The 144179-nt window shown below is 39.9% G+C and overlaps 5 protein-coding genes across 15 annotated transcripts in view; 3 read left to right on the top strand and 2 right to left on the bottom strand.

The window, feature by feature from the left end:
• AKNAD1 (AKNA domain containing 1) overlaps positions 1–9744 on the top strand; it is a 42104-nt gene extending 32360 nt beyond the window's left edge. For 2 of the 5 annotated variants that reach the window (XM_020784630.3, XM_078392277.1), the window contains 4 exons: positions 1301–1423; positions 8697–8781; positions 9139–9286; positions 9396–9744. In XM_020784630.3, the coding sequence (XP_020640289.3) occupies positions 1301–1423; positions 8697–8781; positions 9139–9286; positions 9396–9545 (506 nt within the window). In that variant the 3' untranslated portion in view covers positions 9546–9744. Of the gene's footprint in view, positions 1–1300; positions 1432–8696; positions 8782–9138; positions 9287–9395 lie in introns of those variants that run through there. The other 3 variants (XM_078392279.1, XM_078392278.1, XM_078392280.1) reach the window with 3 other exon arrangements.
• Positions 9745–14347: 4603 nt separating this feature from the next.
• Positions 14348–68423, bottom strand: STXBP3 (syntaxin binding protein 3). Its single transcript, XM_020784636.3, has 19 exons — positions 68265–68423; positions 61992–62041; positions 51242–51323; positions 47284–47360; positions 45406–45484; positions 43227–43327; positions 40123–40271; positions 36286–36376; positions 35242–35366; positions 32253–32357; positions 30005–30062; positions 26870–26935; positions 26050–26130; positions 25110–25248; positions 22857–22963; positions 20922–21020; positions 18133–18218; positions 17851–17999; positions 14348–15241 (listed from the first exon to the last, which is right to left on the bottom strand). The coding sequence occupies exons 1-19, from the start codon at positions 68314–68316 to the stop codon at positions 15144–15146; spliced, it is 1794 nt and encodes a 597-aa protein (XP_020640295.3). The 5' UTR covers positions 68317–68423; the 3' UTR covers positions 14348–15143.
• Positions 68424–74377: 5954 nt separating this feature from the next.
• Positions 74378–96343, top strand: FNDC7 (fibronectin type III domain containing 7). The gene is made up of 13 exons (XM_072998056.2): positions 74378–74466; positions 75631–75649; positions 77379–77636; positions 80567–80821; positions 84944–85204; positions 85541–85798; positions 87550–87804; positions 88484–88741; positions 91110–91364; positions 92294–92548; positions 93584–93847; positions 94725–94754; positions 95489–96343. Exons 1-13 carry the CDS (start codon positions 74404–74406, stop codon positions 95521–95523), a joined length of 2466 nt encoding a protein of 821 aa, XP_072854157.2. The 5' UTR covers positions 74378–74403; the 3' UTR covers positions 95524–96343.
• On the bottom strand, positions 96041–109748 carry PRPF38B (pre-mRNA processing factor 38B). The gene is made up of 6 exons (XM_020784629.3): positions 109329–109748; positions 102580–102648; positions 101360–101511; positions 101216–101276; positions 98801–99024; positions 96041–98090 (listed from the first exon to the last, which is right to left on the bottom strand). Exons 1-6 carry the CDS (start codon positions 109644–109646, stop codon positions 97241–97243), a joined length of 1674 nt encoding a protein of 557 aa, XP_020640288.3. The 5' UTR covers positions 109647–109748; the 3' UTR covers positions 96041–97240.
• Positions 109749–127328: 17580 nt separating this feature from the next.
• Positions 127329–142112, top strand: HENMT1 (HEN methyltransferase 1). Of its 7 annotated transcripts, none has more exons than XM_072998047.2 (7): positions 127329–127464; positions 129065–129189; positions 132077–132189; positions 135206–135340; positions 135678–135860; positions 138192–138366; positions 140546–142112. In XM_072998047.2, exons 2-7 carry the CDS (start codon positions 129073–129075, stop codon positions 140981–140983), a joined length of 1161 nt encoding a protein of 386 aa, XP_072854148.2. In that variant the 5' UTR covers positions 127329–127464; positions 129065–129072; the 3' UTR covers positions 140984–142112. The 7 variants fall into 7 exon arrangements, with proteins under 7 accessions (XP_072854148.2, XP_072854153.2, XP_072854150.2 ...); XM_020784700.3 differs by having other exon boundaries at positions 127415–127640; positions 140546–141675; XM_020784701.3 differs by having other exon boundaries at positions 127422–127552.
• The last annotated feature ends 2067 nt before the right edge of the window (positions 142113–144179 follow it).

Raw genomic sequence — 144179 nt, 5'->3', positions numbered from 1 at the left:
GGGATGAAACCTGAAAACTCTATGGTCAAAACAGATGGAAGTGACCTCAGTAAAAGGTGTATTTCTCTCATCATGGAGTGCCTATGTTCAAAAGAACTTAAGGCCTAGGAACATTTCTAGCAAGTACTAAATCGTGTTTGTCATGCTTATAAAATGCATAATTTTTCATATTCATCTTTATACATGGCTTAAATCATAATACCCTGAAGCCAGTTTTTAAGAACAGCTTCATGAATAAGAACATGCTGCAATCTGTGACCTCACTCAAAAGCAGCCATTTATGTGTGAGTGAGGAATCCCAAATTCAGCTGGAATTCCCTTTTCTTATCCCTGAACATTAGGCTTATCTTGTATGTATGATGAGGTATAGCATCAAATTGACTGCCATTATTATGTTGGTAACTGTAGTATCATATGTAAATAAATTAATACAGTGGTGCCTCGCTTAACGACGTTAATTCATTCCAGTGAAATCGCTGAGGAGCGAAAACGTCGTAAAGCGAAATTAAAAAACCCATTGAAACGCATTAAAACCCGGTTAATGCATTCCAATGGACTAAAAACTCACCGTCCAGCGAAGATCCTCCATACGGCGGCCATTTTCGGTGCCTTATAGCGAGGAATCCATCCCTAAGCACAGCGGGGAGCCATTTTGAGCACCCGTTGTCCATTTTGAAAACCCGACGATCAGCTGTTTTGATCGTCGTAATGCGAAGAATTGGTTCCCGAAGCAGGGAACCGATCTTCGCAAAGCGAAAAAAAACATTTAGACCATTGTTTTGCGATCGCAATTGCGATTGCAAAAACATCGTTGTGAAGTGGATTCATCGTAATGCGGGGTAATCGTTAAGCGGGGCACGACTGTACAATATAACTACCCTGTTTCCCTAAAAATAAGACAGGGTCTTATATTAATTTTTGCTCCAAAAACATATTAGGGCATATTTTCAGGGGATTTTTTTTTCATGTACAACAATCTACATTTATTCAAATACAGTCATGTCACCATGCTGCACAGTGGTGGAGGGCGGGGTTTCACTTAACTAGGGCTTATTTTGGGGGTAGTGCTTATATTATGAGCATCCTGAAAAATCATACTAGGGCTTATTTTCAGGTTAGGTCTTATTTTAGGGGAAACAGGGTATATTAATAATTTAATTATTCCAGAAATGTAAAAATAGATTCAGGAGTTGATATGAATATTAATAGAATCATGTTAAGGTTAAATATGTATGCATTCACAGTTTAAGAACGAAACATCGCCTAATATGTTTGTGTAACTTGGATGTGTGTGTGTTAGGTAGTGACTCCGAAGACACTTCAATTTTTGACCTTCTAGACAGCTCAAATAGTGGAGAATGCCTGGAACAGAAGATGAAGAATCATGGATTATGGACAACAGGACAGGACAAACAAAATTATGGTAGAATCGTATGTGTTTTTTTAACATGATCTTTCATACTTAACATAGAAAATTCTGAATATAATTAACATGAAACTCACTGATTTCTACCAATCTAGTTGAGGTGATTCATCTGTATAAGTACTGTATGCTTCCACACACATATTGCTTTTTGGATCAAAGACAAAAACAAATACAATATGAGCATATAGACAATATACAATGCATTGCTTTGAAAAGAATGCACTTTCCAATAGGTATTGAAATGTCATCTGTCTTTACAGAAAATCAAGCTTTTTGTGTGAAATCAGTTCAATTATGATTAGATTTGGATTTGCCATAGGCATCTAGTCAGACTTAACCATTCTTAAGCCCCATAGATTTCACTGGAACACATTAATTACAAAAATAACTTAAGCACAACAAATGTCTGTTTAGTTGTAAGTGCTTAGTAGATGCAGATCTGCAATTGTGCATGTATACTGTACATTATAAGAGTAGCTACACTATCAAAAAGTTGTCTGATATTCTATAATTAGTGATAGAGTATATGTCAATTTCATTTTCTCCAGCATTACACATGCTGAAGTTCTGTCTCCTTTGAATATAAAGACTCTGTGAATTTTGGTGAATTATTCAAAAGCAAGCTGAAGTAAAATTCCTACCTGCCCCTTACCTTGCAGTAGGCAAATTCAATAGATATAATTATTCCAAGGACAGAGAAGAATATGTTTTCATTTAGCTGCTATATATAAGATAATGATGATGAGCCTCACAAAAATTAAGATTAATAACTCAGCACAGCCATGGTTGATACACAGGATTCAAACGTGGTATTTGAATAGTGAAGCACTGAACACTCTGGGCCTGAAGCTTGAAAAATATATCCATTTCAGGTTCAAATATGGAGAAATGGGAAGGTTATGATGAATTATGGTGTTCACAAATCAAACTGATATGACGTTTCCATCCTTTCCTTAACTAGCATCTCTGTCCTGCTGTGGTTGTTGTTGTTGTTTAGTCATTAAGTCATGTCCAACATTTTTTTAATATTTTTTTTTAATGTTGAGCTTCAGACCATTTTCTGCGCTCTCCTCTTTCACCCTCATTAAGAGGTTCTTTAATTCCTCCTCACTTTCTGCCATCAGAGTGGTATCATCTGCATATCTGAGGTTGTTGATATTTCTTCTGGCAATCTTAACTCTGGCTTGGGATTCATCTAGTCCTGCCTTTCACATGATGTATTTTGTATATAAGTTAAATAAGCAGGGAAACAATATACAGCCTTGTTGTACTCCTTTCCCAATCTTGAACCAATCAGTTGTTCCATATCCAGTTCTAACTGTTGTTTCCTGTCCCACACATAGATTTCTCAGGAGATTGATAAATTGGTCAGGCACTCCCATTTCTTTAAGAACTTGCCATAGTTTGCTGTGGTCCACACAGTCAAAGGCTTTTGCATAGTCAATGAAGCAGAAGTACATGTTTTTCTGGAACTCTCAGGCTTTCTCCATAATCCAGTGCATGTTAGCAATTTGGTCTCTAGTTCATCTGCCCCTTCAAAATCCAGCTTGTACTTCTGGGAGTTCTCGGTCCACATACTGCTGAAGCCTACCTTGTAGGATTTTGAGCATAACCTTGCTAGCGTGTGAAATGAGTGCAATTGTACACTAGTTAGAGCATTTTTTGGCACTGCCCTTCTTTGGGATTGGGATGTAGACTGATCTTTTCCAAAGTTCTGGCCACTGCTGAGTTTCCAAAACTTGCTGGCATATTGAGTGCAGCACCTTAATAGCATCATATTTGTAAGATTTTAAATAGTTCCACTGAAATGCCATCACCTTCACTGGCCTTGTTGTTAGCCATGCTTTCTAAGGCCCACTTGACTTCACTCTCCAGGATGTCTGGCTCAAGGTCAACAACCACACTATCTGGGTTGTCCGGGACATCCAGATCTTTCTGGTATAATTCTTCTGTGTATTCTTGCCACATCTTCTTGATGTCTTCTGCTTCTCTTAGGTCCCTACCATTTTTGTCTTTTATCATGTCCATCTTTGCACAAAAGGTTCCTTTAATATCTCCACTTTCTTGAACAAATCTCTGGTTTTTCCCTTTCAATTCTTTTCCTCTATTTGTTTGCACTGTTCATTTAAGAAAGCCCTCTTGTCTCTCCTTGCTATTCTTTGGAAGTCCACATTCAATTTTCTGTAACTTTCCCTATCTCCCTTGCATTTTGTTTCCCTTCTCTTCTTTGCTATTTGTAAGGCCTTGTTGGACAACCACTTTGCTTTCTTGCATTTCCTTTTCTTTGGGATGGTTTTGGTTGCTGCCACCTGTACAGTGTTGCAAGCCTCCATCCATAGGCACTCTGTCCACCAAATTGAGTTCTTTAAATCTGTTCTTCACTTCCACTGTGTATTCATAAGGGATTTGGTTTAGAAAGATTATACTTGACTAGCTCAGTGGTTTTTCCTACTTTCTTCAGTTTAAGCTTGGGTTTTGCTGTAAGAAGCTGATGCTCAGAGCCACAATCAGCTCCAGGTCTTGTTTTTGCTGGCTGTATAGAGCTTCTCTATCTTTGGCTGCAGAGAACATAATCAATCTGATTTCAGTATTGCCCATCTAGTGATGTCCATGTGTAGAGTCGCCTCCTGTGTTGTTGGAAAAGACACAAAACTCTAATTAGTCTTTGCCCTGCTTCTTTTTGAACTCCAAGGCCAAACTTACCTGTTGTTCCTTTTATCTCTTGACTCCCTACTTTAGCATTCCAATCCCCTATAATGAGAAGAACATATTTCTTTGGTGTCAGTTCTAGAAGGTGTTGTAAGTCTTCATAGAATTGGTCAGTTTCAGCCTCTTCAGCATCGGTGGTTGGTGCATAAACTTGGATTAGTGTGATGTTGAAAGTTCTGCCTTGGATTCGTATTGAAATCATTCTATCATTTTTGAGATTGTATCCCAGTACAGCTTTCCCCACTCTTTTGTTGACTATGAGGGCTACTCCATTTCTTCTACGGGATTCTTGCCCACAGTAGTAGATATGGTAATCATCTGAATTGAATTCGCCCATTCCCGTCCATTTTAGTTCACTGACACCCAGGATGTCAATGTTTATTCTTGCCATCTCCTGTTTGACCACAACCAGCTTACCAAGGTTCATAGACCTTACATTCCAGGTTCCTATGCAGTATTTTTCTTTGCGGCATCGGACTTTCCTTTCACTTCTAGGCACGTCCACAGCTGAGCGTCCCTTCGGCTTTGGCCCAACCACTTCATTAGCTCTGGAGCTACTTGTACGTGTCCTCTGCTCTTCCTCAGTAGCATGTTGGACACCTTCCGACCTGAGGGGCTCATCTTCCAGCATCATATCTGTTAGGCTTTTGTTTCTGTCCATGGAGTTTTCTTGGCAAAGATACTGGAGTGGCTTGCCAGTTCCTGCTCCAGGTGGACTGTGTTTAATCAGAACTCTCCACGATGACCTGTCCATCTTGGGTGTCCCTGCACAGTATAGCCCATAGCTTCTCTGAGTTACTCAACCCCCTTTGTCACGACAAGACAGTAATCCATGAAGGGCTTGTCCTCCTGTAGAACCACTTATTTGCATTGTATTATTGATCCTTACGTGTTAAAACACATACAGATTTTGATTTTTGGATAACTTATCACATAGTCATTGAAGATTTATAGTATTCATGTAGAAAAACTGGCTGTTTCTACAAGCAAATCGAGGTCTCCTGTCTTGGATAGGGGTTTTTACTAGAAGACCTCCAAGATCTCTTCCAATCCTATGACGATTCTATGAGTTTATGATAAATTCAGACTGGTTATAATACATACTGAAACATAGACTGGTGATGGGTTACCCTTCTCCCCTTTCTGTTTTTATGTCAACCATCTTACCGCATAGGAAAATTCTTTTCCGTGCCAACATACATAATTATGTTAGAGAAAATGACAAGTAGCAGATTAGTAAATATTCCAAAACATTTGCTATGTCCAGGCCTTTCAAATGGCTTTTTACCTATGGAAGAATGTCCTTGTTTTCTTATCATTCCAGTTTTCTAATCATGCACTCATGCCATACCGTTAAATATATTGCACTCTTTAAGGTCAAATTAAGTAACTGATTAATGAGAGATTCTCTCTCTTTTCTTTTTCTCTTGGAAAGTATTCAGAGTCAGTTAATGATGTGAATTCCACAATTAGTGGAGTTTCATTAGTGAACATGTTCAGAGCATAGTCCAATTGTGTTGGATGGATTTGATTATTCAAACCTAAGAATGTCAGCAACGTGTTTGGTTCACATCTCCTGGTCAGATGAATGCTCCATTCTTGTACTTTGTTGTTCATTAAATCAAGTGGAAGTGGGTGATTATTAGGCCTGCGAGGCTGCATAATAGAAAAAGAAGAAGCCATAATTTAACTGCTTCAAAAGAACCCCACTCGGTACCTGCAAATTATATATCTGTGGTAAGCACCTTTCCTGGCCAAGGTGATCAAGACAGGGTAGCCAGGTGACTCTAGTCACTCTTCGGTGAAACTGATTATCTTGGTATGTTTCACTTGGGTTTCAAAGTTGGTCTGGGAAAAGAAGCTTAGCTTAGTTGCTCTGCAGGATGGCCTTTTCCAGGGCAGGGTAATCCTACTGAATCTACTGGATCCAACACTGCCATCAGTGTGGATGTGCACTATGAAAATTTCAATTTTTGTTTCATTTCAGCTTCTGGGGGAGCGAGTCTCTTTCATTTTTGTATGTTTCATGTAGCGGTCCTTAAGTTAAACATGAATGGGTTTGGGTTATTCTGTTTCGTTTTGCCCGCATTTGTGTTTTATCTGGAAGTCATCCAAAAGACTTAAGGAACTCTTTAAAATGATCAAGAAAGCAGGGGCAATGTAGGCAACAGAGAATCAGTCCAGAGTCCTAAAGAACTCTTCAAAACAACTCCAACAAAACAGAGAGGCAAGGCAGCAGAGGAATCAGTCTCCTCCAAAACAAGCAATAGTATATGAGAAAGAAAAATAATTTTAAAAACCCACCGACTGAAGCAAAACACGCCCTTCAATGCGTTCCAATCCATCAAGGCACTTTGACCATTTCAAAATTTCTGCCCCTGGATATTCTCATTGGCCGCTGATAGCAGCCCTCAGAACACCACTGAATGAAAAAATTATCAGGCTATTTCACAGACAAAATGTGAAAGAAATGGTAATAGAAAGAAAGCATAATGAAATAAGACAAAATTTCAATGTACCCCTTTCATTCTAACAAATCATTTGTGCTTGAGGCTTGTTAAAAAAAAATCAATGAGCCTCCCCCCCCCCCCGCCCTTTGGTGTTTATATGAATCCCATCCCCAGTTATTACCAGCTTCTATGCTGTGCCCTCTGTAGCACCAGCCTCGGTAGAACTGTAAAAATAATATATTTAAACTGGTACATTTCACATGACCAATATGAACTGTAAAAAGAGAATACAGAAATATTACAAGTAGCAACAAACAAAATACTGTATGGCTATCAGGAAGTAAATTCATGCTATTGACAACACAGCATTCTGTCCCCGTATATACGTAGCCATGAGTGGCTGGTGGAGCTACCCAGTTCTCCCAGCAGCTGATTTAAGACCTTGCCCACTATAACCTATTCTCTAGTAGCCTACATTTTGGTTATTACAATGCATTATATAGGAGGCTACGTTTTGGAAACTACCGTTGGTCCAAGCTAGAGATAAAAGACTGCTACGTAATTGGGACTGAATGATTTACCCTATTATGCTTATACTCTTGTTAGCTGCATTGGCTCCCAATCTATTTCAGGGTCAAAGTGTGGTTTTAAACCTTAAATGGCTCTGAGGACCAAGTTCACCAGAAAGACTGCCTTCAACCATATTTATATTTATTCTATATTTATGATTATTTTTATTGTAGGGTCCCACGTTTTATTTTAAATCTTTTTTTATGTTTGTGGTTTGCCACCCAGAGAACTCATTACAAGATGGCTTACATATGTGTACTATATAGAGATCAGGAAGCTTCCATTGTCTGTGCATGTGCGGTACAAATCTGCATGTAAACACATTTGTACACATGCACACACAATCCACCTTTGCTGTAGAATAATTACGCTCTTACTCAAGCAGCATGATTGTCCTGTCACATTAGGAATGAGGAGAGTGATGGGAGTTATGCAGTCCTGCAGCTTAAGACTCCACATTGGTAGACCAAAAGCTTTTCCATATACAGCCACACTCCTCTGTAAAGTTCACTCTCCTAGCAAAGGATTATAGTATTTCCTTCAAAGCCTTCTCTAAGAAAGTAGGTAAAACAGCTACATTTTATAGTTCAAACTTATAGTGCTGGGAGCAGGTCCCTCGTCTGTATATACCTGTGATCGGGTTCATTTTTTGAGACTAACAGTTCCCTTCTTTCTACATGAGAGATGACAGGAGACTGAGCTTCCTTAACCAAACTTTTTCTATTGGGAGGAGGGGAGGGGTGAATTACAACTTTGGTAGGTCCAACAGGAGTATGAAACAAAGGTAAATTGTTCCACATACTATCAGAATCATTATTTACAATTGTTTCTCTCAACGTGGCGCCATCCCAAATCTCTCCCGGTTGGTTGGTCTTCGCATAGGTGTACTACAAACCGCACAGATGGTCCCACAGCACAGGTGTCTGGCCCAATCCCTTTCGTGTGGGGTCGCTCCACTGGGAATAGATTCCGGGCGTACCACCTTCTTCCCGGGACCCTTCCTCCCTGGGTAGAGGTATACTGTCCATTCTAAAGGATCCAGCTCTCCCAATTGAACCTCTGTTCTCCTTGGGACTGGTCCTAAAATAGACTTCCTTCCTCTCTCAAAACCTTCCTCCTCGATTTGGGGTAACTCAGATATATAAGGTTTTGATCCACTCTTCGGATCATGCCTTTGTTCAATCTTACACTCACTGTGTTCTCCTTCTGTTATCCTCCTTCCTTTTCTCTTCCTCCTCTACCGCATCTAAACTCGTTAATGACCCCAACTCCTTCATATTCCCACTTTTTCCTCCCATTCCTCCATTACTAAGAGACCCTCTGTTATTGGTTGTCCTACTCCCACTGTTCTCCTCTCTTCTCCTTCTGTGGTTTGAACCAGTGCCAAATTTACACTGTATTTTGAATTCCCATACGTAAAACACTTGGTTCTCTGTTGATCTCTTCTGCTTGAAGAGAAGGAGGGGACGGCTCAGTTTCACATTTAATTTCTTTAAACAATCCTTCTTCACAGTACCTTACTACTGTTTTCCAAATTTCAGCATCTTTACACAAGACAGATGTGGCCTTTCAAAGGATTTCTGCACATAAACAGCCAGAAGAGTTTATAGACAGACTGTGTGATAGGTAAGGAAGATTATGTGTTCTAATACAGACAATTGAAGCCAAACAAGCCCATTTATAAATCCAGCCATATTACTGTTTTACTTCTGTGAAGCCGTAATTCTCTGTATTGGTTAGCCCTCCTCTTTGCAGCAACACTAAAGTGTTAAGGCCTCCAACATTTCGAATTTTTGATTAAGCATTTTTTGTTGTTTTTGTGCGTGTAGGAAAACGATGATACCATATACAGAACTGCCTTGCTCAAAACGCATTCCTGCACTTTACATATGAAAACCCAGAATGTAATTTGTCTTGTAAGTCTCCCACCCATGTCTTGCATTATTAGGAAATCATTGAATTGTGTTTCTTGTTACTTCATAGGCAAAATCTACCCATTCCCCAAACCCGCTATTCAAGAATGTACGATACCATTATCCTTTCACCACAGTACCTCAGTCGCAGGCACATCCATGGAGGGAGGTCAGCAAGTAATCTGAGAAACAGACATGGTGAGGACACTGATGCAAAGGTAAGAAGGGAGTATTGGCAATGTGATATTTAAATATTTTTCAAGTGGGCCTTTGGTCTTTGCTAAGATCAAAAATGTTGATTTTCAAACAAGTGTTTATCCTTAACAGACATTAAGCTCCACTTTGGATCATGTTTTACAAACTGCAGACAGCTTGAAGAAAACCACAGAACACATGATGCAAGTTGTTTCAGAAGATTTAGCCAAGGCCAAAATTCAGCCCCTATCTCATGTTGCTGCTAGCCAGTACTATGTTTGAAGGTGTGTTGTGAAAACTAACATAACTGGATCTGACAAAAAAGTTACATCTGTAAAGTATTAAAATAGACAGTTTTTCTCTTACCCCTCCTCTGTGTAAATAAAAAAGTAGATTTATCAAATATGTAGGACAAAAGAATTGCTATCACTTGGTAAATAATAAAGTTGTTAAGTTAATAATAAACAGATTTCCCATTATATACATGAGTATAATTCTGTTGTTTCTCATTCTAGAGTATTATACTCACTCTTAGACTACATAGGGCAGCCAGTGTCTTCAATAAACTAGATGCTGTCTTGGCCTCATATTCATCACATTGCTGTTGTTTTTTTCCCACCAAAGAGTAATACAGCTTTACTGAAGAAGAAAATAAAATTTGTTCAGGAAATGTTTTCTATACTGTTTATGGAGAACTTAAAACATTGTCATCATAATATACTCACAACTCACAAAATTACTGATCAGCTTAGTGAGTTGGTGGTACTCATTGGTATTGCTCCATTACTGCAAAGCTTCTACTGCTTGCAGAACATTACTTTAGCCCTGAGCAAGTATCAAATGCTATATTTTAGATTCTAACTATACAGACTGTTTTTATTCAATGAAACAAGTGTTGCTTGCACTGGTTGTATTGATAGTAGTTGCAAAAGTGCAACATCTACTCTTTTACTTCTTCCACTAGCAGAATGAGGGATAGAGCCCATTGGTTAAATCCAGCAGAAAGTCATAACTAGAGTAGGCCTACTGAATCAATGACATTTACAGAGGAGCTGGCTCACAAAATTCCCACCAATTCAATTGGCCTACCCTAGTTGGAACTTACTAATTAATTCCAGTCATTTTTAGTATTTATTGACTTATGTAGCAAACTCTTGAGCCTACACTGCAATATGCTGTTGTTGTAACAACAACTTCATAATGTGGGTTTTAAAATCAATGAGATCAAACAAGAAAAACATTGGGCAGAATCCTATTGTGTAAGTTACACCTGTGGAAGAAGGATGACATGTTTTTACCCACTGTTCTAATTGAATATTATACCAAGATATTTTATCCTTGTTGTTGTTGTTTAGTCGTTAAGTCGTGTCCGACTCTTTGTGACCTCATGAACCAGAGCATGCCAGGCCCTCCTGTCTTTCACTGCCTCCCAGAGTTGGATCAATTTCATGTTGGTAGCTTCGATGACACTGTCCGACCATCTCGTCCTCTGTTGTCCCCTTCTCCTCTTGCCTTCACACTTCCCCTACATCAGGGTCTTTTCCAGGGAGTCTTCTCTTCTCATGAGATGGCCAAAGTATTGGAGCCTCAGCTTCAGGATCTGTCCTTCTAGTGAGCACTCAGGGTTGATTTCCTTCAAAATGGATACGTTTGTTCTCCTTACAGTCCAGGGGACTCTCAAGAGTCTCCTCCAGCACCACAATTCAGAAGCATCAATTTTTTGGTGGTCAGCTTTCTCTGTGGTCCAGCTCTCACTTCCATACATCACTACTGGAAAAACCGTAGCTTTGGCTATGCAGATCTTTGTCGGCAAGGTGATGTCTCTGCTTTTTAAGATGCTGTCTAGGTTTGTCATCACTTTCCTCCCAAGAACCAGGCATCTTTTAATTTCATGGCTGCTGTCACCATCTGCAGTGATTATGGAACCCAAGAAAGTAAAATCTATCACTGCTTCCATATCTTCTCCTTCTATTTGCCAGGAGGCAATGGGACTAGTGACCATGATCTTAGTCGTTTGTTTTTTATATTGAGCTTCAGATCTTTTTTTACGATCTCCTTTCACCCTCATTAAGGGGTCCTTTAATTCCTCCTCACTTTCAGCCATCAGAGTGGTATCATCTGCATATCGGAGGTTGTTGATATTTCTTCCAGCAATCTTCATTCCAGCTTGGGATTTATCTAGTCCTGCCTTTCACATGATGGATTCTGCATATAGGTTAAATATGCCTGTCCTTTTATATGATCTTTATTCTTTATTTTTTCTAACCAATCTTTCATTCTAATAATTTATTTATTTATTTATTTATTTTATTTATATCCCGCCTAGGCAGCTAGGATAACTTTTCTCTTTTGTAGCAAGTTCTCCATAAATCCTTTTAAGTCCTTAGGAATTTCTCCAATTGTCATTGGATGCAGTGGAGAAACTGGTGGGATAAATATTTTGCTATATTTATTTATTTATATTTATTCCAAATTAGAAACATGTTTCAAAAGAATATATTTCTATATTATTATCCTGAATGAAAAGAATATTTACATTGTTCAAATGCAATTTGTCTGTTTCCATATTCAACCGGATTAGTTTATTTGACTGAGATATAATATCTGGTGTATGATTTACTTGGTTGGATATGTAGCACAACCTTAACTTTTTATCTCCATTACAAAATTTGTTAATCATGATTTGTCAGTCCTTTAACTCTGCTTATCTTTATCATAAACAGAAAATTTATCTTGGATAGTTTCTTAACTCTGCACAATGAGATTCTGCCAAACCATGACAATCAAATTTTCCTTAAGTCATCAAACTTTTTAAAAATTACTTACCGTATTTGCTGGCGTATAAGACGACTGGGCGTATAAGATGACCCCCCCAACATTTCCACTCAAAATGTAGTTTGTTATATACTCGCCATATAAGACTATCCCCTCTTCCGCATGCGTGGTTCTGCTTTTGTTGCATCATGGGGAGAGTTCGTTTTGCCGCTTTTGGTTCCTTTTGCTGGGAGAGAGCGAGGGTTTGCTGGAAGGACAGCATCGGCGCCGAACAGCTGACTGTCGGGAACCAGCAGAGAGGCGGCAGCCATTTTGGAGAGGCGGAAGCCATTTTGAGAGGCAGCAGCCATGTGGTCGCATCTCAAAATGGCTGCCGCCTCTCTGCTGCTTCCTGATGGTCAGCTGTTCAGTGCTGGAATCTGGCTTTTCAGAGGCTACCAAGGAGGAGCGGGGCTCGGTCTACTCAGTCTTACTACCAGGTAAGTGACTTCGCTGGGAGAGTGAGGGTTTGCTGGAAGTGCACCCGGTATATAAGACGACACCCCCCCCCCACTTGGAGGCATGTTTTTCAGGGCAAAAAAGTCATCTTATAGGCCGGCAAATACGATATTTCAGTATTTTAAAATTCTCCTATTCCAATCTTTCTAGAGTAGCAGGACTATTTGTAGCAGGAATAGTATAGAGTAGCAGGACTATATACTTAACAGACTTTTGAATATTAATATCCATTTCTTTTCTAATTTTTCTTTCTCTATTGGTTAAACACAATTATCTCCAATTTATGCCAATGTAAGTGTAACCCGGTTCTCTCTCCAAATTATTTTAGAGACAGTTTTACCCTTTCCATAACCTTTAAAGGTTTTTCTACTATTAATAAAGTATCATTAACAAATAAACTAATTTTAACTCTATTTTTAATGTCAGTACCTAAAATCTATCTTCTCTTTAAGAACATTCATTAGGAGTTCTATAACTAAAATGAACAATACTGGGGGAAAGGGGCATCCTTTTCTGGTACCTCAGCCTAGATCTCTTCTGTTATCCCATCATTTATCAATACTGCTGTGGTATTCTCTAAATATAATTGTTCTATTACTCCTTTAAAAGATTTTTAAAGGGATAATAGATTTCAAATATATACTTAATGGCCTTTTTATCATACCATCTTTAGAAACAAATATGTTTCCAGGATAGAATGGTTACCAAACTGATAACAGTACCTCTATGGTTTATAACTACTCCATTAAGGTTCTTGAATTTTTCTACTTGTGGGGTTCTGGCCAATGTTCTTGAATTTTTATTACTAAATTTGAAATAATATCTTTTCAAATATATTAAATTTCTCTGAATTGTCTCCATTTCAATATTCTCCCACTTTTTTTGCCATTATTTCTCATATACATTTTTGTCCTCATCATATATTTTCTTTCCAACAACCATATTTTATTTTCAACCTTTTTTAATGTGTTTTTCTCTTTCTCTCTGAAGAGTATGATTCCCTGATACAGATTCCTCTCATCACTAATTAGTGTCCCATATAATACCCTGGCTGCAACCTTCCCTGTCATTAATTTCTCATATTTCCATAGTTTTGTTTTCCATTTTATCTATTATTTTCTTTTGCTGAAAAATAGTATCTAACCTCCATCTTCTAGCTTCTCTATAATCACATTTGATTTTAATATCCATATTTAGTTAAGTATGAATTTTACTTGTATTAATCCAACCTCAGTTTTAACTACTTGTGAGATCAAACTATTAGATATGACTATATACTGTACTGTAATCTATTAGAGTAACTCTTATGGATGGAGGAGAACGTGTATCCCTTTTCATGTCCTTTCATCATTCTCCAAATAGCTCTCCAAACAATCTTCCTTACCATTCAAAACCATAATAATATTCTTAATACTTTTTACAAGAAACTCATCAAGCAAGAGGTGTTTGTGAAGTCAAACTAAATTGGTCTGAAATTTTCAAAAAAAAGCTTGTGGAAAATGAAGGTCAAAGTTAATTTCTTTAAGGAAATGTTTAAAGAACTGGAAGAGATAAGGAAAAGGGTTGAAATAATGGCAGGTGATTTTAATACCTTTATGGATAAAGAGAAGGATAAAGCTGAGAATATTATCACATGTTTATGCTTCTCAACATTCTCATACCAATGGCAGTCAAGCAAGAAAAGAAATATGATTGAAAGAGCCCAGTGTGGCACTTAGTTCTGCATGTGGATGGAGGAAAAAAACGAGTTGCCCAGCACTGCATTCTCTTTTAGAGCTCTGGCAAAAGCAGTCAAAACAAGTGGTCAAGACTCATTCTTCAATGTTCTTTATTGATGGTAAAATGTTTACTGCTGCCATGATTAACCTGACCCAAATACCATAGAAATATCCATGCAGTTCCAAACACATAGCTAATATTTTTGTCTCCAGTGTCTCAGGAATTTTTGCCTTACATTCTGCACCTTACTGCAAGTCAACTGCAATGACTTTTTACATGTTGCATTAAGTTGTAGCTCAACGTACTGCAGCTATGAAACTGTGCTATACATTTATATTTACAACTTTCCCTCTTCAATATTTCATGGCCCTTTTATAATAGCATCTTTAGAAATAAACATGTTTCCAGGATAGAAAGTTTACACACTATTATTGAAAACGCATTCGCATATGTACAAACATGTAACCCAAGTCCTAGCCTAGAGTGTTGCAGGGGTGAGCATTCTCTACATCAAACATTTCACAGCAAAATGCTATCTCTAACCAATTACGTTAATATTAAAACACTCTTACACACATCTGTCCTCTTATAGATTATCTTCCCCTTTCCCCCCAACCCAAGGAAAAGCAGCAGATTTCAAATTATAAAAAGAACAGTCCCAAATATAGCACTGATTTATAAAATATATACATAGGGTACAATCTAGTTCAGGCCAAATTCTTAAGCCCCATTGATTTCAATGAAAAAGTTCTATAGATACCTTTGTTTCTTCCACTGAAATTAATGGAACTTAACATGCTTAATTTGGGCTAGACTGTGTCCTTAAGATCTACATTAGCATTCTTAGTATCTTCAGGAACAACTGAAAATCTCAGAACACTACAATTTCTATTCATTCTTAAAATATACAGTGTCCTTTGATTTTGCTACAGTAAGTGCTTTCATGTCATCCAGTAGTCTTCTAGGTGTCACAATGTGAGTAGAGCCTGTTTTAAAAACAAAAATGTAATCTTATGAATGGTGATCTTTAACATTAGTCTACAAAATTTAAGGATAACAATACATGGAGGCACACAATTGTTTTGCGAAACAGTATTTTTAAATTCACAAAAAAACACAATGCTCTGTTCTCCACTAGATCAAAATCCTATTTAAAAAAAAAGTTCAGTGAGCATATGTCCCATGTCCCAGTACTTTTGGGATAATGCATAGAAATAAAGGACTGCATAATAAATGTTTGCCCCTTTTTTATTTAAACCCACTCAACAAACTATTAATATTTGTGGGACCAGCCCTGATCCTTCTGCTGGCAAGAGTGGGATTTCCACCTCCTTGTGAGTAGGGAGAGATTCCCAACCCACGGTTCACCTGTGGACTAGGACATTGGCAGCACAGATGCTGACACCTCAGAGGCCACACATGGAGCCATGGCAGCCTAGGGATTTAAGGAGGAGAGTGAGGTGGACTGTTGGCAGACGCCATCGACTGGGAGACATTCGAAGCCCAGGAGGTGCTGGGTTACCGGAGTGCTCGACGGACAGCTGGGAGACTATCTGTCTCTGGGATCCTGACACAGGGCATTGGGAAGAGCTCCTGGTCCTGCCTGAGGAAGCAGCACAGGTATGCCAAGACAAGGCAAGGCGATGCAAGAAGGCTGCTGAAGCAGCAGTGGACCTCACCCCCCTCTGCACTTCGCTACTCTGGTGACCCAGCCATGTCTGCATAGATTTTGGTCATGCTGCCAAGGAAAAGTACCACACCTATGGAGCAGCCACCACTAGCAGTGATTATAGAGGAGTAGCTGGAGAAGGAGCCCAGGCCACACAACTCTAGGGACAGGTGAGTGGTTGCACCCAGCACTTTTGTTGTGGTACTCCATGTTTGGCCCATCTGCAAGGAGTTCTGAAACTGGTAGAAGGGGCAGAGTTCTGCTCCTGTAAATCAGGGGTCCCCAACCACTGGTCCACGGCCCAGTGCCAGCCTGGGCCGGACCCGAGATGGATCTCCCCCCCCTGCACGCACTCCCCCTGCAGCCTCTTTGTGCATGCACAGAAGTGCGTACGTGCCGGAGCGCCCCCCTGCCTTTGCGCATGCACGCGACAGCGCCCCCTTCGCATATGCACATGAGCATGGGGGGTGCCCCACCTTCCCCAACTGGTCCGCTGTGTTAAAAAGGTTGGGGACCACTGCTGTAAATTACTGTTAGAGACTCGCATTGGTGTAGACTGAGGGTGCAGTTAACTCCCTGGCATCCAAAAAGTTTATAAGTTTATTGTTTAGCCAATTGGCTCTTTAAGAGTTTGTATTGCTCCAATAAAAGAGCTTGTTCCTGCAAACACTTGTCATGTCGTGATGGAGGGGGGATGGGGGGCAATCACAATGCTACAGAGGGCACAGCTACGTATGTGGCACTTCCTAAGCAACATTGTCAACAGTACCTATAACTACTTTCCCAGATAATATGCTTCAGCAACAGTAGCTAAAATTCAACTGCCGCAGCAAGGGTTAAGCTTAGAAACCATATCAGTTTGTTAGCAGACATGTATATTACAGTGCTTATTTTTTTTACTCAAATATAAAAATACATGTATAAAATATATGGTTACAGAAGGGGAAAGAGACTGAAGAAATATTCACAAAGGCTTTCACAGCCGGGATCTAATGGTTGTTGTGAGTTTTTCGGGCTCTTTGGCCGTGTTCTGAAGGTTGTTCTTCCTGACGTTTCGCCAGTCTCTGTGGTCGGCATCTTCAGAGGACTGAGTGCTGTCCTCTGAAGATGCCGGCCACAGAGTCTGGCGAAATGTCAGGAAGGACAACCTTCAGAACATGGCCAAAGAGCCCGAAAAACCCACAACAACCAGACTGAGGAAGAATGGAGGAGATTGGTATCAGTTTATATCCAAGGGTGGGGCAGTGCCAGCCTAACATCCTGTCAAATAAGAGTTCTATTATTTTACCCCTGATAAAAGAAAAAGCATGGCTACCGGGAGAATCAACATGGTGTCTACGTTTTTTCCAAGTACAAATGTGTGATCTGCTAGACTATCTCTTTCCCAAAAGTTTCTTATAAAGGACATAGACATGCATGTGCACAAGGACATGCCAAGTCTTCTAAAAAAAAATTACAGGCTGATGATCTTCTCCCGTGATTCTTTTATGGACTGTTCATTGCAGGGGAAAAATACGCTTTTCACAGCTGAGAAAAGCAGAGTAGTCCAAGATGCTGCATAGTAACCAGTATTATGCCAGATGTTGATTCATAATTTTAAGCATTGAAGCCTTTGGATGAGGCACCTCATTATTTGAAGAAGAGTATAAAGTTCATGGTAAGTGAGCAAGAAGATCTATAAATTGTATGAATGGTCAACAGAATATAACAAGGTGAAATGTAAGTAAATTAAAAGTGATGCAGAAGCACGAAGACCCAAAAAAGCCTTTCATATGAACACCTTATTTAAAAAAATTTTTGACAACCAAGAACTTGTCATTCAGTATATTAATTCATCATGAAACAGCAGTGTAAAGAGAACCATATTCTGACTGAGAATGAACACCATGTTTAAATACTTGTACCTAACTATTACTTTTCACTTACCAATAATAACTTCACAAGATTTGTGGGCTTGAGAAGCTTCATATGCACAGCGCATCTCAGAATAGGTAATTCCTCCAATTACAAACACAATCAGCTTTGATCCACTCTTCCGTTCATCCACGTGACTAGTCTTGGGCTTATGACGTGCACTGTTGAGTTAGAATATATCAAAATGTTCTAAATCAAGCCATTTATATTTATGATATGTGGTAAAAATAAAAATCAGGAATTTGCTTTATAAATGGAGAAGAGTTTTTACTGAAACACCATTAAACCACTTACCTCACTGCTCCTGAACCATTCCAGGGTGCAGGGCACTGAGAACAATAAGGCCAATCCTTTGAATCCAGTTTATTTTCTATTGCATCCTAGGGGAAAAAATCCAGTTCCTTTAAACCAAGGTGTTCCAGAGCTGTCAGATATATTCTGACTGGCAAATACTGTTGAAAACATGCTGACAGCCAGAAACATCTTCTGCATAAACGTATGTATAAACTGCTGAAATTATGCACATGCTGATAAAAGAGAATATGCCAAAAAAATAAAAAAGAACCACTTTTCTGGGAAAACCTCTAAATCACTGCATATTTCTTCCCAACTCTAATCATAGTAACAGGTACATGATCTAGCTAAACACTGAATGAGCACAGTGGGAGACAATCAATATTTGAAATTTGGGCTAGCAGGCAATTCAATGAGAAGACAAAAAAGCACCTCTATACTTCCCAGTATATAATGTAGGTTTCTCTCTCTATTTAATGTACATCCTGTCTTTCTCTCAGAACTGGGACCTAAGGAAGCTGACATGATTTTTTAAAAATTACATTTGTCCACGTACATATGTGAAGAACGTGCAAAAAGATGCATTTAACTTTCAGTAAATACTGTATGTTGAAACTGAAAGGTGGCTCTTACCCACTTACAAGAGGCAAACTCAAGGTTGCGCCCATGGAAATTATGACAATACCATGGCAGAAGTGCTCTCCATAAAGCACTTCTGTTGGGGAATTGCACATATTGGGAGTATGTGACCACTTGAGCAGTTGAATAATGCAGCTCCTTGTCACAAGGTGTAGTGCCCAGCACATTTATGCTGGCATAACTTTACATTACATGAACAGGGTTTTGCCCAACGTGTAACTGCCTGAAGTACACTAAGCATTAAATTATGGTTGTAATGACTTTTTAAAAGAGTTCAGAAGTTAACTTGTTACAAAGAATGAGTTACAGCCAATTGTTTTCCTTCCCAATAATGATGGCATAACTCAGTTGAGTATCTTCATTCCTTCTATGTGATGGTAATTTCAAAATTACATTTACAGATATGTCAGTGTAACTTCACTAAATGTTGGCAGAATAACAATCCATGCTTCAAATGCTATTTCATACTGCAACTTTAGCTACTTCATTCATTTTCAAAAAACTTTTCGGGAAAGGGGGAAATTCATTTAAAAATTAACTATACCGTATTTTTTGCACCATAAGACGCACTTTTTTTCTCTCCAAAGGGGGGGGGGGGTAGAAAGTCCGTGCGTCTTATGGTGCGAAGGTGGTGACTTCGCCCTCACTGGCCCCGTGGGGGGGAGCGTCGCAAGGGTCCGAGGGAGCCTTCCAGCACCCTTGCGATGCTCCCCCACCCCCCACGGGGCCAGCACGGGCGAAATAGCGACCTTCCAGGACCTTTTGAGAGGCTTGAAAGCTTCTCAAAAGGTCCTGGAAGGTCGCTATTTTGCCCGCGCTGGCCCCGTGGGGGGGTGGGGGAGTGTGGCAAGGGTCTGGAAGGCTCCCTTGGACCCTTGCCATGCTTCCTCCACCCCCCCCACGGGTCCAGGCGGGGCAAAATTGCCAGCTCCCAGGACCTTTTGAGAGGCTTGAAAGCTTCTCAAAAGGTCCTGGAAGGTCGCTATTTTGCCCGCGCTGGCCCCGTGGGGGGTGGGTGGGGGGAGTGTGGCAAGGGTCTGGAAGGCTCCCTTGGATCCTTGCCATGCTTCCCCCACCCCCCCACGGGTCCAGGGGGGGCAAAATCACCACCTTCTGGGGCTCTTTTGAAGCTTCCGAAGCCTTAAAAGAGCCCCAGAAGGTGGCGATTTTGCCCCCTCTGACCCCCGGGCGGGGGCAGGGTGAGTCTCTAAAGGGTCCTGGAACACACTCTAGGACCCTTTGGAGGCTCACCCTGCCCCCCCACCAGGCTAGAGGGGGCGAAATTGCCATTTTCTGGGGCTCTTCTGAAACTTCCCAAGCCTCAAAAGAGCCCCAGAAGGTGGCAATTTTGGCCCCTCTGACCCTGGGGGGGCAGGGTGAGTCTCTAAAGGGTCCTGGAACACACTCTAGGACCCTTTTGAGGCTCACCCTGCCCCCCCACCAGGCTAGAGGGGGCGAAATTGCCACCTTCTGGGGCTCTTCTGAAGCATTCCAAGCCTCAAAAGAGCCCCAGAAGGTGGTGATTTTGCCCCCTATGGCCTTCGGGGGGGCTGGGTGAGCCTCCAAATGGTCCTAGGTTGTGTTCCATAAGACGGACCTCTCCCTAAGGCTCACCAATTTTTAGGAGAAGAAAACAGATTTTTTTTCCTGTTTTCTTCTCCTAAAAATTTGGTGCGTCTTATGGAGAGGTGCGTCTTATGGAGCAAAAAAAATTAAAAATTTAAAAATTAACTATAAACTGATGAGGCATATGCGGTACAGCACATCAGAACTGCAAGCCATTACCTTTTAAAAGTAAGATTTTGCAGCGTATGCCTTTTAAATGTTTACAGCCACAACATCTGAACATTAACTGCTATGTAAGGCAAATGAGGATTGTTCCTCATCTTGTCACAACAGCACTACAAATGAAATGGGCAGCATGTAAATATCTGAGTCTGTCTCTAAATAACTTCAAAGCAGATTAGGGGAAACTGATTAATGCATGTATTCAATGTGGTGTCCTTGTGTGCATTTTGATAGATTTTTTGCCCCATAATAAAATATCTGAAGTATACATCAACTAAAATAGGGGCACTAACTAGAGCCTTTGAAAGGCTTATATATTCTACTAATATAGCTCTTTTTTTAAAAAAATCTGGAAATGTTACCTCCATAATATCTTTAATAAGGGGCGTCCATCTAGAAAGCTGAAATGTTTCTTCTGAAGAACGGTCTCTCCTTGGGGGTTTGCGCTGTTGTGTTGTAGACTAAAACATCAAAAGTATTGTGTTTTAATAAACAATGAAGATTTTAAAAAACAAACTAACACCGAAGTCTGAGATTTATTACTGCCTTAAGAAAGTCAGATAAGAAGAAAACATAACCATACAATGGTGCACGATAGGTTATTTGTATTTTTGAGGACCTAACTAAATTGAACATTATCGTATAATTTCCTTTACTTTTCACCAATGTAGTACATTTACAGTCTGGGATTTAACTAAGCTTTCATCTTCAAGCTGAATATTTACTGTCTGATGAATCTGGTTTCTACAAAAAATAGGAGTGACAGTGGTAATATTTATTGCTTCTTATATGTCACTCTGACTGTGGTACATGCTGAAAACTGTTTAACAAATAAACTGTACTTAACTTTTTGTTTACTGTTTAGGAAACCTGATATTGATTGAAAAGGTAGTATTCTCCAGTCATTTTTAAACAATGGGATTGACATAATCACAGAAACAAGAGAGACTAATAAAGGGACAGGACAGTAGCTTTTCTTCAGCAAGCAGCACGGTTTTATTGCAGCAAGACAAAACTGAAGTATCTCTTAATATATAAACTGTGAAAAGGGAAAAATGATTTATCCTAGTATCCATTCATTTATATATGTACGTAATTACTACCAGCCCTAACCCTGCTAAATCTTCACCATGTATGTAGCAGGTAGGGGCCAGAATCACATCTGTATCAACCTGAGCCTTGAGGATGTAATGTCAGAAATTAACCCTTCACATTCAGTGTAAGGACAATAGTCTAACAACCTATCACACAGGCAAGATCACCACAATTAACTTCATTTGTAGACTCTTAGTTATTCATGTGTTTGCTATCCAGAATGGAAATCCTGTGAACAAATGTATCTGGAAGTACATTCACATCTGTTCATTCAGATTTCACTGAGTAGATGAATCTTAGCACAGACAGGGCTACATCTCTTTATCTAGCATCATGAAGCACACTAGGACTATCGGCCAAAAGTTGGTTGAGATTTTACACACAGACTAGAGAAATTAGCTATGTTGCTGATGCCAACTGACAAGTGCATGGCAGTCATATGTCAGTGATGCACCTAGCACATACCAGGAACCTCATCAATTAGCAATGGCCATTAGTTTTGCACAACTAGAAACAAACACAAGCAAATTATTCCAAGTCCTGTTCTCTGCTTGTTGTTCATGATTAGAATTAACTATGTTACTCACAGGCATACTGAATGATGTGGCCTAGCTTTGCAAAATATATCCTGCCATGTAGTGTGAGTTATATTACATGACTATTTATTGTTAGCCGCCCAGAGTAGGCCTGTGTCTAAATGGGCAGGGTATAAATAAATGAATAAGACTAACTAGTTTTCATATGAACTACTCTACTCAAAACCTGCATAACTTATAAAAGAGTATTAATATGAGACACTATAGCAGTTCTACATTACAGGTTTCTCACAGAGATAATCTGTGACATAATTGATCACATGGATCTTATGTGAATTCTTTCCACATTCCCAGAAACTATATGAATATGAGATATTGTTAATATCACTACAATGTAACACTGCGAATTTGACCAATAATCTACAATAAATTTCTTAATTTGTTCTAAACCAGAATTGTGCTTGGTTTATATTGCCTGAATGTGTCTAAATTTTTCTGATTTAAATGTTTGGGGTTTGAGGAATCTGGAGTACCAGAGAAATGTGAAACACAAAAGTCAGTGAGGAAAGTCAGAATAGACCAGAGAAAAGAAGCATGATAATGTAGCCATTGCTAAAAGAGAATAAATACAGAGCTGACTGGAAAAAGAAATGCTGCATTCCTTACTGTGGCAAGAATAGGTACACCAAGGTACTTCCAATTTTTGATCATGTCGCTATCATTTTCTATCTGTACTTTTTGGATCAGCTTGTCCAAGGTCTCTTGAGTAGTTCCTTTTCAATATTTAAAAATAAATATGATATTCTGAATTAGTAACTTAATGATACTTGTTTAGATTAAAATTCAAAGGCCAAGATTCAGCAGTGTCATTCGGCTTGCAGAAGCAATTCCACCAGTGGAACTAGATGGGGCAATCCCCCCCACTACTTCCATATGCCCCATCTACTCCAAATGGTTGGGAAACCCGCAGGGCAACTTTTCAAACATACAGTGGGCTATGGGAGTGAAGAAAGGAGGAGAGCATTCTACTGTGTTAACAAAAGTATGTGAGTGCAATCTTGGATTCACCCAAAGTATTCAAATTAGCATTTAGATGTATTTAAACATTTGAAACATTCTTGTGTATTTGTACTATAGATATAGCTCTGTATAGTATACTATTAAAATGCACAGTCTCTTCCCATCGCTTTGGCAGTTACATTATATTATAAATACAGTAACTCCAGATACATTATTGGATCAAGTCAAATCAACATGAGGACGTTCAGCCACTTCCCATTCTCTTTCCATGTATAGCCACTTACAACCCTTTAAATACCACACAGGTCCTTCTGAGCAATACAAAATGTGGCAACTACGGCTGCTGGGGAAGGGCAGAATTGCCTGAAATTAAGCTCAGTTTCTAAATTGCTTCAGAAAGCCTACAGGAAAAAAAATCCCCTTCCCTCCTCATTGCTCAGAACCACCACCCCTTTTTCAGAGGTGCTTCATCATATAAAAGTACCTGTAGAGAAAAGAACATGAAAAATATCCCTTATACAAACTTAAGAACACAATCTTATGTCTGTTTAACAGTAATCCCACTGTAAACAGGACTCCAACTTATCCAAGCTAATGTATCGCAAGCAGTCTGTTTTCTTTAGCTTGGCAGCATTTAAGTTTCATGCAAAAAGATCACAATTACTCAGAAGTATTTTCTCCCCCGCCCCTAAAAAGGGGGGGAGGGGGGACTTCTGCACAACTTGCATTCATTTCAATAGGCTCAGCTCAGAGGGTATATGTAGACTGTGGCTAAGTTCCAGATGGCCCACATAGCAGCATAAATGGCATTTCATTAAGCCATACAGTTGGGGATTTGGGAAACTCACTCTCTTTGGGGGGAGTGACCCTGCCCACCAAGGATGGCGTCCACAGCTTGGGGATCCATCTGGACCCAGCGCTCACCATGGAATTCCAGGTGGCGTCTGTGGTCCGTTCCGCCTTTTTTCATCTTAGGCGGATAGCGCAGCTGCGGTCCTACCTTGACGTTGGGGCGCTCACCACCTTGGTGCACACGCTCGTAATCTCAAGATTAGACTACTGTAATGCGCTCTACGTGGGGCTACCTTTGAGGCTGCTGCGGAAACTACAGGTGGTGCAGAATGCGGCGGCCAGATTACTTAGTGGAGTGAGAAAATACCAACACATTTCACCCACTCTGGCCGCATTGCATCGGCTGCCCACCCGATTCCGCATCGACTTCAAAGTGTTGATGCTCACGTATAAAGCCCTAAACGGTTTAGGACCTCGGTACTTGGCGGAACGCCTTCTCCCACCAAGATCTACCCATGTCACTCGTGCGAGCCAGGAGGTGAGGCTGAGGAGCCTAATGCTGAGTGAGGCCCGGAAGAAGAAGACAAGAAATCGGGCCTTCTCGGCGGTGGCTCCTCGCCTCTGGAACAACCTACCTCCTGAGATTCACGTGGCTCTCTCGCTGGGTATTTTCAAGAATCAATTAAAAACATGGATGTTTAGGCAGGCCTTCCCATCAGATAATTACTGATGCCCTCTTCCCCCTCTCCTACAGCTTTTCCATTCTGTTTAATAGTTGTATTATGTAAAACTGTTTTGATATGTTTATTTATTGTATTTTTTTATGTTGTTAGCCGCCTAGAGTGGTCCTGATACGACCAGATAGGCGGGATATAATAATAATAATAATAATAATAATAATAATGATAATAATAATAATGATAATAATAATAATAATAATAATAATAATAATAATAATAATAATAATAATAATAATAATAATAATAATAATAATAATAATAATAATAATAATAATAATACATCTCTTTAGTATGATACATGATATTTGCAACATCAAATTATGGATTAAAGCATCTTTGAACAGTAGATGCAAATTTTAAATCTTACCATTTGTGCTGAAGATATAAAGGAGGATGGCTCTTATCTTATCATAGCTATCATGATTTTTATTGAGCAGTACTGGAAGGAGGACCTGCATTGAGTCTCTCACTTTCTGTCCCTCAGCATCCATTCCAAGAGCCAAATCCTGTGTTATAAAAGATAACTTGTTGAATCAAATAATTAATGCATAATGTTAACTTTAATGTAGCCACAGCCTGAAATTAATCTTCTCCTACAAGGTGAAATGTCACAAGCATTTCACACCATATTTAACTTCCTAGATGAACTATGCCCTACTTCCCAGGTACAATTATGATTAGACTGTATTGCTGCAATGAGTTAGCAACACCTTGTACAAAGTCATATATTTGCAACTATTAGTTGATCTAATTTCTAGAAGAAATCAGTTCACCAAGTCCCTCGCTTAAATAAGCCCAAGCTGTTGCTCCCTCTTTGCTCCCTCTCCTCCTCCTGCTAATCTCCATTGTCCCTAAAAATAGCTTTTTATTGCAGTTTCACTCCTGAACGTGGATAAATAATTCCATAGAGTAGCTATGAGAGAATTGTTGTCATCTCCACTGAACAACAGCCAAAGGAAATGTTTGAACTTGGACCTTGAAGGGCAAGAGGAAACTATTGTGAGAGTATCCTAGTAGCCCTTCTAGTCAGGAAGCCAATACCTAGCAGCTACACATGATGTAGCTCCTAGTCCCCCCCCCCCCACTTTTTTAAAGCAATAGCTTTCCATTAGTACTTATCAACTGCAAGTCCAACTCTGTATTTTCCCTAGAAAGGACAAAAATTGGTACATGTCTAAGTGCTGCCAATAAATACCAACATCACAAATTAGCTGAATTCAGGAAAATAACTAGCAGAACATCTGTTGCTATAATGCTACAAGTAGTTGTCAGGCCCAAACAGCAATAAACATAGGTACTTCACATACCTGTTCAACTTTGCACAGCTTTTCTACATTACTCTTAAACTTATTCATGCAATCTTCAGCTATATTAAGATGCACTACTTGCTGCAAAACAGAAGCAAAAACTTACAAATTTTACATAATTTGATCCGAGCGAGAGATAATATAATAAATTTTAAGTATCCAGTATTATTTAAGTCCCATTTCACAATTTTGAGAGGCTATTACATTGAACAGGATTTCATTACATGTTGGTTCACAAGAATATTAATTGGACCTTTCTAAGGCTAGATTCTTAACACAGAGAAATGCAGAGTGATATATCTGAATAAAATCTTTGTAGGAGAGCCTACACATCATGAAAGGAAAAATATAAAATAGATACTAAGTTTTCCTGTTTGGTGGGATATTTGTCTTTGACATACACTAATTAATATACTAGAGCAATCTATCAGATTAACATAAATTCATGAGGTTAGATTACCCAATAACAATGTGAGCTATGTGCAATCTCTACATACAGAGTCAGGATACACAGTATAAAGGCTGCCACCTGGCTGGTCATAACTGAATAGAAAATATTGGACTAGATAAACTAAGGTCTGACCCAATAAGGACATTTTTGTCCATGAAGCCTCACAGCACTTGCCCAACTCAGATTAAAGATTATCTAAACTATGATTTTGGCACAGAATGGGCACTCCTGTCCCCACCATGACCAAATAAAAATACTTTATATCTGATCATAGCCATAGACTGAGTCTGTAATCAGGATACGATCTTATTTTATCTTTTTAAATGCTTTTTTTTAAAAAAGATCACAACATCCACATATTTTGCTTACCTTAGTAATTTGTTTGCGAAAGTAAGGCATTTTCTTCATGAGCTGAGACAGACTACTTAAAGAGAGCTGGAAAACAGTATGAAAATGCAGTCTCAAAATACTTCATATTCATCAAACTTTTGTATTTTTGCTACATCTGTAAATTGGAATCCAGCATGAGCAATAGGTACAAGAAGAATACTGCAGTCCTCTGCATGCACATGTGTACCAGAAAAAAGTACTGTAAAAAAATGGATCTTGCTTCTGAGTATGGTTGTTATGTGCTCTCAAGTTGCTTCTGACTTATGGCCACTAAGGCCCCCTAACAGAGTTTTTGAGGTATGTGAGATGTTCAAGAACTGGTTTGCGTTTGCTGACCCCAGTGAGCTTTCATAACAGCAGAAATATGAATACAGGACTCCTGAGTCCTAATTTTTTATTCTATCTACTACATCACATTGGTGCTCATCTCTATATAAAAGACTATTATGAAGTATATATTAGACCTGCGGTATCTGCAAGAGACTGGTTCCAAGACTCCCTCGTGGATGCTGAACAATACAGAAATAGCGAACCCTATACGTAGCGTGGTCTCTGGCTGCTTCTAGTAGCCAATTCTGATAAATACACCACGGAATTATGTATACATATTTCTGAAGAGGGATTTCTTTAATATTTTCAGGTAGTGAATTTGTGGTTACTGATCCCACGGATAGGGGGCCCTACTGTACAGTAAATTACAAAGATGAATGACCTCAACACATTTGAGAACCAGTCACAGTGCAAATGTATTTCAATTCATCATTTTTCCAAATCCATTTTTAGTATCCAAGTATTCATCATAGTAATTCTTTTTTTTTAATTAACAACTTGGGATAAGGTAAGGGGTAAGAAGGTAAAGGGGGATATGGGGGGAAGGAGGGGGAGGAAAAACACAAAATGAACTGACATCCAATCTATTCATGTTGCAATATCAAATCGACTTTCCACTTTTCTACAATTTGTTTGCCCTCCAGATTTTAACTTACATTTACATCTTAGTTTAAATCTGTTATTCAAGCACTATCTGGTGACTCAAGCCATTTATATAATAAATCCCATCGTTCAGTTGCCTTTTGTATTGGACAGTCTTTCAACACTTCTGATAAAATATCCATTTCTGCTGCTTCCGGTATCTTCTCAGTAAGTTCCTCTTGTTTCGGTATCACCGGTTTCTTCTAATTCTTGGCATAAAGAATTCTGGCTGCAGTGACTATATAGATAACTAAGTAGTTCTTTGTCTTATCTATATTGTCTGGTATAATGCTCAGTAGAAACAGTTCTGGGGTTAGTGGAACATTACAAAGCAATATTTTTTGTAATAGAGTATGTACTCCTATCTAATATTGTTTCGCTATTTTGCAAGTCCACCACATATGATAAAAGCTTCCCTCATGTGCTTCACACTTCCAACAAACATTTGACACCTCTGTATAAATCGTTAACAATCTTTCCGGAGTCATATGCCACCTATAAAACATCTTGTATATGTTCTCCTTGAAATTAACTGATTTTGTGAGCTTTATATTATTTTTCCATATTTGCAACCATTGATCAATATTAATATTATGTCCTATAGTTTGTGCCCACTTAATCACACATTCTTTGACCACCTTGTCTTGCATTTCAATTTCTAACAAATAATCATACATTTTCTTAATTACTTTATCTTTTGCGCCCAGCAGAAGTTTATCAAATATCGTTTCTTCTGGGTAAAAGCCCTCTATTTTATATTTTCTATACCTAGATTCCACTTGTGCTCTGGACCATATGTTTTGTGTCTCTAACTCTTCTTTAGACCTTAACTCACAATCCTTTTTTAATAAATCTTGGTATCTTAGAAGTTTCTCTTCCGTCATGAGATTAGGTTGTGTAAAGGCTTCTATAGGTGATACCCAGACTGGGGTTTTTTTTTGGTAAATCTGTTGGATGATCTTTTTCCAAATCCCTAGTAGGGGTCTTCTTATCATATGCGAGTTGAAATGTTTCTGCTCTTTATCTTTCTTGTACCATAGAAAAGCATGCCAACCGAACTGCAAATCATGTCCTTCCAAATTGAGTAGTCTATCATTTCCTTTATCCAGTCTAATACACAGGATCTATAATACAAAACCCAATCTGGGAGACCAAAACCCACTCTTTGTTTGGCATCTTGCATTGCTTTAGTTTTAACTCTTGGTTTTTTTTACCTTGCTACACAAATCTCATAATTATCTTGTTAAGTTCTTGAAAAAATACTGTTTTAATATTATAGGAATTGTCCGAAATAAAAACAGAATTTTAGGTAGAACATTCATTTTAATGGTTGCTATTCTTCCCATCAGCAATAGCTGTAATTTGTCCCATCTCTCCAAGCTAATCTGTATCTCTTTAATCAACTTCATATAATTGTTTTTGAATACAGTGGGGTCTTGACTTGAGAACTTAATCCGTATTGGAAGGCGGTTCTCAAGTCAAAAAGTCTGTAAGTCAAGTCTCCATTGACCTACAGTGCATTGAAAACCGATTAATCCCGTAACAGGCCGTTTTTGTTCCATTTTGGGTTTTTTCTGGTCTGCAAGTCAAATCTCAGTCTGCAAGTCAAACCTAAATTTTGCGGCCAGAGAAGTCTGTAACTCAAAAAGTCTGTAAGTCAAGCCGTCTGTAAGTCAAGGGTCCACTGTAATGTACTTGTTTTCTTTGTGATTTGAATCCCTAAGTATCTAACTCTCTTTTCTTCTTGAAAGTTAATCTTTCTATTAGCTTCTGTCGTTCTTGTTCTCTCATATTTTTAACAAGTATACATAGTGCGGTCTCTGACTGCTTCTAGTGGCCAGGTCTGATGAATACATCACAGAATTATGTATAAATACATATTTCTGGAGGGGGAGTTATTTAATATTTTCAGGTAGTGAATTTGTGGTTATTGATCCCATGGATAGGGGGCCCTACTGCCAAGTAAATTACAAAAATGAATTACCTCAGCGTATTTGAGAACCAGTCACCAGTACAAATGTATTTCAATTCCTCATTTTTCCAAATCCATTTTTAGTACTGAAGTATTCAACATAGTAATTCATAATAAATAGACTGACATCTTAAAATATGCAAAACTAGTTGACAGTAAAATTGTCTTACCTTCCCTTCTGTTGCTTTCCTTTTTGAAGAAACGTCTTTCATAAGTTTTGGTATTTCCCTGAAACAGCAGAAGAAAATGTCTTCTTAATATTTCTAAATTACAAGTAAATGCAAACATCGGCTGAAATCACTTTTTGTGTAAATTCCACCATGTAGAGCTGTTGTCATCAATCAGGAAAATAATTTGAAAACTAAACATTTTCCTCTCCCATTACAAAGACTCTAAAGGTCCCATTATGAGGAACCTGTAATGAGGGAGGACTCTTTAATTACAAAAGAAAATTAGCTCCACTGGGATGCCAGCAATGACAATTCTTGGAAATTGCACACTGCAGAACTTACATGAAAAAGATTTCAGCAACTATCTGATGTGTTAGCTACTTAGTGAAATACAGTAATTTAGAAATCAGCAATAAAATAATATCAGCTTGTATCTTTGGTTTTATCTATTATTAATAATAAATTATTATTTGTATCTAAATATGTATGGCGAGAAATTTTTGTTTAATATGGATTGAATTAAATAAGCAAAATGGAGAAATTAAGGTTACTTAGTTTTTAGAATAATTCTGCACAATTTATTCTGTTTCATAAGTTTTAAATTTTTATTGATTTGTTTGCCACCTCTGGTGCAATTTATAGCCCATAATACTGTTAGAATCACTTCTCCCTAAAGAGATAATGATCTTGGGCGAGGAGTCACTTTGGATGCAAATACAACTAAGAAGAGCATAATGAAATAAGTTCATGCCTAAAACCAGTCAAAAGTTTTTGTTTATACCTAATAGCCATCAAAATAACACCTCACTGACCATCAAAATTATAACAAACTAATTACACACAAATAACTCATCCAGGAGGAAGCCCCAACGGTTCTCATTATGTTTATCAATGAATAGGCAGATAAAATCCTCAGTTGCCCCTACACAAGAGGCATAATGTGTGCTTTTTAAAAGCTCTAAGCATTTAAACAAACAGTCTGGTTTGTTTTTGAGAAACACAGAACCCCAATTTATGTTACTTGCATCTTTTGCCAACTGCCATTTGGTCTTACTATAATTAATTAGTAAACTTTCCGGACTGAAATAAGTTCCCAGTTTCAGTGGCAGTGGTATCCTTATACTGTAATATAAATAATGTTAATATAATCCACTTGGAGGATTTGACATAATCCAACTAAATATAATAAATAAATGTTGTAACACCTTATCTTCAAATTACACTGATTTTCTGGGTCTATTTTAGTCTTACCTGAGAAGACATTAAACCTAAGACTTGAAAGTCCACAAACATCTACAGACCAGAGCTTGAGAACCCTGACCTGATGCACAGGACACCTCCTCCTATTCTATTCTACTAGATGGATGTACTGTATTACCCATCATCCTCAGGCCACAATTATTATGAAACACTCTGAAGAAATAATAGAAGTTGGAGTACATGTGAAAGAGTTCATCTCTGTCTTTAAAAGACATTACTGTATCCATAAATTGCAGAGAAGACTTTTAATACTGCATATTTACACTATGATTTAGTTCCAGTTTTGCCAGTGTAAGGGTGACAATCTCTGAGTGATCCGGACTCTCTTGGACTTTTTCAGGCTGCACTCCACTTCATGAAACAATTTATGACAAATTGTTCACCCAGAAGCATCAAAATAATTTCTCCCCAAATATGTGGGTTTCCCCCTCTACCAGAAAAGGCCTTTTTTAGAAGCAGGAAATGATGGGATTTTGAAGTGTTGAAGAAGATGGAGGGGCACAGTTTGCCCAAGTTGTATTAGTGGATACTGTAGTTAAAGCTGAAACATATTGATATTAAAATTTATTTCTATCTTCTCCAAAGGAATCTAAAGTCAATTCTACCTATATCACAACTGAATTGCACCACTGATTTCAACAGAACTGAATGGAACTTGCTCCTGAGAGGATGTTCAAGAGAATTTCACTGACAGTCTAGCTCTAATATTACTTACATTCAACCTTGTAGATGTTTATCAGAAGCAAATGGCATTGGGTTTGTTGCCAGATAAGTTTGTATACCACTGTATTGAAGCATAATCATCATTTACTGGCTGAATAATTAAAACAAAACTTTGTCCAGCAGCTAACCTGCATCTCTTGACCTTGATAAGTGGATGTGAACCAGTGCTCCTACTGAGTGAATACTGGTATTACTCAAATCTATGGGGCAAGTTTTCACTTACGGTAGGTTCTATTTAATTCTATGGGATTTATGTCATACATACTCCAATACATCTGCAATATGCTTGTGTCGGATTTTCACCCAGAGTTCATCATCTTCCTCTAGAATTGCCTCCCTTTCCTTCCCAGTTGCACCATCTGTTTTATACCTACAAACAGAAAGAAATCACAGATTATTAGGTGTAAGTTACATGTAGATATATGTATGTCTAGCATAAATATTTGAGCAGTAACTACAGCAGAAAAGTGTTTCCAAACTTTCATTCTGAATACATAGCATCCAGGATCTGATGAAAACATACACAGCCAAAAGTTGCATTTTTAGAAAAAAAGAAAGGCTGTAACCTTAAGCATACTTACTAAGAAGCAAATCTGTCTGAGGGCAAATGAGATTTACTTTCTAGTAAACATGAACAAGATGTGCTCAAAGGGTACTGAGTTTAATGAGAATGTCAAATATTCAATAGAATTGGTTGAGACACATAATTGATTTTCCTAAGAACTGTCAATTTTGTTTAGATGGTTACATTTAACTTGTTCTCCAAATGCACAGAACTACTTTGATTTTACTCTGTGTCCTCAGACCCCAATATTCAGGGAAGGTCCGCTTACTTTAATGTTGGGAAATAATCGAAAACTGACTTCACATGCAATCGCAAAATAGACTTGGATATGGGGATTACTGAATGTACATGTATCTACAACATGCTTAGCGTGACGTACTTCCAACTAGTAAGCAGATTCCTAAGCACTGAAAAAAATACTACAGAGAGTACTAGTGCTATGTCACAAAACACTATATATATAGGCACTCACATAAACTGATTCAACCAGAAAGCAGTAGAAATACAAGAGGGGAAAAGTGAGAAGTTAGTTCATGGCAGTAATTCCAAAGAGAGTATTAGCTACCTAATATATGCTGCAACTGAATGTACCAGTTACTCCTCTTCTTCCTCTATGCTTATTTTAAAAGCTGAAATCTTGCTGTGAAATTTATAAATGAAATACAAATACCAACAGCTGATTCCTCATGTTATACAACATAATATGATTTCAGGGGGAGCTGCAATACTAGTAATATTTTCTGCAAAAAAAGATGATTTCTGGGAAATCATACTTTGTATTAACTCACATGGCTAAAATACTTGAGCATAATTTACCCTAATGATTTCAGGCAATGGTCTAAGTATTCCATTCCTACAGCTACAAAAATCTTGTATTATTCAGACCCTGATAAATGATTTTCTTAAATATTGCTATAGAGAAGAGATAACACCCTGCTAACAATTTAATAGTAAGAATACTTTCGTTACTTCATTAGTTAGGATTCTTTTAGATTTCTGATAAATCATCTGTAACTTTTCATTATCAGGAAACACATATACAGTGGTGCCTCGGCTTATGAATGTCCCTACTTACGAACATTTCGAGTTACGACCAGCTTCGGCTGCAAAATTTTGCTTCTAATTGCAACCGGAGCTTCCACTTATGAACAGAAAAAAGCAGGGGGAAAAGGCAGGAAATTCAAATTTCTAACTGTAGGTGGCAAGGAGGCCGCTTCTTTGTAGCTCTTTTGCCCCAGCAGTTAGAGAGTGGGACTGGAGGAGGCTTGGGACTGCCTCCTTCTGCTTCTGAGTGAGCATGTGTGTTTACAGGGAGGCTTTGAGCTGGCTGGTAAGGTAAGGTGCTGTTTTCTGCTTTTAAAAAATGTTCTGGGTGTTTTTGCAGCATGGTTTTGAGCTGGAGGGGTTATGTTTTTTTGCTGTGATGGGTCTTGGGAGGTTTGTTTGTTTGTTGGGTTTTTACCCCCCCCCTTCTGATGGGTCTTGGGGTTTTTTTAAAATTGCTTTTGGAGTGTTTTTCCCCATTTCTGATGGGTCTTGAGGGTTCATTTTTTGGTATTTTTTTTCCATTTCCGATGGGTCTTGGGGGTTTGTTTGTTTGTTGGCTTTCTCCCCCATTTCTGATGGGTCTTTGGGGGGTTGGTTTCTTTTTGGGGGGTTTTCCCCATTTCCGATGGGTCCCACATGCTTCCCTTGCTTTTTCCTTTGTTTTCTTTGCATTTCTGACCTGCCCCCTTTGTTCTCTTTACATTTCCGATCTGCTCTGTTTGTTTTCTGTACATTTCCAATGGGTCTTGCACGCTTGATTGCTTTTCTTCCCCCCCCCCCCTTCGGCCAGAAAGATTAATCGCATTTCCAATGACTCTTGCAGTGATTTATATTTTTTCGGTGATCATTTTCTTCAGCCGGAACAGATTAATTGCATTTCAGTGCATTCCTATGGGAAATGGTGCTTCAACTTACAACCATTTTGAGTTATGTCCATCTTCTGGAACGGATTATGGTCATATGTTGAGGCACCACTGTAACTGCTTGTGGAAAGCACACTGCCATTTCAGGTCCTCGGCAGGACCTGATTATCCATTGAACAATGGAAGTTTGCCTAAGTCTACATACAGACTAACATAAAAATGAGCAAAAATTGAAACATGATGTCTTAGAGTTGTCAAGGCAGAATATTGCTTGGCATAAGTAAAATGAGAACTTTGAACATTTTGAACAGGACTAAACAGAAGACCATAAAATGTACCAGGTGCAGTGCAGTCTCATACATTATGACCAAGAAATCTTGCTATGGTTAGTAGGGTTTACTCCCTAACAAGGATCTTAAAGAATATAACTTGTAGTCATTTTTTACTGATAAGCAAGGAGTAAACAATGATAGCTGCAAGAAATTTGACTGCCTCTTGTGCTAGATCTGCCACAGAGCTATGTTTAAATTAGAGTGCTAATTTGTTTTTATAGGAATCACAGAAGTTATTATCACCCCTTACATGCCAGAATTTCTTTCACTTCTTTTTTAAAAGCAGAAAAATTAAGTTAGCAATTATATACATTTTGTCTTTGGAATTTCCATTTCAGTCAACATTGGATAGTTTGAACACAAAATGTCTGCTCATAAGTTCAACTTGAATTTGCTGCATAACAATGAAAATGGGATTACAAAAGATCTAAATAAAGTTATACTTGCTTGTATGTATCATTTTCAATTGGTAGCAGATCATAGGCCATCGCTTGAAAAGTAAGTTCATGAAGCACAGTTGACACTGGATCAAAGCCACGATCAATTATTAACAGTTGGGAGTTGGTTTTGCCCTTTAAAAATCAGCAAACATCCTCTTTTAGGCACATAAAGTAAAAGAATGGAGTTTTGCACAACATTTTCAATAGTTAATGTTCTCAAAGTACTCAGGGTTCATTTCTATCCAGCTCTTCATGAAAAAAAAAAGAACAAGCACTATCTGAAAATGAAAGCCACATAAATAATATTAGAAGAGAGCAGTTTATTCTAGGAGTATCAAAATAATAACCTCCACCTCAAGATATACCTATTAAAAGCTTTTTCAAGGGCAATGGGATCAAATATTTCTTTTCTTAGGGGAAATTTTCAGAAGGAAGTCTTCAAAGAAATCTTAACTGAAAAATGGTCTACTACAGGATACCCTCTTGTGCTAACGTCCAGTCACACATGTTGAAAAACAGCCCCAACAATTGCTTTGTGTTTGAGTGAGAAGTAGTTATGAAAAAAGAAGTCAGTCTGTGGAATTTTCCCTTGTGTGGTGTCACTTTGTGAACAGCAGTAAACAGAAGAGGATATGCTGTAGGCTAGTGGTCCCCAACCTTGGGCCTCCAGATGTTCTTGGACTACAACGCCCAGAAGCCTTCACCACCACCTCTGCTGGCCAGGATTTCTGGGAGCTGAAGTCCAAGAACATCTGGAGGCCCAAGGTTGGGGACCACTGCTGTAGGCCATCTTGATTGCTGCCATTGGTGTTGTCAACATTCAGGCTGCCTTTTGCTAGGTAAATCTTGGCATCCTTTTTCCTGTTGGCAATGGGGGCATGATCTTGTGCAACAATATTAGGCCATTTCTTGCCTTTTTTAATTCTGGGTACAGAAGCGCAAAATCCCACATTCATAAACCAGAAGGTTGTTTGGTGTTTTTTTTGAAGAATTAAATTTCATATAGCTCACCTGTCCCCATCTTCCCAGAGTGAACTGAGCTTTCATTTACCTTTACTTGGCCTCGATCATCAATCTTATAGTAGTTTTCAAGCTTTTTCTCAATTAGCTGTGCAAGTTTGCTAGCATTTTCCAAAGGCTTGCTAAAAAGAGAAAAAATATTAAATCTTTTTGTTACTCTTCATGTAGATACGGTTTGAGGAGGTGGACTTGTCCATGAAAATACACATTAAAATATAGCAGATTGTCTTTAAGATGCCACAACATTTATCTTTTTTTCTTTTGTTTTTGCCTGATATGCTAGCACTAACTAACATGGCTACCTCTTCTAGAACTCCAGATATTAAGAGATCTTTGAAATCAGCATTCAAAGTAGCCGATTCATTTGTTCATAAGAACTGTAATGGCTTGTCAGCTGCCAAACACAGGAAGACTCAATGTGAAGGAATACCACTGTGGAGTGTGCCGTCCCCTGCTAGTGAAAGATCCAGAGAGGGAAGGGAAGTAGAGAGCAGGCAAGGGCGAGAGGACCTGAAGGAAAACACGATTGCAGAGAAAGAAACATGAAAGAGTGGGAAGTTTGAAGTTAGTGGAGGAGAGAGAAGGCACGAAAGGGGTGGAGCAGGAGTTTTGGTTTGGGAGGAAAGTATAAATACCCACAGCGAGCGCCATTTTGGGGGAGAGATTAAACTGTGGAAGAGAAAGAGAGAGATCGAGAAGTTAAGAAAGTACGAGCAGGTTAAGACCCAGGAGTTACTGGGGGACTTCCCAAACTTAAAGTTAGGAAGGCTGCTTCCCAATCTGCCCTCCCAAGAAGGAATGGGTTGAACTACGAGACCCTGGAATGGTCTGTAGTGATCTTCCCTAAGAACAAAGGGAGAGGACGCCAAGTTATCCAACCCGATGCTCGGCACAACACTCCTCCAGTAAAAGGAGACAGGGCAAGGCACCCATGTTGCGGCACCATTTGTGCAGTGCGGAGTGCACCCCTGCAGAAACCGACAGATGTGGAGAGATTTGCCCTGCATCCCTTTGGGTTCGGTTGGTGAGAGGACTTAATATGCATTAGACAGTTATGGCTTGTTGCCAGAATTGAGTTTCTTTGATCAGTTTTCTAACACTGTTGATCCACTTGTAACCAATAAAGATGAGGTTGTTAAAGTTAAGAAGACAGCTCCTGTGGTACTTCCCGCCCAAAATGAGGAACCATCCAAATCAGAAATTGAACCCATTCACACTCAAACAACTGTTCTATTTAGCAATTTTGTCCTAAAGTAGCTGAAATCCTGTTGTGCAGTTTGAAGCTATGGGAAGTGTACAAGAGGGTGGAAGTGCTACTCACAAAGCACTTCTACATGCATGCCATGTGACTGGTTAGACAATCAACTTCTGCAGTGCTGGTCACCTGGGTGATCTACTTCTGCCATGATTCTGCTGGTATAACTTAACACAACACTAGAACATACAGGGTTTCAGCCATAGATTGGCAGCAGTTCTTCAGGGCAGACCTTAGAAAAGTTATTACTTTCACTACAGCACCTGCAGTTCCCTGTCCAGCATAGCCACGTTGAGTGGGAGATCCTATGAGCTGTCATCCAAATAATAGCTTTTCAAAACTCTGTTTCGAGCTTCAGACAGGGCTTTTTCTAGTATACCTGGGGATGCCAAAGATTAAAACCAGATCTTCGGCAGGCAAAGCAAGTTGTTCTACCATTGAACTACAGCTCTTCCTTCCAATTCCTTATTTATAACACATTGAGTTATAATAGTGCATCACAAGGGAGCCTTATGGTGCAGTGGCTACATTGCAGCACTACAATCGAGACTCTGCTCATTATATGAGTTTGATCCCCATGGGCTCAGGTACCCAGCTTAAGATCAACTCAGCCTTCCATCCTTCCAAGGTCATTAAAGTGAGTACCCAGCTTGCAACGGTGTGTGTGCAATGTGCAGCCTGCAGATTTAAACTGTAAACTACCCAGAAAGTGCTTTAATCATTATCAGGTGGTGTATAAGCAGCATACTTTGCTTTCCTCTGATCTTACATGATACAGTGGGGTCTTGACTTGCGAGCTTAATCCGTATTGGAAGGCGGTTCGCAAGTCAAAAAGTTCGCAGGTCAATTCTGCATTTCCCATAGAAATGCACTGAAAACCATTTGATCCGTATCTGCTCTTTTCCGTCCATAGAAACTAATGGGAAGCGGCGCGGGACCCCGAGGAAGGGAAGGGAAGGGGTGCTGTCAGTCGGGGCATTCATTACGTACCTGCGAGCCCCTCCGCTCGGCCCAGAAGGGGCCCACAGGTCCCGGCGGCGGCCTTGGCGGGAGGGGAAGGGGAGGCACCGGAGAGCAACCTCGCACGGGGAAGACGAGCCGCTCCCGCGGCCCTCAGCAGCCCCGAAGGAAGGCGGGCAGGGGGCAGGTTGACGGGCAGCCTGGATGTCGGCGCTAGGGCTAGGGTAGGCCTCCTGGAGCTGGCTGCGGAGCCTGCCGGTGCTCTCCCACTCCTGTGGCCCTCGGCAGCCCCGAAGGAAGGTGGGCAGGGGACGGGGATGACGCCCGCGCTGCCTCCTGGCCTTCCCGGAGCCTCTTCGTGCGCCCCGGAAGCTCCTCGGCAGCCCCAGCCGGGCAACAGGCTCTCGTCTTTGCTCCCGCCTCCTTGCTCCAGGGCAGCAGATCCCGATCCCGCGCCTCTTGGGGCAAAGGAGGTGGAGGAACAGAGCTCGGCCGGCGGAGGCGCCCAAAGCCCCCGGGGGCTGGGCGGATGCTGCGGGGACCCTCCCTTGCCGCTCCTGGGAGGGCAAGGGCCGGCTCCTCCGGGCACCCTTTCGCCAGGCAGAATTGCCGCCCTTCCTCATGTGGGCCGAGCGGCGACCTCCCGCCTTGCTCTCGGCTCCTTCCCAGCAGCCGGCCGGCCGTCCAGCAGCGCCCACAGCGCTACCCCCGTAGCCGCTCCGTTGCCTTGGAAGTGGAGGCTCTGCGGGGGTTTTTTTTCGAAGGGCGCCTCCCGCTCTGTCTCTGGCTTCTTCAGAGGAGGCGGCCCCGCGCTGCCAGCGCCTGCCCCGCAGCTTGGAGAGAGTCCTGCGGAGCCATGCCTCGTCTCCCAACACGCCTCCTTGCTTCCTTCAACAAGTGGCCCGGGACCCCGGCGAGCTCGAGGGTGTGGCGGCACGGTGGCCCTCAGAAGAAGGCGGCAGCGGCGGGGGCAGGAGCAGTGACGGCGGCAAGCGCAGCACCCAGCAGTACTGTAGCCCGCCCGGTAGGAGGAGTGCCCCATGGTCTCTCTATAGCCAGCGCTCAGTGTGAGCGCCTGGCTCTCTCGGCTTTCGCTGTTGACAAACGACAGCAGTTTGAATTTCCCGCTTTCCCCGCCTCTCCGGCCCCTTTTTCCCCCACTTTTTGGTTCGTACATCAATTCTCCGTTCGCAAGTCAAAATGGATTTTTGCGGACAGAGAAGTATGCAACTCAGGCCGTTCACAAGTCAAGACCCCACTGTACAGCTAACCAGCAAATGACAATCTAGTCATTAGCCGCCCCCCCTGCAGAGACCTCACGTTTGCAAAAGTAATAAGAATACTAGACTAGGATATTTCTAGAAATCTTGTTAATTCCAAAACTCTTCTGCATGAATTGTCTCAGAGACACTTCTTTGGTGCAGAAATCATTTTTCAGCTTTTTCCCTTTTCCTCATGCAGTCCTGCATTTCCTAAGATATATGAAACACCATCAAGATTTTTCCCATTGGACATCCAATGAGTTTGCATTTCTTCCTCACAGTTCAGAATGTACAACCCATTGAAATTCCAAACCATTCAAATCATGGGCATCCATTTCTACCAAGCTAAGAAAATAGTTGTAATAGTTAAAAATCAATTTTAATTTCCTACCTTCTATATCTTACACCTGGGTTTTCTTCCAGCGTAGCACACAATGTAACAATCTGCTCAGCTATTTCCTCCAATACATTGTCATTTGTCTTCTCTGTGATGGGACTGTAGCAGCGATAGAATGCATTTGGGACATCAAGAGTAAATACCTAAGTCAAGAAAAAGCTTCATTATATACTGTTTTAGGAATGAGAATGTAACACAGGTGTAGACTCTGAGAACAATGTTTTTATTAGAATGCAGACAGGAGAAATATCTATGCTAACATGATTTAATGATTTGCCTCCAATCTCTTTGTCTGCTTGAGGCAATATGCTCCTTATTCTCACTCTCTCTGTCACTGTTTTCCTCTTACTCAGACACTGTATAACCTGTTCACTACCTGCACCAGTGACGGAACATGAGAGAGACGGAACTAGCTTCAAAATGGTATTGAGTAATGCAATGTGAAAATAGCCTTCAAGAGAAGAGAACCTCGAACCTGGAATTTTGCAGAAAAAATCTCAGAATGTGTCTAGAGGATCCAAGTTTAAATATCTATAAAATTATGCCCATTTGCTTTGTTCTGCTTTTTTTTTGGGGGGGGGTACATTTATAGATTTTTTAAAGAACTATGAACCTTTGCAGAACATACCTCTGTTAAAATATGGCAAGAAGGAAGAGTGTTAAGTTCATCTAACAGATAATTTGAAGAGCACGGAAAACTAACAAATTTTCCAATACCTAGGAAAGTTGGTAAAGTCTCACTCCTGCACCATTTGAAACATGAAGTGCCTAAACACTTTACATTTTCTTTCTAGTGACAAATGTTTTAAAAGAAGATGAAATAAACGTATAGTGCTGCAAATACATCATTTTAGTTGTCTGTGTAACCATCAACCTCTCCTAATTATGTTTTTTTCAAGAAGCAAAGAAAAATAAAACCTGCACATAGGTTTTATTTATAAAACCACATCTTTAGCATGAACTTTAAGTACAATCACCCTTTTACCTTTAATGAAACAAACTTCCTGCTGTTAAGATAACTTCCCTTTCTAATCTAAGGGGATATCCAAAAGAAGACAGGAATACTCCAAACAGGAATTTCATCATAAAACTCAAAACACCTTATGAAAGGGTGTCTGCCTTCCTTAGGGATGGAATCCTTTGCTATTCTCTTTCAAACGGATTCAAGACAAAGGAGGGAATCTCTTAAACCAGCGATCACGAACCTATGGCACACATGCCACAGCTGGCACACAGAGCCCCTTCTGCTGGCACACAAGCCATAATATTTATTTATTTATTAGATTTTTACCCCGGCCCCCTAGACAGTGTCTACTTGGGGCGGATTACAAGTTGTCGGATTGCTACTCCCCCCTGCGCAGCCAAACCTGAGAAGGGAGCTGCAGCCACGGTGATGGCGCTTTGGCAGGCGGATCCGGAGTATTTCCCCTTGAAACTAATGGGAGAGATTTAAAAGTAAGACCTGCTAACACAATTATATGAGGAAAACTACCCCATGTTCTAGCCAGTGCAACTCAGCAAGGCTTTGAAAGTCTACCATTCACCCTTCACATGCATCTCTTCAGGTTATAATTGCTCTTCACAAGGCTTATCCTGTATAACCTCAACACTGATTTTTTTCATTCATGCTTCATATGAATGTGTCAGCTGCCAATTTCTTTGTAAGTCAAGATTGTTTTCAGACTGCCATCTCCACCTCCCCCTTTTTTATGACTGTCCATGTACAACACTAGGCTGAAACTCAAGACAGAGCCATATCTCTTACTACCAGCATGATAAATAATATACTTCATCAATATTTTTAGTTAAAATGAACTATATTTGAACAGAATTCTTAATTATAGAACTCTGTGCAACCATTTTATTACTGCTGGAATTCACATTGTTCCACAAATAAGTAATGGGCTATAGAGTAATTTAATCTATAAAAATGATGTAATTTAAGTTTTTACTCCACTGAAGACAATATGGTGTAATGATGCACTACAGTCCTGAAGACCCAGGTTCAATGCTTCATCCACTGAGGAAATTCTCATACAGTAAAGTCAAAATGGACTAAACACTTTCAATCTTCCTCATGGATTGTGTGAGGTTAAAATGGGTGGACAGAAAAAAGAATGAGACATATAACTCTGCACTCCTTAGAGAAAAAATGCTAATGATTTTAAAAAAAATCTTTACCAATAACAACTATTCCTACAGTTTTAATTTCTAGAGGTCCTTGTACAACAAAGCACTTTTTCTGGTGAAGAAAATGTACATTAAATCTACAAACTTACACATACTGATCTGAAAGTGTGATGAAATATAAACTAAGAGTTTCTTTTTCAATTTCAGTGTGTGCATGACTCATGTGCAACAAGACGAAGTCACACACCCTGAAATCAAAAAGGAACTCATTATTTAGCAGCAGTATCTCACTGTCAACGATGTCACTCAAGTTACAAAGGCAGAAATATGCAACAGGACATGGGATTCTAATAAGCCCATATCCTTCACTGTTATTCATTTTAACAAAGCCTTTTTTTTCCAGGGCGGGGTAGTCTTGGACACAGACACTTGCTTCCAGTAATCCTTCCAAGTGAAGAATATTGAAAGCTGAACAACAGCAACAGTTAGGACTATGTTTACACTAAGAATCAAAGCAACCCCAAACCCCTTCTCTAGACTTTACTTGAATGCACCACAAAACTTGATATATTTACATAACTGCACTCTTTTTATATTTTTTGGCAACATTTAGTGTTTTGCATAAATTCTGATGTTGCTAAATATGAGGGGGGAAAACAACCGGGCTGGCCACTAGTCTTATCAAAAACACTAGGCATCTTGTTCAATCTGATATCTGGCTCCGATTTCTGCTGTCATTGTACAATGTTTTTGAATATTTTATTTGCTTGCTTGCTTGTTTGTTTACAGACAAAAAGGCTGAAGGTTTACTTTTAAGAAAACAACATTCTCAGAAAGCTGAATTTAATATTCAATAATGCATTTTCTTCGTTCCCACAGATCTGCTGCACAAACACTACTTGCCGCAGCCATATTTTAGAGACTACAATTCAGCACTTTAAAATGGAAGTTGAATAAACTGGGTTTACCTGTGATTCATATGGGAAAAAGTTTATATTTATTTCTTTGCACCGTCGTATGGCCTTCGAACAAGATGACTTCATTTTATTGAAAAGTTTATCATCACAGACTAAGGACAAAAAGAAAAAGTTTCAATGGTCATACATATCTCAGACTTCCTTTTCACAGCAGACATGGTATGTATCTGTACAAAGCAGACTTCAGAAGAAGCCTTCCCCAGCAAATTATACACATAAGAAGACTCTCTTGAACAGTCCTTGCATTTGGACCCTCAGACATAAATTGGGAAGTTGTGGCCCATGGGCTGCAAAATCTAGTTCCAAGGCCTTCCAGGGATTCTGCAACTCCCTAACCCTGAAAAAATTATTATTGTCATCCAAAAAAAAATTAAAAACACTCCCACAAACCTCAGCACAGAACGTAATTTGCCTCTGACAGGCTACCTCCTTTCTTCATCCTGTTCCAGATTCAAAATAGCAATTTCTTTGGACATGAGAAGCAATTGTCCAGTCTGGGGCAAAGGGGTAATCTTCTCAATGGTTCCTGAGTGAATAACTTGTTATTTTTTGGACTTACATTTTTTCCAGGACTGAAAGCAGCTTGAGAGAGGGCATAACCCACAGATATTTGGGGAGGGCAAAAAGACACCTGACACCCTCAGAGGTTGCCCACTAGTTTTTATGTTTTTAACTGAATATGACTTTTTTTGGCCCTAAGCATCCTGAGTGTTTTATGGATTCATGCTGGCAGGATATACAGTACATTTAAAAAATAACATAAAGCACCAGTGTAGAAAAAACTGCATATCACCTCCTCTACCTAATTTCTACTTGCTTCTTTTAAGGATATAATAACTTGATGGAATTTACAGTGGTGCCTCACTTAACGATGTTAATTGGTTCCAAAAAAACCATCGCTATGGGAAAACATCGTTAAGCGAAACACCATTTCCCATAGGAATGCATTGAAAACCGGTTAATCCGTTCCAATGGGAACGGATTGCTGTCCTTAAGCGAAAATCCCCATAGGAAACATCGCTAAGTGAAACAATGTTTCCCCCAAGGGAAAGCCATTCAAAAGCACTGAAGCTGGCTTCAGTGCTTTTGAAGCCCTTTCCAATGTCCGTTTTCGCTCATTTAAAAGTGTCTTAAAATATTTGGAACATGTTTTAAATGTTTGGATTCGGTAGTCCACCTTGTGAAACCTATGCACACTTAGTTTGGTTTTGTTCTGGGTCTTCGTTAATTTTTGGTGATTTTTTGTTTTCCCCATTTAAATCCATTGGACGGACAGACCAATGGTTTTCAATGAGGGAAAAAACAAAAAATCACCAAAAATTAACGAAGACCCAGAACAAAACCAAACTAAGTGTGCATAGGTTTCACAAGGTGGACTACCGAAACCAAGCATTTAAAACATGTTCCAAACATTTAAGACACTTTTAAATGAGCGAAAACAGACATCGGAAAGCCGGCTTCAGTGCTTTTGAAGCCCTTTCCGATGTCCGTTTTCGCTCATTTAAAAGTGTCTTAAAATTTAAATTTAATTTGGCTCTGTTCTGAGTCTTCGTTCATTTTTGGTGATTTTTTTTGTTTTTCCCCTTTAAATCCACTGACCTGTCCGTTCAATGGATTTAAATGGGGAAAACAAAAAATGACCAAAAATTAACGAAGACTCAGAACAAAACCAAATTAAGTTTGCACATGTTTCAGAACGTGCACTACCGAATCCAAGCATTTAAAACAGGTTTCAAACATTTTAAGACACTTTTAAATGAGCAAAAACGGACATCGTTAAGTGAAATTCCCCCCATAGAGAACATCGTTAAACGATGGGGAGATTTCCTTAAAGAAACCCATCGCAAAGCGAATACATCGTTAAATGAAGCAATCGCTAAGCGAGGCACCACTGTATTTTCATTTATAGCAGACCAACTCAGTGTCAGCTAATGTTCCAAAAAGTGTAACCAACTCTTAGCAATGAACAGCAGCCAAGAAACATTTAAACATCCCTGCATAAAGATCTACAGGACAGTATGAGGGTTACAGAGTAAGACAGCTTGTTTATACGTCAACTTCAGCCCCAACATATACCTGAAATATTAAAAAAAATGAAATGCTACTGTCATGGCTACACTAACGGCCAATACCAAAGAAAACTATTAATTTCTAATCACTGAATACTTACAGTCAGTGAAATAGACATACGCTGCTTTGTATTTGCTAGATGATTTACTGACAAAGTCATTTATAAGCCCATCCACAGACTGAAAAATAAAGACAATACACTTTATTTAATTATTAATATGTGTTTTGTTTGCACTTAAAATCAATCGGCAAAACATTTAAAACACTTGCTGAAATTCTGCTGCACAGTTCTCCATATGCCATGAAGATGGCGGCGGCGGCAGCAGCAGCAGCAGCAGCAAATTTCTACTAAAGAAATGTTTCCTTTGGTGCTTTCAGGATGCATATGGGTTTGTAGCATTGTGTACATGTTAAGAGCACCCCAAAAATTGCTTTTAATTAACAGTATTTGCTGCCAATTACAGGGATCATTGTTGTGCATACAGTGGGGTCTTGACTTGAGAACTTAATCTGTATTGGAAGGCAGTTCTCAAGTCAAAAAGTTCTCAGGTCAAATCTGCATTTCCCATAGGAATGCATTGAAAACCATTTGATCCGTATCTGCTCTTTTCTGTCCATAGAAACTAATGGGAAGCTGCTATTCTGCCTTCGACCACTAGAGGGGGATATTTTGTTTCTTTTTTTCTTAGGTCAAGAAAGGTTCAGGGAAGGCAGGGAAAATACAGTCCAGGCAGTACCAGGCAGTCTGAAGACTCCCAATCCACTCTCTAAACGCTGGGAGGAGTGAGGAAGCAGACAGGCACCCTTTTCACTGGCCAACAGTTAACTGAAAGTTCAAATTTTGCACTTTCCCTGCCTCCCACGTGTTTTTTTTCAGTTCTTAACTCAAATTTAAGTATGTAAGTCAAGTCAATATTTTCCTATGAGAATGGTTCTTAAGTCAAAATGTTCTTAACTCGAGCCGTTCTTAAGTCAAGACCCCACTGTATAAAGATGGGTAACAGCATTTCAGCCAATATTTTTTCTAAGTAAAACTACATTAAGAATAGCAAACTGAGAAACAATCAGAATAAATCTGAACTCTGAATCATGGACATATTGTCTTACACAAGTGCCAAAACAAAACAAACAGAGAAGGGGAAAATAGTAGCTTCAGATTTTTTTTTTAATCAAGGTATTTCAACATCATTATTTTTGTACAACCTTAAATATCTGAATGTATTTAGAAAGCAGTAAACCACAGATGCCACAGATGTGTTTAAAGATAGGATTGGGAAGAACAATGAATTTAGAAAGCACAAGTATCATTAATTAGAATATGCCAAAATGAAAGGTTGACATAATCCTTACTTGTTGATATAAACTTTAAATTAACTAACAAGAGTTTTGGGTTTAGATATAAGAGGCACAAGCAATATTTCTGACCTGATATACTAGCATAGACTAAGACAGCTACGTCTTCTAAAACTACAATTATACTAGGGTTTAGCATTAGATATAAAAATGGGAAACCAGGTTAGATCCAAAATTTCCTTGCATTAGCAGAAAAAATATGTGCCTCATACAAGAGGACCTTCACAAATTCTACCATCACCAGCACATAGCTCTAATGTGCACACTCATGACATTCTGAATTACTACCCAAGCGTCAGGCCTGGAGATTCATGATGCAAAGAAGAGCACACTGGAAAGGAAAGAGCAGAACAGTGCTTGTTATATGAGCTCAGCTATTTTAACATTTTGCTTAATCTGATCTCAATGGGATTAAAGAAACTACATAAACCTAGCCCTTATATCGAAAACTGGGCCATAACTGGATAGGCCTTAATATATAGTGTGGGGGTTTTAGCAGTTCTTCTAAAAAAACCCTACCTCTTACTGCAACAATAACCTATGCACTCTTCACCATACAATCATATTTTCATAAAGAAAAGATCAGGTCCATCTGATGCATCTCCCCTCCCTTTGAAATACTAACCTTTGTTGTAGGTGTGATGAGATAAATGGCTTTCATATGAGGGACAGGCTCACGATTTTTGTAAACATTCTCAACAACTACAAAATAAAAGATGAATACGGGAAAGCGATTTAATATTCCAACACATTTATATCTGAAAAACCTATTTTAAAAATACTTAACAGATCTCTTAATAAAGATTTGTTAAAAGGCAAACTCCATTTTCATAGTGGAGCTATTTCAATTCTATCCTTCTTCCCAATAAATAATCCAAAGTGGTTCACAAGGGATAACGAAAACTATGTGAACTTAATTCATAGCATTATGAAGAATGTGACAAAAGATATTACTAACTAGAAGTATTAAGTTTTATTTATTAATTAGCTAGATTACATTATTTAAAAACAGAATGATCTAATTAAGTAATGTTTAAATATTATATAACTTAAATATAAGTATATTTAATATAAATATAATTGTGAAGGTCAAGAGGCAGCTAGTGCGCCGTCTCCTCCGGTGAAAGAGAACATCAAAGAGGAAGGAGAAAAGGGGGACAGTTCGGAGAGAGCTGCCAAACAAGAGAGGATTAAAACAGAGGTCTGCCTGACAGAGGAGGGAAAAAGTAAGAGGAAGGAGCAATGGGTGGATGTATGGGAGGAAGATATAAAGGGAGGTAACAATGTGCGGGACTTTCAAGTAATAACGGGCGTGAAGAAGGAGGAGAGGGAAAAGACCAAGGCGAAAGAAGTAAAAAGTTTACTGGAGGACTTTCCGAACCTAAGGGTTGGAGGACTATTACCTGACCCTGAACGAAGCAAGGAGGTGTTGTAGTCCAAGAGACCAAAGAATGGACAGTGGTGGTCTACCCACAAGGTCAGGGTCCTTGGAGGAAGGTGGTACGCCCAGACCTGACTTTCAGCAAGCCCCCGGAAGAGGGAGATTGGGCACGCCACCCTTGTTGTGGGACACTTTGTGCGGTGAGAAGTACCCCACTCCGGAAACCTACCAACAAGGAGCGTTTTGGTCTGGCTCCCCGGTTCTGAGGCAAGAGTACGCGGTTAACCCATATGGACAAGTTAAACGAAAGTTGTGTGACTGGGACATGTTAGAGCCTACCAAAGTTGTGATAGATACCCCAATGTTGAAAGTTAATAAAAACTGTTCTGCTTGATGTTCAGACTCCTGGCATTCCTACGTACCTCGGTGAACCGCCAAAAGCTACTTACGAAACTTTTGACAATAATATAAACTTAAATATAAATAACTTAAATATTAGATAACTTACCAAAAATACAGATTACAATCACTGCCTTAAAAGGCATACACCATATACATGTTATTTCATGTACAGGGAGATTTGCTTCTTCTAAGATTATGTATATGTGTGAAGGACAAAGGGCTAGTGTGCCGTCCTCAGTGGAGGATAGAGAGGAGGAGACATCTGGATGTGTAGAGGGAGACCTCATAAAGATAGAGAAAGAGGAATTTAAGGGCGAGAAGGCGATAGAGATATGCTTGGCGGAAGATAAGGAGGGAGACAAAGGGGAGGAGCAAGATGTGATATTATGGGAGGAGGTTATAAAAGGGGAAGAAGTAGTGCGGGAATTTCGAATTGAAGTGGGCAAGAAAGAAGGGAACAGGAGAAACAGTGTGGTGCAAACAGATAGAGTGGAAGAACAAGCTAACAAGGTCTGTGACCTGCTGAGAGAGTTTCCAAACCTCAAGATGGGAGGAGGATTGCTACCGGACCCATCTTTCCCCCAGGGGTGAAGGGACTGGGACCACTGAAAAGTGGAACCCCAAGTCCTAAATTCGACAGCCATCTCAGAGGTATGCCATGGTCAATGGTATCAAAAGCCACAGAAAGATCCAGGAGGACCAATAGGATTACACTCTCCCTGTCTGCCTCCCTCAAGGGATCGTCTTGCATGGTGATCAATGCCATTTCAGTTCCATGACACTGCCTAAACCCCAAATAAAATGAATATCCGTTTCCTCCAAGAACACCTGCAGCTGGTCAGCCACAACCCCCTTGACCAACTTGCCCATGAATAGAATATTGGCAGCAGACCCATTGTTATTAAAATAATCCGTTGCTTAATTTGATTTCTTTGAAATGGGCCATATAATGGTCTCTTTAAGTGGGAAGGTAAATAGCCCTCCTGTAGAGATGTATTAATGGTCGACACCTTTGTTGATTTGAAGAACCATGATAGACAAGGATCTGGACAGGAAGAGATGGATTTGCAATGTGCAAGTGTCTTGTCCACATCCTCAGGCCATATAAACTGAAACTGATGCAATTTAATCTCACTAGATGGTGTGTTGGACATCTTCAGATCTACTAGTATCAAAAAGGAGTCACGGTTCCAATGCATGCCTTGAACCATGGGTCTCAAGTAAGCTGCCAGACAACTGCAGTTTTACACATTTGGAAATAAATGTTGTTTTTGTCCAGAAGAAACAAGGCCATGGACAGCACAGGAAAGTTCCTCCTGTTAGTTAGAAGCAGTCTCAACTAGTTGGAGATAATATCTTATTTCAGTGGCCTCAAGTTTATTCTGTTATCTTTCAGATGCTTCCCCGATAGCCACAAAATTAAACTATGTGGGAGCTTTTTTCCATCTGCTCTGTAGCCTTTTTCAATGTTGCTTCATCATCCTTAACTCCTTAGAGAAGGCCAGGCTCTGCAGCAAAGAGGATGTCTAGAAGAGATCATGTCTACAGCTCAGGTCACCTCTGAAAACTCTGACAGGTGATCAGAGTATCAACAGTAGTTCAACCATATGAGTTGAAAAAACCCTAATATGCTTTGGAAACCAAAAGGATCCATCAGTTTTCATGGGTGGACCATAGTAATAGGTCCCTCCGCAGAGAAGGGTACAGTTGTACCAAGTCCAACTCTCAGCAGGAGATGGTCTGACCATGACAAAGGGGGAGGACTGAGGATTCACCACCTTCAGATCATCCTCTCCTTGTCCTGACATGAACACCAGATCTAGAATGTGATCTGAAACATGAATTGGTCCAGTGAAATGGAGAGAAGGGCCATGGCCATTATGAAATCCATGAACTCCAGAGCTGCTCCAGACTATTATGTCTCAGCATGTATGCTGAAATCTCCCAGAAGTAAAATATCTAAAGCTGTCACATAGATCAGCAGAAGGAGTAGAAATGAAGCTAAATCAGTCTTTGCAACTGTGCTTTACATATTTAGAAAACATAATTTCACATACTAAGGCAATGAGCTGTACAGTTATTAATATATTTATTAGCTAAAAGAAAAATACAGCAGTTTAGAATAAAAGAAGATATTTTGAGCAAAACATAGATTATAACATACAATACACATTAATGGTTTCCAAACTTGCTTCCCAAGTATGGGCAGGTTTCTTTTGCCCTCCTTGCATTTTGTGACAGCTACTGCCAGAATGACTAGACGTTATAATAAAACAGGTGAGTGGTGCAGAACCTTGGAGGGGAATATGTGACCCTCCAAACACTGCTAGACTATAGCTACTGTCATCACAAACACTAACCATGCTAGCTGGGACTGATGAGAAATGTAATCCATCAACAATCGGATGGCCAAATGTTCTCATGCACAATTTAGGAATTCAGCAAGATGTACATATCAGTCCCATCTAATATCTATAGGCCAGATCCAGTACACATTAGACTTTTCATCCTACTGGAATTAATATGGAAAAGTCTGTCATTATTTAAGTCCCTATGATTTTCATGGGAACTAAATGCAAATAACTTTGTCCAAAATCTGACCCCAAACAGATTTGTTTCTGCAGATTTGTTTCATTCAAGATGTTTGAGAGTCAAGAATTAAAGTGAAAATTTCAAGAGAAAACATTTCAAAGATAGAAAATAATTTTCCACGGGCATCTATCTGCAGAGAAAGTAGCAACTGGCAAAACTAGTTTCTAACAATGCCAAGGCTACAGAATTATGTTTAGCAGATACTTACCAGTTATCCCTTCTGCTAGTAAATCAGTCATTTTACCACATGATGATAGAAGTTTTGTGGTGAAGTCATCTAGAAGTATTATCTTTATATGGAGAAAAAAATCAAAGTAGTGCTTTAGATAGCTAAATTAAACTACATACTACTTCATTCAGATTGGGTTTTGAAATCCAATGACAGATACAGTGAAACCTTAGTCATTAAGTCACAGTTGTAGGTACTTTTAAAGTAAGTATTAATTTGCTTGAAAGAAGTCTTAATAACCAGGTTTTCAAATTGCTCAGATACTTAAAGAGGGTGTTCCAAAATTTCAGTACACCTATTAAAAAACCTTATGTCGTGTACTTAATTTATTTCAAAATACAGTATAGAAAAACATGAAATAGAGCATCAGACATTGACATCACAGCATGTGTGGGAACAAGGAATCTATCAAGTTACTATCTTCAGTTGGCTGCTCATTGACGTTTTTTTTAATGTATTTATTTCCAAAGAATGAAAAGACAATCGACCATTTTACAAATATTAAATACAAAACTATTCCCCACATTTCTCCAATTCACATATATACCTTTCCCCATCACCTTTTAAAGAAAAATTGACCAACAATCTAAGTTTCTTTTCAAACCACGTCTCTATTTTATCGGCATATTTTAATAATGGCTTCCAATTTTCCGTGAATTTACTATGGCTTATTTCTCCTCTATGTACTCTAACTTTATTCGTCATTTTTTCCATCAGCAATCTATGCCATATTTTACTTGAGAATGCTTGCAGTGAGAGATCTTGGGCTTTTTTCCAATTTTTAGCTATTTCGGATCTTGCAGTGCCTATGAGATTTGCAATTAATTCTTTATATTGTAGTTTCTCATTTCCCCCTGTGAATAATGAAAATAACAATAATGTTTCATTAATCTCTATTTTTGATTAGTCAGTGTTTCTATCCATTTAATTACCTCCAGCCAAAAAGTTTCTATTTTGGGGCAAGAAATCCACATATGTTCCAGAGTTCCCTTTTGTCCGCAGTTCCTCCAACATTTATCAGATATATCTTTATTAATTCTGTGTAGTTTTGTAGGGCATAGATGCCATCGATGCACAACCTTTAGAACCGTTTCTTTTGCACTTGCTGAAATAGATTTATATGGATATTTTCCCCAGATTCCTGTCCAAATTTCTTCAGGTATATTAATATTTAAATTTGTTTCCCAGACTGTTTTAGATCCTCCACCTTTTCCATATTCTTTTTCAATAATGCTTTTATATATTAGTGAGGTCACTCCTCTCTTTTTATCTTTTTGTATACAATATTCTTCGAATTCAGTTAATGTTCTTAGAAGGCTAGTTTTTTGTTGTAAGTGAGTAGCGAAACTTCTTATTTGTTTTATTTTGAACCAATTGCTTTTTATTTGCTTTGTTTTCTCTTCTATTTGCCTGATAGTAAGTGGTTTCCCTGACTCGAATAAGTCATTAATTCTGTATATTCCAATTTGCTTCCATTCCTTAAATTGTGCATATTTTTCTTTAGACTTAAAATCTGGGTAATCCATAAAGGGACATAAAGGGGATACTGGGGGGGGCAATGTTTTACTATGTTTTCTCCATATCCTTAATGTTTCAGAAATGAATGGGTTCTGTATTTGTTCTCCTTTTCCAATTTTTTTGTAGTATAAATATACTTGTTTACTATGTCCATTTACATTATTTAGGGGAACTAGACAAGGCGATCCCTTGTCTCCAATCCTATTTGCATTAATAATAGAACCTCTTGCGACAAAAATAAGAGAAAGTGAAAACATTAGAGGACTGTCCACAAAAAATAGACAACACAAAATAAACTTATATGCAGATGATATGCTCCTTTTTCTGGAGGACCCATTACAAAGAATAGAACATTTAAAAGAAATATTAGAGGAGCATAGTCAATATACAGGTTTAAAAAATAATTTCCAAAAATCTAAATTATTATGTTTAAATATCCCTATTAGGGAACAAAATGAAATTAGAAAAGCATCTCATTTAGAGTTATGTTATTCAAGTTTTAAATATTTAGGAATATGGATAACAAAAAATCTTAATCAATTAATCTACAGAAATTATAAAAATCTATTTAAATTTGCAAAAGAAAAAATGACAAAGTGGGTCAATTTGAACTTATCAATGCTGGGGAGAATTGCGTTGATTAGATTTTATATATTACCAAAATTTCAATTTCTATTCCAAAATATCCCATTACAGCCAGATACAAAAAAAGTAAAACTATGGCAAGGAAAGTTAGAAAATTTTATTGCAGGAAAGGGAATGAAGATTTATAAATAGCATCAAATATAGACAGGGTCAAAAGGGGGGATTAGGGATACCACAGCTCCAAAAATATTATGAAGCCTTGCAAATAAACCAAATTATTAAACTTATACAAATTGACGAGACTTGTAAAAATTCAGATTGGGTTAAAATGGAAAGTGAAATGAAAATGGCTGCTCATTGACGTGTCAACGGAAGTTTCTGGGCAATTATTTAATATAATTTATTTTGAATTATATTGTTATTTCTTTAAAGCTCTTTCAACAAGATAAAAATAAAAGCCAGGATCTAATTAGGTTATTTCCCTGATGAAACTGCCACCACCAGCAGAATCTGGAGGGAGTGCAACTCTCCCTCAGGTAACCTCGCCAAATAGATTTCAGAGATGGAAAAGCTTCCTGAACTCGTGTGTGTGTGTGTGTGTGTGTGTTTGTGTGTCTGTGTGTGCGCGCGCACGCACGATCACACGTGCGCAAAGGAGACTGTGTTGGGGAATAGAGCTATGTCATGCTAGCATTTGTGCAGTTTGATGTTATCTAGTGTCTTCTGGAATATGGTAAACTAAGCTGGTTGAATAGCTCAGTGAGTTAGGCCTCTGGTTGCGGAGTCAGAGACTGGTAGTTCAGTTCCCTACTGTGCATTTTGAAGAGCCAGCCTTGGGCAAGCTGCACAGTCCCAGGATGCTCCCAGAAGTAGTAGTAGTTCTGCGTACTCTCTATGTAGAAATTCTGAAAAGGGTCACCACAAGTCACAACTGACTTGACAGCAGCAGCTGAACAAATTCAGTTGTGCTTTGTTTTCTTCCTCATCCATGTGGAGACATGTAGGAGAAGGTCTAAGTACTGTAATATGTGTGACCCTGTTGATACTCCTGGACCTCTCAGTGGCTTTTGACACCACCAACCATGGTGTCCTTCTGGATAGGCTAGCTGAGCTGGGCGTCGGGGGCACAGCTTTATGGTGATTCTGCTTCTTCCTGGGTGACTTTGTCCAGAAGGTGGTGCTGGGGGACAGTTGCTCTGTCCCATGGTGTTTATGTCATGGGGTTCATCAGGGCTCGATATTGTCCCCCATGCTGTTTAACATCTACATGGAACCGCTGAGATACATCATCAGGAAGTTTGGGCTGAGGAGTCAGCAATATGCTGATGACACTCAGCTCTACCTCTCGTTTTCCACCAATCCAGGTGAGGCAGTTTCTGTGCTGAACTCGTGTCTGGACCTGATAATGGACTGGATGAGGGTTAATAAATTGAAACTCCATCCAGACAAGACGGAAGTGCTGTTAGTGGGTGCTTCGCTGGACAGGTTGGAGGGCCATTTCTCTGCCCTGGATGGCGTTGCACTTGCCCTAAGGGACAGGGTGCACAGCTTGAGGGTGCTCCTGGACCCCGGTCTAACTCTGGAAGCCCAGGTGGACTCGGTGGCCAGGGGCGCCTTCCTTCAGCTATGAAAATTATACCAGCTACGGCCCTACCTGGATGAGCATAGTATCATGACAGTTATACATACACTGCTAACATCCTGTATAGATTACTGTAACGTGCTGTAGGTGGGGCTGCCTTTGAAGACGGTCCGGTGACTGCAACTGGTCCAGAATCGAGCTGCGCAGCTGCTAAGTGGCTGCTAGGGAACACATCAGGCCAGTTCTCTTCAAATTGCATTGGCTACCAGTCGCTGCCCGGGCCCAATTCAAAGTGCTTGTTTTGAAATATAAAACCCTAAATGGCTTGGGACCTGGATACCTGAAGGACCACCTCCTTCCATATGAACTTACCCAGCAATTAAGATCTTGTCAGGGGCCCTCCTGAAAAAGCCATCTCTCAAGGAAATAAGAGGGATAGCTTGTAGACAAAGGGCCTTTTTTGCAGCTGCCCCTAGACTATGGAACGCCATCTCGAGTGAGATTCGTCTGGCGCAGACGTTGATGACATTTTGGTGCTAGGTCAAAAACTTCCTGTTCCAGAAGATTTTTAATTGAAATAATATCAACTGTGGGTCCTGATGAAAATTTTTAGAGTACTGTATTTATTTATTTTTTGATCTTGTATTTTTTTCTTAAACTACAACATAAACATAAACATAAAACACATAAACCAAAATACAAATCGACTGTGTTGGCCACCACCATAGTCGGGACCTCTTGCAGTAATCCTCTTCTTTCTCTGTCTATTCTTTTTCTTCCTTTATTGTCCTCTTCTCTAGAATTGCACTGATTCTTGACTTGGAGCTTTCCCCTTTCCTCTTGTTAGCACATATTCAAGAAATTTACCCCATATATCATAGAAATTATTTTTCATCTCTCCTTTTTTAACCTTAAAGTTACAAGTTAACTTATTATTTATAGCAATGTTCCATATTTCATTATACCATTCTTCCAGTCGAAATTCAGACTTTGATTTCCAGTTCCTAGCTATTATTAATCTGGCTGCTGTTAATAAATTGGTAATCAACTCTCTAGTCATCTTATCATATTCCACATTCTCAAATATTGATAACAAAGCTATCTCAGGATTATCTATATCTTTTTCACATATGTCATTTATTTCTTTAAAGATTAGTTTTCAAAACCTTTGTACTTTTTCGCATTCCCACCACATATGAAAGTATGTACCAATTTCCTTTTCACATTACAACAGACATTCAGATAACAAGCGTTAATTTTATTCAATTCTGTCGGTGTCAAATACCATCTTAAACCCAATTTGAAAAAAATTTCTCTTACTATATAAATCGTAAAACCCTCATTTTTCACATCTTCCTCCATTCTTCATCATTTATTCTTTTTCCTAAGTCCTGTTCCCACACTAACTTCAATCCTTCTTAGTCTCTACTTCTCCTAGATCAAGCAGGAATCTATAAATTTTACTCACTGCACTCTTTACTGAATCAGTCATCTGAATATCTTCATATGATAATAGAAATTGTTCATACTTCGTATATTCTCTACCTTTATTATACTTCTTCACCCATTCATTAGTCCATCTTTCTAGTTGCATATAATTCAACCATAATATATTCTTATTTTAATAGATCTCTTTCATTTGATCTTTCAATCTCATTTTATACAACTAGTCTTCTAATCTAATCACTTTTTTCTTTAAATAATTCTGCAAAAACTTTTATATTGGCGGGAAAATTTTCTATTTTAGTCACTAATTCTAATGGACAGTTAAACGGACATAATTTCTTTCTATTCCTGTATCAGATGTTTAACATAGTCTTTAAAACGGGTTATTAATTTTGCTTATTTTATATTTCTTAATTATACCAAATAGATGTTTTTCAATATCCACCAGTAATTCAGATTATTTCATTTTCCACCAAATTAACCTTTCTTGGTTATATATAATCTCCCCAATTAACCTCAACTGATTAGCCAAATAATATTTTTTTATATTTGGTATGCCTATATTTCTAGAACTGACATCAAAGAAAGATGTTCTTGTCATTATAGGGGATTGGAATGCTAAAGTAGGAAGTCAAGAGAGAAAATGAACAACAGGAAAGTTTGGCTTTGGAGTTCAAAACGAAGCAGGGCAAAGACGAACACACTAACAAGGTTATGCTCAAAATCCTACAAGGCAGGCTTCAGCAGTATGTGGACAGAGCTCCCAGAAGTATGTATGAAGCATGTATGAAGATGGGAATGTTTTCTTCATGAGCCGATGGGAAAGTACCCTGCCATGTCAGGAGACGATAAGGCGTGAACACACAACATGTTGTCCACATCCGGACCAAGACAAGGAGAACAACACCTGAATTTCTCCTGGGAACAAAAGGTGGGATGAGAACGGACTTTCCTAATCACCTATTGGTCAACACCTTGAGAGATGAAGAGGAAGGGTGGTGCCAAGAAAGTAGAAGTGCAATGTGGACTGTTCCTTAGTCTATAGAGAGGCTTAGGAGCCATTTTGAATCTTTTTTCCCTATGCTAGATCAAGGGAATTGAAATGTAGAATCTCGGAAAGAAGGAGAAGGGGGCTATACCCTAGGCCTAGTATTTTTAGCTATACAATGGTACCTCACAAGACGATTACCCCGCAAAACGTTTTTTTCGCTAGACGTTGACTTTTTGCAATCGCTATAGCAATTCACAAAACGGTTTTTCCTATGGGGGATTTCGCTGGACGATGATTTGGTCTGTGCTTTGCAGACCATTTTTTTTGCAAGACGACAATTTTTACAGCTGATCGGCAGCTTCGCAAAATGGCTTCCCTATGGGCGATCTTCGCAAAACAGGTGTTTTCGGGACCGATGCTTCGCAAGACAGCGATTTAAACAGCTGATCGGCACTTCGCAAAATGGCTTCCCTATTGGCGATTTTCACTGGATGACAACTATTTCCCCCCATTGGAACACATTAAACAGGTTTCAATGCATTCCAATGGGGAAACGCTTTTCGCTAGACGATATTTTCACAAGACAGCTATTTCAATGGAACAGATTAATATTGTCTAGCGAAGCACCACTGTATTTTTGTTTAGTGAATGATGCCTAGATTTCTTTGCAATATTCTATGGAAATGTAACTTATGCTTTGCTTATGCAACAAACTGAATATCTATAAAGACTATTTTTTCAATAAAAAATTATTCTTAAAATCCTTAAGAATGGTCTTTTGAACAGCAAGTCTGCTAAGCCTGCTTCCAGAGAGATTGTGAGGCCACGGAATGCTACAGAAATGTATTTGCCTGAGCTTTGATAGATCTGGCGATGACAAAGCTCACATGTGTGTTCTTGCTGAACTTAGTTAAATGCAAGCAAGTATCTTTTAGGATAGACTTGTGAGAAGGGATCTGTAATTCTTCCTGACTGAAGTCACTTGGACTCTACCCAGCTGTAAGTAAGGTTCAGACTCTCTAATTGCTCTCTATCCGCCGATCAAGCGCTCCCCACAAGGAGGCTGGGTCGTGACATGGTGACCATGTCATGACCCAGTCTCCTTGTGGGGAGCGCTTGGTCGGCGGACAGAGAGTAATTGGGAGCCTGAATACCCCTAAACAGCGGAGTAGAGTCCTGGTGAACTCAGCTAGGGCGTACAACAAATGCCTTCTTACAAGTCTGCCCTAAAAAGATACTTGCTTACACTTAATTAAGTTCAGCAAGAAGTTGCACATGAGCTTTGTAGTCCTAAAATCTACTAAGCTCAATTAAGTAGAACTCAATAGTGTACTATGGCCTTGCTTCCCTCTCTCGGAATGGCTGCGACAGGCTTTGCTGTTCAAGAGACCAAAATATTTTATAATTGATCTTTTTTAATGAAAAAAATATAGATTTACAGAATAAACTCAGTTTGATGCATAAGCATAGCAATAATACATTTCCAAGGCTTGTTACAATTACAATTAAGGCAACTAATTCCCTTTTGATCACAAAAGCTCTAAAAATCTCTAAAAGCTTTCCTTAGGGTAGGTAAAGCTTTCTGCCATCAGAGTGGTTTCATCTGCATTATCTGAGGTTGTTGATATTTCTTCTGGCAAACTTAACTCCAGCTTGGGATTCATCCAATCCTGCCTTTCGCATGATGTATTCTGCATATAAGTTAAATAAGCAGGGAAACAACATACAGCCTTGTCGTACTCCTTTCCCAATTTTGAACCAATCAGTTGTTCCATATCCAGTTCTAACTCTTGTTTCCTGTCCCACATATAGATTTCTCAGGAGATAAATAAGGTGGTCAGGCAATCCCATTTCCTTAAGAATTTGCCATAGTTTGCTGTGGTCCACACAGTCAAAGGCTTTTGCGTAGTCAATGAAACAGAAGTAGATGTTTTTCTGGAACTCTCTGGCTTTCTCCATAATCTAGTGCATGTTAGCAATTTGGTCTCTAGTTCTTCTGCCCCTTAGAAATCCAGCTTGTACTTCTGGGAGTTCTCGGTCCACGTACTGCTGAAGCCTATCTTGGAGGATTTTGAGCATAACCTTGCTAGCGTGGGAAACTAGTGCAATTGTATGGTAGTGGGAGCATTCTTTGGCACTGCCCTTCTTTGGGATTGGGATGTAGACTGATCTTTTCCAGTCCTCTGGCCACTGCTGCCTTTTCATTGGCATATTGAGTGTAGCACCTTAACAGCATCATTTAAATAGTTCCAATGGAATGCCATCACCTCCACTGGCCTTGTTGTTAGCCATGTTTTCTAAGGCCTACTTGACTTCACTCGCCAGGATGTCTGGCTCAAGGTCAGCAACCACACTATCTGAGTTCTCTGGGACATCCAGATCTTTCTGGTCTAATTCTTCTGTGTATTCTTGCCACTTCTTCTTGGTGTCTTCTGCTTCTGTAAGGTCCCTACCATTTTTGTCCTTTATCATGTCCATCTTTGCTCAAAATGTTCTTTTAATAGCTCCAATGTTCTTGAACAGATCTCTGGTTTTTCCTTTTTCTATTCTTTTCCTCTATATCTTTGCATTGTTCATTTAAGAAGGCCCTCTTGTCTCTCATTGCTATTCTTTGGAAGTCTGCATTCAATTTTCTGTAACTTTTGCTATCTCCCTTGCATTTTGTTTCCCTTCTCTTCTCTGCTGGTTGTAAGTCCTCGTTGGACAGCCACTTTGCTTTCTCCCTTTTCTATGGGATGGTTTTTGTTGCTGCCTACTGTACAATGTTATGAGCCTCCATCCATAGTTCTTCAGGCACTCTGTACACCAAATCGAGTTCCTTAAATCTGTTCTTCACTTCCACTGTGTATTCATAAGGGATCTTGTTTAGCTTATACCTGACTACCCAGTAGTTTTTCCTACTTTCTTCAGTTTAAGCTTATATTTTGCTATAAGAAGCTGATGATCAGAGCCACAACCAGCTCCAGGTCTTGTTTTTGCTGACTGTATAGAGCTTCTCCGTCTCTGGCTGCAGAGAACATAATCAATCTGATTTCAGTATTGCCCATCTGGCGATGTCCATGTGCAGAATCGCCTTTTGTGTTGTTGGAAAAGAGTGATGACCAGCTTGTTCTCTTGACAAAATTCTATTAGCCTTTGCCCTGCTTTGTTTTGAACTCAAAGGCCAAACTTCCCTGTTGTTCCTTTTGTCTCTTGACTTACTACTTTAGCATTCCAGTCCCCTATAATGAGAACATCTTTCTTCGGTGTCAGTTCTAGAAGGTGTTGTAGGTCTTCATAGAACTGGTCAATTTCAACCTCTTCAGCATCGGTGATTGGTGCATAAACCTGGATTACTGTGATGTTGAAAGGTCTGCCTTGGATTCGTATCGAAATCATTCTATCATTTTTGAGATTGTATCCCAGTACAGCTTTCTCCACTCTTTTGTTGACTGAGGGCTACTCCATTACTTCTACGGGATTCTTGCCCACAATAGTAGAGATGGTAATTGTCTCAATTGAATCCGCCCATTTCCGTCCATTTTAGTTCACTGACGCCCAGGATGTCAATGTTTCTTCTTGCCATCTCCTGTTTGACCACATCCAGTTTACCAAGGTTCACAGATTTTACATTCCAGGTTCCTATGCAGTATTCTTCTTTGCAGCATGGGACTTTCCTTTCACTCCCAGGCGAGTCCACAGCTAAGCGTCCTTTCAGCTTTGGTTCAACCACTTCATTAGCTCTGGAGCTACTTGTACTTGTCCTCCGCTCTTCCTCAGTAGCATGTTGGATGCCTTCCGACCTGAGGGGCCCATCTTCCAGCATCATATCTTTCAGCGTTTTTTCTGTCCATGGAATTTTCTTGGCAAAGATAATGGAGTGGCTTGCCAGTTCCTGCTACAGGTGGATTGTGTTTAGTCAGAACTCTCCACAATGACCTGTCCATCTTGGGTGTCCCTGCACGGCATAGCCCGTAGCTTCTCTGAATTACTCAAGCCCCTTCGCCACGAAAAGGCAGCAATCCGTGAAGGTGATAGAATCTATACAGTATAGAATCTATAGGTTATAGAGCCATAGGTATGCATCTATACTATACTATAGATGCACACCTATGGCTCGATAACCTATTTTTTGACCTGAATTCTGGGGAAAGCAAACTTTCAGTCAAAGATTAATGTTCCATTGAGTTTCACTGAAACAAAAAACACTTGCATTTAGAAGTGTAGTAGAGTTAAAAACTATTATTATTATTTCTAAGAAAGAAGAGAATGGTGATGCTGCTAGAAAACTTGTATTCAGTTACCACTGTTACTTACTTGGCACCAAAGTTTGTTAAGTGACACTGGTAGCTGAATACACTTTTTATTACAATCAGTTTGTAAACTAAACTATACACTGCAACGTTCCTTAAATAAATGTTTATAAAAAAAACATCAGTTACAAACTGTTGTAAATAAATCTATAGTGCACTGTTGTAAAATAAAATCAAGTTGTAAATAGTGTGAATCACTGTAGCATTTACACCTGTAATGACTTAAGATCCCTGTTTGGTATTCAGTTATTTCCTTTGGAAGCTTTGTTTTGTAAATTATTACCTGTAATAAAAGCAATTTAACATTAGCCTTACCTTCCATTCTTCTTCCTTTCTACAGTCATCAAATACTGCTGTTTTCAGCTCTGAAAATAAAATAGCAGTATTGTAACAATGTGATAGAATTCCAGTTCTATAAGGACAGAGCTTGACACTACAAATAAGCTCATTTCATTTTTTAAATTTTTTTTATTCTTTAGCAATATCAAACCATATCTCTTTGCATTAAAAAAATTCAAAAATAAGCAACAGAAGAGCACAAGAGAAATGCACAAACATAACTGAAAATTCTCCATGTAGAGCATCTCTCTCTCTTTACTTCTAGATTGTTTGTTTATATTATTATATGAATTATATTCAGTTATACTCTCCAATACATCATCGTACAAGAAACAAAAAATAGAAAGCTCTGCACAATGTTTTGGTGTGGTCTTCTCAATCTTTTAGATAAAGACAATTATCCCTGCAGATATTTTACTTATGAATGTGTATTCCAACATACTGTGTCTAATAGCTGCTTCTAACATTAACACAATTTGACTTTAGAAACTACTGTATTTGAAAATGATAGTTTTAATGGTTTATCTGTTTTAAATATTAAATGTATTTTAATTGGTTCTACTATATATCTAACTGTGTTTTTAATTCTATTCTTTTTAATACTGTGAGCTAGCTTGAGTCCCCTTGATATGAGAAACGCAGCCTATTAATAAGACAAATAAAATAAATATCCACAAACAACTTCTACTACTAACCAGACATAAGGTTATTAGTGACTCTGGTTCTCTAGATAGCACTGGAGGTTTTCTGAAATTAATGATATCTAATGCATCAATGTATATTCCAGTGTACATATCAAGTCATGTATAGCCAATTAATTTTTACTTAATTAATTCCAGTATCTAAACTGAACTGTTTATCCAACCACACTATCAATAAGTATATGTGAAGACAAATCACATCCATTAGAACATCTTTTAAGCACTGCAGTCCTACGGTTTTTGCAGCCTAAATCCTACTGCATTTTCCTTTGTGCAAAAGGGCAACAGTTTTCTATTTCCTAGACTGTCAACATTTTTCTGTTTCCTAGATTGTCTATCGTGGGACAGAGCACAAGATAGTTGATATAATCAAAGATGGGTGCGTGCCACTAGCATGACGGCTTTTACACAATCTCATAGGACAATAGGATTTCAACATCTTATTGAAGTCACCAATATGCTGATGACACTCAGCGCTACCTCTCGTTTTCCACCAATCCAGGTGAGGCGGAACTCATGTCTGGACCTGATAATGGACTGGATGAGGGTTAATAAATTGAAACTCAGTCCAAACAAGACGGAAGTGCTGTTAGTTCGTGCTACGCCGGACAGGCTAGAGCGCCATTTCCCTGCCCTGAATGGTTACACTCCCCCTAAGGGACAGGGGCCACAGTCTGGGGGGGGGCGCTCCTGGACCCCAGTCTAACTCTGGAAGCCCAGGTGGAAATTATACCAGCTACGGCCCTACCTGGATGAGCGGAGTCTCATGACAGTTACACACACACTGGTAACATTTCGTATAGATTACTGCAATGCGCTGTACGTGGGGCTGCCTTTGAAGACGGTCTGGTGACTGCAACTGGTCCAGAATTGAGCTGCGCAGCTGGTAAGTGGTGGGGCCACTAAGGGACATATCAAGCCAATTCTGTTTAAATTACATTGGCTACCAGTTGCTGCCCGGGCCCAATTCAAAGTGCTTGTTTTGACCTATAAAGCCCTAAACAGCTTGGGCCCTGGATACCTGAAGGACCGCCACCTTCCATATGCACCTGCCCAGCAGTTAAGATTTAGCCAGGGAGCATTTCAGTGCCAGGTCAAAACCTTTCTGTTCCAGAAGGCTTTTAATTGAAATAATATCAACTTTGGATCCTGATGGCAATTTTTAGAGTATATATTTTAATTGTATTTTAATTGTTTTATCTTTTTATTGTATTTTAATTGTTGTAAGCCGTCCAGAGACATTTGGGTAGAGTGGGCGGCATATAAGTTAAATAAATAAATAAAACATCTCAACTATGTTTTCAAAGTGGTAGTCATGTTAGTCTGTGCAAGCGTATCAACAAGAATCACAAAACAAAAGCAAATCAACAACAGAGGCCTTGTGGCACCTGCTATATTTTAATGTGAGCTTTTGTGGAACAAGTCCACTTCTTCATACTTATAAGAATACAGAGACTGCATGGCAAAATATTAATGCATGACTCTAATACTGTATAAAGAGACATGGAGATTGGTACTGTATATTCAAGTTGTAAATCAAGTTGAATCATTGTAGCATTCCTGTAATGACTTAAAATCCTTGTTTGGCATTCAGTTATTTTCTTTTGAAGCTTTGTTTTCTAAAGAGCAACAATGATTAGTTGGCAAAAGAACACCAGTCTATAGAAAACTATAGCAGAAACAGCATGTGATAATGAGCTAAAAATCACTGACTTTACCTATGAAGCATATTCTGTAAGGCTGGCTTATCATAGGAAAGGAACTTGGCTGTGGAAAATGACAATGGATAACAACAAAATTATTGTGGTATTTCACATTTGATAGCTAAATAGTTTAGGTATCTGGCAGCAGAGCAAGAGGTTGGGAGCTCAATTCCCCACTGTGTCTCCTGTGAGTAGAGCCAGCCTGTGTGGCCTTGGGCAAGCTGCATAGTCCTAGGGTGCCCTTAGAAGAAGGGAATGGTAAACTGCTTCTGAATATGTTCACAGCCTGCATTTGAGCTCAGCAGTTTCAGGCAGCTGACTTGAGGTTGATTCAGCATTCCATCCTTCATTCTTTACCTGGAAAACCCTGATAAGCGTTCCCGTATGTCAGAATAGACTTACAGCGCATGATTATTACTGTATTTTCCCATGTATAAGACACCCCCCTGTGAAAGACACACCCACACCAACTTTTCTAACCTAAAATTTCTTTCTTTGCACAAAAGTGGAGGCGGAAGGCAAATTCTGCTTTCCCCCTACATTTTCGTTGCAAATGTTTTGAAATGAAAATGTAGCGGGAAAGTAGAAATCGCTTCCCCTCCCATTTTCTTTGCAAAAGGTGAAGGGGGAAAGCTGCTTTTTGCAATGAAAATGTAGGGGGAAAGTAGGAATCACTTTCCCCCTCCATTTTCTTTGCAAAACATGGAGGGGGAAAGCAAGGATCAAAGCACTTTGATCCCACTCCCCTCCTTATTTCCGAGTATAAAACGACTCTCAGTTTTTTCTTTAATTATTTTAGGAAAAAGTATTGTTTTATACACAGAAAAATATGGTACTATTAATGGCTTAAGAATCCCTGGCTAATATTTAAACCATTGAAACGTGTTTTAAAGCATATGCATATATTTTATTTCAGCTGTTTCCCCTCTGGATTCTCGTTTTATAATTTTTCTGATTCCAAAATAGCAACTTTCAAATCATATGAAGAGTGTCCTAGTAGACTGAAATAATTAGAAACAGATATCTGCATATTGTCATTCCTGATGTCCTTCTCTGAGAACTTCTATGCCAGAAACATTCAAAATAGGAGCTATTGCTGACCAAGGCCATTTCTTCATTACTAACAAGAACCTCCACCAACATTCAATTACAGTCTGCAGTAAAGTTCCACAAAGACTCTAACCATCAATGGGTAAGAATTTCCTTATACAGTGGGGTCTTGACTTGAGAACTTAATCTGTATTGGAAGGCAGTTCTCAAGTCAAAAAGTTTGTAAGTCAAGTCTCCATTGACCTACAGTGCATTAAAAACCGATTAATCCCGTAACAGGCCGTTTTTGTTCCATTTTGGTTTTTTTCTGGTCTGTAAGTCAATTCTCAGGCTGCAAGTCAAACCTAAATTTTGCGGCCAGAGAAGTCTGTAACTCAAAAAGTCTGTAAGTCAAGCCGTCTGTAAGTCAAGGGTCCACTGTACTGTATTCTTTGTTATCACGGTCAGGATGCCTGAAGCATTGTAAGCAAGATAGAGCAAAACTACATACCACTAAATAATATAACATTACTAGTTTCTAGTGCATGATCTCAAGGTGCCCATATAAATGAATACTTCTAGGGAACTCTAGATTCTATTGTATCAGAATAACTAAAATCATGGGTGAATTTTGACAGTTGCTCACAGAAAATGTCAAGTTCCTTTGCCCCAAAACACTCACAACAAGTCCCAATTTATTTTTAAGTGCTCAAAGAACTAGAGAGGAAACATTATATCACATGAGAAATAGAAGCAGGAAACAAATGAGGACACAGAAAACAATGGTAACAGCCTCCTTATTATGTGTTGAACAGCAGGAGAGAAAATAAATCATTCAGCATCACTTTGTTTTCAGGTCACCCCACATGCAGAAAAAAAATTGCTAAAAAAAATTACACAGCGCAGATGACAAAAGCAAATGTGCAGTCCAATTCTGTACAGAGGTAGCAAAGTTTATGTACTGAAATCAGCAACTTTAAGCCCTTGGACTAGGACAAGGGAAAATGATGGTGGCTTAAACATCCCGGGTCTTTTCTTGTAGCGCTGCACACTATAAAGTGAGGTACAGTATATTGAATTAACTGTTGAATGGCAAGTCAACACTAATTTAAACCCTACCAACTCAACAAGTTTACGCTTGTTGAGACTGACAGATCCTGTCATTAATGTTTTACGTAGTTTGACTCATAAATCCTACCCTCCGCATCCAAGTACAAGCAGGGCAAAGATACATTCAACTGAACATTTTAAAAATGTGCCCCTCTGGTCACAAATCATACCATCCCTACTATTTTATCTATTAGGACTGGAATGTAAAAAAAGTCTTCATTCTGGCGAAAACGGGCTATATTGAGTCTAAACACAATAAGAGAGCTGGCTGAGGATTCCCAAACCCTGCAAAGAATCTTGACTCCAGTGTGAAACCAGAACATCAAGCACACATTTTCTTCCTCTCCTGAACAAGTTGTGCAAAAATGACTCAGGCAAAACTAATGTATTTTCCCTTTGTCAGCTTGAACAACAGCAAAAATGAAAGGGTATGCTGATTGATCATAAAGATACAGACACTCCAGTGCTACTTTTAAAAAAATCTAATCCATAGATGGTAAATATTATCACAGTTTTAAGTACCATGCATTTTTTAAAAAAATTGCATGTATACAAACTCTCTTCATCTTACAGTGGGCAGAAAATCTGTTGCATTATCTCATTCACCACGAGCACAGGATTAAGGATTTACACCCTTACCACAAAGCCATATAAACCCATAGCTTTAAGGAACATATCTGAGACACATACCATCTATAAGCCCCCTGAACAACAAAAATGCCTGTAAATTTTTTGTATCATCCTTCCTGTTCAAGTCCAACACTTTCTCTGTTTTCTTCCTCAGCGAACTTTTCATTACTGCCATTGACTGTGTTAAAATATTCATTCATTATCCCTGCCTAGATTCCAATACATATGTCCTTTTCTTTTTACTAAAACCCAACCCATCTAACATCTCTCCACTAGATTCTGCCCCTCAGCATTAGCAACAAACACAGGACGTTGCCGTCCCATGCTCATTCCTTACTAAAATTAATCAGATTGGATTTACACCTAGGACTGAAGTTCAAATCCCCATTATCACCCACAATGCTCACTGGAGTAACCTCAGTTTTCCAACCTATTCTCATTGCCGAAATGTGGATTTTTAAAAACAAATCTGAAATAATTCCTCGCCGAGGGGGAAAAATGAGTAAGATTGCCATTGTCTTCTTGTTTCAAAAAAAAACAAAAACTCACCTTCCGACCCTTTTTAGATAGCAACCCTGCACACGGATATTTAGCAGGTGAAAGGCTTCCTTGTAGAAAGGTAGGAATCCAAGGAACCCCTTCACCCGTTTTCCCCCTCACTCCCTTTGCCGGCCCGCGAAGGTAGGACTGAAGGGTTGAGGGGTTACCCTCCCCTCAAAAAAAAAAAAAAAAAAAAAAAAAGAGAGAGAGAGAGAGAGAGAGAGAGAGAGAGAGAGAGAGAGAGAGAGAGGATAACCCGGCAACCCGCGGCTACCGTGTTCTCTCACGAAAGCCGTCACCCCAAAGCATGCCTGCACCAAACCCACCATCCCCTCTCTTTTCCTTAGTTCCTCGGACATACAGGAGTGGCCTCCGGCAGTCATCGTAGGAAAACCAAGCAGAAAAAGGACCACCTCGCTACGTTATGCCGGATTCTTTAAATGACACGACGGTGGTGGTTGCTGTTTAATATGTTAGGCGTAAGAGAAGGTTAGCTAGGAGAAAGAAGACGAACGCGGCAGTTCCCCCGCACTCACTCTGCCACACCAGGCTCTTCAGTCCCCGGTCTCCACTCGCAGCCGGCGCCATCTTACTTCCCCTGCCCTCGACGTGACAGAAAACAAATTCCGCACTCTTGGAGGAGAAGGCCACTCAGGCCCCGCCTCCTTCCCGGCAGGCCACGCCCCTCATCCTGCAGGTTCGGTGCCGCCTTTACTAGGGAGCTGGCTGTGGGCGAAGCTGCTGAGGGAAGCAGAAAAAGGGGTGCGAGAGATAGATAGACCGACCTTGTCGTGTTTGCGGGAGGAAAAATGCTGAGCTGAGGGGGTGCCATGCCCTTGGCTTTCTCACGGGCAGAAAGCGCGCCTCGCTGCAGGAGGTGGGGGGGGGTGCCCTAAATATCTCTCCCTCTGCCATAGCGAAATTTCTTGGCGGAGCACCGGCAGTGATTGAGGAAACTATCTGCTTTGTCCCTTTTCAACAAGCCTGTCCTTGTTGTAAGTTTCAAGGGGATTGTCGTGCTAGTGTGTTGTTGTGGCCAAAAAAGAAATAAAGAAAAGGGGGTCTGGTGGCGCCATGAAGCTGAATGTATTTATTCTGGCATCAGTTTTTATAGAGGCCACTAAATGGAAGCAGAAGCTTATGCCGTAATAAATGCTTTCGTCTTGAAGGTGCCACAAGACTAGGAGCTGTTTTTTTTTTCTCACTTAAAACGGTTAGAGCACTTCGATAGCATTTTAAATACCATGATTCCCCCCCCCCCCCGAAATCCTGGGATTTGTAGTTTGGTGAGGTAGTAAAAATCTTGTGCTTCAGGTTAAACAGGAGGAGTGCCCTCCTAGTCTTTTAGGATTCTGGCTGCCAAGGTGGTATAATGATTTAATAAGGAAACTGGAGTGGTCTGTGGCAAGGATGTTGGCAAGTCCTTGCGTCCAAGTAAAAAATCCCAAGTCTTTAGTATTGAGTCCCAGGTCCCAAGCCTCAAGTCTGAGCCCCTGTTAAAAACAAGTGCCCCCCCCCAAGAAAAAAAATGAAGGACGTGGATTGGTTCTGAGTCTCAAGTTGAGTCCAAGTCATTGGGTGAAAAAAACCCAAGTTGAGTCATTGTTGCGACTTAAGTCCAACTTGACAGCAAGTCCAGCTAATTGAGTCCCCATCCCTGGTCTGTGGTACTGTACATCAATGCATTTTCTGTGTCATGACTTGTTCCATTTTCCAGAGGAGTGGTCCTGTTCGTCTGTATCATTAAATAAAGAATCTGTGACACCTTCAAGATTCACAGCTATGTTCCATTGTTCATCCCATGTGGAGTAGTCCCATTGAAATGAATGGAATGTGGTAGATGAGATTGATTCAAAGGTTCTGTGCTGGCAGAGATAAGCAGCTGGATTTAGCTCAAACACATCTAATACAGTGTGAGCTTTTGTGGACTCTGGCCCACAACATCAGAGGTATAAGATTGTTGACATTCTAGATATTTCAGGTATATGCAAATCATATTCACATGCTCTGCCATTCCTGTTGTAGTTTCCTTCACCCTGAAGATGTCGGAAGTAACAACTTTGAACAGGAGAGCCTACACTAAGCTAGCAGGGCTCTCAAAAGAATTGGAACTCTGATTTTCTAGGTTTCCATTCCTGTGGGAGCCCTATAGATAGCGGAGGCTTTCTTGTTCAGACTTGTTGCCCTTCATGCATTCACAACAATTAAATAAGAGACAAAGGAGACTAGGCCAACAGTGCTCCTCCTGAACATGTTGTATTTGTTGTTATGTGCAATCAGTCTGCTTCTAACCTGCCTAACGTTTTTTTAAAAAAAAATATGAGATGCCATGGCTGAGATTTGAAACCAGGTCTCCCAAGTCCTAGTTCAACTCTTAATCCACTACAGCACACTGGTTCTCACAGTGATGAGTATATTGAAATACTAATGCATGAGTAGGGTTATATAGTACACACAGCTGCGAATTAGATTTTTAGATGAAAGAGAAACTCAATCCAAAAGTACTGACAATGACAAGAGGTGTAGTCATCTGGGGCAGCTATTCCCCCTCCCCAGAAGGAGTTTTATGCCTTACTAAAGGATAAGTCTTAATCTCTCCTGTCCAGAGCTCCCTTTTATGTACATATATATATGCATACTCAGATCTGAATATTGCATAGCAGTGTACAGAAAACATAAAACAGAATGACATACAAAATAATAATATTTACATGTTCTACAAAATAAATAAGTTGGATCACACAGTGAATACTTAGAATATAGTTAAGTTCTAAACATGCATGAAAAAAATAAATCACATACAGAAATATACAGTATAGGTGGCTAGTGACCTGACATTTTGGGGTGAAACTATCCATCTAGATCACAAACTATCCCCATATACAATTATGAAAAAGAAAGTACACCCTTATTGAATTCTATGATTTTATATATCAGGGCATAATAAAAATCAGCTGATCCTTAGCAGGTCTGAAAATCAGGCAAATACAACCTCAGATGAACAACAACACATGACACATTACAATGTGTAATTATTTATTTTACAAAAATAAAGCCAAAATGGAAAAGCCATGTCTGAAAAACTAAGTACAACCTTACTGGTTCCATAGAAATTAAGAGGTTAAGCAGCAGTGAGGTGCTGCTATCAAAATACCCTTGAGTAATTGATCATCAGCAAGTGTGACCACCTCTATAAAATCTGAAGTTTTAGCCGTTTGCTGTTCTGGAGCATTCAGGTGTGTGTTAACACAATGCCAAGGAGGAAACACATAAGCAATTAACATAAAGAAGTAATTGTTGCTGCTCATACATTTGGGAAGGGTTACAAGGTCATTTCCAAAGAATTTAAGGTAGATCATTCTACAGAGAGGAAGATTGTTCATAGGGAAAACATTTAAGACAGTTGCATCCAAGCAAATTCACCACAAGGTCGGACCAGACAATGCACAGAGAAATTGCAAAATCCCTAAGAGTTACATCTCGGTCTCTACAGGCCTGTTAGCATGTTAAATATTAAAGTTCATGACAGCACAATTAGAAAAAGACTGAACAAGTATGGCTGGTTTGGAAAGGTTGCCAGGAGAAAGCCTCTTCTCTCTAAAAAGAGAATGGCAGCATGGGTTAGATTTGCAAAGTTGCATCTGGACAAACCACAAGACTTCTGGAACAATGTCCTTTGGACAGACGAGACCAAAGTGAAGATGTTTGGCCATAATGCATGGTGAAAACCAAACACATCGGCACAAACACCTCATACCAGTTGTTAAGCACAGGTGGAGAGGTAATGATCTGGGCTTGTTTTGCAGTCATAGGATGTGGGCATCCTGCAGTCATTGAAACAATAATGAACTCCTCTGTATACCAAAGTACTCAAATCAAATGTAAGACCATCTGTCTAACAGCTAAAGCTTGGCCGAAATAGGGTCATGCAAAAGGACAATGATCCCAAGCACACCAGCAAATCTACAACAAAATATCTGAAAAATAAAAGAATCAAAATGTTGCAAGGCCCAGTCAAAGTCCAGACTTCAACCTGATTGGAATGCTGTGATGGGACTTTATGAGAACTGTACATAAATGCCCACAAACCTCAATGACCTGAAGCAGTATTGTAAAGAAGAGTGGACCAAAATTTCGATGTGAGAGACTGATAGAAGTCATACAGACAACGATTGCTTCAAGTTATTGCTACTAAAACTGGTTCTACAAGCAACTGAATCATAAGGTGTACAGTGGTGCCTCAACTTACGTACGTCCCTACTTACAAACATTTCGTTTTACGACCAGTTCCGGCTGCAAAATTTTGCTTCGACTTGTGGTCGGAGCTTCCATTTATGAACACAAAAACACAGGGGGAAAAGGTGGGAAATTCAAATTGCTAACCGTTGGTGGCGAAGAGGCTGCTTCTTTGTACAGTAGCCCTTTCCCTCCAACAGTTAGAAGAGGAGTCAGGGAACTTTTTAGGGTCGACATTACCCTCTTGATTTGAAAGGGAGTGGCCGCCGCAGCCCCAGGGCAGGCTCAGCCTCCCGGCGCCGGGCCACTGCCACCACATGCCCCGTCCCCTCCCCATCCCTGGAGGAACCAATTGGGTGGCAACAGTGTTTGCCCCGCCGCACGGCTTCCTTCAGCGCTGCCTCCCGCTCCTGCGGCAAGAGGCTCTGCCAGGCCTGGCCAGCTGGCCAACACGGAAGCAGCGCCACTGCCACCTGACAGGCTCCTATGTGGACAGAGTATGGGGTGGCAGCAGCCCGGCACCGGGAGGATGAGCCTGGCCCGGGCCGCCGTCATGGCCGCACCCGCACCTCTCCCTGCAATCCACCTCTCCAGGAGCTGAAAGGAGAGGCTCCTCCTGGTCAGAGTGCTCCGGCCGCTTGCCCTGGCCTCGCCCTCCACCATGGCCAGCCCCACTGCCGCCTCGGCTGCAGCCGGGGAGTGAGTATGATTGGATGAGGCTTCGGACTGCCTGGTAAGGTAAGGTGCTGCTTTTTGCTTTTTAAAAACTGTTCTGGGTTTTTCAGGGTGGGTTGGGCTGGGGGGTTTATGTTTCTGTGCTGTGTTGTTTTTGGTGATTTTTAAAATATTTTTTTTATTTTTTGTAGTCTCAGCATGGGGCTTGCTCCGATGTTTATTTTTGGGTTTTGTTTTGGTGTTTGCAGCCCCAGTGTGTTCCTATGGGGCTTGTAGTGTTTCATTTTTATTTTGGGGTGGGTGGGTTAGCTGGAACGGATTAATCATGTTCCCATGCATTCCTATAGGAAATGGTGCTTCAACGTACGACCATTTCGAGTTACGTCCATTTTCTGGAGCGGATTATGGTGGTAAATTGAGGCACCACTCGACTTACGACTTATGGTCGTAAATCAAGGCCCCACTGTATTTAGTTTTTCACACATGGCTTCTCCATTTTTTTGGCTTTATTTTTGTAAACTAAATCATGACACAGTGTAATATGTCATGTGTTGTTCATCTGAGATTGTATTTACCTAATTTTCAGATCTGCTATGGAACAGATTATTTTTTATTATGTCCTGATATGTAAAACCATAGAATTTTAAAAGAGTGTACTTCCTTTTTCACACTACTGTAGTAGATATAGGGGCTGACACTGACATTTAACTTTCTGTTTGGTTCAGATGTTCTGACAAAGTCTTTGCTGGAGCAAACTGGCCCACATCCACAGTGGCCCTATCCACACCTTTTTGACCTCTGGCTTCTACTTTGGTGAGGGTATGATTGCTCTGGTTTGGTTCACTTTCAGCATATGTGATCACTGGAAACAATCCAAAAATTAGCTTACCCCTGTCACTTTGCCAGTATCCTGAAGTGGCTTGAGAAGAGAGCCACTTCAAGATATTGGCAAATTAAACACTTTCCCAGCTCCATGGAGGGGCCAAGGACAGTGGGGAAGGAACATTTAAAGTTTATTAGGGGAGCACATATGCATTGTATCTATTTAGCCTGCTCCAGCAAAGCCATGTCACCAGGTCCATATACAGCCTGAATACAAAGAGAAGGGAGGACAAGTAATGTATTTACAGGCAATGCAGCAGTGTAGTTCTTAATACTCACAAAATTAATGCTTTTGACTGAAGAATGTCCTTCACTCAGAATTAATTTTGTATTTATTAAGAACTGCACTGCTACATTGCCTGAAAATACATTACTAGCCACATGACTTCTTGTGGTTTGTCCGCATGTCTACTCAGGAATAAGTCTCTATTCAATCTGACTTACTTCCAAGAACAGGACTAAAGCCCAGCACTTATCTAGACGTTCATCCTATTGAAGCTAGTGTGTTTGCATCTGAGTAGACATGAGTTGGATGACACTGTATGCAACTGGAACCACTACCACTCGAGAGCTCAGATATGTTCCTGTGTCATTCAGTAAAATGATGCATGACACAGGAAAGGGAAGAGAGAGTAACATTTGCTTTTGTGTTCAGCTATGTGTTCATCATAAATATTTATATTTAATTAAATAAAGTAGGAAAAATGGCTTAACTGTAGTACTAAAATTGCATTCCAACCTTTATACAGTAGATGTGACAAGAGGCGGGGCTACAGACTCACTTCCTCAAAGACTAATATTGTTAGGTACCTGATTTCTGCCTACGTTTGGATGGTGATCTTTTATTCATAAGTGAACAGGAGACTGGGCTCAGTTTGAAAAATGATTGCTACAAGTTGTAAACATGTATTGTTTTCTGGAATACTGCTCTTCAGTTTTAAAATGGTGAGTGAAATAATTTTGATCTTAATTAAGAAAAGTAATATTGTGCAATGGATTAACTTGCTCATTTATTAGTGAATTATTTCTTTGCATTGCATTCTTTAGATGTTGTCCTTTTCTGGAATTATGCAACAACAAGATACATCTGTATGGTAATTTTAGGACGCAGGCAGCTGAATCCACAAACACTTATAAAGGTATACTATAGTTGTAGATTGAGCTGTCTGTGTTCTAAAATTAACATAAAGATACATTTTGCCTGTGACCCTAATAACATATAATTTTGATTTATGCAATCTCATACTGTTAGTAGAATACAGGTATACCATAACAAGCAGTCGCAGGGAGAGAAAAGCCTTGTGATTTTGTATATTGTTTGGGTATTTTTGCATATTTGTTCCTAGTTTGTTTTCTGCTGTGATCTCCCGTATGTCTTATTAATTCAGTCAGATAGTTTATTTTAGTTAATGCAAGCAAGTGATAAACCGAACAGTCCGGTTTAACTGGAATGTGAACCAAAGATCCTTTATGCTATAGTTTGAAGTATTTTGGCTCTGATATAGAAGTAATTGCAGGCCATAACTGATTCATAAAAACAAGATGAGGGTTGATACGTTGTATATCCCTATTCACATTGAAATACACATATTATTAGGGCTTGGATGATGAGTGCCATGATACTTCTTATTTCTTATCAGACTATTTCTTACTATTTATTGCTATTTCTTATCAGACTTGGAAGATTAAGAGGACAAAGCTCCCACTCAAAGTAAAGCAAATTACATCCAAGTAATATTTGTGTTTGGCCTGCCAATCTGTCAGCATTTGGAAAACTTCCCTTTCAGGTTCATAGGCAGATTCAGGAAGGGGAGGTTAATTAGTAGTGGGATATACCAAATCCCATAATAGGTCTACAATTGATGTATATATCTATGTGTATTTAACCAGTCAAAATAAAATGAGGCATTATAGTTAAAGAGAAAAATATTTTGTACTGTATATGTAATGCTCTATTTCCCCAAAGCTCATGACTGGGCATGATAGTAAAACCCAAAGAACACACTGCGAGTTAATTCTACATAAACTACTTAGGACTCTGCTATTAGGGAAGAACATCTGAAATAAGTATTTCACTCTCATACTAATTGTGTGAATCTTATTTTACAGATTATTTCAGCTAATACAGGTAAAATATGAAAGATATTCTCATTTTACAGTTTCTTGTAACTGAGTAAGGTTGGAAAATATGTCTTTAAATATTGCTTAATTTTAATTTATAAATGTAAATTTTTCAACTATCAGATAGAAGTAGTAAGTACAAATCACATTCAACATACATTCATAATACAGTATTAATAAAGTGTGACAAGATGTATGTGTTGGGGGAAGAGAGAGGAAGGGGATAGCAAGGTAAAAATGAGAGGTACTATATTTTTAAAGTTCTAATTGTAAAATTAGTCCATGAGATACTTGTTGGCCATTTAAAAGGTTTAAAAACCTAGTCCAGCTATTTGCACTTGTTTGATTAAATACTTTGATACTAAAATAATTTCCAACTACAGTTAACAGGAGTGGTAGGGCTCTTAATTGCAACTATTACTAAAAAAGTCTGCTCTTATTTTGTAGTGGTGGTTTGTGATGTTCATTTCTTTCCTTTAGGGATACAGCTTCACCCATATGTATATGGTTATATATACAGTATTACAAGCAGCTGTACAAGTAAAGTAACACAGCAAGTTATACTCACTGTAGAAAGTAAAGCAACCTATTCCAGCCAAATCTACCTGGCTGAAAGAAACCCTGCCCATTCATAAAGGAGAAAGAGTTGCCATTTAGCTAATTTGCTAAAGAGGCAGATCCTGCTTACTATAAAGTATTACTCATCTGCCCCCCCCCCATGTAGTGTTGGGGTGCTGCTCAAAGTTTTCTCCTAGAAAATCCATTCCTCAGTTAGATATGCTCCACCAAAACTCAACTCACCTGGATGAAGGACCATAACTGTCACCCTGCAATTGCTGTACAAGGGGTAATCTTGTTAGTTTGTGCAAGTAGTATAGGTAAAAGCAAAACAGAAATAAAAAGTAAAAATAGACAAAAATGTGGTGGCACCTTCAAGACTTTTATATTTTTTAATGTGAGCTATCGTAGACAAATCTACTTCATCAGACATAAGAACATGTCACCACATTTTTGTCTTTTTTTACCTTATATTTCTCTTTTGCTTTTACCTTTAACCCTGTAATTCTGAATCTATATTCTCCACATGGATTAAAAGCACAAGTGCTCAAGCTTTCAGAAGATGGTAAGACTGAGAGGTAGAACTCTACCATCAGTCAATAATAAGTATAATAAAAAGGTTATCAAAAGGGGGCACACACAGTCACCTGTATTCATTTATATGGGGGAAGTAACCTGTAAATCTGTCATCAACAATAAGTAAATGGTGGTTAGAGTCACTGCATAGTAATAGTTTCTAGTGTTTACACAGTGCTTTCTGTGAGTGTTTGATCTACATTTTCTCGTTCATATGATTGTCCTGTATACCAGGAGTGGGCAAAGTGTAGTTGTCAGTGATCTGTACGATACCTTGGGCCATCCAGTGCCATGTGAAGTACAAATGTTTGGCTGTCCCTGTTATACCCATTGGCCTGTTGAAAGTAATAAGGCTTACTTTTGAGCAGGCAGGCATACTCGTTGTAAGTCTTATAATTACCCTGCAAGGAAGGGCAATTTTATTACCTTTTTTTTGTTGTTGTTGTTAAGGAACAAGGTACTTTGCCCAAAATGAGAGGGTTTGTTTAAACCAACCAGGTGACTTTGAGTTCAGATCACATTTTAACCTGGGATTGTAGGCAGTGTCTTGTTTTTACAGCTGAGATGGAAATTAAATGTGAGATGTTTATATATTTTTGCAGCATTCACAGTATCTATATACGATGTGACCTCAAGAACTATTTATTTCCGATGGCCCAAATTTCCTGGAGCCTTTTCTTATAGAGTCATGGCAACACCTACAAACACTGTGGGCCACTCTTCATTGGCCTCTTTCAATGATGTCACCCTTTTAGGCACTCTTGCATCACTGGCTCCCAACACTGTCCATGCTGTAAAGGTAGAAGCCATTGATAAGAATGGAGTTATATTAGCTGAAGCACAGACTATGCAGTTAACAGGTTAGTAAAAGACAGCTGTTGCCATGAATTTGGTTTTATCTGTTTTTAATTCATTTTTAACAACTTTGTAAGAGATCTTGAGCACATTTTCATAATGTTGTAAAACTGCTATTATGTAGTAACTGTTTTTATCTTGTCTGTTGTGAGCCGCCCAGAGTAGACAATGTCTAGATGGGCAGCATATAAGTGCAATAAATAAATAAATAAAATATTTTTTGTAGAAAGGTAGGGTATTAATGTAATACATAAATAAGGAACAGCTAGCAGGGAGGAATACCACCCAACTCATCCTGACCTAAATAAACTTCTTTTGTTTGTATGGCTGGTCTTTTCTGCAGTTCCCCCTTCTGCCAGAGGGTAGAGGCTTAATCAAGGGATGGAGATTTGGGGACCTCTAAAAACCAATGGACTGCATCTCCCATCAGTCCTAGTTAGGCCAGATACTGGGGAGGGCTGATGGGAATTGCAGCGCAACATCCCTGGTTTGATGTCCACGTGGTACTCTTCAGATTGACAGTCTTACAGTGGGTTTGACAACTAACAACAATCATGCACCTATTTTGTTTATTTGTTGCTACATCATGAGTACAGAATTTACATTCTGGAAATGAAAAGGAAAAAAATCTTTCTCCACTTATGCCTTTATTACCCCAAGAAGAGTTAATCATCTGAAACCAGCACATACTTTGCATGCAAAATATATCTGGCTCAGTGCCTGGCGTCTTCAACTCAAGCTGGGAATGCTGTTGCTTGAAATCCTGAAAAGCCGCTGCCAGCCTGTTTGGCAAGAGTGACCTAGTCTGTCCTGTGTATCTAAGATTCCTTGGAGTGCTTGCCCTGATTTCTGGAACCCCTTTTCCTATTTGCCCTTAATGGTGTAAAAACAATCTGTGCACTCTCTACTTTACTTAGTAAATCCTTTTCCTGCCATGTCCGTTAATCCCATTCATTAGCTTCCATCAAGTGAAATATAGATAGTAAATTACTTTCAGCTTATGTTTAATGAAGGTCTGGACCCAAAAAACAGTGCAATCCACAGTGGATTTCTAAAATCAAATGAAATGAAATTGCACTGAATGAAGGAGTGCCTTGGCCTTAGACAATGGGAATATTGTTCAGAAATAGCTTCTTCTGCTTGCAAAAAAACAGCTCCTGTAATATGGCCAAGATCTCTGAAACCCTATATTTATTTTATTAGATTCTATTTTATTCTTCAATTCCTGGCTTCAATGTACAGATTTATATTTTGAATTCTTTTTTTTGGTTGTTCTTAATTTTCGATCTCACATCCATCCATTTGGTGAGATGTTCTCCTTATACCCCCCTGTCATATTTAGCTTTGCCAATGTATTTCCAAACTTCTCATAGCTGAAGCAGCCTTATTTGAATTAAATCTAAAAATGACTTGAATTAAAATGTCCTTCACTTGCCTGTGACACAGTGATGTCATCAGGGCAAAACATAGGAGAGAGGTTCATGGCCCTTGCTAGGGAAAATTGTTCATGACTCTTGGGGAGATATATTGGCCCTATGATGCAGCAGACTGAGCAGGACCCCTCCCCCTATGTGCAACTGAGCTAAACTACACTAAGGTGAAGTAATACACTTGACTGTGGTGGTAGTGACATAAGACGTTTTGATTCCAAATCTAAAATTACCTAACTGCAGTACTAAGATCAAATGTACTTGTATATTATCATAATTGATACTAGTTACAGCAGCGTGGTGGCGCTGTGGGCTAAACCGTAGAAGCCTGTGCTGCAGGGTCAGAAGACCAGCAGTCGTAAGATCGAATCCATGCAACCGAGTGAGCTCCCGTCGCTTTGTCCCAGCTCCTCCCCAACCTAGCAGTTCGAAAGCATGCAAATGCGAGTAGATAAATAGGTACCACCTCAGTGGGAAGGTAAAACGGTGTTCCCTAGTCACGCTGGCCACGTAGCGATGGAAACTGTCTTCGGACAAGTGCTGGCTCTACGGCCTGAAAACGGGATGAGCACCGCCCCCTAGAGTCGGACACGACTGGACTAAAAATGTCAAGGGGAACCTTTACCTTTACAGTATCTTTTGAGTTATCTGTTATCAAAGCTACCAACGTGAATTTGATCAAACTCCAAGAGGCAGTGGAAGACAGGAGGGCCTGGCGTGCTCTGGTCCATGGGGTCATGAAGAGTCGGACACAACTTAACGACTAAACAACAACAAATCTTCTGAGGAATAAAGTTACTTTTGGGGGGCAACAAGTAACATCAAATTACAAAAATATGATTCTTTTGTTGAGGTATAACCTTTATGTTTAGTAAATATATGCTCTACAAAACTTTCTATATCCAATTAAAACTATTTTCTTTCAATAATCCTTTTCTAAATTTCAATTCAGAAGTTATCATTAATAGCTACATTCCACATTTCATTATACCATTCTTCCAACCTCAAATGATTATTATTTTTTCAATTCCTTGCAATTATCAATCTTGCTGCAGTTAACATAATAATAGTTAATACCATTTTACAAATATGACAGTCACATAGTCTCTTACATCTGAGGAAGTAAACTTTATCCACATTAAAATACAGCAATTAATCTTTAAGGTGCCACAGTGTTTTTACCTGTTCTTTTTGTGATTTTGTGGGGGGTTTTTTTGGGGGGGGGTTGCCTAATGTACAGAAATATCACACACAATGTTCCTACACATGTACTCTCCAGGAGTCCTTATGAAGCCACTAGAATCAGAATTAATAAATTTGTTGAGGGCAGGCATAGTTTTCTATGATGCTTCAAGTACTGTGTTCTGTTTTAACAGAATTAAAGAGAACAGTCATTCCTAAGCTCAGACTGATCAGTTGCATTCAGCAATGCAAAGTCGTGTCCTTGAATGTTGACATGTCTGTTCATTTTGAAATAACTGTGCTTTCTTCCTCCCCCTTTTAAGCTCCAGAGATTCCTATTATCGAACAAGCGTATTCAAAGCTGAGTAACAGTATCACAGTGGAATGGGCAGCTGTCCCAGGAGCATCCAGTTACCTGCTGACAGCGCAGGATGGAGAGTCATTCATTGAAACAATAGTCACAAATTCACCAGGCACTGTGACAGGGTTGAGGGCTGCTACACTGTATAAAATTACCATCCGATCTATAAATGCTGGAGGAAGAAGTCTGCCATCACCTTCTAGAAAGGCAAAGACAGGTAAATTTAAAATCTTTTCTCTTATATAGACACATCAGATGCTAGATATTAAGGATACATTTACAACTGTCTACTTGTTTACATCCTTCCTTGATCCTTTACAGCTGACTTCTAATCTGGATTTAGAAGGAAAACTATTTTCTTCCTAGAATGGATAATGGGAATGCCTTCTTGTTGACCAGTTTAGACCCTTCTGACACCCAAGGTCGCTGCAACACTCATAAAATCAGATCCCAAAATCTAGGGATCCATGAGACAGTACCACATATAAAACTGAATTTTCCACCACCAGATGTAGTAATGCTCCCTTTTAGATGGCTTTAAAAGTAAACTAAACAAATTCATGGAGGAAAACTACTAGTAATGTCAACTATTATGCATGCTGTTTTCCAGGAACAGACACAAGATATTTCTTTATACCATTTGCTAGAGTATAGAGATAGGCAGAAGCCTCAGTTCGGAGATTTATGCCAGTTCATATGCATGGCACTGTAGATGCCATGCATTCCCATGCCCCACCTCTCCAGCCAATTATCTATTCAATATTCAGAGGACGCTCCTCTCCTCCTCTTCAGCTGTTTGACCAGGAGCATGGGGTTGCCTCTCGTGTCTCATTGTCTGAGTGGGTGATCAGCCAAGGAGGGGGGGCAGAGAAGCCCATGCTCCTACTGAAGACTGGTTGAACAGCCAAAGAGGAGGCAGAGAGGTGCATGTGACAGCTGGTGAATGGAGGAATCCAGTGAGGGAGGCAGGGAAATGCAATGTGCAGCACCTCTGGTGCTGCTCGTATGAACTGGCATGAACCTCCAAACCAAGATTCATGCCCATCTCTAGTAGAGTATACTGACAGGGGGGTCATCTATTTCCCTTATGTCCTGCTTGTGGTGTTCCTCTAGAACTAGCTGGTTGACCTTTGTCGAAAACAGGACGATGGCCTAGATAGGTCTTTATCTGACCCAGCAGGACTCTTTTTGTATTCTTCACAATAAAACTGTATTCATATTTGTAGGGCTTCCTGGAAAGTGAGGAGTTATAAGTATTGTTGTATTCACGAAGGATTTCACGGCCGGGATCTAATGGTTGTTGTGGGTTTTTCGGGCTCTTTGGCCATATTTTGAATGTTGTTCTTCCTAACGTTTCGCCAGTCTCTGTGGCCGGCATCTTCAGAGGACAGCACTCTGTACTCTGGTGTAGTTGACTTGGGAGTGCATCATTGTTGATAATGATGACATCACCTGACATGGCATAAATTGTGGAATAGGATTTCAACCTTTGTTTTGTTCTTCTGAATCATATTTGGATGATTTAAATATGGTCATGTTAAGTCTCTTTCTTTAAATGAAGCATCTTTGTTGTAAATTATGGTCTGCTGGAAAGTCAGGAGCCATGTAAGTATTGGACTCCAAATCACATTAAAAAGAATTGTGACTTAATTGTAGCTGTTTTTGACACATACCCTTCACACTTGAGAGGTGCACATCTGTTTGGCCTCATATATGTATGCATGCATCGAAAGTCAAGTAAATGGCAAACCTAATGCTACTTTGTTGTTTAGTCGTTAAGTCGTGTCTGACTCTTTGTGACACCATGGACCAGAGCACGCCAGGCCCTCCTGTCTTCCACTGCCTCCTGGAGTTGTGCCAAATTCGTGCTGGTAGCTTCAATGACACTGTCCATCCATCTTGTCCTCTGTCATCCCCTTCTCCTCTTGCCTTCACACTTTCCCAACATTACGCTCTTTTCCAGGGAGTCTTCTCTTCTCATGAGATGGCCAAAGTATTGGAGCCTCAGCTTCAGGATCTGTCCTTCCAGTGAGCACTCAGGATTGATTTCCTTCAGAATGGATAGGTTTGTTCTCCTTGCAGTCCAGGGGACTCTCAAGACTATGCAAACCTTTGTGGGCAAGGCGTCTCCTCCAGCACCACAATTCAAAAGCATCAATTCTTCGGTGGTCAGCTTTCTTTATGGTCCAGCTCTCACTTCCATCCATCACTACTGGAAAAACCATAGCTCTGATGATGCGGACCTTTGTCGGCAAGGTGATGTCTCAGCTTTTTAAGATGCTGTCTAGGTTTGTCATAGCTTTCCTCCCAAGAACCAGGAGTCTTTTAATTTTGTGGCTTCTGTCACCATCTGCACTGATCATGGAGCCCAAGAAAGTAAAATCTGTCACTGCTCCATATGTTCCCCTTCTATTTGCCAGGAGGTGATGGGACTAATGGCCATGATCTTAGGTTTTTTTATGTTGAGCTGGAGACCATTTTTGCACTGTCCTCTTTCACCCTCATTAAGACGTTCTTTAATTCCTTCTCACTTTCTGCCATCAGAGTGGTATCATCTGCAGATCGGAAGTTGTTGATATTTCTTCCGACAATCTTAATTCCGGCTTGGGATTCCTCCAGTCCAGCCTTTTGCATGATGTATTCTGCATATAAGTTGAATAAGCTGGGGGACAATATACAGCCTTGTCGTACTCCTTTCCCAATTTTGAACTAATCATTTGTTCCATATCCAGTTCTAACTGTTGCTTCCTGTCCCATGTATAAATTTCTCGGGAGGATAAGGTGGTCAGGTACTCCCATTTCTTTAAGAACTTGCCATAGTTTGTTGTGGTCCACACAGTCAAAGGCTTTTGCGTAGTCAATGAAGCAGAAGTAGATGTTTTTCTGGAACTCTCTGGCTTTCTCCATAATCCAGTGCATGTTTCCAATTTGGTCTCTAGTTCCTCTGCCCCTGCAAAATCCAGCTTGTACATATGGGAGTTCTCAGTCCACATACTGCTGAAGCCTGCCTTGGAGGATTTTGAGCATAACCTTGCTAGCATGTGAAATGGGTGCAACTGTACAGTAGTTGGAGCATTCTTTGGTACTGCCCTTCTTTGGCATTGGGATGTAGACTGATCTTTTCCAGTCCTCTGGCCACTGCTGAATTTTCCAAACTCACTGGCGTATTTAGTGTAGCACCTTAAGAGTGTCATCTTTTAAGATTTTAAATAGTTCAACTGGAATGCCATCACCTCCACTGGCCTTGTTTTTAGCCATGCTTTCTAAAGCCCACTTGACTTCGCTCTCCAGGATGTCTGGCTCAAGGTCAGTAACCACACTATCTGGGTTGTCTGGGACATCCAGGTCTTTCTGGCATAATTCCTCTGTGTATTCTTGCCACCTCTTCTTGATGTCTTCTGCTTCTGTGAGGTCCCTACCATTTTTGTCCTTTATCATGTCCATCTTTGCACAAAAGGTTCCTTTAATAGCTCCAATTTTCTTGAACAGATCTCTGGTTTTTCCCTTTCTATTGTTTTCCTCTATATCTTTGCATTGTTCATTTAAGAAGGCCCTCTTGTCTCTCCTTGCTATTCGTTGGAAGTCTGCATTCAATTTTCTGTAATTTTCCCTGACTAGACCAGTGGTTTTTCCTACTTTCTTCAGTTTAAGCTTGAATTTTGCTATAAGAAGCTGATGATCAGAGCCACAACCAGCTCTTGTTTTTGCTGACTGTATAGAGCTTCTCCATCTTTGGCTGCAGAGAACATAATCAATCTGATTTCAGTATTGCCCATCTGGCGATGTCCATGTGTAGAGTCACCTTTTGTGTTGTTGGAAAAGAGTGTTTGTGATGACCAGCTTGTTCTCTTGACAAAACTCTATTAGCCTTTGCCCTGCTTTGTTTTGAACTCCAAGGCCAAACTTACCTGTTGTTCCTTTTATCTCTTGACTCACTACTTTAGCACAGTGGTTCTTAACCTTTGTTACTCGGATGTTTTTGAACTGCAACTCCCAGAAACCCCAGCCAGCACAGTTGGTGTTGAAGGCTTCTGGGAGTTGCAGTCCAAAACTCCTGAGTAACCCAAGATTAAGAACCAGTGCTTTAGTATTCCAGTCCCCTATAATAAGAACATCTTTCTTTGATGTCAGTTCTAGAAGGTGTTCTAAGTCTTCATAGAATTGGTCAGTTTCAGCCTCTTCAGCATCTGTGGTTGGTGCATAAACTTGGATTACTGTGATGTTGAAAGATCTGTCTTGGATTCGTATTGCTACTATTGCAGGTTAAATACTTGTCTGTAGCTACACACAGACAAGATCCAATTGAACCAAAAATTAACTTTTATTTGCTTCTTCACAGTGCTTGCTGCACCAGTCCTAGTAGCACATTCCCCAAGTTATGACAATATTGTAGTGAGCTGGAAAGCTGTATATATGGCTGTCGGATTCTTTGTCTCAATCATGAGATCAGATGGTTTGGGCGGCATGTTGAAAGAAAACACCACCAACAGCTCCCTGACATTTTCTAGTCTAGACCCAGGAACTCTCTATACCATCAAGGTGCATGCTTGGGACAGTAATGGAATACCTGGGGATGACTTCACATACAACCAAAGAACAAGTAAGAGGCACAGCAGAAAGCAAAACATATATACTGTATTGTGCTGTTTGGCAGGCAGATCTAAATTATTATAATGGTAAAGAAAAACATTTTAATTCACTACCCATAGATTTGATAGAGAAATATACAATGAGTATTTGTTTTTAATGCTCCTGAGTAGATTTACACTATCTGTATCAGATTATGAGTGAAAATATCATCTACTTATATGATTGAAATCAATCATTTAAAGCAAAATTAATACCAGAGGTACATACACATATATAGTGAATTAAATGTGCTGTTCCATGTAGCTTTGAGTCAAATCCTTTAAATATATATATTTGAACATTATAGGGCCTCAAGCTCCAGCAGATGTTCAAGTGGTTTTTGACAGTGGAGCTTTGAAAGCTACTGTTTCTTGCATGTCATCAGAAGGAGCTTCCAGTTACACTATTGCAACCTTCAGTGGCACCTCCAAACTGAACTGCAGTACAACTTTCACTTCTTGCACTATCTCATCTCTTGAATGTGGGGCTGAATATTCCCTTTCTGTGGTGGCAAGCAATGAAGCTGGTTCCAGCAAGCCCACGGAGACAATGACTTTCAAAACTGGTATGTGAACACCAGCAGCCTATAGGTAGAGTACATGGTATGTAGAGAAATATATAAACTATGCCCGAGTCTTTATCAATCTTTATTGCCTACCGCAGTCCCTTGTACCACAGGGATAGTAATGAGTGCTAAATAATCTGCATGGCAAAACAGAGAATGTAGGCATGGAACAAGCTGCTCCTATTTCTCATACCTCATGTTTTGTGCTCATGTCTCAAATCTTCAGGCTATTTTTATACTTTGGTCAGAGCTTGGAAAACTTACCTTTTGAACTACTACTCCCAGAATCCATTTGCAGGATTCTTTGCTAAGCTCTACTTTTGGTTACATCAGAGCTGGCATGGGACGACTGAGTAAGGGCACTCGTTTGTGTATTTAATATGTCACCTTTTTCCTGAAACAGAGACCCAAGGTGGCTAGGAAGTAGACACTGTGTCTGTCTCCCACTAGGCCCCTTTGTTTGCCAGCTGACATATATATCCATGGTAGTAGCATTTTAATCAATGCCGAGCAACTCTGTCTTATTACTCTTTGAAATTCCCAGAGCAAAACTCAGTTGGACACACTGTGGAAGATGAGAAGAAATGTCTAGATTGAGATGTCTGATGTCGTCACATATGCCAGACCAAAGAGGAAAATATTGAGATTGCTCAAAGATGCAGACTGGCTTTTAAGTGAATTCCAACCTTGATAGCCTTAACTGAAATATTATTTGTGTATCATGTTAAACATGTTTCTGAATATTGCACAATTGTATGTTTGGTCATTAACTTTTCCAAGCTCTGCCCCTCCCAGCTGGGATAAAAAGTTCCCATGTTCACTGGCTGGAAATAACAGCAGGTATCCCCATTCCTGCTCTCAGCCAGCCCTTCCCAGCAACATTTCTACCCAGTGCCATATTTCCTTCCAAATGAGAACAGAAAGAGGAATCTCTAGTGTTATATCTCATCCGTGTTGTGGGATGGGATCTCCCCCCCCCCCCCACTTTTTAAGTTCCATTATGACATGCTCATGGCAAATGTCTTCTTCACCTTGGTGCTGTTGAACTTGTTCACAAGTGCAAGCACTGCAGCCCTCTGAAAAAGACAGAAGAATCTTCAGCACACAAGAATGTAACAGGATCAGGTGTTCTACAAAAGCAAACCCAACCCATGAAAACTGCATTAAATTAGCATTACCCCAATTTCTCATTGTTTGGAGTCTTTAGAAATTTTCCCTCTCCCTATGTAATGAGAAGCATTGTGATTTGAAGTAAATAGTTACAAATAATTACAGAGTAGTGAATAATTCTTCATCATCACCAGTGAAATTACATTATGCTTGCAACAATGAGCAGTAATGTAATTCTTTTCTTAGTATAACTGTAACTTTTTAGTTACATTAATAGTTTTAGGTTGCGTGGTCTTACTAAAGAGTAAGGAGGGATGTCATATGGTCCAAGTGCTACATCATGCCATGCCTCTACATCATGCCATGCCTTATGCAGTTGCTGCTGCCTTGTGCTTTGTTGTGCATATTCACACAGTAATGTGGATAGGAAGAGAACAGGCTAGGAGCCTGTAGCATTCAAAATTTAAAAACTAAATACATTAAGAGCCTTTAAGAAACTGGAAAGCATTTTGTTACTTTACAAATATGTCTTCACTAATATCAACCATGGGGGCGGGGTTTGTACTGGAACTCTAATTATAGTAATTTTCCAAGCTCTGGAAAAATTAGAACACATCTTTGTTGGAAATCTGACTTTCTAGTACCTTGTGCTCCAGAAAGTATAACCATTGAAGAAGATGAGCCAGGCAACTTGGCAGTATCCTGGTCAGACACTGACCTCAGTGATTACTATGTGGTCTTTGTGAAGAGTGATGATGGCTTGGAGGTACATTGCAACACGTCACATACTCTGTGCCACTTCCAATCAGACTGCGGTTTCACCTATTTTATTAGTGTCTTTGCCTATAATAAAGCAGGACAGAGCCCCTTGGGTGACATATTTAACTATACTACAGGTAAGTACCCATATATTTATGCATGCACCTTTGGTAAATCTGTGTTGACATTAGACAAAGGTTGGAAAACCGAGTTGTTAAATACGTAAGAATAGGAATTTCAAAATATTAGATAAGTCAGTTAGATTTAGGTTGCCAGTTTGGGTTGGTGGCTACCAAATGCTCCATCCAGTCTAGGAGCAGCTAAACAACACAACCTTGAGCCCAGTAGTGTAAATTTTGACTGATGGGATTCCTTTCTAGCCTAATTATCTGGAGATTTCTGATATTTCCTTGTGGTCTGCTATCCAAAAGCTAACCAGGTCCAAGCCAGCTTAGCAGACAAACTCTGGCAGGATGTCACCTTAGTGTTCCCAAGATATCAGTTTTTCAAATGAAGGAGACTAGTTAAGAGTTAGTAGTTTCAAGGAGGGTCTTGTTACACAAATCCCTAAGGCAATAACCGCAACCCCAACCCTTACATGTACTGAGCTGCAGTAAAGAGCAGCTCACCAGTTCCTTTCTTTGTTACATTGTCATAATACTATAAAGAGGAAGCCTCCAGTCCCAATTCTGGAGTCCCTGGTTTGAGATCCCTCTGTTGCTGGTTTCACTTTCAAGGTAGAATGTGTACGAAAACATTTAGTCTGCTATCTCTAATATCCTATTCAAAGTTAATGTTGCATCCTTCCTTTTTTAGCACCTTGCTGCCCCAGCGATTTTAACCCAGTGTTTGTATCTAGTGACACCGTTCAGATTGTCTGGTCTCCTGTCCGTGGTGCTGAAATGTATGAAACCAAAGCTGCTGACTGGCCAAATGAGCTGTTGTGCAATGACACTGCAACAGTTTGTACGCTGTCTGCGCTGCAGTGCAATACTCAATACAATATTACTGTATATTCATTCAGTGAAATCCGGGGCAGCAATACATCCTGTGCATCAAAACATGTGGCGACAGGTATGGTTCTGGTTGGAATGTTGCATTATAGAAAACATGTCATGATAAGAGCTCAAAAGAATTGTTATAGATTGGAAGTATTAAGATAAAGCTACTGTGCATTTGCCACAACGTGCTATCTTATGTAGAAAGGAAGATTCGATGAAATAGCAGTTTTTGTGCATTTGACAATAGTGTCAGGGAAAGGATTCTAGGATAATCTTTGTCCTGAAATGCTTACAGGTCTGACCTTAGGGAAAAGAACACATCACAGGATCCCACTGGGATTGCCTCTGCTTACCATAACATCCTTTCTTTAAAAAAACTTTTTTTTAGGGTGGAGGTGGCTCACTGAAAATAAACATGGTTGCAGATGCCTTCCTTTATTTTTACTTAATTCATTACATTTATATCCCACCCATTTAGTGCTAATGTACTATCCTGAGCAGCTAACAAGAAACCCCAGCTACCCATCCCCACTCACAAGACATAAATACTGAGATCCAAAAGAACATTAAACTCCAAATATCTAAATAAAAAGAAACATGGACAGCCAATCAAAACAATAACCACTTCAGGAAACCACGAGGATGTCACAGGGGTAAGATGTTTCTGAAGTCCTCTTCAAACAATAACGTTTTGACCCATTTTCTGAAGGCCAGAAAACAATAGCTTATATCTGCAGGAAGCACATTGTATAGCTTTGTGGCCAGAACCAAGAAGGCCTGGTTCCTTTGGGGGTTTTCTGGGCCTCTCTAGAGGTGATCACATGCAAACGCAAATCCTGACTGGATCAGCTGGCATAGGTGGACAATCTTAGAGACACCCCATCAGGTAACAAGCTCTCAAACCATTAAGGGCTTTATAAATTAATACCCGCACTTTGAATTTAGCATGGATACAAGGAGCCAATGCAGATTTGCCAGAATGTAGTTGAAAATATGTATCACCCTTGTGCAACAAGGTAGTGCTTAGTCCTAGGTAAAACTCTAAAAGTAGAATGTATCAGGACAACAGGAACAAACTCCACATTATTCCACATTATTAAAATGTGAAACTGCCTATGCTCATAGGATTTCTTTCCATGTTTTGATCAAGGTTAACAATAAGATCAATTCTGCACTGTGCCAGTGTATTTCATTACTGCATAAACATGACTTTCCATTTCTCTTCCTTTCCCCAATCCTATGCAACCCACCCAAAAATGAGCTTCAATGGGTTTCCTAGCCCACCAAAGCACATTTTGAACATGCACAGGGAGTGAGGCCCAGGTCTGCTGACAAAATTGCTTCTGCCAGCAAAGTGTCATTATTGGGTTCTGCCCCTTTCTGCTCTGACTTATCCAGAATCTAAAAGTTGTAAAGCATGGCCATGGGACAGATACGACCTGTGTACTTCACAACTAAAGTACTACACATGGCAATCTGAAGGCAGACTCCTCTAATCCTGTTCTGACCAAGGTCACAAATTACTTAGCGGCATCAGTTGCATTTGTATTTTTTATCTAAAACGAGCAGAGCTAACTTGAGGGTTACTTTCAATTAAAAACATGCATCATTTTCAGTACTTTACTGTTGTTATCACTCTTTTAAGGGGTTACACTGTATTTCAGTGGGAGATCTTCTAAATCAAAATCTGTGGAACTCACCGGAAGTTTGGCAGGCCTGTGTACTAACACAGCACAGTGATTTGTGGCATTGTGCTTTCCTACCCAGAGGCTAAGCATCCAGATCTCTCCAGCCCAACAGCAACAATGACTGCTTTCTTTGGTCAGACAAAACATCAGCTCCAAAGAACAGCACTTGGACCACATGTTTACAATTAGGCCATTAGCAACTCCTCAGATTAAGTGCTCCTCCAAGCAACTGAGCCCAGATGTCTCTGGGCTGCAACTTCTATCATCCCCAAACAAACATCATGCTGGGTATGGCATATGGTAAAACATCTTGAAGATGCTACACTAGAGAAGCCTGAATTAAACCCACTACAACTGATTATATGCAATATGCAGTGCCTGTTTATTTTTAAGATTCCTGGCACATTCATGGTCAATCTTACATAATATATTTGGAAAGGAGAACTCTCTGCAACGGGAGTCAGCCTTTGACAATAATGTCGCACAAGATGAGAATTTACAGAATATGGTACACTGGAGGCATTCAAAAGAAAACTGGACAACCACGTGTCAGTTCTGCTTTGGATTCCTGCACTGAGCAGGGGGATTGAGACCCGATGGCCTTATAGGCCCCTTTCAACTCAATTATTCTGATCCTTTTCTGGGTTTTAATAAGATTGCAGACTACTTATAATAATCTGCAGCTGTTCTAATGCAACATAGCAATCATAAATAAGAAACTAGTTCAAGTGTGCTCTATATAATATCTTTCAGCTCCATGCAGTCCGGAAATAATAAGTGTCTCAAAGGATGCTCTTTCTGTAATTAGTGTGAATTGGCATGCCAATAATGATGAGGCAACATATACAGTCACCGCTAAAGGAGAAGCAGGGAAATGGCAATGCACAAGCTCTGGAAATTCATGTGCTATCTATAATCTTCCCTGTGGGTCCCTCTTCTCTATCAGTGTTGTAGCAAGTACAGATGCCGGACACAGCTTGCCTAGTTACAGTGTTCCTTTAGAGACAGGTAAGTTACAACTTAGTTGTTTTAATGTGCTACCATGCACTTTTTTTGTAATACATGCCTTTTATATCTGCACCCCTGTGTAACTAACTATTCAGATGCTGGATTAACACAATAAAACAGGTGAAAAACATCAATAGGCAAAAAGTCTCACAATTTAAAAAATCTAAAACATCTGGGAGAAATGTGCTTGCCTGGCACCAAGATGTTCAGGTAACCAACCAGTTAGTTGTTGGTGAAAGCGAGTCTCCAAAGATTACCTTAGAGTTCAGACGCGTATGGAAGGAGTCAGGGGTGAAAAACCATTTCAGAGCAAGAGACTATTTGCCCCTATCCTGCACTCCTTGGTGAGCTGGATGATTTGAAGAGCAGTAAGGGAAAAGAAAAAAAAACTAAAAATGGAGTCCCTAATCATTTGATTAAGCTGTTTATTAAACTATCCTATCTTACTGTCTCCTTCAGTATGTCACAGGCATCTTTGTATACAGCTAGTCACTTATTTAAAAAAAGACAATTGAGAAATGAGTTATCAGTTCAGTGAGAAGGCTGAATTAGAGGAGGTATCCACTAAAATACATGAGGGTATCAAATTGAGATAGGCCAGATGAAACAGCTGAAACAATGTTGACTTCTGAATCCAAAATCAAATGCAGCTACGGAATTCTATTTGGTGGCTGTGGCTAGCCATTCAGAATGATCTGGAAAGTAGTACACTGCAAGAAAGTAGAAATGACAATTCACATATTGCCAATGTCATTAGTAAAGAATTTTCCACTAGAATTTCACAAGTAGCATCTTGATACAGGTGTTCTATTTTCAAAGTGGAAACATGATTTTAAAATTTCACCTAATATGCCAAAACATATTATGAATGTAGCACTTCAAATTGCATTTTACTAAGCAAAAGCAGTAACTGTCTCTTTTCTTTTAAGCTCCTTGCTGCCCAACTGATCTTGCAGTAACTGAAGTGACACAATCTGTAACAAACATCAGCTGGTCTGTTGGGACTGGTGCAAAGACATACATAACCATTTTGGAATCACACAGAGGACAAGCCAGGTGTCATACACTCCAGAATTACTGCCTCCTAGGATGCATTACCTGCGGAACCAACTATACGGTGTCTGTCAAAGCAATTAGTGAAACAGGTTTAAGCTCAGATTGTATATATAGAGGATTTTCTTCTAGTAAGTATATGAAAAAGCAGTTTTTAAGACAGATGCACTGTATTTTTAAAAAACTGTCCTTTTAAATGCCTAATTGAAGATTATCCTGAAATCTGAGATTAATGATTATAATGAACCTTTCAAGGGACTATGAAGCCCTTGCCTCTCCATAGGTTTTTCGAAAGAAAAATTCCAACTCCCCGACTAGCCTAAGTAATCACTTACTGCTCCTAGTAAAGCCAGGTGAACCATCTGGGGCATGAAAAGCTACAAGGAGAGTAAGTAGAGGGGCCTGTTCACTTGCTCCAGTCAAATTTCAAGAGGTCCACAACACTGTAGTAAGATTTTTCAGTTGATAAGGGGTGGAGATCAAATGAACTGGAAGTAGACTATCAGTTTTTTTAGCTCTAGTTTATCAGTGTTGGTGCCCAAACTCAGTGCTTCCTTAAATCTCCCTGATAGGCTCCTAGCATATCCTACAGGCACTTACAGATTGACCTTAAACTACAGCAGGGATGGACAACTACAGTCCCCTAAATGCTTTTGGACTGCAGATCTTGTAACTCCTCATTTGCTGGCTAGGGCTATTGGGAATTGAAAGCCAAATTCTAATAATCCATAGTTACCCAGCCCTCTGCTGCAGACCACTTGATATTTTCAAATGGATAGATGAGAGAATTCATCAGAATGCTGGCACCATGAGGTACTGAGGATCTAGGAGTGAAATGACTCCAGTATGGTTTGGCAAGTTATTTCATGAGTACTGTACATCTTTTTGCTTCCGATGCATTTTATTGGTTTGCAAAAGTAGAAAGCTACTTCAGCTGATGCTAGTAATCCTATGCAGAGGTTTCTAAATGCCAATTGTTGGCATTTAGGTAATATACTCTTCCTAAGATATGTAATAGCATACTTTGAGAGAACTCCAACTGCTACTTTAAAAGCACTTTATTTTCACTTGCAAAAGTTCATTAACAAATTTGTTGTTGTCTGACCTAAATGGAAAGACAGACATTGTATTCATAAAAAGCTATCATGTTTTTCCTTTGTTCCTAGGTGCTTGTTGTCCCTCTGGGGTTAAGCTATACAGACTGGGCAACAATGGCATACGAATATACTGGCGAACATCAGAAGGGTCAATAAGCTACAATACAGTTCTATATGGCTCAAAAGAAAATTTCACCTGTACACCCAACATAAACCTTTCATACTGTGACATCACTGAGATACCCTGTGGAGATGTCTATACAGTTGTGGTGTCACCTGTAACAGATCATGCAGGAGCAAAACTTGCATTTTGTCCTAAAAAGATATATTCAGGTAATGACCTAAAGTGCCCTGTTGTAGACAATAAAGAAACTAGAAATTTGCTGGTTAATATATAGTAGAAAATATGACATAGAAGATCTGTGAAACACTTAACAGCACCTCCTCTTAGACCAATTTTCAAATGAGTGTCATGCAGAAACTACCTGAAAGTCTCAGGTGGCTGTTATAAAGAGCTTATACCACAGTCTGTCTCCATACCACTGTCCAACACTCTCCAAATGACAGAATTGGGTGTGATCTAATATATTGAGCTTGTATTTAGTCAAATTTAATTTTCAGTTGCTAGTGCAATTATAAAACATTTGTTCATCCCTAAAGTGCTACAAGAATCTTTTGTCAATTACACAAATTGTGTGCCAACAATCAGGCACCTTTACTGCGAGGTATCTCCAGAAGCTTCAATTAGAGCATGCATATAAACATAAAAGAAATCTGAGATACTATACTGCAATACTTGCAGCAGGAGAGTCCTAAAGTGGTGGGCATGGTTTGACAATGTTTCCTGTGTTTGTACGAATGTAAAGGAGACATAGATTTATCTGTACCTAGTTTGCAGTTGCCAATCTTTAGCCACACAAACAACAAAGCAGTCATTTTATTTACACAATTGCTATTATAGCTCTATCCATTTTTTTGCTATTGTTTAACCCAGCATGGTTTCATATACTAGCTCTTTCCATCTGATGGTCTGCAGTTAAAATCCTGATGCCAGTGTAGAAAACCAACCATCCAGAAAGATCAATTACATTTTCCTTAAATTATTAAAAGATCAGTAAATTTTTTCTGAATTATTCCATGAAACCTTTTGAAAGCACAAAATACTGTTTCCAGCTTTTTAGTATTTATCATTTTGTGTTTTATTCTATAGTAACATGTTCTGGGAGTTCAGTAGGAATGGGTAAGTGAATGTGGCTGTGTTCTCTTCCCCATTAGCCAGATTGATGTTACTTTCGCTAGAAGTCTCCTAAAATTTCTTTAGTATTATAACCAGAAAATTCAGTTTCTCTAAGGTCAAATCCTTATTTTTACAACAGATTCCTGTTGTAAAAAGTATCAAAGTCAAGAATATTCATCTGTAATTCCAAGAATAATTCTACATAGTTTGATAGACAATATAAAAATTATTGTCTGTTTTTACATGTCTAGTTAGATGGAGTGTACATTGCACTCTGAAACTGCTAAAAACTGTTCTAACCTACAAATCTGATAGCAGTTTTGAATTCAAAGCTGTTTAGCTAACATGTAAGTGGAGGAAATGAACTCCCCCCCTCAAAAGGAAATAAAGAGCTGCAGTAACAAAATCCTGTCTCTTGCCTGTAAGAAATTTGCTCCTAAGGCAAAAAAATGTTATTTAGTAAAGAATGATTATATCCAAGAGGTGGCTAAATTAAAATATCTGAAACTACTTTGTATAGCGCTCTTCATGAAAACATCTCTTAGCACCATGTTTCTATGTGACTGCTAGCAGCCCTTCAGGCTAGTCTTTGCCCATTTCAGATGGGGAAAGCCCTTTACAGTATTGTTTAATCTTAAAACAATCTGAAATCCCCATCTGATGTTAAAATAAGTTACTACCAAAAATATTGCTCAGTCAGGCTAAATTAACTTCGTTCAAACTTTATAATTTCTCAGTGATTTACAGAGGACGAAGAAATGCAATTCACTAGGTGCTACAGAAAAAAAACAACTGAAAAAAGCAGGTAAGACTATCACTGCAGACATTTTGTCTGGACTTGCATTCCATTTTTTCATTATGTCTTTCAATTCATGGCTCTGTGACACTTTTGTTTACTCTCTCTACTGTATCCCTCCATCTGAGTGCTTCAACAGTCCAGTCAGTGCCTTCTGTTCCCTGTGACTAATCAAACTCTACTTGTTCTATTCCTAACAGGATACGAGGCAGAAATACCAGCTGTAAAACAACCAGCTACCATAAAATGGAGGATGGAGATCCTATCTTCACTACATTAAGCTTTAACATTAATTACTTGATGCTCACTGAAGAGAGTAAAATTTAGCAAAGCTGGTAAAAATGTTTCAACCTGAACTCCATTATAAACATGCTTTGCATGCTGAACTATCAAGTATTTGTTACTGTTCTATTCATAGGCTATGCAATGTACTCTTTAAGCTGATATTATTGATGAATAGAAGCCCTGGCAATGAACCGGGGATAGCCACAAATAAATTAATCCAGTCTTTATTCCAGAGATTTTATATTTCTTATACAGGTCACTAGAACAAATCTATGAAACAGATATGAACTTCTGTGATATGATTTTGTTTTCAATACTGCATGTTGACATTATCTCACAAGTAACCAGTGTTTAAAAAATGAAGCTACTTTTCTTGTGGCTAGAGGGAAATTCTTCAGCTCAGGCAATGATTACACACCTTTGTAAAAAGAAAGGGCTTTAAAAAAGAACTGTATGAAGATGCTTTCAGTGTGTCTTTTACTTATAAAAATGTTTGGAAGCTGAAACTGAAGCTTGCTGATTGACCTACATTTGTCTTCCTGCCTTTCCCTATTTAGCATCATTTATCACTTAGCCTAGTGTTGCTTCTTCAGTGAAAGGACTGTGGTATATTTTAAATGAAATACTTAGGGATATTGTATTGAAAATGTTTTACATGAGTAACACACGCTAATCAGCAAATCTATGTGGATATGACATATAGGCTTACCAGTCTTAGCAGTGGCACTACAAGGTAAAACTGACTCCAGCACCGACACAAACCTCGGCAAAACCTTAACCCCTTAAATTGCTACCTCTTTTGAAAGACCTACTCTAAATGTAACACTTTCTTGAGTTTCACAAATAAATTTTAAATGTTTTCCCAAGACAAGATGTACAAATGGACACAAAAATTCTAGAACTGTAACCTTCATGGATGTTGAATGCACACAAATACTTTAGATATAATACACGTTCAAGACCCATCCTTAAAAAGCTTCTGCCATACTGTTAAGCAAAGCACAGCCATGCTAATTCAAAGATAGAAACCATAATTCCACATCTATAAAACAAAGTAGAATTAGTGGCAGTTTTATTGCCATATACAAATTTAACCAACATGGCAAACCATGCCGAAGGGATTAGAACAGTTCCAGGACGTATGTACAGATTGTACATAAACTTGAACAATTTTTAAAAAACGCACACACAGATTTGCATCATGAATTTAACTAAACAAATGGGCTGGAATAATCAACGCATTTAATGGGATTAGAAAGGCACTTCCCTACTTAAAATAGGAAATGACAATCTGCAGCCTAGAGGGAGGTTGAGTGCTCATCAACTACTGCACAATCTCAACTTCAAGAAAAAAATAAGCAAGGATTTAAAACATTTATGGGATTCAATGTGATCCATTTCTGAACATTCATACAGTCTCGTCTTTGTTTTTAGATTGTTTTTCCTGATTCTCGCATTCTGTACTTTGGCTCCTTTGATGATCGTGTTTGTCTGAGTGGTCCTTATCACTGTGGTCATGTTTATGGGAACGTTCTTTGCTTTTACTACGTTTTCGAGATTTCTCTTTACTGGGACTATGATCTCGTTTCCGGGACTTTTCGCTGCTATCAGTTCTTCCTCTGCTTCTGCTTCTACTTCGCTTGTTTGATTTTTCTTTACTTTCACTTTTGTGTTTACTTGACTTCTCTTTACTCCTGCTTCTACTGTGCTTTCCTGCATTCCTGCTCACGCTTCTACTCCTATGCTTCCGATCCCTACTTCGGCTCCTGCTATGCTTCTTTTCCTTCTTGGAATCTCTTTTCTCATCCCTATGCTTCCTTTCATCTTTGTCATCTTTGTGCCTCCTCTCATCTATTTCACTCTTACTTTTTCGGTCTTTTGATTTTTCTCTAGAACGATCTTTTGATCGCTCTCTGTCTCTCTCAACTCCTCTGTCTTTATCATGGTCACGCTCCTTCCTCCTACTTCGTTCATTTTCCTTCTCCCGCTCTCTCTCTCTTCTGTCACCTTTTCGGTCACGACTTCGACTTCTGTGCCTCTCTCGGCTTCTGCTTCTCCTACGTTCCAATGCCCGATCAGAACTTCGGGATCGGCGTCTCTCCCTCTCTCTCTCCTTGGCTTCTCTTTCTAGTCTTTGCCGTTCCCTTTCCCTTTCCAATTCTCTATCAAAACTGGATGATCCACGGCCTTCCCGATGACGACTTCTGCTTCTTGATCTTCTAGGTGACCTCCTGGGACTCAAGGATCTCCTTGGGGACCTACATGAAAACAAATACTTAAGAAATTAAGCATTTCCATCAGGGGTTTCAGCAAGGGAATTTAACTTTTCCTTATTTTATAATTTTCATTCAATGTTGCTATAACCACCATCTACGTAAACAATTTTTTTAATCAATTCAAATGTTTTTGCATGAATCTTGATTAGCTGTATTACAGCTTGTAATATGTGTAGGAGGAATGGGCAAAATACAGGCTGCAATATTTTGATAGACCACTACTTAATATGCGCTTGTTGCTGAGATTCCTGCAAAGAATATTAGATGACGTGAACCTTCACCCAATCCAATAAATCAAAAGCACATGCTCAGGACCACCTAGAGCAGATTATGAATACCTTAATCTCTTTGTGCTGAAATATGCCTCCTCATGTTATAATTGTGAAATACTAGTAGAACACAGGAATCATGACTAGTTTCAATCTATTACAGATATAAAGGCCAAGATCATGCATCAATTTAAATTTCACTCAAGCCACAAACACAGAGATACACCACAGTACAGCTCATCTGTCATGTAAGAATTGTACTACTATCCTTATAAATGTAAATAAATAACACAAAGCTGTTTCACTGCCCTAGACTGCTGTGCATATGCTGTTTAATTAGCCATCTGTGCTAAAGAAATCAGAAAAAATCTTAATGAAAAATTATTTCCATTAAAGCACTATTTTGTAAAGTTAATATATAACCTTGAACGTCTACGCTCTGCATGTCTGTCTACTTCTTCGACTCCTTCTTTGCCATCTTTCTTGATCTTTCTAGGTCTGGCTTTAATTTGTTGATCAATGTTCTTCTGCACTGGTACAGGAATCCTTGGAAATAATGTAGAGAACCATTCCAGCTTAGTAAGGAAGGAGCGCAGCATCTCTCCAATCGTCATGACGCAGCCACCACCTGCTTTCACATCCAAGTCCTTTAAAAAAACAAATATAAAACACAACACAGATTCTGATTGTGAGAAACCATTAAAATTTAATTAGAAATAAATGCTATTCTATTGATTGCCATCTTGCAAGTTTCAAATATGATGGCTTAGAGGATTTTTTTTTTTTTTTTTGCTGGTATACAAGTTTCCTCAGAATGTCAATTCCTGTACCTCTGAATTTAGCCATATGTTACAGGCCAGGAGTTGGCTTTAAGGCATATGCATGCAGGTGAATACTAACCCTGCAGCTAAATAGTAAAGGGTCAATTTCTCAACAGGTTAATGTGAAATCCCCTTACATTGTTGGTTTGTATGCTGTTATTCCTGTTCTGTTCTGCCACAAAATAGAACGTAGGTTGTTCTAAATTAATCTCTCATTATCAAGGACCATGGTCATAACCTGACACTGTGGCCTAACCACATTCAGGATGACTTCATCTCCTGTCTAAAAATGACCAGAAAAGGCTGTAGTACCATATGGACCCTACCTAAATTGGAAGCAATAGCAAACCAACTGCCATGAAGCAGTGAGGTTTCTAATTTTGTTATGCAAAAAATAAATAAAGTAACAAATAATTGGAAACGCATAATCCATGATGACCAGTGTCTCGGAAAAGGGTCATTACCGCATGAAGGCCTTCTTGCTATGCCCTCTCACAGCTCAGGACATGTTAGTCAGCTATTGTCAGGCCCAAACCTATAGTGCAAGCATACAAGGAAAGTGAGATTTGTTATCTAAAAAGGAACAAAAAATCTAAATGTAAAACGGCTTGCACTCACACACATTTACGTGTTCAGATACATAGATTTTTTTCCAAATAAAATCATTGCATAGAGATCTAAAGAAGAAAATGACATATTAGCGTAAAAGTAGTACCTGAAAGGTACCTACAGAATATAGTATCACTGAAGTAGTTGATGCATTAACAACATTTAAACAGATGCATTAAGAGAGAACACCAAATTGCTCTGACATCTATCTTCAACAGCAGCAAATTGGGGAAAATGTAATACATGGAAGTAATCTTTCTGTATAGCCAGTTTTAGAGAGTTCTATGAGAAACAGGATGCAAAACTAGCCGTGAATCAGTTTTTGTACAGGAACCAAGAATGCCACTGTATAATGCCAAATTATGAAGTAGTGGAGTCAAAATACATATCAATTTGCCATACATCAGAGAAGCATATTAAAAAACTGGTAACCTAGAAAGGGCATTGCCTATTATAAGCCAAATATTAAAGAGAACAATTCCACAGAAATCTTTTTTTTTTTTTTTTTTTTTTTTTTTTTTTTTTTTTTTTTGGGTATGAGCTCCAAATGTTATAGTGGCCATAATTAGTGGAACATGCTATTATTTATTACCTGAAATTCTGTTTCTTAGAAGAGTAAGTCACAACCAGAGCAGACCCATTTGAATTAGTGGGAATTTGGTGAGTCAGCTCCTCCCTAAGTTCTCATTCAATTGGGCCTACTGTAGCAGCAACATACTACCCTAAGCAACAGAATTTCAGTGATCAATATGAAATTTTCTAAATAGATAAAAGGCACTCAGGACAAAGTCTACAAGCTAAGAAATGACAGTAATGTCATGTGAATGCTGACTTCAAAGAGAATTCATATTAACATAGAACATTAACAGTGGAGGAAATTAACTCTTCAACTGGACTCCATGAAGCCTCCAAAACATGACTGAAAATTTTAAAAATTTAAGAGCAATTGGTGTATTTAATGGTCAGTGCTTGCAGCATCATTGAGCGTTCAGAAGTTCCCACATGCCTATGAACAGCAAATACCCCACCAATTCCTTTCTTAAAATATTAACCATTTGCTTATTTCCACTTTATTCTGCTGATTTCATCCCTGATTTTTCTGGCTTAAAAATGGCACTCCTCAAACTATAGTCATCTCTCTAACAATGCAGTCCTTGCCCACTTCCCACAATCATATTGATGATACATTAAATGCACTTCCAACATATTTGAAATTCATAAGAATGCCCTTCAATTCCTGTTTATGCTAAGTTTGCAAACCATTCAATATGAGAAAGGTCTTATGCAACTAAAAATACTTCTGAATTGCAATGCTTTTTAACCTATAGAAATTTATCTAAAACTATGTTTACAAGAAGTCAGAAAAGAAAAGAAAAAAGAAAATAAATTATTACCCTTGTTGACATACCTCCTCATCATCAAGAAAGGATTCAAACCAGTCCCATAAATCTGTTGGAGGCTGTGTGTACCTTGAAGTACAAAGAAATAGTGTAAATTAAACAATGTTTTCAATGAACAAAATTCAGTGACAGGACTGAATACTGCTACTTACCTAATATACATGAATCCAAGAGCCCTAATATATGGGGAGTCTGTATGAGTTATTAGTCCCATCACTTGCTTACGGGTAAGCTTCAAGGTAAACAGCTTGTACAGGAGGCAAAAGGCTGTAGACACTATACCTCCAGTTCCAACACCACGCACCTTTAGACATGAACAACAACAAGGAACAACCTGAGTGTAACACAATTTTACTTTTAATGTCATCACACAAAATACAGTTGTTTTTCTTCATTTGTGAAACCAACTGATTTGTAATACAATAGTGGGCAACTACATTACAATATACGGAAGATCATAAACCTCATGTCGGCATTAGGGCAAAGATCCTACTGAGACTTGACTAGACAAAAGGTCTGCCTGCAAAGTAAAGCATGATCATGCTGCTTGAACAGATATTGCCACTATGCAAGCAGAGCTTCCTACTGGCTTAATCTTCTGCAAGGAGAAGCAGCAACAACAGTTACTACAACTAGCTTTTAATAAATTCTTCCCTACACACTTGCACAAATGTTATGTTATTTACGCTGCATTGCACAAGCACTTCAACTGAACAGGATTCTGGCCTGGGTCTGCAATAATCTTTTCACATGGTGAAACACTAGATTTAGTCTTTCCCTCCCTTAAACGAGCAGTACCACAGCCCACAATCCAAGTAGAAATATGCATGTTTGCATAGTCCAACTGGATAACAAAGAGGTCCATCCTGCCTGAAAATGTTTTTGCCTTTAAAAAGAGAAAAATGCACCTCTGGAGAGTCAACAGGAACAGCATAACAGCATTCTCCTTAAGAACTGAGTGTGGATTGGATCCCCCATCCCCACAAATAAGAAGTGAACTTTCAGTCACTTCCAGTTTTGAAAATAAAAATTCTACATACAAGATGTAGGCACACAAAATGTCCACATGTTACACAGCAAGGCTTGCTGTCAGCATAGTGATGTAAGCACACACACACATATATATATAAATATAAAACTAGCACTTACAACTGGAAGGAAAGATCACCTGCAGTTTTTTTTATCTATTCTTCTACTAAACCAAGCTGATTTTAAAAAATCTCAACCCCACAAATAATAAATTGCCATCAGTGACAGCAACTATCCACTCAGCTTGCAACACTGGAATTTTTCATATGTGCGGTATTACACAAATCGTTAGCTAGCATAAAGAAAACTTTTAAGAATTCAGAAGGCACGTACTTCTACTTACCCCTCCGCACATCCCTGTCTGGCCTGCTGTTTTTCTGCTCCCTTTCTCCCAAGGCTCAATATGTGTGACCTACAAATAGGAAACCAATTAATCAAGCACATCGTAATTCTAAATTAACAGTCAATGTGAATAAATTTGCACTTCTGAAATAATGCTATTTCAATAAATCATGCACCAGAATTTACCACACTGAATCATACACAATGCCGGATTACTAGTAAAATCTCAAATTAGTAATAGTGATAAAAAATGCACATCACCAGAAAACCCAAGCATTAATGTAGACTGGTTTAGACTGTATCCGGAAAAAATCTCAGGCTAACTTTGCAGAAGAATCTTATCATTTATGAACAATTATAAAACTAGCATATTCAGGCAGCCATATAAAATTCAGTAATTAACAGTTTAGAATAATCTGCCTGTAACAATAATGCTTATCTTTGAAAATCCTTGATGGATGCAGTCTTCAGAATTGGGGGCTTGGAAACAAACACCCTCAGTTTGAAATTCCTTAGCCCATTTCAAAGAATGAATGGATTGGGGGGGGGGGGACTTGGCGGCTTGATTCTTCAGGTTCTCCCAGAGGAGGCTTCATTTGTTTTTGCGGCTTTAGTTATCAGTCCTTTTATAAACATAAAAGGGACTGGTACTTTCAGATTATTTCATTTCTGTTTCTCCCATTTGCATTCTCACACTTGTCCAAAGACTTAAAGGATCCTTAAAATGTTACAAAAAGTAACAGCAAGGTAGGCAACAGAGAACCTGTTTAAAAGTCATAAGAAAACAGTAAATCTGCTTAAAAAACAGGAACAAGAAGGGCCATTTACAGTAAACCAACCAAATACCACTTTTAAAAAATGTAATAAGGAAAACACATACACCGGGAGGGGAAACAGCAAAATAAAGGAAAACAAACGAACAAACACTATCCTCTCTCCCAAAAAAAGCTAATAAAAGTAAGAGAGTAAATGCTGCCAGACCCACAAACCAAAATAACTAGAATATAAAGAGGAGAGATTTCTCTCTCCTCACCATTGGTCTCATCTCTTGAGCCCATCACTAGAAGACAGCAAAAATAATTCAGAAAAGAAATGGGGGCTGGGGGGCAGAGGGGAAAAATCTCCAATAGAGAAGTTGTCCCCAAAAACAATCCCCTGGCTGTGGCAGAAATCACGCCTCAGAAATGGGAGAGGGAGTATTGAAAACATCCAGAGAAAAAAGATCCACGTGCACAGAGAGCCTAATTATGATAAAAGCAGGCCATGGAGCTCACTCAAAGTGAGAGAGTGAAAAAAGTACAGTGGACCCTTGACTTACAGATGGCTTGACTTACAGACTTTTTGAGTTACAGACTTCTCTGGCCGCAAAATTTAGGTTTCACTTGCAGACTGAGATTTGACTTACAGACCAGAAAAAAAACCAAAATGGAACAGAAACGGCCTGTTACGGGATTAATCGGTTTTCAATGCACTGTAGGTCAATGGAGACTTGACTTACAGACTTTTTGACTTGAGAACCGCCTTCCAATACGGATTAAGTTCTCAAGTCAAGACCCCACTGTACATTCTTTACTGGGTGCCAAACAATCCACTCCTTCTACACCTCAAAATTTCCTATCCTTCACTCCTGAAGTTCTGACTGGTTGTTGAGAGCAGTCCTCTGTACACTACAGTGGTGCTTCGCTTAACAAGCGCACCGTTTAATGACGAATTCGCATAGCGACGCGTTTTTTGCGTTTTAATAGGGAAAACATTGCATTGCAATGATCGGTAAGCGTTTTGCTTACTGATCTTCGCATTGTGATGTTTTTTAAACAGCTGATCGGCGGTTCCAAAATGGCCGCCCGCAGCGTTTTTGCGCCCTGCCCTCACTTACCGGGCAGCAAAAATGGCGGCCAGATCGAGGATTCCCCGCATAGCGGTGAGTTTTCGCCCCAATAGGAACGCATTAAACCCGTTTTAATGCGTTCCTATGGGGTCCCCCCCGCATAGCGACGTTAATCATGGAATGGATTAATGCCGCTATGAGGGGCACCACTGTATTTTGATTAAGATTTTCCTGGGCAATCTGACAGACAAGAGGTGAAGGAAAGGGCAAATAAAAGAAGAAAATATTTTTAAAAAACTTACGTTTCTGTGACCCTGTTTCATTAAAATTAAGCATCTGGAATTCAGAAGCTTGTTATGCAAAGTTGATAAAGTAAAGCAAAGCATGCTGCTTATATAGTGTGCCCATAGCGCTTCAAGCACCCTCTGGGCAGTTTTCAAGTTAGTTATGCAGGCTACACATTAGGAATGATGAGTCACCCTTCAGCCGGCTACCTGGGATTGAATCCCAGGTCATGAGCACAGTTTTAGCTGCAGTACACCAGTTTAACCAACTGCTACTGAAGGAGGTTATAGCTGGCTCACTCAATTACTAGTGTATTTTCTATGCCATGATGCTGATACAGAACTAGCAGCACTACATAATATGTTTGGAGGCAGTGATGGGTCTTGAGGAGAAACTTGGGCTCCAGCCCAGTCTTGATGATGCTACCAGGAGCACAAAAAAGGCTAAACTTTGGCTCACAACTGCCTTTTAAAAAAGAATAAATCATATCTTAATAGCCCATCCTCAGAGTCCATTCTGGAATCAGACAGGCCTTGTCTGTGCCTAGTTAAAACTAGAAACTATTGAGTTCACATACAAATATAATTTCAGAATTTCTCTATTCCTCTTGAATCAGAGAGAACACAGCACTATAAAAGGATAAACCCTTCATAAGAAAAAATAATAATGCTGCTACTCTTCTGTCCTTCCGTTGTATATTAACACACTATAATGGCTATTTAACAATTTACAACCAAGTTTTCATACTGATGAAAAAAATCTAAATAATGCATTAAATCAATCCACCTTCAAACTGAAGTGACTGCTTAAACAAACAGAAAGCTAGCATCAGATAGGGATATTTGAAGAATCTGCAACTGAAACAATCCTTAGCTGACAGGTGGACAATAGAGATGGGGTATTCGTATTCGACTATCCCCGCATAGGTGGACATAACGAGGGTCCAGCCCCTGGGGCCAGACCGCACACTCACCTTCCGCTGTTGCCGCAAGCTCTGCACTACTTTCCTATTGTTCCAAAGCTCGTGGTCTGCGAGCTAATCTTCAACCTTGAAGTGAGGCTCAGCTTCCCACCTCCTGCCAGGATTGGCTTGCAGACCGCGAGTTCCGGAAGGGAGCACAGAGCTTGAGGCAACAGCAGAAGGTGGGCTGGACCCTCATTATGTCCACCTGTACTGGACAATAATTTAATTCTTCACCAGATCTTCTTGGAATGTCTTGGATTCTACCTCATAATGAGAAGATTCTATTGAGAGGATTTCCCAAACCACTTTTGAAGTTAAACTATAAGAAAAAATAAAATTTATTTTATTTTAAAATATGACTAACCTATTTAAATTAAAATAAAGCTTGAAAATGACACCTATTTAAATAGCTAGGCTTGCAACTTTCAATAATAATCATGTACCATCAAATCAATTCTGACTTGTGACCCTTTTCAGGGTTTTCCAAGGTTTACTGTTGAGCGGAGAGAAATTTTGTGGCCCCAACCAAAGGGATGAAATGTTTACAAATATGTAGGAAGGACTCCATATGGCCGCCTTCTCAGCTTTGGCTGCGGGGGGGGGGGGAGTAGTAGTAGTGATCCAGCGACTTATGGCTCATGTGCCCACAGAGAGGGCACTGTGTGCCAGCTGTGGCACATGTGCCATAGGTTCGCCATCACTGCCGTAGACTATCCAATGGTTCAAAAGATAACTAACAATTCTGTAACTGATTCTCCCTATATATTACAACTAGTATACAATTAATTATCTGTTGTACACTTTTTAAATTGCATTTTGTATATTTTAGCCATATGTTTTATGAGGTGGTCATGCAACCGTAATAAATTAATTCATTAATTCATTCAACTATATTCAATCCAAAGGGTAAAGACTTCCTTGTCTCTTGTACTAAAGAAAAGATTTCAGAAAATGGAAGTGGGAGAGCCTAATTTTAGCACAGAGCTAAGTATATTTAAGAATCCATTGAATTTCTACTTAGGTTGCAAAGAAGACTGCCAATGTAATCTTGTTTCAAGCCTATTTAGAACTATAGTCCATTAATTTCAACAAAGTTTATTCCCAGGTAAGTGTACAGGATTGCAGATTTAGTCCATATCAAGTTCTTTCCCAAACTACTTTTGAAGTTAAGCTGGAATAATAATAAAATTTATACTATTTTAAAATGTGACTATAACCTTTGATGGCAAATAGCTCATATTTCATATTGTGTTGTGTACGTGATCATAAAGACAACATACACAATGCAGACTTCAGGTCTATCCTTGTGTACTTACTCAGATTCAAACACACACATTCACTGAAAAAGACCAGTGGCTCAGTACTGGCAGGAAGGTGAGGAGCAAGCCAGTTTCAAAGAGTTTGCAGGCTCCACACATGATTCCCTACACCAGGAATCTTTCCACCTTTGTTTCAAAGCTGTAAATATCTTACATAAAGTAAGAAAACTAGCTGATAGAAAATATCCCAGGTTGCAAGATTTTATTTTCCTTGTTGCTGAATACTAAATGAAACCCACACTGCAAAAACTCAATAGGTTCCACTCACAGCATCAAAAATGCACAGGACATTAGCATCTCATTTTGAACTGTGAAACATTATTAGAGTTAGGCTCAAATCCTCATTCAGTCAATAAGATCACTCAATCCAACTTCCCACACTAAGCTGTTGAAAAGGTAAGATCAGGGAGAATGATACTGTATACTCTAGCTTGAACTCTACAGAAGATGGGATACAAATGTAGCACATAAATACTTCAGTCATGTATCATTTTAGATCAGGGTCTCCAACTTTTAAGGCTAACTGATACAATTTTGATTGTGTCATGGATGCTCATACAAAAATGGCTACCAGTACCCATTTTAAATAAGGCAAACAAATGAGGCCTGGAAACATAAGGACAAAGTAGAAGTGAAGTCTAAAACCCAAAAGTCTTCTGTAGCCACAGCTTTCAGCTCTAACACTTACTTCAAATAAACCCTATTCATATGTTCAAGATGATATTTAAAGAAACATAAGTAGGAAAGTGTTCATTTTGCACTCTCCAAAATGATAAACTAAAAAGAAATGTGACAGACTGTGAAACTCCTTTCTATGTAATCAAGGATCCTTTCTTTAGACAGTCAATGGAAAGGGAAATCAGTGGAAAGGAAATGCACCCCTCCTTACATGTCATTACAGACATTTCATGAACACATAAGAAAGGTTAAGAGGCAAACAAGGTTCAAACAAATTTAGTTTTAAAAACTGTTAATAAGTAAGCAAAGGTGGAAGGCACCAATTGTCAAATCATCTATCTGCCCAGAAAGAACAAAATACTCTTTCAATGGGGAGCAAACTGGTAATGTTCAAAGCAGCATACTCAGAAATTTAGGCAGAACATTCACTTTCAGTACTGATCTCCCAGATGAATAATGTGAGGGGTTGTACATCACAGCAAAATAAACAAGCTAACACTCTCCAAACAAAACAATAAGCAAGAAAAATACACATATTCACAGAGCGCAAGCCAAATTCCCTTTAGCCCTCACCATGGTACTCTTACCACTATCTCTACGTTCTTGCACCCAAGAAAGTCTCCATTACCATCCCTACCACCATTATCTTTTGCTTTCATGTAGGTGTCCCTCAAAATAGTGCTGAACTACAGTTGCTCACCAATTTAAATTTTCAAAAATGTTTCTCAGATCCCATTAGTGGAAACAGATTGTGCAGATCAACAGTCCACTCCTCCTTTTTATTTTTTAAGTTGAAAAAATTAATATATACAAAATCAGCAAGGGTAACAACTCTAGCTGGTGCTAAGAGAAGTGTCTGCCAGCACTTTGGTGCCCCTGGTATAGGTTTGAGAAACTGTTTTGCATCTTTTTGGGTGGAGAAAAGAGAAAATAAATATAATGCTCTGTATAAAAAAGGATTTGGAAAGGCTTTTTAAAGCACCAGGACTAAAAAAAAACCAGCCACTTTCCAAAGTTCTTATTTCTTGTTCATTTTAAAAGCACATAAAGAGTACAAGAGCAGAGGCTGGCAATACAATTTCATACTGAACCCAAGGCTTACAGCGTTCTGGGGGGGGGGAGAGTAGCGTTAGGGCTAATTCATCACCCCTCACCTCCTCACTGGGTAATTTGATTAAAAGTCGAAAAAATCTCCCTCCCCCCAAAGAACGGAAATTTGAATCGGTTTGGTTCAAGCGCAGAACTTTGGACCCACTTCTTGCTGAAAGCCTACCCTCTCCCGACAGTCCCATCGGCCGCTCTGGACAGCATGGCAAGACACGTGGTGAAGGCCTCGCCACGGGTTTTGTGGCCGACAAATTCTTATCTTTAAGGGAACGGGCGCATTTTTGTAGGACAGCCGCGGAGGAGCCTTGGGCCCTCGCAAAAAAAAAAAACACCATGACGGGGAAAATAAAACCCTACTCCCTCGTTCCTTACTGTTGGCTGTGCGGGAAAGGATGGAAGGAGGCCAAACCATCTGGGGAACCACAGCTCTATTTGAGGGCACGGATAGTGGTGAGACGATGCTTGAAGGCGGGGCGGCCGAACCGGGGAGGCAACGCCGAGAACCCGCGATCTCCCCTCTGCTTTCACCACGTCCTCCTGAGGCCTTCCTTCCCGCGGCGCCCGCTCACCTTGAAGTAAATCTCGTCGACCACCTCGTGGTACGTCTTGAGCTCGTAGAGCTGCACTTTGAAGTAAGGCGAGGAGAGGATGTTGGTGAGGATCATGGGGTTGAGGTTCATGGTCTTCTCGTTCCCCCACAGAGGGAGGACGTTGCCTTGCTTGCCCGAGGCGGCCGGCTTGGGGCCCGCGCTCTGGAGGGGCAGAGGGGGCGACAGCACGACGGCTCCGGCCTGCGGGTTCGGCGCCTGGGCCGCCTGGTGCGGCGGCGGCTGGTGCGGCGGCGGGTGGCAGTTGCCGGCGCCCACCACCGGACAGTTGTTGGCCATGGCGCCGCCGGCCACGAACGGTCTGTTTGCGCCGAAAACAGCGGGCCCACCGGAGCAAGGCGGGCGGAAGCCTCCCAGCTTGAACCCAGCCGAACAAGCGCCGCCAACTGCCGACAAGATGGCGGCTCGCCCGGAAATGACGAGGAGCCTTTCCGGCACGTTTTCGGGCGACCAATCGCAACGCCGGCACCGAGGGGAAGGGGTGGTTCCGCTGCCTGGTGACGCCGCCATCTCCAGGTCTCGGAGTGGAAACAGGGAGGGAAGGTCTCGGCCGGAAGCGGGCGTCTTTCCTTGCCAAATGGAATGGCTTTTTAGAGGGGGTGAGACGGCAGCGCTGTCGCCCCACCACTTCCATCGGCCTTAAACTCCGCGTTTAGAAACATCCTCTCAACTGAGGGGAGCAGAGAACGGGGCTGTATCTGCCAGAAGGATGCAGCAACTTAACTAGAAATACCTCGGACTGAGGGAGAGGCGTCGTCGTAAAACAGTCAGGCGAAGAATCTCGCTAAACGGTTACGGATGTACCCGGTAAAAGCAGAGCATGGAAAATTGGGCCCTCAAGCCCTTATTCTTAACGGTAGAGGTGGCGCACGAATGAAAAATGCAGAAAATACTATATTTGGTTCCCCCTCAGAAAATGTATACCGGTAAGGAATGGCGAACACAAGGTTAGGAACATGAACACATTAAATAACAAATTAACAAAGAAATACTGGTTTTTTATGACACCGGTATCCTGCAAACATCAAGATGTTTCTTGACAGTAAAAGACTGCTAGTTGAGAAGACATCAACCTTATGTGCTAGAGCTAGTCAGTCTTTGTAAAAAAAATCATTATACTAAATAAAAAATTTAGGACTAAAATTATAAATTTAATTAGAAATTAAGTTCATTGAATCCAATAGGTTCATGTCTTGCCACTCCCAGCGTGCATAATAGGATTTGAAAGCAGCCCTTAACAACAACCCAGTGCAGCACACTGGATGTTTAAACTGGATTGTTGTACAGACTAGGGAGAGAGATTAAAGAGTTTGATTTACTGTACTGTATTTTGAAGTGCATTTTGGAAATGGAAATAAAAGAGATAAAATAACAGGCAATCACCTAGTTCTGTCTCTACTATGTATTGCAGATGTGGGCAGGACAGACAAAAAAGTTGTTTTGCTTCAGGTTCTTTGGGAAAAAGGTAACTTGTTAGAAAAAGTGAATTTCTTCCAAAATCCGGATAAAAGTGTGCATTTGAAAAATAAGTTCTTTGGAGTTTGGTGGGTCTTATTTCCATATACCGTATTTTTTGCTCCATAAGACGCACTTCCCCCCCCCCCCAGAATATGGGTGGGAAAGTCCCTGCGTCTAATGGAGCGAAGGCAGCAATTTCGTCCCCGCTGGCCCCGTGGGAGGGAGCGTCGCAAGGGTCCGGGTGAGCCTTCCAGGACCCTTGTGATGCCCCCCCACGGGGGTCAGCGCCGGCGAAATTGCCAGCTTCCAAGTGGGGGGAGCGTCGCAAAGGTCGTGGAAGGCTCACTCGGACCCTTGCGACACTCCTCCCACCCCCGCACGGATCCAGCGCTGAGTCTTTTGAGGCTTCCCAAGCCTCAAAAGACTCCCAGAAGCTGGTGATTTCACCCCCGCTGGCCCCATGGAGGGGTGGGGGGAGCCTTGCAAGGGTCCGAGGGAGCCTTCTAGGACCCTTGCAAGGCTCCCCCCACGGGTCTCACCAATTTTTAGGAGAAGAAAACAGATTATTTTTCCTGTTTTCTTCTCCTAAAAATTTGGTGCATCTTATGGAGAGGTGCATCTTATGGAGCGAAAAATACATTAAATAGTAAAGGGTTTATAAAGCTCTAGTGGCAACACATGCAGCTTCACAAACTAAAGCTCTCTTCGTTATGTGCATGACATAAAAAAAGAGATCCTTTCATTGTTCTTTGCCCCCCAGCATCCTGATAATTAATTTCATGGAGTTGACTCTAGTCCATACCTGGAAAAGTGTGTGCCTCCCACATACTGGATTGCAGTTCCCAAACTGACAGCTAATAGTGAAAGTGGTGGTCTGTCATCAGCTGGAGGACTATATATTCACCAGTCTTGTTCTAGTTCACAAAAACTGGCACCATAATAACAGTTTGTTGATTTACTTGATATGCTAATTTCTCAGGTTTCTAATGAAAAGAGTGAGATTTAACTCATTCCTGTTCAGGATTGAAAACTAGCCAGTATTACAAAACTAAGGAGACAGAATTGCAGATCTGGATTTAAATTCCCACTTAGCAGTGATTTGGTTTGGACTACAGTAGATTGTGACACAAGACTTGCATATATGCTGTATATGAGACATTTTTCCCACTTCTGGTTCTCTTCATGAAAGATCATTGCCTCATTGAGAAATAGATGCTGCTTGTTTCACTAAAAAGTTCAACTGGTTTTATTAATATTATATTTAAAGGATTAAAATAATTTCTATCTGCCTGATTCAAAATAAAACGCTACCTCTTAATTTGTTTTTTTACATACAGTGCCTAAATACTGATTTTGAAGGAAAGGGATACTACAAATACCAACTTATGCTTATTTTAAAAAACTGTGGAAGTCCAACACAGAAGGATATGTACCTATTTAGAAGTGAGTCCTACTGATTTTAATGCAGATTAGTCCCAGGTGAGTATAGGACTGTAGCCATCAATTCCACTTACTGCGCTTTTTTCTGGAGGCAGGGCTTTGTTGGGGTGCTGCCAGCAACTCCAGAGAGGAGCTCTCTGGAAAAAACTGGAACCCTCCGGTCCGGGATCCCCCTTTTGAAATGGGGATCAAAGGAGAGTCTAGAAGAAGTCTCTCTGAAGCAGATGGTGAGCAGCAGAAGGAGAAGAAAGGGAGGCTGACCCGGACTTTTTTCTTCTGAAGAAATCACCGTGCATGGACTGGAGCGGGCGCCATTTTTTGGCACTGAGCCGCGAGGAACCCTTTACCGGGGGAGAGGAGAGCAATCAATATAAACTAATAATATATAACAAGTAAGTAAGCCGAAGCCTCTGATTTATGAAACAGCCTCATTAAGCTGAAATAAGAATGAAAATATTTGGCTGAAAGAATAAATGCAGCGGCGGGTTTATTTTATCAGTCTGACTCAAAAGCGAAACTAAGCTTCTCCAAGTGAACTCTTAAAACACCAGGCTGATTCTAAAGCCGAGAGTCTGAGATGGAAAAATAAATCTTATGTTTCTGGAAAAGAATCCCAGACAGCAACACCGTCTGACTGGATTTAAGAGACTTCGGTGGATGCAGTGTGGCTGGGATACGTTACTCTTTGCCTTCTCTGGACTTTGGGAACTATAAATAATAGAATCTGGTGGTTTTCGGGAGAAGGAGCTGACGTGGCCGACTGGACTAAGGAGCATTAAGGGGTTAATGAAGATCACAAGACAAGCTCCAAGGACAATCTACTGGACAGTTTGAGACTTTATGATTGTTGTTTTGTTTGCCGGACTGCAGACCACGTGTGTCTAATAACAGAAGCTTGCTGAACCCAGGAGAAGAAGAAATAACTGTGTCACGGTTCTATTTGATATTGTATTTGCTGGGCTAAAAGTTGATTTTTATATTACAATATTTGGATAAAGATTGGAGGGAGATCTAAGGGGAGGATTATGATGAGGGGTTTGAATTGTTGATAAAATTGTGGAAACTGTGGAAGGATTTCTCGGGGGTGATTATTGTGGTATTTATACAAACCCCAAAGCCTGAGATGGACCCCAAAAATTCAAAAGAACAAATGGAGACTTGGTCTGTTCAATCCCAAAGTTCTGGAATAGTGGTGCAAGAAATAGAAAAGGAATGGCAGATTAATATACAAAGGCTAATATTAACAGGGTTCCAGCGAGTGAATGCAGGTCTTAGCAAAATAGAAGATTTGATGAAAGGGACGAAAGAGGGGACAGTAGATGCCAAACAAAACTTAAATGAAGTTGTACAAACTTTAGAATCGTCTGTATTAGATATGACACCAGGTAATATGAATGCAGTAGAGAGTTATCCAGTGACCCATGCAGCTTCCAAAATTAAAAAGCATTATGACAAAAATCTTAAGGAGGCAGAGATACTGAAACCAGACAATCTTATGGTGAAAATATGGGAAGTGAAAAAAATGGATATTCTGTCAGATGGGCTGAAAGACTGTTCAATTCAAAAAGAAAATGAACGATGGGATGTATTGTATAAATGGCAGCAGCTACCAGACAATGTTGGAATAACATAGAATAAAATTAAAATTAAATGATAAGATAAAAGCAGGAGGGTAATCAAACTGTGAAAAAGCAAAAAGTTGATATGTATTAGTAATATGAATTGATTGGATGATGTTATACTTTATGCTCTCCTATCCCCCAAAACCATTTCCCCTTCTCTATCCCCTCTTTCTTTTTGTACCCTTTATCCCTGTTCCTAAATAAATATATAAAAAAGGAAAAAAAATTCCACTTACTGCATTTGCCGGCATACAAGATGACTTTTTGGCCCTGAAAAACATGCCTCCAAGTGGAGGGGGTCATCTTGTACGCCGGGTGCATGTCCAGCAAACCCTCCCTCTCTCCCAGCGAAGTCACTTACCTGGTAGTAAGACCGAGTAGAGCCCCGCTCCTAGCCTGGGAACAGCCTGACTCTAGCACTGAACAGCTGACTGTCGGAACAGCAGAGAGGCGGCAGCCATTTTGAGATGCGACCACATGGCTGCTGCCTCTCAAAATGGCTGCCGCCTCTCCAAAATGACTGCCGCCTCTCTGCTGTTCCTTCTTCCAGCAAACCCTGGCTCTCTCCGAAAAGGAACCAAAAGGGGCAAAAGAAACTCTCCCCATAATGCAGCCAAAGCAGAATCACGCATGCGGAAGAGTGGGTAGTCTTATACGGCAAGTATATAACAAACTCTACATTCTGAGTGGGAATGTTGGGGGGCCGTCTTATACTCCCAGTCGCCTTATACACCGGCAAATACGGTACTCAGTTTTTTTCAGATGATCCAGCAGATAAATTATTGGTTCTCTAGGTATGTTTTTCATACGTGTTTCCCTGAGAATAAAGACAGGGTCTTATATTAATTTTTGCTCCAAAATGCATTAGGGCTTATTTTTAGGGGATATCTTTTTTTTTTTCACGTACAACAATCTACATTTATTCAAATACAGTCATGTCATCTTCTGGATGCTGTACAATGCTGCACAATAGTTGAGGGTGGGATTTCACTTAACTGGGGCTTATTTTTGGGGTAGGGCTTACATTAGGAACATCCTGAAAAATCATACTAGGTTTATTTTCAGGTTAGGTCTTATTTTCAGGGAAACAGGGTATGTAGTCAGCCCAGTTTTTAGAACCAAGGGGATACATGAAGCTTAGGAGAAAGATGTTAAAGTGTGTCACAATTAGGAAATTTTGTGTTAGTACATAGACAAATACCCATTTTAGAACATTGTTAATTTTAAATATAAGTGTTACTGATAATTATTTAAATTTACAATACATCTTTTTATAAATTTTCATAAGTTTTAGCAAGTAAATCAAAAAGAAACAGTAAATTTACTGCATTCATTCTTGTATGGATTTTAATTGAATTGAGCATTACATTATATTAAAAATTTTCAAGTAGTTTTTCTGTACATGTTATGTGCTGCATATACCTGGGGGCAGGAAAGTTTTAGGGGTAGGATCATACTTCCGCACTATTCGAGAGCATGCTGGGTAGGTGGGGCTCATCAGCCTTGGAAGGCAGCCCATCTAGGAGAAGGAAAACTTCGATTTCAAACATCCACTGCCTTGTGGCTATATCCACTGATGGAAAAGGCTTCAGAAGTTAACCTTGAGGCAAAATCTGGAGCCGGAGTCCCGGAGGCAGTTCGTGTTGTTCTGGCAACTCCTGTGACATCGGTGGAACCAGTTGTATTGGCTCTTGCCTTTCCATTGAACTATTTCAGCGATGTGGAGAGGGGGGAGTTGCTGCTTGGGTAACAGCCTATCCATATTATTTTACCCAGGCTTCATGCTCTGGAGAGGACACTCCAGCTTTGCATACAGTGTCGAAGCAAAACCAGGGAACTGGACAGGGGACAGATTGTATTTGTATACAGTGTGGAAGGGATTGTCACTCTCTAATTGTCCTTCTCAGCCACACTAGATGCTGTTCCACATCCTCCATACAAAGCATGTTACCATAATCTCTCAAGACTGAAGGATGCCTACACATGTATTTCATAATATATCTGTCCAGCATTTTCATTTGTTATCTATGCTATGAAAGGATATCATTATTCAATAAAATTGCCTCTCTTTCTCTGTCCTGTTGTCATCAGCATTATTTTTGTTAGTATGTCCAAGGTTGCCATTGTCCACATTTGTTGCATTTATGTATTTATGTATACCTTAGTCAAATACTTCGAGTCTCTCACAATGTCTGTTCTTGGTGCTAATAACATATTTATCAGTCTCTTGAGAATCAGCTATGATATTAATTTTGCCATCAAATGCAAGTAGTTATAGGACTATTTCTTCACTTTAGTTTATGATTAGGTCATATTAGTTGATGAGTTTACAGTGTTACATTTTAATACAATGCTAAAATGAACAGGCATATCCCTTCCTTTGCATGTTTAGACTGTTTAATTTTTAGAAAAGGGAGCTAAACAAAGCTCAGGGCCAACAAAATTCAAGGTGTGTGAAAAAGAAGGTCCTATCTCAATTCACGTGCAGAGTGTAATTCCAAAGTGCAACTACTAAGTTTTTAAACAAGCACTAAAATACTTTTAAAAGGACTACAGTTCCTGCTTCAAAATAATTGCAAGTGATATATGTAGTGAACTATTATGTACCAAAAAGACACAGTAAGTTAGTTGGGATGGAAAGATGGTACTGATCAGTCACAAACCAAAATGGCCGAGGTTATAAAATTAGAGCCAGTGATTTAGAACATCTAGCTATTCCCAACCTGAGAGTTTCCAGTATGTTCAGCCCTGCCATCCTTTGTCAGCAGTTGTATTGGGATTTGCAGTCCATCTGTGTGAAATTAGGGAGGGCAAGTTTAAGATGACAAAAATACCATGTTCAAATAAGCCATTAACAAATGTGCTAGTAGAATTCAGTGGTGACACCCAATTCTCCATAAATCACAGTTTCAGTATCAATACTATAATTACCAAATTAATTATTATCAAATCTACAAATTAAATAATTTCCCTCTCTCCAAGATCACTAGGAACTGATTACCCTCCTGATTTTTGTCAATTAACTAAGCTGGCTAATTGGCTTAGTGAGTTAGGTATCTGGCTGGGGAAGCAGAGTTTCAAAGTTCAATTCCCCACTCTGCTTTTTGCAAGTACAGCCAGCCTGGGTAGCCTTAGGCAAGCTAAATGGTCCCAAAATGCTCTAGAAGAAGGGATTGGTAAACCAGTTCTGACTACTCTCTATCAAGAGAACCATGGAAAAGAATGCTACAACTCAGAACTGACTTAATGGCACACGATTGTTATTAACTAATAAATGTTCAAACCTAATACAGGTTCTGGTTTGTATGGTACAAGTTGTATTGCTGTAGTTTTTAATTAAGTCATTGTGGTCGGGTTCATTTTTTGATACTAGCAATTATTTCTACATGAGAGATGATGGGAGACGGAGCTTCTTTAACCAAACTTTTTGTATTGGGAGGAGGGGAGGGGTGAATTACAAGTTTGGTAGGTCCAACAGGAGTATGAAACAAAGGTAAATTATTCCACATACTATCAGCCATTGTTTACAATTGTTTACATTCTCTACAACTAGGGATTTCTAGAAACACCAGGTGCAAACTATAAACCAAATGAAAATAGAGTTCCAAGGTATACTGCTTCTGGACTTAGAGATTCAGTTTAATAAAACGGGGCCAGTAACCTAGACAGGTAGAAGGAGTATTGAATTTATGTAACATACGGAAGGAACAATGGTAGTTCGTAACACGTCACCTTTGGAGCTAACACTTTGGGTTGTCTTTTGTATGCCCATTCCTTGTGTATTAGAACAAAAATATTGATCCTGAAAAGGAAAATTTTTTCAAATGATGCTGCAATATGAATAAAGAATAGTTTTTATTATTGTACAACGGTTAGTGTTTTAGCCACTATCAAAGTAAGTGAGATGTTTAAAGAGTGGTTTTACCCATTCCAATCCCACAGTGAGTTTCCATTGCTGCGTGGGGATTCAAATCCAAATCTCCTGAGACATCACTGTCCATACACTGCACCAGATATTATTTAGTCACCCACTGTGACGTTTACCTCGTGACCCTTGCTTCACCAAATAAAGGCTCACGCTATGTCATCTCATCAGCAGATATTCTCTTTTTCACTGCCACCAGTGGATTTCTGTTATCCACAAAGTAAAAGACTTTACTCAGACACTTGCTGCCAACAGAATTTATTTATTGAAGGATATTAAATTATATTGGAATCACAGATATTATTTATTCAGTATATACAATCAACTCAGTATCATATCTTTTGCTATCACCTGCTCTATCTATGTATCTGTTTATCTGTACCAGCTTATCTCTATCACTCTTCTTATTATCTCTCTGACTATTTATTTATTTATTTATTTATTTATTTATTTATTTATTTATTTATTTATTTATTTATTTATTTTATATCCCGCCTATCTAGTCAATAGACCACTCTAGGCGGCTCACAACAGGGGTACAACAATAACTAAAAACGAATTTACAAAGAAGAAAACTTTCAACCATGAAATTATAAACTAAGAAAAAGAAAAAAGGAAAATCAGGATTAGCTAAGGGGGGGTGGGGGGGAAGGCCTGCCGAAACATCATTGTCTTTAATTGCTTTTTAAAAATACCCAGCGAGGGGGCCGCGCGAATGTCCGGGGGAAGGTTGTTCCAGAGGCGAGGAGCCACCGCCGAGAAGGCCCGATTTCTTGTCTTCTCCTTCCGGGCCTCCCTCGGCGTTAGGCTCCTCAACCTCACCTCCTGGCTCGCGCGAGTGACACGGGTAGAACTTGGTGGTAGAAGGCGTTCCGCCAAATATCGAGGCCCTAAACCGTTTAGGGCTTTGTACGTGAGCATCAACACCTTGAAGTCGATGCGGAATCGGATGGGCAGCCAGTGCAATGCGGCCAGAGTGGGCGAGATATGTTGGAATTTTCTCACCCCACTAAGGAGTCTGGCCGCCGCGTTCTGCACCACCTGAAGTTTCCGCAGCAGCCTCAAAGGTAGCCCCACGTAGAGCGCATTACAGTAGTCTAATCTTGAGATTACGAGCGCGTGCACCAAAGTGGTGAGCGCCCCAACATCAAGATAGGGCCTCAGCTGGGCCACCCGCCTGAGATGGTAAAAGGCGGTTCGGACCACCGACGTCACCTGGAATTCCATAGTGAGCGCCGGGTCAAGATGGATTCCCAAGCTGCGGACCCCATCCTTAGCGGGGTCACCCCCCCAAAAGAGAGGGAGTTTCCTAAGTTCCCGACTGTGGGGGCACCCACCCTTAGTACCTCCGTCTTGTCCGGGTTCAGCCTCAGCCCGTTCTCCTGCATCCATTGCAGTACGGTCCCCAGGCAGCGCTGAAGGGACAGAACGGCTTCTCCTGCGGTAGGTGGAAAGGAGATGTAGAGCTGAGTATCATCGGCATACTGATGACACCGGGCTCCACACCCCCTGATGACCCCACCCAGCGGCCTCATATAGATGTTAAACAGCATTGGGGAGATGATCGACCCCTGTGGGACCCCACAATTGAGATTCCACGGGGCCGAGACGCTCTCCCCAAGCTGCACTCTCTGGGGGCGGTCCTCCAAGAAGGAATGGAGCCAAGCCAATGCGAGGCCACCAATTCCCAACTCGGAGAGCCTCCCCAGGAGGATACCGTGGTCAATGGTATCAAAGGCCGCTGAGATGTCGAGGAGGACCAGCAGGGACACTTTGCCCCTGTCAGCCTCCCTCAGTAGGTCATCACACAGGGCCACCAATGCCGTTTCTGTGCCATGGCGCGGCCTGAAGCCCGACTGAAATGGATCCAGGGCATCTGTTTCATCCAGGTGCGCTTGAAGCTGATCGGCCACCACCCTCTCCACCACCTTACTTAGGAAAGAAACATTGGCGACGGGCCTGTAATTGCCAATCTCGTCCGCCGCCAAACTTGGTTTCTTCCTGATGGGCCTAATGAGTGTCTCCTTGAGGGCAGATGGGAATCTGCCCTCAAGGAAAGACCCATTAATTATTACGGTGGCCCATTCCGTTGTTGTAGGCCTGGCTGCTTTGATTAGCCAGGCCAGACAGGGGTCCAGGGAGGAGGTGGTGGCGCGACAGCGATCAAGCGCCCTGGCGACAGTGTCAGGCGTGACAGGCTGAAAGGAGTCAAAAATTGCCGGGCAAGACGGAGCGCTGGACATCTCAGCTCGACTAACTGTATTCAAAAAAGGAGACAGGTCCCGGCGGATGGCCTCCACTTTAGATTTAAAAAATGCTGCAAATTGGTCCGGTGTAAAACTAGGGGGAGGCCCATCACCCGGGCCAATTCCGGATAGGTCGCGCACTATACGGAATAATTCCGCCTGCTGGTTGGACGCTTCGCTTATCCGGTTAGCGAAGTATGCTCGACTGGCAGCCTTTACCTTAGCCAGGTAAAGGTTAGTGGCGACCTTAACAGCTATCCAATTATAATCCGTCGGGTCCTTTCTCCATTTGCGCTCTAGCCGTCTCCTGACCCGCTTCAGCGCCCGGAGGTCCTGGTTAAACCAGGGTGCCAGGCGGGCTCTGCGTCGGAGAGGGCGTTTAGGTGCGATCATGTCTACAGCCCTGACCGCAGCGGCGAACCAGCTGTCGGCCAGAACCTCGACAGGAGCGCCAGCCAGGTCAGCCATAGCACCTCTCATGGCATCCTGGAATCCAATCGGATCCAGTAGCCTTTGAGGGCGGACCATAACAATAGGTCCCTGCTCCCTGCGAGGGGGGAGGGCCATGTTGAGGTTATATTTTATTAGGTGATGATCCGACCATGACAGGGCGACCGACTCTTGATCTTCTTTCCAACTGTCTCTCTTATTTCCAACTGCTTTCTTCCATTCTCTTGCAACTGCCACTCTCACTCTGCCTTCTTATTTGCAGACTCCACTCCTCCCATAGGCTCATGCAAATTAGATCTGGACATGAGTGACAGGAGTGACGCGGGACTGATCGTCACACCCACTAACCTTTGGATGATATACAATTTAAGATATTTAAAGCCATTAAAACACATAATTCATAAAGTACTATCAAAACAGATTGGCTTCTCTATTAAAAGTTGTGTTTGTTTGTTTGTTTATGTATTTATTGCATTTATACCCCACCCATCTAGTCAATTGACTACTGTGTTGATCTGCTGTGGACAGAATTGGTCAAAGTAGATCCTTGGGGGCCCTCACAGCTTTCTTCTGAAGTAAGTGCCACTTATTATACATGCTCTTTTATTTGAGCTTCCATTTCCCATCAGCCTTCTTCCTAAGGAATCTGGAAACAAGTTGCTCAAAAGCGCAGCCCTTATCCTGAAGTAATCTCATTGAATTTAGTGGGATCTACTCCCAAGTAACTTTTTCTTCAAAAGGCCCTCAGACCTACTACCAATTTCCTAGCACAGACACTACCAATTTGACTTCAACTCCTTTTTTAAAACCTATATCTAAATTTAGTATCTAGCTTTGCTGATGTAAAGACTGTCATGTTATTTTGTGCTTCTATAGACCAGTTCAGAAGTTCTACCTCATCAAACAATGGAAGAGGTTACAGCAAGATTACAGATAGGAGAGGAAATGTGAATTGATGTTAAAACACTTTCCCCACTATGTCTGCAATCTCCATTTTGCAGATCAGTGTGACTGTGAAGAGGCAATGACCACCATATCAGACCAGACTTTTGGACTTTCCATTTCTTCTAATTGTTAATACTGTAATTGGTAATCTGCAATGGCAACATAAAGCAGTAATAAAAGCTGAAGATCAGGTAACAGAAGATAGAGAAATGGAGAGGAGTATAATCTCACCCTTGCTTTTCAATTTGTACTCAGACCACATCTTTAGAGAAGCACTTCTTGATTCAAAAGACAGTTTCATTGTCACTAGAGACATTATATACAACATCTGATATGCAGACAGTAGTATCACTAGCTGACAAATCTGCAAATGCTACTCAAAAAAGTCAGTTAAGTCAGTAATGAAGAAACCTAGGAAGGCATTTTAAGAAAAGCAAGTTCATGTTAATAAAAAGCAAGCGGACTAAGAAATATGATTAAAGGTCCACAATGAAAGTATGATGTGTGGTAGGAAATGTAAGTACTTTCAAATCTGATTGAACAAGCAGTGAATTATAGTCACACTCTAAAAATCAAAATACAGATGAATGAAGGCAACTTTTTAAAGATGACATATATGCACAAAAGCTAAAATCAGTTATGAGAATTAACATTGTATAGTCCTATGTATTTTTAGTTCTACCACATGGCATGGAATTATGGATTTAACATAGGCAGCTACAAAAATCATCCAGGCATTTCAGATTTGGATTTATCACATGATACTAATAATTTATTGGACTGAAGAAATACAAGGAAAAATAAATGGGCCAAAAAGCATAAAAAATATGTAAAAACCTAGAATATTAGAATACTTTTATCACATAAGGAGAGCAAAATCTACTGATTGTTCCAGTTGATTCTGGTTTTTCTTTTTTTTTCTTTTTTCTTTTTGGCGAGGAGCTTAAAACACAGCATGGACCATAACCTGGGATTGTGTAGTTTTTAGCGGTACTCTTCCTATGTCAATCTACTGAAATAAGGCACTACTCACACTTTGCAGGAACAGATTGGCAGAATAATGTAGCTAGATTTTTTTAAAATACATGCAGCAGTTGTTATTCCACCTTATGAATATTCAGCTCTAAGGCTGTTGTCTGCCCTTTCTTCAATCATAAAAACCAGTTGTTATTTTCCAACAGGGCTTAAAAGAATGAGCTAGGGTGGGAGTGGGACATGGGAGAGCCAAGCTCAAGTATCCACCCATGAAACTCAGTGAGTGGCCCTGAGCCAGTTGCTTTCTCTTAGCTTCGCTTATCTCACAGGATTGTTCAGAGGATAACATGGGGAGGAGGAAAACCATGTACATTGCTTAGAACTAACTGCAAGAAGTAAATACTGCACATTAAAAAACTGTCATGCATGAAACAGCACAGTCCCCCCCACCCCCGGCATCTAGCAACGATGTCAGGACAATTTATGTTACCAAGCCTCGTATCCAAAATTAGATATCTTTCTTTACACACACCAGATGGTCATAGTCTGTGTGATTTTTTTTCTTTCACATTAACATGTAACTCTCTTCCACAATCCTACACCAGATGGTCACACAGTGAAAGATTTCAAACACTATTCCTATACCTCACTACTCTTCACCACGGAACAACACCCAGTGATTACAGCACTGTGGAGAAGAGTTTAGACAAATGCATACTGTTCAGGATTTAAGATTTCCAGGCTGTGCTGAAATTCATTCTTAATCCTAGAATTCCATTGTCTTTGGATGAGTCATTATATGTCAAATTGCATCCAAATCATGCTAACGTTTACCCATAAGCAAATCCAATAAAATAATAATAGTGTGCTGTCAAGTCAATTCTGATTTATGACAACTTTTTTTTCAGGGTTTTCTATATGGAGATAACTCAGAAGTGATTTATCACTGTAAGGTAAATACATACAATGGAGGATGGCAAAGTGCAGCCCTCTAGAATGGTTGGACTGCAACTACTGTGTTTCCCTGAAAATAAGATCTAACCTGAAAATAAACCCTAGTATGATTTTTCAGGATGCTTATAATATAAGCCCTACCCCCCAAAATAATCACCAGTTAAGTGAAATCCTACCCTCCACCATTGTGCAGCAACCAGAAGAAGATGACATGACTGTATTTGAAGAAATGTAGATTGTTGTACATGAAAAAAATAAAATATCCCCTGAAAATAACCCCTAATGCGTTTTTGGAGCAAAAAGTAATATAAAACACTGTCTTATTTTTGGGGAAACACAGTATCACTGGCTATGCTGGTTACATCGATAGGAAGTGCAACCAAAAACATTTAGGAAGCACTATTTGTCCATCTTAAATAGCAACCTTAACATTATTTACTCAAATAATAAGTGTTATGGAATATATTAGTCTAAATCTGATTACGGTATATATGCTTGCCAGTGTAACTCCAATGTCATAAATCTCAGTAGCAAATCACCACTATTCACAAAGTTACTGCTTGTATTTCTTGTCACACAACAGTTGTGTGACTTGGGGCACAACAAGAAATGCAGACTTCCATGTTGTAAATTTACACTGTTGGACTAACACAGTTGAAGTTATTAACAGTATTCCAGCTAGTGGGATTTACTTCCAAGTAAACATGCACAGGACCCCATAGTAAAAATTGATGGCACTTGTTCAGATAGTGTAGTACATTTTTGTATGAGCCCACTGACCTTGACAACCTGGGTAGACAAAGATTCTACAAAACCCTGTAAAGTTCTGCTATTTAGTAAATTAAAACCTTAAGCACTGTTGAGCCACACTGTATGGGAAGACAGCAGAAAGAATATGTGAGGGTTCTAAGGATGGCTCTTCCTTTTCGCCAAAGAAAGTAACAGATTTACGGGGTTTAGAAATCAATGTAATGTTTACTGCGGTATTTAACAGAAAAACGGTGTCAGAAAACATTCCAACTTTTGTCTCCTAACAACGGGTCAGAGAGGGGTTTCCAATCTTCTTCTTTAAAGGGATTTCCCCCAACAGTGTTCCATGGCCCCGGCCTGTCTCCTGGCATGTCAGAGTTCAGTAATAATCCAGGTTCCCATTCGAGTAGGGGTATGGTGTCCTCATCTCGGAAGTCCACCCAGGTTGGTTCCCTGGAGGGTGCAGGGGTCTGCTGAGTATCCCCTCATCTGGGTCTCCATCACCCTCAATTCGGTCCTCTCCCTTCTTTTGCTCTCAACACGCTCCTTTTCTTCCCTCAGTTTTCTTCTCCACTCCTTCACCTCTGTCTCACCCCAATAGGATGGCCGAGGTGTCACCTCCCTCCGTCTCCTATAATCTGCTTCTTCCTTAGGTACACAGAGTCTCTCCCACTTCCCCGTCCACAGATCTTGCATCCATACCCATTCCCAACCTGGAGGCAGTTCCCCTTCCTTCCCTTTTATATCTGCGAACATCGCCTCTACTTCCACCTGGGGTTTTTGCTCTTTTCCCGCCATCGTTTTTCCCGCTCTCCCCAACCGTCAACCATTGTAGTTCTTTGTCCATAGGCACAGGGTCTGTTTCTGGAGCCTCTGTCTTTTGGGGGCAGGCCACAGGTGAAGTTTGTACCCCTTTTTCTATGGAGAGGGGACGAGCCGGCACTCCACTGAGAACTGATCTTGCTTCCAGTCTCACAGAATACAACACATTTGCCTCAAATTATAGACTATTTTAAAACAGATCCTCTGAAATTGATGAAACAAATCATGGCTAATTTGAATCCCAAATGTTAACTCTTGCAAGAGTTAAGCCAAGATCTATCCCATACTGTCCAGTGGGTCCTGAAACAGAGGACCTTCCCTCCACACAATTTTTGCTTTAGTAACTACTTCTAATATTTTCATGGGAAGTTCCTTGGAGTTGGATTGCCATTGAAATAGAATCAATATTAACAATATTTCATTGTCAACATAATTATTCTTATGTTGAATACTACTTTCATTGCAGCCATATTCAATTATAATTTTTCTTCAGTGCAGATGAGATACATGATGCACTAAAATTATAATTTAGAAAACACATTTACTGAAAATGAGCATTATAAACAAATCATGAGGCTCAAGCAATCTATTCTTGTGTACCCTACTTTTTAACTCCAGAAGTGACTGAAGCATTTAACAGAATACATCCTGATTCCTACCTTTTAGCAATTTGTTCTCTATTGCTTCATGTTAAGTACTGTAGTTTATTCTGCAATCACACAGCTAACGAGGGAGGTGGGTTAGATTGTGATGTAGATTGCACCCCAGTTAGGCATGTAAAAATCTATCTGCTTTATTTTTGTAGCACTTTCTCCCACAATTCCAGCAGCATTTCAATGTGGGTTTGACTGGCATGAAATCAATTCAGTCACGATTTAATTTTTCTTTGAAAGATTTTTGACAATTTAAATGAAAATGATTTTTTTCATTTAAATTGTGATTTAAATCTCTTTTTTAATTCTATTTTTTAATCTTTTTTAATTCTATTTTTTAAAATTCTATTTTTTTTAAAAAATCTATTTTAAAAAAACCTTATCCAGCCTGATTCTCATTCTCTTGCCGGGTAGGTGGGGCTCGTCAGCCATGGAAGGCAGCCCATCTAGGAGAAGGAAAACTCCAATTTCAAACCTCCACTGCCTTGTGGCTATATCCACTCATGGAAAAGGCTTCAGGAGTTAACCTCGAGGCAAAATCCGGAGCTGGAGTCCCGAAGGCAGCATGTGTCGTTCTGCCAACTCCTGCGACGTTGCTGGAACCAGTTGTATTGGCTCTTGCCTTTCCATTGGACCATTTCAGCAATGTGGAGAGGGGGGATCTGCTGCTTGGGTAACAGCCTATCCTCCATATTACCTTACCCAGGCTTCATGCTCTGGAGAGGACACTCCTCGATTCAGAGCATGTTACCATAGTCTCTCGAGACTGAAGGATGCCTATGCATAAGTACACTGACTTTTGAGTAACTATGCATAGGATTGCATTGTTCCTGAAATCAGCTTTCTTTAAACTATGCAATTGGAAGAATGTGGAATAATTGGTAAGGTTTTTTCTAAGTAATAAAGAGTATAACAATTAATTTTTGGGACTGCACAGAGGTACAAACGGCCTTTGCTGTGGCCTCCTACAGAACAAGAGCTATTGAAAGAACTTTGGGATTCCCATGGCAAGGGAAAAACAACCTGCCTTCCCTTTCCGCTCGTTTTTCCTACTGTATGATCTGTATTAAATTGTGAAATAGAATTTAAAGTTCGACCCTCTACCATTCTGCTAGGCTGCTTTTTGCTGTGCAATCGCCCTGCCTACTTAATGGAATCTTAGTCCGATTTAGCTTACATCCAGGAAATGTCTTTTGATTTGTAGAGGGTGAACAGACAGAAGAAAGCATTAGGGTAGTGGAGATGGAAAATTCAACAGCTGTAGTTTGCATTAAAAGCAACACCTGCTGAAATGTCAGTTTTTAAACAACTACTAAAGATGCAGGAACCCAGCCTATTTTTTAATCGGGTCACTCCATTCCAGTATATATGTTGCGAGCTACTTTCAGAATAAAGGAACGTGGGTCTAAATTAAAACATCTTTTATTTAAAAAAAAAGTTATGAAGAAATTGCCCTTTATAAAATCACAGTAATTGTCAGAGGCAGGCTCATTTCGGGGGGCCCCATTCCCCCCCTTTTTTTGCAGCTCCTCGTCAACAACAGGACACGGGGCTTGCCACAGGCGCACACTCTCACACCCTACCAACGCTTTGCGGAGAGCGCTCTTCTGCGCAGGCTCCACTCGAGTAAAACAAAATGGAGGGAGCGAGGAGAACGTGACGGGAAGCCGACGCATATAATTGGCGAGGAGGAAAAAGGGGCGCGCGCCGGGGTGGGGTGGGGGGAAAAGACGGCCTCATGACTCTATTTTCGCGAGGGCAAGGAGAAGGCGGGCGTCTTAGTAGGCGAGGCGTCATAAACGCTCTCAGTTAGGTCGGGAAGGAGTGCGTGGTGCCTGCTTACCTTGGGTGTTGGAGGTAAAAGGCCAAGCCTTTAGCGCCAGGGAGAAAAAGGCCTGCGGTTTGCGTCTGTGGGCATTGGAGGAAGCCTCAGACCTGTAGATAAGTGCGTGACGTCGCCATATAGTAAAACAGAAGGAATTCCAGGAACGTTTGTTGATGGCTGAGGTGCTAAAAGGACTAGATTCCTGAAAGTAAGAAAGGAAAGAGAGGTCGTAAGGTGGAGGGGGGGGGGAAATCAGCTGGTGAGACTATTTAAAAATGTATATGCCGCCTTTCTTCCAAAGGATGCAAGGCGGCGTACGGTGTTACGATGTGAGGGGGAAATTCCTCTGGCATTGGAGGTTAATCGTTATTTAGCGACCAGGAAAAGGAGAAGTTGAGATTCGCGTTCAGTATGTTGTGTTGCTCAGGAGAGCCTTTCGGGTCGTTTAAGCCGGAATAATCAAATTCCGAGAGATCTTTTTTTAAAAAAAACACGGAATGGAAATTATGATGTTGTTGAGAAAATAGTAATACTGTAATAAGGTTTAAGATCAGTGTAGAAGTCAGTGTGGAGTTAAAATTCGGTCACTACTTCCCCTCAAAAGTGTTCATCTTCCTGGATGGGGAGGAGGTCCAAAAGACTTCCTCTAGGTTCGCCCTGCTTGTTAAATCCTGACTATGGTTGTATCTTAGGGCAGAAAGTGATGACTGGAAGATGAGTCTTTTAATTTGAGATGTGTAGGTGTAATAACCAGTATTTAATATTTTTATTTAAAAATTTGTCCCACCCCTCTAGTGGCCAGTATTCACTTTCCATTTCATGTATGCAATAATAGTTTGAGAAAAGGTTTAGCAAGAATCTTTAATGATAATTCTGTCAAGTCAGTTTAGAATCATGGCAACCCTTTCCAGAGTTTGTTCCTTTCCAGAATAAGGGTTTCCCATCCCCATATTCTGCAGGCACTCTAGGACTAGGATCAACATAATTTTAGTAAGTCCTATAAAACCTGGCATATCAGAGGAAAGGAGATCTGCCAACATCCCTTTCATAACATTTTTGACAGTTTTGTTGGTCTTCTTGTTGATTTGCCAACAATTTTTTCACAGCAAGTGTAGTGCCTAAGTGCTATATTAAAGGTGATTTTGCTTCTCAGAGGCAAATTGAGTTTATTCATAATTATAGTTATAAACTAAAAAATAACATTTGCACCTTATTGATAGCTTTATTCAGAATGTATCAATTTCAGTATAATATTTTCACATACATATGCTTAAGACAGATTTCTATGCTTTTTTAAAACAAAAAAATATGGGTAGAAGTAGATGGTAGTAATCTTTACATTACTTTTTAATCATATAAAAATAAAGGTTTCCAAGAATGCATTGGTACCACAGTTTGCAAGGGTTTAAAGCAAGTGTTGATGCTGTATCAAGAGCTGTAGATTAATTCCTTGCAGTAGGGGGGATGTGAAAAAATATGTATACAGGGAACTAAAATGTCATGGATCAAAATGAGATTTTGGACTTAAAAGAAAGAAGAATGTGCCATATGGGTATTATGAAGAAACATGCACAAAAATTCCTATCTGCAAAATAGTTGCTGTGCTTATTTATTTCTGTCCCTTGTTTTTAGTATTGACAATGGATATAAAGCTGAAGGATAATGAAGTCATAAGGACTGTTAAATTTACACCACCACTGTACAAACAACGTTATCAGTTTATCAAACAGTTAGTGAGTAAGCATGAACCTAAAAAGGTTAGTAAATATTTCTTAAAAAAACATACATTTTCATTATGGCTCACTCCTTTAGAGAGGTGGATGTGGATGTTTAAAGGATAGTTCTGCACCTGTTTGCCACACTTAAGAATAATGGGCCTACATATGTACAAATGGAGAGCACACAGCATTTAGAATAATTTCCCAGAGTGTAAGTATGGTACATTCTAAAACTTGAATACTGTATAAAGTGGTTGGCACAGGATGATTTGTGTATTGTATGTAAAATCTGAGCCAGACAATTCTGACCTTGAGCCAGACATCCTGGAGAGTGAAGTCAAGTGGGCCTTAGAAAGCGTGGCAGACAACAAGGCCAGTGGAGGTGGTAGCATTCCAGTTGAACTATTTAAAATCTTAAAAGATGACGCTGTTAAGGTGCTACACTCAATATGCCAGCAAGTTTGGAAAACTCAACAGTGGCCAGAGGATTGGAAAAGATCAGTGTACATCCCAATCACAAACAAGGGCAGTGCCAAAGAATGCTCCAACTAACATAGAATTGCACTCATTTCACACGCTAGCAAGGTTATCCTCAAAATCCTCCAAGGCAGGCTTCAGCAGCATGTGGATCGAGAACTCCCACAAGCTGGATTTCGAAGGGGCAGAGGAACTTGAGACCAAATTGCTAACATGTGCTGGATTATGGAGAAAGCCAGAGAGTTCCAGAAAAACATCTACTTCTGCTTCATTGACTACGCAAAAGCCTTTGACTCTGTGGACCACAGCAAACTATGGCAAATTCTTAAAGAAAAGGGAGTGCCTGACAACCTGAGAAATCGATACGTGGGACAGGAAGCAACAGTTAGAACTGGGTATGGAACGACTGATTGGTTCAAAATTGGGAAAGGAGTACGACAAGGCTGTATATTCTCCCCCAGCTCATTTAACTTATATGCAGAACACATCATGCAAAAGGCTGGACTGGAGGAAACCCAAGCCAGAATTAAGATTGCCGGAAGAAACATCAACAATGCAGATGATACCACTCTGATGGCAGAAAGTGAGGAGGAATTAAAGAACGTCTTAATGAGGGTGAAAGAGGATAGCACAAAAAATGGTCTGAAGCGCAACATCAAAAAAACTAAGATCATGGCCACTGGTGCCATCACCTCCTGGCAAATAGAAGGGGAAGATATGGAGGCAGTGACAGATTTTACTTTCTTGGGCTCCATGATCACTGCAGATGGTGACAGCAGCTACAAAATTAAAAGACGCCTGCTTCTGGGGAGGGAAACGATGACAAACCTAGACAGCATCTTAAAAAGCAGAGACATCGCCTTGTCCACAAAGGTCTGCATGGTCTTGAGAGTCCCCTGGAGTGCAAGGAGAACAAACCTATCCATTCTGAAGGAAATCAACCCTGAGTGCTCACTGGAAGGACAAATCCTGAAGCTGAGGCTCCAGTACTTTGGCCATCTCATGAGAACAGAAGACTCGCTCGAAAAGACCCTGATGTTGGGAAAGTGTGAGGGCAAGAGGAGAAGGAGACAACAGAGGATAAGATGGTTGGGCAGTGTCATTGACGCTACCAACATGAATTTGACCCAACTCCAGGAGGCAGTGGAAGACAGGAGGGCCTGGCGTGCTTTGGTCTATGTGGTCACAAAGAGTCGGACATGACTAAATGACTAAACAACAACAACAGTGTAAAATCTGATACAGTGGTGCCCTGCATGTTTAGCGAAATCGTCATCATGTGAAATCAGTTTCCCCATTGGAATGCATTGAAACCCGTTTAATGTGTTCCAATGGGGAAAATATCTCGTCGTCCAGCGAAGATTGCCCATAGGGAAGCCATTTTGTGAGCGCCGATCAGCTGTAAAAATGGCTGCCCTGCGAAGCATGGGTCCGGAAAACAGGGCAGCCATTTTGCAGAGCCGGAAAAATCGTCGTTTTGTGAACAAACAGTTTGCGAAGCACGGACCTGATTGACATCCAGCGAAAATCCCCCATTGGAATGACTGTTTTGCGAATTGCTATAGCGATCACAAAAAGTCATTGTAATGTGGATTCGTCGTTCAGCAGGGTCGTCGTCTTGCGAGGTACTACTGTATGTGCGTTTTTTCATACTTTGTAAGTTACTTGAGGTATAATGCAGTCAAAATCTGTAACTGCCAATCTGTACAAAAGCCTATCTAATACTGCATGTAGTATCTCTCTGTCTGGAAAAAGCTTTTTATTTTAAAGAATATACATAATAATTGCTTTCATTGCTTGGAATATACAGTGTCTTTATTACAAAAGCACTTCCCTGATGGAAGGTATGCAGAATGGAAAAGGCCTGACCCCAGAAACACAGACTATGCAGTTTAAATTCATCTTTTTTATTGATGCTTAGTTGCAAGTAGCTAGCTTATTTGGGAACAAGGAGTGTGTTTCTGCCATAGTAAATTATCATTGCCTTGTACTGGTATCTAAATATGGAATAGACCTGTCTGGCATAATAGTTATTTTTAAAGATGCTTTGGGGAAAATGGATTATTGCCTGCACTTATACAAGAAACTTCACATCTTACTCTTCTTTTTCATTTTCCTATTGTGATCCTAAGTTCCTTCTTACCTCAACTAGGAGACACTGGCCAAACCTGGCTCACCAGGAAAGTGAGCCAGGTTTGTTTGCGTGCACGGATGTACGAAAAATCACCAGTTTACACCTCTTTTAGCCTAAATTTCTTGCTGTTTTTCCTAGTGGTGCCAGATCTCACCATTGTACCTTACATGATAGAAGTACTCATAAGCCCAAAATTAGAGGGATTTTTGATTCCTACATTATAAATATTTTGGTGAAGTATATAACAACCTGAAAGTCAACTGGGTTAAAAATATGGATTATTAGGTTGCTGAGTTAACACACTCTAACTGACAGGTGGCAGATTTGGGATGTGCTGACTGCAGGTTGCTCTGGATGCTGAAATTCTGCCGTTGCATTGAAGTACTCGTGGGACTAGATATCAATGAAGATGTGATGAAGGAGAAAATGTAAGGAGAAAGAATGCACTTTTTCTTTTGTTAAAGCAGGCTTTTAATGTCCTAGAAATCTCATATATAAGTATAAAAAGATGGCACAGGATGAAGCAGGAATATGAAGAGCTTAGTTTCCCCCTTTTTAAAAAGAAGGTGGAAAGATTCCTGAGGCTTCTTACTTAACAGCTCAGTTCTAAACAAAAGACTAAGAGTTAGCTAAAGGATTTGAACCAGTGGATAGAATGGCAGAAACTCACTAGGAGGTGGTGGTTTTTAGAAGTATTTTTAAAATATCTCTTGTGCCTTGAAAGCTCGATTAGCGTCACTGTATGTGAGAAGCTATTTGATGGCACATAGCACATACATGCACATCAGAATGAGAAAAGAGCACGCCTACCATTGTTTGCTAGTTGCTCTTTCACATTCTACAGGCAAGTTTTTCATAGCCATTAAGATCTTTATTTTCAAGCTTAAAGTATCAGTTCAATAATAACCAATAAGTGAATGAATGGTGCTTTCTTCCAAATACTGTATTTATTTCAGTTAATTTCACTGAACATGTTAGCTAAATTGTCATGTAATATTTAGATAGTAAATAAGATGTCCTTATTGCCCACTGAAATAAGTGCAAATTGAAGAAAACTGATATGTCTAATATCATACCATGGCCTTTTACATGTGAAACAAAAAAATTCTGGTTGAATTCACCTTGTCAAAAATATTAATGTGCCTTAAACAATACATATTAATAGATGGTCTATGATAGATCTGCAGGAATGTTTCTGGCCTGTCAAGCTTTGCTATGGTATCTGCACATTAGTCCTTCCTCTTTTAAAACTTTTGAAAGCTTTTGAGACCATCTCAAAAACTGTTGGGCTGTTTCCAGTTGAAAAATGCAAATTAAAGGTTTGTACCAAGAAACAAAATCTTCTGAAAATAATTTGTCCCATAAGTTGTGCGTGCTGTCAGTATAACATACATGAAACAAGGAATATAGAGAGTAAACAGATGGGATTAATTTTTTTTTTCTGCTTTGCCTTGAAATTGTGCAGACCTAATGACTTCAGGTGATATGTCAATCTCTTTGTCTGTATTGAGGGCAAACACTGAAGTTGCTGGTGAGGTTGAAGATGCAGTGAACGTCAGTATCTGATTCTTTGAGACTTGAAACATTAGTTGCACTTTAATGGTTTAAATTCTAAGCAATATTGAATTTCATAGTTTAAATATTTAATATGAAGTACTGTACCCGTATTTTTCCGTATACAGTGGTGCCTCAATTTATGAATTTAATCTGTCCCAGAAGATGTTTGTAAGTGGAAATGCTCATATGTCGATGCACCATTTCACATTGAAATGCATGGGAATGGGATTAAGCTGTTCCAGCATTTTAAAAAAATAAAAAAATAACACTGCAAGCCCCTGGGGCTGCAAAAAACAACACAAATCCGAAAATAAACATAAACATAACCCCACCAGTCCAATCCCACCCTGCAAAAGCCAACCAAAACAGTAAAAAGCAAAAAGCAGCGCCTTATTGCCACTGCCCAGCCCAGGCTCCACCGCCACCACTGGCGGGAGGCTTCCCGGGCTTCCAGCACCGCTGCAGGGAGGCATCCTGGGCTTCTGGCACCACCACCAGGAGGCCTCCCGGGCTTCCAGTGCCGCCTCCAGGAAGCCTCCGGGAGTCCTCCCATTACCTCACCGTCCCAGGGGGAAGGCTGGCTTCTGTCCAGGGAGGAAGTCCCGCGGGGATGCACAGGCAGCCGAGTGGGACAGGAGCGAGGCTCCCTCCTTTCCTCCTCTCCGCCGCCCCATCATCCCACAGCAGCAAGAGCCCTTCCTCGGGTCGTTGGGCACTCTTGTGGACAGGGTGCTGGGAGCCTAGGTGCCCCAGAGCCGAGAGAACCGGAGTGCACCTGGCCAGCCCTGGCATATTCCTCCCGTGGCACCAGCTTTCCCAGACGGGCTGGCAAAAGTTGGCCAGGCTACAGTCTATGTCCATGTCTGGCAGACCACCACCCCCGGCCAGCCTTCCCCCCCCCCCCCGCAGCAGGGCAAAGTTTGGCGGCGGCGCCCCTCCTCCCTACATGCGGGGCTGGCGGGTGCAGGGGAGTCACCTCTGCCAAGCATCTTGAAGGCATGGCGGCTGGTCCCTGAGTGGCGCACACACTGGGCAGCGGCAGGGACTGAGGAGTCAGCGGTGACTGCTAGTCTGAGAGCCTCGTTGGAGGACGGAGCAGTCACATTGTGCAGCCGGCGGTGGATGCCAGAGAGGCTTCCCATTGGTGGCGGTCGCGGCAGCGGTGGAAGCCCAGGAGGCTGAGCATGCCCGGGATGGTCCAGCGGCTTGCCTCCCAGTGGTGGCGGTGGAAGCCTGGGAGGCTGAGCCTCCTTTTTCCTAACCATTGGGGCGAAAGAGCTACAAAGAAACAGCCTTTTCGCCACCAATGATTTGAATTTTCCGCCTTTTTCTGTTCTTATGTCAAAGCTCCGCTCGTAAGTTGAAGCAAAATTTTGTGAGCAGAGCTGCTCGTAAGTCGAAATGTTCATAGGTAGGGGACGTTCATAAGTTGAGGCACCACTGTATAAAATGATACATTTGTCTAAAATCTTTAGACTAAAATTGATGGTCTTCTTTTACACGGAATTAAGCTGAGGAGAGAACAAAATAATTGGAAGGGGGAAGGGATCAAAGCAATCCTGCTGCGCAATCCTGCAAAGCCAGTGGTGGGGCTTAGGAAGTGGCAGGGAAAGCAGTGAGCAAAGGGGTCCTGCAGCCCTTTGCTCACTGCTTTCCCTCTCCTTTTGCTAAGCCCAATTTTTCTAATTTGGGGTTAGAAAAGTGTGGGTTGTCTTATATATCAGGGTGTCTTATAAATGGAAAAATACGGTATTTGCACAACCTTATTTTATATTGAATATATAAGCTGGGAAGCACAGATGCAAGAGAGAGAAGGAGAATATGTGAGCAGAAACAATTACTGTATCAGGGTTTTTTCATGCTGTACAAGTTACTCTTTGCTTCTAGGCATATGCTGTCGCCTCTTCCTGGTGACTATCTCCAGCCAAGTGAGAGATCTCTGACAGTTATCCTTCTTCAAGGTTCAGTTGTTCACAAAGATCCGTGCATGCTGGGCTTTGACATGATAACATGTATTGAATTGTGAGTATACTTACCTGGTTAGTTTCTTTCAAAGAGGATTCCAAATTTTCTCTAAAAACCAGATCTGCTGATAAAACAGACATTTTTGTCATATATACTGCAAACCCTCTTTCTTAGTTGGAAGGAACTTCTGGTAAATTAAAGTATGCTGTCTTATATTTGGAGGAAATGGTAGAAAAATGTATGTGAAAGAGGGAAGCAAACTGAGTTGGTGTATATATAAAGAAGATAAATTTACATCAGCTTATTATAACTCTGTGTACTTTCATTATTCTCTTAAAGGAGATGTCCTCAATTTGATCAGGGAAATAAGATCTTTGTAATCTTCTCCTTTCAGAATAGAACATCTGGAGGAAAAAGAACTGGAGAAATTTCCAGAAGTTGTATTTGGGTTTATGTCTCCAAGTATGATCATAATTAGCACACCAAACTCAGAATTTAATCATTTGCTTTCAACTGTAACATCATTCAGACACCCAGATCATAAATTTGAATGGAATCGAGCACAATTTCAAAGCTGGTGAGTTCATGCTATGTTTTGTATCTTTGGCAATCACAAATTAATAGACTTGGTTGTGGTTAAAGAGCAGTAAAATGATCCTACCCTTAATGTTGATAGCTTCTGTCATTCTGATGTTATTGTGGAGTTTTCCATTTGTACCCTACTGCTTATTTTAGAAATGGCAGTGCATGTGCCACAATATGATAGGTAATCCACTTTTATTCTAAATATCTTATTCCTTTGTTTAAACCCCTGGACCTTTAAAATTACATATGCACTTTAGTAAAGTGAACGTCTTGACAAGCAAAAACCAGGAAATTTCTCAAATGCAGATGCAGTGGTGTTGGTCTTGCATATCACTCTGCTTCCTTCCTCGGGCCACCATTCCTGCCAGGTCTCTGCACCCATGTTTACTTCTATAATACAAGAACCAGCAGTCCGTGTAAAAATAGTTTAAATTTAATTATAGAATTATAAGGTGATTGTGAGACAGACAACCAGGAAGACAGGGTTGGAGTTTCCAACCTCAGGTTCACCCAGTAATTGCAGGGGAGACATTAATCATTTTAGAAGAAACAACAAAAGATGGAGATACAGGAAAGGGAAATAGATTGGTAGAGTGAGAAAATGCAGCCCCTAGAGCAGTGGTGGCGAACCTTTTTGAGCTTGCGTGCCCAAACTGGGGAAAAAAACAAACAAACAGCGGGCGGTGTGCTGCAACGGCGGTGGAACCGGAAGTGGTGGCGAAAGGGGGAATCTCGGCACGCAGGTGCCTCGAGACCCCAGTCTGGATCCGCTGCCAGCACCAGCTGCTCCAGATCTGCCTGCCAAAGCTTCTCAGGTTTGGCTGCTGGGGGGGGGGAGCAGCAATCTGGCATCTTATGGCTCACGTGCCGGCAGAAAGGGCTCCATGTGCCGTCCGTGGCACACATGCCATAGGTTCGCCATCACTGCCCCAGAGGATAAGTAAGAGTGGAGGAGGAGAAAAAGATGGGAGGCAGTGGCTTATAAAAAAGGAGTTTGGATGATAAGGGGGAAGATTGGAAGGTTGCAGTGAAGGAACAGGTAGTGGAAGTAAACTTGGTAAATTTAGGGAAGCAAAATGAAGTTCATGGCAAGGATGGAAAGAGATAGTTAAAGAAAATTCCTAGAAAGGGAAACTAGCAACCTGAGTGCCTAGACCACTGGTTCTTAACCTTGGGTTACTCAGGAGTTTTGGACTGCTACTCCCAGAAGCCTTCACCACCAGCTGTCCTGACTGGGGTTTCTGGGAGTTGCAGTTCAAAAGCATCCAAGTAACAAAGGTTAAGAACCACTGGCCTAGACCATTGGTTCCCAAGCTTTTTTGACTCGCAGCTCCCTTGACTTACTTTGACTAAATATGATAGTTTGGGTGACGAGTGGGGAGCAGGGAGGTGGAAAACTCAGCCTGAGGATTCCAAGTTGCCCCTGGCTGGGTTTGGCAGTGTCCTGAGGCACTGCAGCTCAGTTTGGGTGGAGGCAGCAAGATTACAGACCGTTCAACTCCCAGGAAAAACGTTGTATGGGCGGGAATCATAGCGATGAGAGAGATGTCACTTGCACAAGAACTTATTTCACTGGGAGAGCAAGAAGCTGCTGTGCTCGACTGGCCCCTGATTCGGAAAAGGGGCTGCCAAACACCCCTTATGCAGGAAAGCACAATAAGGAGAAGGGTGGAGTTTGACCACTTATGTTCGGTGGGGCTGTATAAGCCATTCCTGTTGTAGTACCCCTTGCCTTGCCTATGTGAATTCCCTGTTGCATCCTGAAGAACATTTGGAATATCATTGTTGAACCCCAAAAGGGACACAGAAATGTTAGGAGAAAAAAGGGGTATTGAGTCACATAGAAAGAATTGCATTGTTCAGCGTACATTATGGGAAGTTGACTGTGTTGAAAGTTTGAATGGTTGTTGAATAAAAAGTATTACTGTGGTCTCTTTATCTGTGGCACTCCAGTTCTACTAGTCTACTAAAATTTTAGTATTGCCAAATGTATTCATATGCCATATCTAGAACCATTAATGTAGATTTTATTTACACATTACTTCCTAATGATAGTGTGTAATCTGAAGGAAACATACTGGTTTTCACAAGTGGTGTCAAATTGCTTATTTCTCATTACAATAAGTGATAGGGGTTTATCCGTAATTGCTGTATATGCTGAGATTAATTCCAGAACACTCATTACAATGATCATAATCTAAACATACTGCCATAGGCAGAGAAAATTCTAACGGGGTGTATAACATGCTTGGTAAATGTGACAAGATTAGTTGGAATAAATCCTTCTAAATTACTTTGATACAGTATTTTGGTATAAATCTAGGGCCCTTGATGCTGCAGCTCGCTATGACTATACAGTGGAATTTACTGGATTAGGAGCCCCACCTCCTGGAAAAGATGTTGGTTTTTGTACACAAATTGGTGTATTTGTGAGAAATTATCTAAAGAATGGGGAGCATGCCCATTTTGAGAAACACCAAGAATGTGTTTATAAAACTGTAAGTAGATCTCTGACTTCCTAGAAGGACTAAGAAAGGACTGTTTTGTAAGAAAATTGTTGTTCCAATTGTTGTATCTCTTTAACATCAAATAGCCTTGCTCAGTAATGTCTGGGAAGGAAATTGTATTGATTTTCAAGTGTACTTCCAAATAAATGTCTTCTTTGATTGATGAACCAATGGCATAAATAGGTGCTTGGGGGTTTAAAATGGCAACCAGAGTATGAAAACAATTCCTCCTATCAGTTTATATACTTTAAATTTTTATTCATGACCAGCACATTTTTCAGAAAGGAAAATATTTATTATTATACTTTACATTTTAAAAGTGTACAAAAGCATTATCAGCTGATTAAGTATAAAGTACCTTTTTAATGTATATGAAAGCCTAGTTTAGAGTATAATACAGAAGTTCCTGCCAATGGGCTGAATCCAAGTTTGGTCCTGTTTAAAGTAAATCCACTACAATGAATGGTCTTTTTGCTCACAACTTGCTTACATCCTGCTGATTTCAGTAAGCCTATTGACTACTCTAAAGTAGGCCTAAAGTTGGATTTAGCTTTCTGTGTCTTAAGATTAGTTTTGAGCATTTCAGTATAAAATTCTAATTTCACTGTAACAGCAGTGAAAAAAATGAAAGTAGGAGAATTAAGCAGATTACTCTAAATATGTAATCTAGATTAATTTAAATTGTAAATTAAAATTTAAATGAAAGTTATATTTACCTGATTTCACATTACGTTTAACTTAAAGGCTATTTCTTGCACAGACATGGTGCTTTAGTACATCAGTCCTGTAGAAATGGAGTGAGCAAAATATGGTGGTTGGGATCCACATCACTTCCCCCCAAAATTCCTCCTGCCAGTGCTTTCAAGCACACAGTTTCATTTTAAAATGAAGTGTGCAGAAAGCAGATATTTTAAGGCAGTGAGCATATCTGGAAGTGGATCTGTATATTTGATAGGATTTTCACTAGCAGAATTAAAGGAAGAGTAGCATTTTCTTACACTGCCAAATAGGGTTGAAAGTGGTGTGCCTTGGGAGAAAGCTTGTGGACTATCAGTTGCCTACAGCTGCTATGAGTAGTCCCTTGGGGACAAATCTTGTTAAATTCAACAGGACTTACTTTGATCTGCAAACAATCATAGTGTTGTATGTGAAGTGTCCTGCTAATTTTATGCAAACTCTGTCCAATATGGCAAGAAGCCTTATTCATATTATACGTCACATAGGCCTTGCTTTTCTTTTTTTAAAGGCAGAGCTTGATGGTTTTCAAAAGTACAAGAAGCATAACAGCTATTATGCTGTAAGTCACTGTGGTCAGAAGAACATAGAAGTTAAATACTGTATTCTGTCTTCTAGCATTGTCTCCAGTGGTTATTGTGGGGTTTTTTGGGCTCTTAGACTATGTTCTGAAGGTTGTTCCTAACGTTTCACCAGTCTCTGGCCAACATCTTCAGAGGACAGCACTCTGCTCTGGTGCAGTTTGTTTGGGAGTTGAGTATTTATGGCTGTGAAATCAGCTTTTGTCATTTTTGGGAGATGGGTGATTATGGTGATCAATGTGTTTTTGTTGTGAGTGTATTGTTATGATAAGGAGGAGAGATCTGTCACTGTGATTGATAGGTGTCGTTAGCTGGTCTTTTGTGTGCAGTGATCCCTGGTCCTTGTGGCACCAGAACACAGAGTGCTGTCCTCTGAAGATGCCGGCCACAGAGACTGGCAAAACGTTAGGAAGAACAACCTTCAGAACACGGTCTAAGAGCCTGAAAAACCCATTCCCAGCCGTGAAAGCTTTCGCGAATACATTGTCTCCAGACTTGTGCTCATTGAAATTTTGTTGGTACTGGAGGAAATGGCTAGGGCAGCAGTTTTCTCCAGTTCTCCTTTCCTGTGTTGTCATTAGCACATCCAATCCTATTCTGACAGTTATGAAGCCATCTAGAGTAGGACGTTTGGTACAAGCACTGCGGTGAAAGGAGAACTGACTATCTCATTCTGTGCCTCCAGCAGGAAGCCCTTTGTATCTCAGAACAGGCCTTTCAATGGAGGGCAAGAGTGAATCTAAATAAATGTTTAATTATTTGCTGCTTGTGTTGATTAAATTGATGAGACTTGATTGGTTTTGAATATTTGAATTGCACTATATCAACATGTTGCTTTTTCTTCTGTGTTTAAGGTTTTTAAAGCTGTGTATCCAAGTCTTAAGGATGAAAAATATTTGCAAAATGCAGTAGTCAGTGAAGTTGTTTGGACAGCTCATATGATAGCAAAGAAACTATTATCCTACAGAAATGCTATGTATGGAAAGCACTGTGATGATTCGCGTGAAACAGAACTTGCATCTATGTCATTCCACTGTTTCTGGAGACATCTGGATTACCCTTTGGAAACTGATGGGGACAGTAAAAGTACACAGCCATTTATTAATGGAAGCACTGCTTACGTACCTCTTGCAAAGATCTTTTCTTTTCCCAAAGTGAATCAACTTTGTGGTGACCTTGAAACACTTAATAAGCTCATAACTGGCAAAATTGCACTGAGCAGTGATGGATCTACAGTGCTGATTGATACTGAATATGAAAATGAAGAGCAGGAGAATTACCAATGCGTCTAAAAACATTTGCTGATTTTGCGGCTTCCCTAACAGAAGTCTAATGATTAGTACTGTATACGCCTTTGGTTGCTTGTTTAAAAATAACAGATAGGAACCTCTCAACATGCCACTTTTCATGGTGAAAAAGCAATGAAAGGGGGAGGGGCTAGGTGCTGCTCTACTGGATGGAAATGGGTAAGGCCTGTGTAGGGTTTTAAGGGCTGTTTCACCGATAGTAGTCTCCAGCAGTTTGCTTAGTGAATGTTTTGATGTAAAAAAGGTAATTATTACTGAATCTGCATAATACTTTTTTGGCCTCTGGAAGGTCTGTGTCAAAGTATGCTATACTTAATATTTCAGAACATGAATATAAGGATTCAATGTTTTTTGTAGACAAAGTAAATAAGCTTTTCATTTATTTATTTATAATATTTTTTAGCCGCACCATTACCAGTGGCTTCTGGGCGGCGCTATATTTCTGATATACGTGGCGCTAGAACACACATTAGGAACTGATTTTCAGTGAATCAACAACATACAGTATTTGAGTAATTCACAGTAAGCAGTGTCAGCATTGGATTTCTGCAAGATTGACATACAGCATGGAAAAAGAAGGCATGAACATAGCTTGAAAACAAAAGATTTCTTGATCCAGTGTAAGCCGTACACAAAGCACCAGCTACAATCTCACCTAGCCTTTGAATCAAGACCAGCAAATCAAAGTGATTGTAGTACAGATGAGCAAAGGAAATATATTCTATAAGATGGGCAAAAACATAAACCAGAAATTATGTTCTACCAAAGCTCACATCCCTTATCTACTCACTGTCCAAAATCTTGTTGTGTTACATTGGGTCAGATGTCACCTGAATTGGGCCCCAGAAGCATTTAATTTACATGTTTATACCCTGTTTTCAGTTCCCTAGGTCTCCCTTTTCCCCTGGTAGTGTCTTTGAGAAACTTGGGCCTGGGGGGAGGTTGTGCTTTAAAAGTCAAAAATAGTTGCCAGATTATTATGGTGAGGATTGGGGCTGCTGACAATTGCTGACTTTTATTTATTTAAAATATTTATATGCTGCCTTTCTCCTAAAGGATCCAAGGAGACTTACAGATTGAAAGAAACAAAGTTAAAAGCTAAATAATTACAAAATTTTAAAAGCATTTTACAGATATTAAAACTCATAAGAGCAATATTAAAAGGTCAAGTAAAACAGAATAAAATAATTCCCTTTCTCAACTAGTCATTTGAAGGAAGGCCTGCCTGAAGAGAAAGTCTTCATCTGCTTGTGGAAGAAGAGCAAAGTTGGGGGCAGTCTGGTCTCCTGTGGAAGGGGGGTACCAGACTCAGAGCAGTGACAGAGAAGGCCCTTTCCCCACCAAACTTGCTTGTGACAGTGGTGGGATGGAAAGAAAACCCTCTCCTGATGATTTTAATATGCAGGTAGGCTCAAAGGGAGATGCAGTCTTTGAAATAGCTTGGACCCAAACTGTATGAAATTCTCCCACCCTATTCTGCTTGGTTCCCCAAGATAAAAGGGAGACCTTGATGGTCTCAGAACCTGAAATTAGGGGATAGCAACCTTTAGTGTAAATTAAATGTTTCTGGTGTCAGATATGCAACAGAACGTTGCCCCTTTGTTGGCAAAGAGATGGTTTTTCTAAAAAAAATGTTAAGTTTGGGATTGAAATAAGCAACACCTGTAACTTCAAAGGAAAGCACATAGCTTAAAAATCTAGGTGGTCTGGTTCAGCATTGTGGCTTTTCAGTTCTGCAGAAAACTGAAAAAAGCCTACTGGATTTCTGATGAAAAGACCTCATTCTCTAGAACCAGACTGGGAGGTTCACTCAGACATATGGATAGATTGCTGTTTGCCACTTGAAACTAAATAGAAGCTTGCGGTAGATCAGTCTCTTCAACTGCAGGAAAATGAGCTGCCACTATAAAGACAGCTAATTTCTATTCTTGAAAGAAAAGATGTTCTCAACTCCCTTTCCCCATAATTAACTTTAACTAGCATGTTAAAGTCACACTTTGCCTTTTGGTATTTTTATTTGGAAAAAAAAAACACGTACAAATGGAGAGCAAATACTTTTTTTAATTGAAGTTGCAAGATCACTATAAAGTACTTTGATTTCAAAATTGGGTTTCACTAGAAAGTGTTAACTTTGGGTACCACTGTACAATTTACACAAAATTAATGTCATACATAAATATGAAGATCATTTCCCAGTGTCTTGAGGACAGTTGGAATCACTTCATGATAATCGTTCACCTGACAAAATGACAAGATAGCTGTTTAAACACTGAATGGAATATGAAGCAAAACTACGATGGTTCAAGAGAAACCTGCCTTCTTGAAAGCTTTGTCCAACAGGGAAAGTAGGCATTTTCACTACATTTGAATGCACAAGCCGTATGTAGATTATGAAACACTTGACAATTCCCAATACACTGAATAAGTGATCTTAATGTAAATTGTTTTATCCTTTATGTTCTCTCCATGCATACCTATAGTCTTTCTAGATCAGCCATTTTTCAAAACCAGCAACGTTCTTCAATAAATTCAATACTTCCAGTGGTTTTTTTACATAAATATACTCATAGAAAGTTCAAGGTACATCTTAAAATACATGTTGATGAATATACTCTTTCCATTATTTAAATAGCAGCTTAAAAAATTAAATCTTAAACTCCATTAGAACAAGTTCAAGCTGAATAAAATGCTTTATAAAGCAGTGATAGTTATTTCTGGGTACCATATAAAGAAATAATTCTCATTTTAATATTTATAATTTAAAGACATGAAAATGAATTTGACATATATAAAACAATATTTCAAACATTAAAAATCCTTCATTTTGTTAGATTTCAGTCTTGCCCTATTGCCAAAATCATGTTGCACAGTTACAGAAAAGGTGTTACTTTTATAGGCAAATTGCCATAAGTCAAGAAATCTGCAAATATTTTCTGTTGCTTCTTGAGTTATAACTTCTGGCAATTTGTCTCTAAAAGTTATCTTTTTACCTAACTGCAACAGGCTTAGCTGACATTTCTTCAAGAACATAGACTAATTCCTGTAAACAGGAAATGTTCTGCATCCATCATCTACAACAGATGCAGTTAAATATCTCAAGTTCTGAAACATGTAAATGAATTCTTGAAACTGAATTCTGTGATATTTCAAACAAGTTGCTAACCAACTGATGATTGTTGTG

The sequence above is a fragment of the Pogona vitticeps genome, chromosome 4 (genome assembly GCF_051106095.1).
Source record: "Pogona vitticeps strain Pit_001003342236 chromosome 4, PviZW2.1, whole genome shotgun sequence".
NCBI lineage: Eukaryota > Metazoa > Chordata > Lepidosauria > Squamata > Agamidae > Pogona > Pogona vitticeps.
This window is presented reverse-complemented; position numbering and strand designations above follow the sequence as displayed.

What these genes read in the sequence shown, in the direction of transcription:
- STXBP3 (XM_020784636.3), bottom strand. Translation starts at nt 68,316, where the DNA reads ATGGCGCCGGCTGCGAGTGGAGACCGGGGACTGAAGAGCCTGGTGTGG. An exon ending in GAAAGGAAGAAGAATGGAAG is followed by an intron (nt 51,324 to 61,991) that starts GTAAGGCTAATG and finishes CTCCATATAAAG; the next exon opens with ATAATACTTCTAGATGACTT. An exon ending in TTCGCAAACAAATTACTAAG is followed by an intron (nt 26,131 to 26,869) that starts GTAAGCAAAATA and finishes TCTGTTTTGCAG; the next exon opens with CAAGTAGTGCATCTTAATAT.
- FNDC7 (XM_072998056.2), top strand. Translation starts at nt 74,404, where the DNA reads ATGATTGCTACAAGTTGTAAACATGTATTGTTTTCTGGAATACTGCTC. An exon ending in CAGTGTTCCTTTAGAGACAG is followed by an intron (nt 91,365 to 92,293) that starts GTAAGTTACAAC and finishes TTTTCTTTTAAG; the next exon opens with CTCCTTGCTGCCCAACTGAT. An exon ending in ATATAGAGGATTTTCTTCTA is followed by an intron (nt 92,549 to 93,583) that starts GTAAGTATATGA and finishes CTTTGTTCCTAG; the next exon opens with GTGCTTGTTGTCCCTCTGGG.
- PRPF38B (XM_020784629.3), bottom strand. Translation starts at nt 109,646, where the DNA reads ATGGCCAACAACTGTCCGGTGGTGGGCGCCGGCAACTGCCACCCGCCG. An exon ending in AGACAGGGATGTGCGGAGGG is followed by an intron (nt 101,512 to 102,579) that starts GTAAGTAGAAGT and finishes TCATGTCTAAAG; the next exon opens with GTGCGTGGTGTTGGAACTGG. An exon ending in GCAGAGCGTAGACGTTCAAG is followed by an intron (nt 98,091 to 98,800) that starts GTTATATATTAA and finishes GTTTTCATGTAG; the next exon opens with GTCCCCAAGGAGATCCTTGA.
- HENMT1 (XM_072998047.2), top strand. Translation starts at nt 129,073, where the DNA reads ATGGATATAAAGCTGAAGGATAATGAAGTCATAAGGACTGTTAAATTT. An exon ending in GTAAGCATGAACCTAAAAAG is followed by an intron (nt 129,190 to 132,076) that starts GTTAGTAAATAT and finishes TCTAACTGACAG; the next exon opens with GTGGCAGATTTGGGATGTGC. An exon ending in CGAGCACAATTTCAAAGCTG is followed by an intron (nt 135,861 to 138,191) that starts GTGAGTTCATGC and finishes GTATAAATCTAG; the next exon opens with GGCCCTTGATGCTGCAGCTC.